This window comes from Leptomonas pyrrhocoris (genome assembly GCF_001293395.1).
Source record: "Leptomonas pyrrhocoris isolate H10 chromosome Unknown, whole genome shotgun sequence".
Lineage (NCBI taxonomy): Eukaryota > Euglenozoa > Kinetoplastea > Trypanosomatida > Trypanosomatidae > Leptomonas > Leptomonas pyrrhocoris.
In genome coordinates, this window is record NW_015438368.1 from 110003 (window position 1) to 239880 (window position 129878).

Here is a 129878-nt window from a genome sequence, read left to right on the forward strand (position 1 = left end):
CTCTTTTTTTTAAATATTTTTTCGTCGTACTGCTCTCTCTCTCTTTCCCTCTCTCTCTCAGGCTGTCTGCTCTTGGGCGTGCAGTTCGGTGTAGGTAGCACCGGTGCCGCGTGTCTTGAGGGCAACTCTTTCCTCCCTTCGATACGGTAAAAATGTGAGCGATAAACGGTTTAGAGCGAAACAAAAAACAACAACCAAAAAAAAAAGAAATAATAGAAGACACCAGTAACTACTGCCCTTCGTTCTTTCCTTCTGCGTCGATGCCTAATCGAACGTCTTCAACTTTGAACTGGTAGGTGCTTACACGGTGCCGATGGAATCCACCATGCGACGCCGTGTTCACGACCGTTGTACGTTGCTGATTCAGCTGTCAAAGCGAGCACTCGTTCACCCAATAAAATTGTGGCGCCGCACGTTTGCCGCTTCTCCACTTCATCCTTTTCGCCTCTTGTCTTTTTCTCCTCCCCTCACTTTGTTCACTGCTTCGAAACAAAAGAAAGCCGGAGAGGGTTTTGCAAACGCCTGAATTGTGCAAAACAAAACAGAAACCCTTTATATACTTATGTACAGCACGACGTAACACAACTCTGTATCATTTTTATTTGTGTGAAACGTCAACCCCCCCCCCCCGCGAAATCGTTGTGCCCTATTGTTTTTTAACTTTTCTTCTCCTTCTGCTTTTTTCGGTTTCGCCGTTTCTTCGGTCGTCGCCAAATTCTTGTGTAGAGATACCGACAGAAAGCTGTTTTTTTCTGTTTATAAGAGCTGCCTTGAAATCGCTCTCACGTTTTGTTGTTGCTGCGCGAGGTGCGTGAACATCAACAGAAGTTAAACCTCTTCATTTTTTCCTTCGTTTTTTAATTATTTTCTGATATGATACGTATTCGTTTGAACACCTGTAGAACCGTGTTCTGTGCTGTTGCTCTCCCCTTCCTCTTCCCCATAGCCTCCCTGTTGGGTGCTGTTTTCCATCGGTCCACACGTCACAACGAGAGTCCTTTTGATCCACCCTCAAACGGCGTACCGACTTGGAGCTCTCTCTCCCTCCACTTCTCTTTTCCCAATACCACAAGCATTTGCGTACGCAACGCACCCACACACACTCACACAACGTCGTTTTGGTTTCCTACTGATAGCTCGGCGTTAAGCTCATTTAATAGTCGGAGCAAATCCACTTCCCTCCCTCTTCTTTTCAAAACAAAGCCAAAGAGAATCCGCGTCAGCCATGTACGAGTACGGCCAGAGTGGGATGGACACCGCACTCTCACAGTTCCCGCCTCTGCAAACCCCGTCCACCAGCCCGGGCGACGAAAGAGGCGAGTTAAACTCCGGCACGATGCATCTGGGCCGCCGCCGGTCCAGCGTGCGCCTCATCCCAACCACCGACATCGACAAGGAGGTCGATGACCGGCAGTCGCAGAACTTAGCTCACTCGAAGAATGAGCTGCGACGCCGCAGCAGCGTTCACATGCGACAGCGCCTGCTGATGCGGCAGCAGATGATGATGCGGATGGGGCAGCCACCGCGACGGATATCGCTCCAGGGCGACCCGCGTCTCACGCAGGCAGTACCCCCACCTCTACAGCAACTGCAGCCACAGCAGCAAGTTCCCTACGTCCGTCAACCAGTGCGACGTACCTCCAACAGCTCCGCAGACGTGGCGCCGACGCCCCCGCCGCTGCCGCCTCCGCAGCCACAGCCACAGCAACCAATGACCGCAGCTGAAGGGTGGAATCCTCGCAAACCGGCGTCGAACCTCAACGGGTCTCCGCCAGCTTCGGCGGTGCAGCAGCGCGGCTCTCAATATCAGCCAGCGCAGAAAGGACCACCGCCGCCGCAGCAGCAGCAGCAAGAGTTGCGGGTCCGTCACGAGTCGGAGGCGGTGCCATCGCAGTCTGCGCGGCGTTCGACTATGCTGGCAGAAAAGGCGAAGCAGCAGAGTCGCTACCGCCGCCGCTCCGAAACACCAGCGAACGCCTCGCCGCCGGAGGAGGAAAAGGAGAAGAAAGCAACGCCGCCGCCGTCCTTCACGAAGCGCCTCAGCATGTTTTTTGCTCCGTCGTCGGCGCATCGGCGGGAGTCAAAGGACGACAAAAACGAGTCGAGCAAGCACTCAAGGAGAAATCACGGCTCACACGACCATCGGAGGAACGATCACACAAAGGACACCAAAAGCAAGAGCAACGACAGGAAGCACCGCCACAAGAGCACGCGCAGCAGCAGCCATCGCGTGACGAGACTGTCCGCCGTAGAGGAGGCCGCGCCGAAGAACCGGAGTGAAAAGGCGCTTGAGGAGCTCGACAGCGTGCTGGCAAACCGGGAGGAGGCGATGAAGCGCCCGAGTTTGGTCCAGCGCACGCAGTCTTTTTTTGGCAGCTTTGCGCATGAGTCCGACCACAGCGGCGACGACGACGATGTGAAGGTCGATGAGTGCGACCGGCAAGCCTCCAACTCCTCGCCTTCCTCGTCGGACTCGGGGACGGACTCGTCTTCACCGGACGACAATCCCCGTCCTATCAACGACAGTGCAAATCCAGAGGAGGCAGACACGAATGGGCTTCACAACGACTCCGCAGCAGCAGCAGCAGCACGCGAGACCACGGAACGAGGAGCGGGGGAGAGGGAGGACAACGGTGCAGGGGCGGAGAGCGACAACATCACGCCGTCGCCAGGAGTTGAAAGTGCAGACGTCGGTAACGGCAGCGAACAGGGAGAGCGCAACCGCACGGATACGGAGAACATCGACAACGACGGCGGCGGCAGCGGCGGCAGCAGTGATGACAGCAGCTCCTCCAGCGACGAAGCGAAGGAACATAACGAAGCGAGCGTATCGGAGAGACCGCTGCTGCCGTCGAATTCACCGAGCAATGAATGCGTCGCCTCCTCGTACTTCAAGATCGACACCTCGCAATCCACCAACGGCGAGTCGCCGTCGGACACGCCCAATGATCTGCCTGTGAATGTGAGGCAACAGCAGTTGGCGGCAGCAAACCAAGCGCGGGCCGCGTCAGTGCCGTTTATGTCACCGGTCCAGCATTGCAACGGCGGTGTACCACCAATTCAAAACGTCAACGACCACCGCCGCCAGACCGTGCCACAGCAAGCCAACTCGACGTTGTCCATGAACCCGCAGCCGCCACTGCCAGTACCACAACCGCAAATGCAGAAGGGTGTCAGCATGCTCTACCCACGAGACGACATGCGCCATCAGAACGCCGCTCCTCGCCAAGCCACTGTTCCGGAAGGGCGCAATCCGGTCCTGCTGCCACCTCCCGGACACAACTCCTTCAGCATGCCCAACGGCTTCATGACACCGCCGAACGGTGCGATGATGATGAACCAGCAGCGGAGTTTCATGGTACCCCCGGGCGTCCCACCACCGATGATGACGATGCGTTACCCAATGCCACGGCAGGGCTACCCCATGCCGATGGCTCAGCAGCAGCAGCAGCGGCAACTGTTTCTTCAGCAACAGCAGTTTGCGAAACAAAACCAGCAATTTGCTGCGCATCCGCAGCGGCAGTAGCGAGCGAAGTCTTTTTAACGGACTGGTACTGGCGCAAAAGTTCAAATGAAAGTAAAGTCATGTGCCTTACTAACGGTTTGTCGCCCTCACGCAGGCGTCGTTCGCGATGCGTGTGGGGGAAAAAAACAGCAGCAGTCGCTGTACTTGATTTAGTTGGACTGATTGTTGTCTTTTCATGCTGCGTGGCGGCGTTGGGGTTTCTCGCCGCCGTTTTCTTGTCTGTTCTTTTCAACTCGGAGAATCGATGCTTTGCCATATGTGTTAACGCGAAGAAGTGTGCAAAAGGGAAAACTCGTTGATCACAAGCAAGGCGTTGTGCGATTGTTTCTTCTCTATTTTCCATTCTCCATGTAGCGGATTCGTTTTTACCGCCGAATTCTAATTTATTCCAGATAACGTGGCTATTCCGATTTTGTTGTTACGCTTGTTCCACCTCTCATCTATCTCGTAGCGCTGCTTTGCCGCTTCCCACGAATTCAATTACCATATATATTTTCTCTTCTCCAATGTTTGGTACCTCCCCCATAAAATGTGTTTTATCCGACTTTTCTGATTTTCTTTTCTTTCTCCGGTTGATCCAGTTAAGTTAAATCAGCCACGAAATGTATATATATGTGTGTGTACTCATTCCACTCCTTCTCTTCTCTCTTTTTTTTTTTCGAGGGGTATATTTGGAGATGCTTCCTGGAAGGATGTCGACGAGGGCAAGGGTTGAAAGTTGGGTGGAGCCAGGAGTGTCTTTGTATCGAATGCAGGTGATCTGTCAGAACGGTCCAACCGTGTCAATCCGTGATGTTTTTATCTGTTTTTCTCTCTCCTTTTCACACTCTCTACTATACGAAACGATGTTTTGTTACTCGTTAGAGACACGATTTTTGCTCTCATTTTTATTAAAGCCGAGGAATGCTGACGACGGCGAAATGGAAAGAGGAACCGCAGCTGCCCGTTTGGACGGTGAGTTCCAGGAGAGAATGTTGTGGGGCATGTTTTGTGTGTCTGTTTTCTTTTCTTCTTTCTCGTGTTGATTGTTTTTTTTTTTGTGGCTATGTACTAAGTTTTAGTGGACGTCAACGTTGTTAGTGGTCGTCGCAGCTACACCCGCTTGCCTGGCTTTCCTGCTTTGTGGAAGCGACCCATATACAGTGCGAGCGATTTATGTATTCTTTCTTTTCGCGTTCTGTGGCCTTCACCGTCGCCTCAGTGTGTCGTACGGTGCATCATCGATCGGCTTTCTTTTGATGTCTCTTCTTTATTTAGTTTGCTTTTACATATTACTTCCTTTCGCTCTTCTTTTTATTATTATTATTTTATGGAACTCACAAATGAGCGTAATACGTTTGGGTTTGCTTCTCCACTTTGGCCTTTTCATTGCGCTGTGTGTCCATCTCTCTCTTAGGACTTCTATCTCTATATTTCTATCTCTCTACTTCTCTCTCTATATATATAATATAGGTAGTGTTACGACGCTGCTGCGTTGATGTGCCGGTGTAAACGCGTACTTCGCCACGTTAAAAGTGATGTGTCACCACTCCTTGTTATGTGAAGTATTATTGTTTCATTGGTGGTTTTTTTTCTTATTTCTTTCTTAGCGTGAATGCGTTCCCTCTTGCGACTCTCACTGGTTTCTTTTTGGTATAAAAACAAGAATGCGTCGCGACACTCTTCACTACACGCCCACAGCCCACACAAATAGCCACCGCTGTTCGTGTTTGATTTGTTTTGTATTGTCTCATTAAGTCTTGATTGTCTCCGCACGCAGAGGTGCCTATTGTGTTTACTTCCATTATAAACTTATTTATTGTGATGATGAACCGCTTTCCGTACTCTACTGTGAATGCTCCGCCAGCTCCCACTTCGTTTTGGAAGAGAGAGGGAAGGGGTGGAGTGAGTTGCGAGGTTTTCTGCGAAGAGCTGGAACGCAGGTGCATTGCCGCCTTCGCGCTGCAGCCCTCTTTTCCGACCGCAGCTTTTTGAGGGGCATTGGTTATTGACTTCGACGGAAGCATTCATGTGATGTGCTTTATAGTGCTCAAAGCGGAGAATATCTCCACAGATTGTTGTTTGTGAAGTGGCCTCTCGAATCCGATCTCAACGGGCGTAAGAGCCATTTCTGTAATATGTCTTGTTTCTTTGGGTGCTCTCCATCCTCCTACTTCATTTCTCCTTCTCCCCCCATCTTCGTTTCTCCTTCTACGTTGTTTCTGAGGTGTGTGGTGTTGGTGTTGTAATACTGCGAAGAAGGACTGCGAGTCAAGAGCAACTAGCGAAGTTCTCGTGCGTGTTTTTGTGGGTAGTATTATTTTTTGTACTAGCGCACTTCTATCGCCTTCACGCACACGACCTCGTGCACCCTCCGTACTGCGTAGCCGCCACCAAGGCACTGCAAACAGAAAGGTAGGTCGCTGAGCCGCGCATCTCCGCATAAAGGCTGCGTCAAACCCCGCCTGGATAGGAGCATGCATGAAGTCCCACGGCTGCACTGACGACAGCGAATCCTACGCCTCTCCTCTTATCGCGCTGGTAGTGAAGCACGCTTCTCCTTTCAACGAAGAGCTTAACTGCGCCGACGCCGAGCACCACACCACCCGTCGCACGCATCGAGTGGAGCACTCACACACGGGGCCAAAGAAAGGCAAGATCATACGTGTCCACCCTGTGAGAGGCGACGCCTCATCGTCGCTCTCATCGTCCCCCAACGACAACGGCAGCATCGCCGGCATCATTCGCAGCGGTACGGCGGCAGTGGCCGTGCCGATTCCGGCGTATCTTCGATCATCCAGTAACCGCGACGGTGGCTCGCCTGCACTGTCTCTCGTCACGGAGGATGCGCTGGGGGGTGTGCTAGACCGCCAGCAACCCTTCGCGTCCAACGCGATGACCTCGAATAGCGGCGGCGGTGATGGTCGTTTTGGCGGGGCGACGTGGAAGGCCGCTTCACCCGCGTCTCCACCACCCTCGGAGTCGTACCAAACGGTGTCTTTCTCCCCCGCGCCGCTGCAGCCCAGCACGATGGGGTACGCACGTGATGGCTACCCGCCCGTCATCTCCTCGCTGCCGCGTGCATCTTCGCAGGGCCGCCTGCCGGAGGTGCAGCCGACGCTGCGAGGCATCGCCACGGAGGCGCACCCCGCTGTGCCGTGCAACACACACCGAGTCCAGATGAAACCGACCGGGCCGCCAGTGAACGTCACAGTGATGGGGGCGGGTAGTAGCAGTAACGACAATAGCAGTAGCGGTGTGAACGGCAGAAGTGGCAGTGCTATGGCCTCCGCCGCGCACGGACTACCTCACCAAGTGAGCGGCCGAATAGGGGGAAACGTGGCTGGTGTACCAATGAACGGTGGGGTAGCAGGTCTGCAGAACGCGCGCTACCATCAGCCTTCTTATCCCTACATGATGTCCGGTGGGATGAATGGTGTTGCTGGTAGTGGTGGTGGTGGCGGCGTCTGTAGCAGCCATCCGCCCGCGATGCACATGATGGGCGGTCCCCCATCGTATTGTCTGCGTGCGGGGTGCGGCTACCCGAGCATGCTGCCCGCCACCTCGTCTTTCCGCCCAGGCGCTATGATGGGCAACCCTCCCACAGACGGCCCAGGAGCGATGAACTATAGCGACAGAAGCAACACCACCAACGCGAACACCAACAGCTGCAGCAATAGTAGGATCGATGGTGGTGGTTATTGCGGTGGGCTGCCTTTCATGCCTCCAGCCAATGTCTTCTACCCTGACACGACCTCGCAGGGGCAGAACGGATCGTACCGGCAGGGCGGGGGCGTCTACGGGAGTATGCGAGGTGCACTTACACTGAACCACCATTGCATGGCTCCGATGGTCGGGCAGCCATCCTTTCTGCAGACATACAACCTCTCTCCTCCTCCGATTGCACTGGGGGGACCAAACAGTGGGCTTACACCGCAGTCAAATGCCAACATCAGCAACAACCATCGCACGCAGCCGTCTTACGAGTCGCAGCATCAGTCGCAGAATCAGCGTGTCCCTTACGGCGGTGACGGCAACTCCTTCACACGGAACGACACCAACGATTCGCTGAGTCTCCCGGAGATCCGCCCGGCTTCACGGAAGTTGACGCAAGAATCTTCGCAGAAGAGAAGCGAGCAGCAGCAGCAGCAGCAGCAGCGGCGCACGTCGAGCAGGTTCGCCTCGCCGAGGTCTACGACGAGCCAGAAGCCCCTCTTCACTTCTGAGGAGCGCGTCCAGCACGACCGCAGACTGTCAAGTCAACGGGGGAGCGCCGTCAATTCGTCCCTCCCACGACTGCTCTCGCACCGCTCTGGCAGAACGTTCGACTCGCAAAGGAGAAGCTCCGCTGAGAGTGCGTCGTGCAGCTGCACGAGCTCGGCGGGTGCCGCTTCCTCTTTCCATCCAAGTATTTTTAAGCGCTTAGCGGTTCATTGCACCTGCATTGGGCGAGAAGCAGCAAATGGGCTCACGAAAGGTCATTACGGGGAGAAGCGTGCGAGCAGACCGCGTCTTGGACAGTATGCTTGCTTGCGCTATTCATCTGTGTCGTCTATCGCGTTGACTAACGACTCCTCCGCGCCTTCCTCCTCTTTCTTTGAGAGACGTGATAGTGCTAACGAAGGTGAGCGTCTGTTCACCAGATCGGATGACTCGAGCAACACAAGCAGCAGTGAGGGGATTAGCAGGCGTCCCTCTCCGTCTTCGATGTACAGCAGTTCGATGCGTAATTCGTACGGCGGCGATTCCAGCAGCAGGTCCATCGCGCAGCGTCGCCGCATCTACGTGAAGTCGCTGGATGCGAATGTCATCAAGCGCACTCTTCAAGCACGTCAAACGTGATGGCGGTGAGACGTTGTTGTTTCTTCTCGTTCGTTAAAAATGAAACGATGTATGTTAACGATTTTTTGCACGTACGTACTTTTCAATGCTATTTCCGTTGTTTTAGTTGTTTCCGCTTTTGTCTTCTCAGCATTTTCCATTTTCTTTAAGTGTGATGTTAACAACTATTGACGCCCCTATGTATCCGCCTGTGCGCGTGTGTGTGCTTTAATGCTGCCTTTCCTCTCTGCTTTCACCCAGTTGTAGTACAATACTATCCACTCGGATTGTTGTGAAAAGGAAGGCTAGTTTTTGTATGTGTGTGTGTGTTTTGGTATATCTCCTTCGGTGCTTTCGTCCTTCCTCCCTTTCCCTACTGGCGTGCTTCTGCACGAAGTAGCGCTTCCGCCAGTGGGTGTGTGTGTCGTTTTTCTCTCTACTAGTTTTTTTTTGGTTACTGCTGCTGTGGAGTAAGGCATGGCCGCAGCGTTTTCTCTCTTATTTCTGTTTTTCCGACAGTGGTTCGATGGACCCACATCAGCTCCCCGTTTTAAGGTGCTCCGTAGATTTATTGTGGGTGTTCGTAGAACCATGACGGCAAGACGGGCTTCTTCTGTGGCCCTGAAGCGTTCTCTTTTGATTATTATTATTGGTACGAAGTCTTGTGGGTTTCCCCCGACACCTCACCTTTTAATGTATGTAGTGTTTGAGGCGGTGGGTGTGTGAGGGAGTCACAGCAACACCGGCGGATGTCACACGGAGGCCCTCTGAACATCGCTTTTCCCCATGCCTCTTCTTTTTTTTCCTTTTATTGCTTTCTTGTATTTGCGCGTGGAAACCTTGGAAACCATCATGTAACTCCCACCCATTCGTTGGTGCGGCACTCGCCAGTTTACTTCCTTTTCCATTTTGTATTACTTCATCAAATCTTTTTAATAGGTTTTTTATTGAGAAATGTCCTTAAGTGTGTGTGTGTGTGTGAACAGCCCTCACGTGAGTGTTGAGGCCGCACTATGTTATTCTGTATAAAGCTTGGAACAGGGGCACGCCCTCTATGTTGGTTAAAATCGTTCGCTCTTCTTCTCTTTTTTTTCTTTCCTTTCTGTTGCTACCTGTTGCGCTTTCGGTTGACTCTCGTTGTATATATACCGATTGCCGCGATGCGTTCGTGGGTGCGTCGGAGACGTTGGAAAGAGAAAGAAAAGCAAGATATGCACCCGCATCACTCTGCGGATTGCTGACCCCGTTCGACGCGTAGGAATGACATAGTCTCTTCCCCACCGTGGCGCCTCCGAAGCCACTTCTTGGGTTGTAAAACATAAAACTGGCTCTCTTCGCTTTCATGGTGCATTGTTCTGTCGCTGCTGCTCGTGCCAAGTATACCAAGTAACCTCGCCTTTGCGTTCCTCCTCACAACCGTCCCGCCTTCTTTTTACCCCTCCTCTGAAGCCCGTATCTCTCGTGTTCCATTCGCAAAAGAAACACAAGCACACCAGAAATAATTCTTTTTGTTTGGAGCCTGCGCATGGAATGGCCTAGCCGAACAATTATTCATCCTCTCTCTCCCTCTTTCTCCCTTTCCTTTTGTTTTCCCCGTAAAGCCTGAGCGAGGAACGATTGGATGTATGAATGGTAAGGAGAGGTGAATAGTATCAATGATCCCCTGTTCTAGCCATTTTTCCTTTTCCTTCTTTCGCAGCGGTAGTCTGCAACTGTCGTAGTTCTTTCTTTCTCTTCCCGCCCGCCCAACCCCATTCCACCCCGCTTTGGAGGCGACTTTGTAGATGAAAGCTACCACTCCGTTAGTAATCTCAAAAGCAAACATAGTAGAACCGACTACGTGTATTCTCAGAAAACGCACCAGTGTTTAAGAGTTTTGTTTACCTCCTTTACTTTGGACAAAATAATCCTTCTGTTGCGCATTTGAGTCATCTTCTACCGAACCTTTACTTTCAACCTATTTCCCCTTCACCTTTCTTCACCTACATCAGCCACAATTATTCGAAGGTTTAAACCGTTCTTCTTTGTGACGGCACACACGTGAATGGAGGCACCGGGCAACGGACGCGGCGGTGGAGGCAGAGGTCGCTATCGTGGACGCGGCGGCCGCTATGGACGAGGCGGGCGGCACCATGATGCAGCCGCACCATCTCCACAGGGAACCAACAGTAACAGCCGTGTGAACGACGGAGAAGTCCCTCCCTCCTCCTTAGAGCTGGATGTAGAGTCGGTCACTATTCCACACGCCTTTGAATCCAGCTGCGCCCACGTGAAGCGGTGCCGTGAACGTGGCCGTCTCTTCCACCTCCCTCTTCCCAGCAGTGCCGTCGAGGACTTCGCCGTGGTGGAGCGCACCATCGGCGGCATAGACGATATGATTTACAATAAACATCGGGAGGTGTGGGAGCGGCTGCCGCGTGGCAACGCACGGGTTTACGTGAGAGAGACGACCGACGGCCCCTACGTACTGGTTGGGGCGGTCAACGGTTTGCGCAAGTTCGGCTACAACGACGCCACCTACGGCTACCCCGACGCGGTGACGACGGTGGTGGCCGTGGAGAAGGAAAACGGCGAGTGCGGCCACATTAGCGCCTTTGTACTGCCCCTCGCCGCGTCAGAGATGAACGCGCCAGCACGCAACGATGACGGCACCACCACGACGACCACCACCTCTGCGAAGAACCGCTTTTGGATTGTGGGCAGCAAGAACGTCCACGTCGTGCTGGACTACTACATCTCTGATGCCTGCCTCGAGTACTATCACGCCCTTGGCCGGCGCTACTCCTACGCCATCAAGATCGCTCGCTTGTGGAGGGCGATGCTGCATAGGGCCAGCGCAGAGACCACTACAGCGACGACGAACACGAACACGAGCGCCTCTCGCATGTTGACCGCTGCACAGGCACTGGCGTTCCACGACATGCTGCACACGCGCAAGTGGACGAGCTGCTTTGAGGCGATCTTCTCCGACAGTCAACACCTCGTGGACTACGATGGTGCGAATGAGCTCCGCTTTTACGCCCTCACGAGCAACGCGCGTGCCTTTGGCGCCCCACCTGCTGAGGCACCACAAAATGGAGCAACGGATGAAGAGGCCGCCAAAGGGGATAGTGCAGAGGTGCCGTCATCGACGCAGCAAAACGGTCCCTTCTACTCCCGCGAAGATGGCCTCTGCCTGCCGGTCAACGAGGCAGACGCGTTGTACACCGGCGTCGGTCTTGCTTTCTCGCACCACAGCAGCTCCGTCGTGTACAGGAGTGAAGACTACGCGAAGCTGGTCGACACGATTGGCCGGCGCAGGAACTCCGAAGGCTGCGTGATGTACGGCGCAGACGACGCCGGCAGAGTGGTGCGACTGTGGAAGGAGAAGTCCTACCCCTACGTGATGGAGCGCGCCACGCGAGAGGCGATCACGAACCACAAGCTGGCCGGCAAGGATCTTGCGGATGCCATGAGGAAGAAGCTAAAGCAGCAGCGGACGGAGCTGCGGGACTTCTTCAACGACTGGGAGGCCACGCGGATGCCGTGGCTGCTGCACTTTGCGGCCTGGCTGCAGATGACGCGTCGTCTTGCCCCGAGCATGCAGCGTGAGGACCTCTTTCGGCTACGCAATCAATGGCTCTCCCTTCAGAAGGAGTTTCAGGCCGACATGGACCGCGACCCGGAGCTGTACGACGTCTGTGGGCAGTACCAGCCGGACCCGGTGCAGTGGGGCTCCGACACGAAGGACCTCGACGTGATTAAGTTTGTCGGGCCGCAGGGCTGTGGCAAGTCGACCCTCAGCCGCGCGCTCTACGCCTTGCTGGGAAAGGCGCGGTACAACCCGCGGTGGGTGAATCAGGATGAGGCGGGCAACCGCAACAAGTTCCTCGCCTCGCTGCGGCAGGCCACCCACGCCGAGGCGGGCGTGACGCACCTCCTCATCGACAAGATGAACCTCGACGCGCGCATGAACCACGACTACGACAACCTCCCGCTCAGCGTCACCGTCGTGTGGTACCACCCAGACGGCGAAAACGCCCTTTACGACGTGTGCATCGAGCGTGTTCTCGGCCGAGGCAGCGGCCACCGCACGGTTCGCCTGGATCCCAGCCTGACACCGCCGGAGCGCGCCGCGGCGGAGCAGAACATCCGCAGCTTTGTGCGCAAGGCGGTGCGTGCCTGTGAGACTCCACAGGATCCGTCGGAGGCCATCCTGGAGCTGGACATCACCACCCCGCTGCAGGAACTCGTGCGAATGGTGTGGGCGAAGCTGCAGGAGAACGGCACGAACACCCTGCCGGCCATCACTGACGATGACATCCACGAGGCACTCACGGTCGCCCACCGCTACGAGGCGCTGCTGTGTGAACTGCCCACCGCACCCATCTACGCCTGCATTGGCCTGCCGCCGCAGGGCGACGAGGCCGCGAGGCTGCTCGCCATTGTGCCGCCTGCCTTCACAGACGGCCAGGTAGTGCAGGCGACCTTTCATGTCACGACAAGGTTTTTTGGTGGCGAGACGGACCCGGTGGCCTTTGTCGCCTTGGCGGAGCGGCTCGGGCAGTCGGTGACGCTGACGCTGGACTCTGTCGTGGGCGATGCCGACGGCGTGGCGGTGACCGTGCGGCGGGACGACGCGCGCTATCCCTGTGCCAACCCGGTCCCTCACTTTACGATATCGAACCGGAAGGGGGTGCCACCCAAGTACAGCAGCCAGCTCATCTCGGAGCAGAACTACCCCGGTGACTTGTCGCAGCGGCGTGTGGTGCGGCTGGCGGAAGGGATAACGGTGACGGGCGTGTTTGAGTTCCGCTAAGTGGCAGTGGAGGACTTCTCTCTTGAAGGGTGGTGTGAGGGTTTCTATCAGCTAAAATTGCTCCCTTCTCTCTCTCTCTCTCTGTTGGAAATTTTGGTTCTCTTGTTGTTTCTCTGTCATGCCCGTTGCTCACGATGCGGCTATGGCATCCGTCTTTGTAGATCACTTTGAAGGAAACTGCCATCCTTGAAAGTGTTTTCACCGATTATCCCTGGGTGCGTCGCCCTCCCTTTTTTTTTTTCAGGCGTGGCACTGCGATTGCGTTTATGAAAATGGACTCGGTGCACTTTCGGTGCGGGTCGCTTCGATGCTTGTGTCACCTTCGCACACGTTGTCTCTCTTACTCCTCGACTTCGCATCACCCCTTCGCAACGGCTCTTGTTTTCTCGCCTTACTCGTCTGCGTCTTTCTTCCGTCCGCTGTCTCCTCGCCGCATCATTTTGTGCGTAGTAAAAGAAGCTGTTCCACTGCACAGTCTCCACCCACCAGAACGCAGCAGCGCCGTCGCGTTGTGGTCATCGCGGAACGCTGTTTTGAACGTGTTTTGATTATCACAGCTGTGGCGGTTCTTATCTGAAGCAAAGCGACTTACCCGCACACGTGTGGTTGGCACGATTGTTGCTTTGGGGGGGGACTCCCGGTCTCTTTGTGGGCATCTCAACCACTACATATATGTGTGGCGAGTGCACCTTTGGGTTTGACTGCGGTATCTTTGCAAACGTCACTGCCTGCGCCGTCACTCACACACACAGACACGTGCAGATCTAATATCTTTATATTTTGTGACAACACGCAGTGTACCCTCTGGAGGTCGCTAAAAAGGGAGGAGTAACTGCCTTCTCCTTCTTTCTCAGTCTCCGTTGTGCGGGCACATGTCCACTCTTTCGCCGGATGGGGTCGCCTTTTCGATCTTCGTCAGTAACAAGCGCCGCTACGTAGTTCCCGTCAACGCACAGGGGGAGCAGCTCGGACCGCCTCTGCCTTTCCGCAACGCAAACCGGCGCAAGAGGAAGGGCTACGGTCCGGGCAGCAGCAACACCTCTCTCACGGAAGAGACGAGTTCGCCTTCGACGTCGCCCCTCGCTGATGCGGCGGCGTCACTCGAAGCCATCAGTGCCTCGCTCAGCTCCGACAGCAGCCACTCCTCTCCGAGTCGCAGCGGGCGCCTGCACCTCAGCCGCTCCGTCAGCTTCCTAGACAAAAGCACCGCCGGGCCGACGTACACGGAGCCGATCGACTCCCGCGCGAACAAGGAAGGGGCCCCGCCGTCCATCTTACAGAAGAAGAGCAGCTTCCGCATTACGCTGCGGCCTCTCTTCGACTTCGAGTACGAGCCGCCGCACCAGCCTCGTGACGACAAGAAGGCAGAAGCGGGGGCGAAAACAAAGGTGGAAGCGGCAACGGAGGAGGATGCGGTTGTGACGACGATACCCCTACACGTACCGGAGAGCGGGCCGCACCTGCCCTCGCTCTCGCCGCCCATTAGCGTTCCGGAAGACTGGGAAAGACCGCGCTCACCGCCATCACCGCTCGCACCGCACCGCAAGAGCGATCCTGGCATGCGCTTTGTGCGAGGCAGCAACGTTGCAGCAGCGGCGATGCCCGCCCGTGCGCCGCCTCCTGCCTCAGCATACGAGATCACAAAGCCGATTCCAGAGACATTTTCTTTTTTGACAACAACGTGGAGAGCAGAGGAGGCAGCGGGGGAGCTTACCAAACCTGCACCTCCCGTGCCAAAACCGCAGGAGTACGCGCCGTCTCCGTCGAAGGATGCCGTTGTCTTGGCTTGCACGACCATGTCATCGCCACCGCCAGATTACCTTTCCCGTTTGATGCCGCAGAGCTCCCTCCCTCGCGCCCTGAAGTCCGAAACGAAGGCGGCTGCGCCGGTCTCCCTCACACCCGAACCGCAGACGAGTGTGAAAAGAGTGGCACCGACGGCCACAGCAACACACGCACCGAGGCACCGGTACTACCGCCACTCCACGCGGCATCATACCGTCAAAGAAAAGGACGCACCGCCCAGCCAGAGCGCCACGGCTGCTGCGTCGGAGCCGAAGACGACGCAAAGGAAAGAAGACGTTAACATGCAGGGGGCGGACAGAGAGGAGGAGGAGAAGGTGGAGGGGCGGCAGCGGGAAGACAACGCGATCTCACCAGCGGAGCAGAAAAACACGCTCGTGAATGTGTTCCCCTCGCAGAAGCCGGAGGTGTACGAGTTCGATAGTCCGGCATCGCACTCCTCAAACTTCCACTTTCCATCAACTGCGAAAGTAGCGGCGGCGGCGAAATCAAACGAAGCGTATTCCACCATCTCACCGAGCAACTCAGCAGGTCGCCACTCCGCCTCTCCACGTCTCGGCGGCTCCCCTGACTTGGGCGAAACGCAGCTCAACAGCGCATTCGGCATCTACGAGGAGGTGAGCGTAAGTCCCACGAAAGCGATCGTCAGCCCTTCCGCGCAGTCGAACGAAGATCATTCCGTAGCGTACCGTTACCGCAGCCCGAAGCTCCTTACGCCAAAAATGGCCGTCTTTCCGGCCCGCAAAACGCTGCCGACTACGACAGCGGCGCCTGATGCGCACGGCGGGGAAGAATACCGGTGCGCATACCAGTCGCCTCCACTGGACGCTGTAACCCCCACGCTGCCGCCACCTCCACCACCGCCATCCGCTACCCCGACACCACGCCATCACGACTATGAGATCCGCGACCCATACACCGCGGAGGATGCGGTGTCTCGCAGCTCTTTGTTGGACACGACACTGCCACCCAAAGCTAAACGGCTACCCAGAAGAATCCCAGAACGAAAACCATCTTCAGACTCGTTTGTTCTTCCACTGCTCCTCTCCATACCTTCGCTGGTCTCACTGGTGCGACGAGGTACTCCACCGCGGTCCGTCTCTCTCGCCTCCTCCCGCAACAACAACTCTGCTTCTCCCGCGGGCAGCTCATTACTGAGGACCTCCTCGCCTGCCGACAGTAGCTGCTCCTACGAGTACGGCAGCATGCCCACGCTTTCCGACACGCTTTCCGGTTATGAGGGTGTGGAGTCTATCTCAGTAGAGAGCCACACCGGCAGCAACTCGAAAACCTCCACGATGTACTCCTCCGGCAGCAAACGTCGTCAAAGCAGTAGCCGGAGTCTTTGGTCGAAGATGGTGCGGCGCCTTCGCATGCCGCTGATCTCGAAATCATCGGATGAGGAGGTCACCCCGATGCAGCAGCTCAACCGCTATCGTAGTCGACGCGCCCTCGCCAACTCTCGCGGGTACGGCGAGTTGCGTGTCGAGGAGGTATGGAGCGGGGAAAGCAGTCTTTCTTCTGTGGAGACGGAAGGGCCAGCCGACCCGCTGCGGCGTCATCGTCGTGCGAAGAAGAGCAATATTTCGTAATCCAAAGGGGATGTGCAAAGAATGACGGTGATAACGGTCTTTGCCTTTGTCGTGAGTGGGTGCGTGAATCCGCACATATCTCTATTCCTTTTTTTAGCTTTGTGGGTTGTGTTATCATTTGTGCGTCTTCACCGGTATTTCACACCTTTTCCTTTCCTCCTTCTCCTCGCTACGTCTTTCTTGTTATTTCTCGCCTTCGCGTTTGAATGCGGTGAGAGTCTCTCTCTCTCTTTCTTCCTGTTATTTCTGAGGTATATTCCGTAGGTCGAGGGTCAGCGGGTGTGTGTTTTTGTTATTCTTGGATTATTTTTCCGTATTGTGCCGTCTCTTCTACTCGTTCTGCAGAGTCACTTTGGCAGCTCGGCCTTTCTTCTTTGTTTCCCTCGTATTCTGAACTTCGCGGCATTCCCAACCCTGCGCCTGTTGTGTTCATTACCGATATTATTCTTTATATTATTATTAATACTATTATTGCTATTGTTATGGTTATTTCGAAGCGACGGTATAAGCCCGTTCGCATGTCGATTGTCTCTTCCCCTCCTTCCCGTGCCACTTTCCCGTAATTGTAGAACCTTATGTATATGTTGCTGGTGAATGCAGATGCTGCGCTGAGCAGAGCTGACTTCCTTCCCATGTTTTTTTCTTTGTTTTTAACTATACGTCCCCCGTCTCATTGTATCTTCTTTTACTGTTATTATTTTCCCATTGTTGCGAGTGGTTCTGTTGCTCCGTCGGAGGGAACGGCCAGCACAGAGCGTGACACGCGCTTCTCTGAGCAGCCGCCACTATTTTCTGGATTTCTCATATTGTTTCTTTTCCATTTGCGTATCGCATCTCCCTTCACGTTTTCTTTTGTACTCTTCAATCAAATAATAAATATAGCCTTTCGTCTTTCTTTCTTAGAAACCCGAGAGAGAAAAGCTAGGCCTAACCGTCTGTGTCTTTGTGTTGCCGTCTGTATGGTGTTGTATGCGTCACCTTCTGCGGTGACTCATTTCTGTACGCGCCTGGATTGGGCGAGTTGTCGTGTGCGGGGAGTCATTTCGATCCCTATTCTTGTTGTTCTTTTAGCATCATTTCTCATTGTTCTCTCTTTGTTTTAGTCAAGTGTTCAATTTGTGTTTAGTGTAATCGTCTTTCCACGTTTCTCCGTCTTCCTGAACGCGTGTCTCTCACGTGTGAGCTGTATTGTGTTCGCTTATGGAAAAAAACAATGAACCCTGCCGTGTAACCCAATAGGCTGAGATGCACCGGAAGTCGGCAGCGTTTGCCTGGCAGTAAAAGTATAAAAATGGACGTGTACGCCGATCTGAATGTTCCTTCTATAGTATTGTCGAAGAATGGTGAGAGTTTCATCAACGTTAGATGCATCGAGAGTTTATCGGATATCATCCCTTGAAGCTGCTCCCTTCGACTCCGTAGTGCGTTATAGAATCGGTGTTTATTTCTTTCTATCCAGCTCCTTCTACTTACAAAACAAAAACGTTGTTTTTCTTCCCTCTGCGCTCCTCTTCCTTCTCTTCTTTCCTGATTTGCTGTTCACCTTCCCCTTTTCTTTGCTTCGGGGCTTTCCATTCCATGACCTTCAAAGTGTCAAACCTGTACGCAACGTAAGCTCATATCTGCCTCCTTGTTGTTTTCTAAGCTCTCTTTGGTCAGGTATCTCCACGCGAGCCATTCATTCGCCCCTCAAGTACGTTTAATATTTCCCAAGTAAAACCAAAGACCAATACACAGGAAAGCAGGTCTGCGCAGTGTCAACAACGCGTTGTATCATCTCTGTTAGCAGCCGGCATTTTGATATCTGAATTACAATACCAAAGAAGAAGGGATCAAACCCATATACACACGCATTAGACATTCGACACTATCAACACCTGAAATCACCCCTTCCTATGCCATTGGCCGCCGCCCTGTTTTGATGGGTGTTTTATCTAGAAGTGTGCGTTTTTTTTTTTCTAAGTAGCCGCTGAGCTTGCATGCACCGAATTTGTGTGTTCAACTCTTCTTTCTTTTCTTATCCTTTTGTTTAAACCTTGAAAGCTACTCACCTCTTTTCTTTTACATCTCAGTTCTCGTTGCTAATCGATCCGTTGCTGCGTGGCCTCTGTGTGGTGTTTCTCCATGACCCCGCTGTGGCACTAGAGAGCACCTTTTCTGTTTTCCCGTGCTATTTCTTTAAGCACTTACTTCTTGTACTTCTCTCCCCCTCCTCTTTCCACACGCACGCACCCACCCGGCCTAAACGAGACAAAACAAAGACTCCTTCGCGTGCTTCTTTTCTTTATTATTATTTATCTCTTACTAGTTTGCGGGGTCGTCGTTGCTGTTTATTTCAAGATCTTCCTCCTAACCAGACTTCACTGAACGGTGAAGCGAATCCTACACTCCTCCTTTCGACGTCCTTTGGGTGGGATTTCGGTTCATGTTCCCGGTCTAGCGCGGCTGCTGTTTTCTTCTACTGTCAGTTGTTGCCACTTCACTCATACTGTTGCTTGTCGCCCGATTCGGGACGAGAAACCCAAGAGGCGAAGCGTTCCCTACGAGCGGGGTTTTTTCTGGTCTCTTCTCCTTTCTTCGTGATGAACTCTTCTCGCGGCGATGACGACTTCAGCACCTCGCAGTTCCGCTCCATCAGTGAGGTCAGCGATCTGCATGCACACTACCTTCGCAGCAGCAGCTCCGACGTACAAGTTCTTATCGACACCAACACCTCCACGTTGTACGAAGGGGAACGACTTCCTTCGCTGATCGCCTCGCGGTGCTCTTCTCGCGGCTCCGTCGTGCCGTCGCTGAACGATAACTTCATCGCCGTCCGTGACACAAAAGTCGGTGCGCATCACCGCAGCACGTCCAGCGAGGCCAGCTCCGCCTACGTGGATCACTGCGGGTGGACAGACGCGAGCATCGATGCGAATACGGCGGACGCCCGTCACGCCATCCAGCCGGCTCGTGGCACGAAGAGGACAGCGCTTGGGAAGCAGCCTCTGCAACCTGAAGGGGTGGACCCTAGGCTGGGGACTGCGCACGGCAGCGTGCGGAACCCGTTTGCCAAGCCAGGCCCTGTCGGGACGCTGCCCTCACGACCCCAGAGGAATTTGGCAGACGTGGGGCGCAAGCATTCCGTACGCGTCTACGCCCCTCCCGATCCCTCGGCCCTACCACGCAATGCCGCTGCACAGCCGCCCCCACCGCACGAGCGTGATCGATCCAGTGGCGCAACTCCACAGCAGCTCGCAGAGATGCAAGCGCAGAACGGACGGCGAAAGATGCAGCTGCGCCAACCGCAGCCGCAGGAGCGGTTCATGCAAGTGCATTGCCTCCAGCAGCAACAGCAGTACCAGCAGCAGCAGCGACAGCAACGTTTTGATCTCCCAGCTCCTCTGAGCGAAACTCTTTCGAACGAAGCGCAGCACTCGCAGGTTCCGCCGTGCGCCAACCCACGGACGGCGACGACCAACTCGATGAACGACTCAGCCGGTCTGTCCTCGTCGTTGTCTCCCTCACGGACAAAAGTGCAGGGCAACGCGGTGTCTAAGAAAAGGCACTTTTGGTTCTGCGGGGGAGCGAAGGGAGATGTCGCCCCTCACAACCGTTGTGGCTCGTGGGTCTCCAACTGAATGAGAGGGAAACTTCACTGCATGCTTTGCTCAAATGGCAGAGGTGGTGCGTTTGGCTGTTGCGACAGGGAAACACGGTTGCGTCGTTCATGGGAAGAGAAAAACAAAACCGCCTGACAACTGTTGTGAGGAGCGAGCATTGCATGGTGAGTTGTACTGAAGTACCTCAATGTACGCATCCCATTGAATCACCCAACGGTACCATTGCTCCCTACTTGATTGCCTCTGGTGAGTATTATTACTGTTCGTTTCTTTACTATTATTATTATTTCTTGACACACGGAGCTGACGACGCGCTAGGTCGTGTTCGGCCTTCTCCCTTTTTCCCCATTTTGGTAACTCTTCTTTTTTTCCAGTGTATTTCTGGAAAACCATTCTCTTCTTGCGCTCACGCATGCGAGGGACGACATCTTCGACTTTCTTTTGACTTTCTTCTTCTCTGCCCCACCCACGTCGGCAACGTCAGCCGTTATTCATCGCGGTTTTCTTCATTCCCTTCTTCTACTCTGTTGCATGTGGTGGCGTGGTTCCACCACCTTCCAAGCTCGCTGCCTCCTCTTTTTACGCGTGCGCGTGTATATATATATATGTGAGTCTAATCTACTCCAGCAGCAGTTCTGTGTGCTTCCTGGTTTTGACTTCGCAATATTTTCTTTTGACTTGGCGTATATGTACTAGCTGCTTTTTTCTTCAATGCTGCGTTCTGTTTGAAAAGTAATAATAATAGTAACAGGAAGAAGCGTCTATTATCCCCACGGTCTGCTGTGTGAACGGTGATTTATTGGATAGCAGCTTGATGAAGCAGCCGCTGTCGAAGGAAGCAAGTTCAAGATACCACCGTGTTGTCTGGTGTCACTTGAGAGAATACGGTGGCATTCATTTCCTTTAAAATGGTATCTGTTTGTTACTTTATATTAAATAAATTCGTGTCTATTTTCATGACAACACGATCAAAAGTTAGGCACAGACAATTCTGTTGCCTCCCACCACCACAATTTGAACTGTTTGCTCCCCCCGCGCCGCCCGACATGGATTCGGGTTGGTTGGTTTGTTTGTTTTGTTTTCTGTAGTTCGTATAGTGTTATATATATATATCATCATCATCATCATCGTTGTCTAGCTGAACTTACTCCCATTTTAGTGCTCCCCCGCCGGTCTCTTTTTCTTTCTTTCTTCTCTTCTGCGACTTCATCTCCGCATCTCCTCTCATTGTTTCGTTAAATCAGAGTATTGTGTGTTTCTCTTTTCGTTTGTCTAGACTGGTTGACTCGAGGAGCCACTGCTGGTCTCTCTAGCAGTCCCACCTCACCGGGACCCGACATGGCGCGCAGCATTCAAAACACGCTGCCACGGGAAATCTCCGATGTATTTCTTTCTTCCTCTTCTTTCCCCCTTTGCGAAGTCAAACGAAAGAAAGCAGTCACTCTCTTGGCTCCATGTGCAATCAACGCCGTTGTCATCAGGCGTGCATTTCATTTCTGTACGTGTGTCGCGACCACAATAATAAACGGATGTATACGACTTTTCTTTTCTTCCGAGTGGTGCGTTCAAACAGTGCGGTCTTCTTTGGCTTTTCCTTTTGTGCGTGTGCGTGCGTGCGTGCGTGTGTGTGCAGTTGTGTGAAGGGGCATGTCCCACGGTGCTTTGTCGCACGTGAAGAACGGTGAGGTTTGCCGACGTTACGTGCACGTTTATTCTCCCACTGTTGGCTGTGCGTTTATTTGCCTTTCCGTTGTCTTCTATATCTCGCCTTCGCTTCCGCTCATTTCCTTTTTTCTGTCTTTTTTCAACGCGGAACAGTCGTTTTTTGTTTTGATTTTGATTTTGTTCTCTTCTTTGTTTTCTTTAACGCGGGCACACACATATAGTTATATATCGCAATGTGTATGTATACCTGTTGTCGTTGTTTTCCACCACAGTCTGCAAATTCAACCAGATAAACGCTAAAAGCAAAAAGCTGTAACCTGGCGCGTTCGAGCACATGTGTTTCGCTTTCCCTCGTGCTCGTAGAAGAGGCAACGGTCTCTTTCTTTTTTTTTTCTCTCTTGGGTTCAAAACCGTCTTGCGTCTCGCATCTCGCGCATGGTCAACGTGTGTATTACGGTGTCTACTGTTCTCTGCTGTTGTTGCTCTTTCTTTACGATGTGAACTACGCCATTCTCGATGCTCCGGAGAGCATTTCCATCGCATCGCCACTGCACACAAATTTTACCTCACCTGTCTCTCGCTCTCTCTCTTTCTCTCCCTCCCGCTGTCCGCGTGTACGGCATCGATCTTTAAGTTTAGAGCACGCACACTTGCAGCTTCTCTTTAACTTGCTTCTTTTCTTTCTCTTTCCCCCTCGTTTTCGTTGTCATTGAGCTGTTTTCTTGGCGCTGTTGGCCTCTTCGTTGTTCCGGACGTACGGAGACATTTTTTGGTTATTTTGTTTCTGGGGATCTTGTATATATACATATTTAGTCATCGCCATGTTCCGCCCAGCCGAAGACTCGATGCAGCGTGTGATGGGCTACGGCGCGCAGCGTGGCGCCGTCCACGACATGGGCATGATGCTCCGCATGGAGGAGGAGCAGCAGATGATGATGCAAATGCAGGAGATGGAGATGATGCAGATGCAAGCGCAGGGCGGTATGCCGTACGGGCAAGACGGCACGCGGATGAGCCAGCAGGCACCCATGATGTCGATGGACGCGCAGCAGCAGCAGCCACAGATGCAGCAGACGCAGCAGATGCCGTACATGGCGACGATGGAAGGTCAGAGCCCACAGCAGCCCCCACCACCGCCGCAACAGAGCAACCAACGGATGATGATGATGGACCAACCGATGCAGGACGTGAAGGGCTTCCCGACCGCACCGGAGTCGCAGCCGTCACAGGTCGGCGGCTCCTCGGCCTACGGTGGCAGCAGCCTCTACAATGCTAACCCTTCCGACAACAACATCGTAGGTGGGGTGGGCAACGGCCAGCCGGGCTCTGTTTACGACGGTAGCAGCATGTATGGCAGCGGTGGCGCCGCAGAGGGGCTGCCCAGTGCGGGGCCCGGCGCCTACTCCCTCTACGACGGATACCATGACAGTAACATGCGCGACCTGCCTCCCACCTCCAACACGATGGCCCCGATGGATAAGGCGGCCGTGCCTTCCGCACAAGGCAGGCGTCTCACGCCGAGTGCGAACCACAAACCCGTCACCCCTTCGGCGGGGAGGCCGGCGAGGGAGAGTCCGGCAGCAGGAGCGGCAGTAGGACCGGCGAAGGGGACGACGACGGCCTCGCCTGGGCAGCAGCGGCGCCTCTCCGGTACGGCCGGGGCTCCTCCTCCGCAGCCGCAAGCGGGCACCTCGGCGCTGCAGCGTAAATCCTCCAGTGCGAATCTCGGCGAGGTGGACCCGGCGAATGTCAGCTCCCACCGCAGTCGTGAAATTCGCCAGAAGAACAGCGAGCTGAAGCGGCGCAACTCCGCTTCTTTTTCCGGCAACGCGGCACGACCGGTGGAGCGCAAGTCGTCATCTTCGTCTCTGAACTCGAAAGACAGGAAAGAGAAGAAAGACAAGAAACGCTCCTCTTCCTCCTCCTCTTCGAGGGGTGATGACCGGGACAAGAAGCGTTCTTCCTCATCGTCTTCGAAGAGCAAAAACAAGGACCACGAGAAGAAGCGCTCTTCGTCGTCGTCGTCGTCATCATCGACGCATAAAGACAAGGAAGGCCACCACCACCACCACCACCATTCCTCCTCCTCGTCGTTGTCACCATCGGGTGGGCGACACTCCTCCACGCCTGGAGAGAAGAAGAAAAAATCCACATCCACCTCACCAGCTGAGATGTAGAGAGGAATCTCGCTTTCTTTCCAGTTGGTGCGTGCACGTTGGACAGCCGTACCAATATATATTTATATGAAAGGGAGAGGGAGAGAGAAACGAGTAGGTTTTCGCACACGCACGCGTGCGTAGTTGATTTTTGTTTTTGGTTTTGTTTTTTCACTGCTGCGTTTTCATTGGCTGCCCCATGTGCACAGAACTCTCGGAGTCCCGGCGACTGCAGCTTCTTTTTTCTTCTTTTCTTGTTTTGAAGGCAATCGCTCGACATATGTTTCGTCTTCTCCTCGGTGTCTCTTGGCTTGTGTTTCTTCCTTCTCTCTTTTTGCTGCCGTATCTTTCACCGTTTGGGTGATAGAGTTTTGTGTAGTGATGTGTTGAGGCAAAGGGTTGTTCAACTCTATTGTATTTAGTGCCTTTTCATTAGCTCATTTATTGCTATTAGTATTCTGAGCTCCGTTGCCTCTCTGGACCGAGCAAACGAGTGATAGCGATTGTTGATGTCGCATCTCTTTCGTGTGTTGGGTTGTTTTTGTTGTTTTTTCACACCCCGTTTTCTCGTTTGTCCGTCAAACTCTCTTCCTTTGGATGTATTCTTGTGTTTTTCAACAATATATATTATGTGTCTCCGTTGCAAGGTCGTTTGGTCACTGCGTAAAAGCACCCCGCGTAGTTCTCTTTCTCCTTCGGTCCTCAACGCCCACAGGTGTGATGATCTACGCTCTCTTTTTTTCTTTTACCACGACCATGCTTGTTCCTCCTGTTGCGTGTTTGCATTTCTAGTTTCACCATGTGACATAGTTTTTCTTCTTGCTGTCTCTAGTTGTTTTTTATCATCGTTATTTTTGTTGTTTGATTCGCAGTGCAGAGGCTCGCTGGGTTCCGCGAGCTTTTCTGAATTGTAGCCTCCGCGCTGCCCGACGTGCCTTTCTCATCGTTCGCGAGGTAGACGAGTGGTGCACAACTCCTACTGGGTGTTTGACACTTGTCCTGCGCAAGATTGGCCTTTCCCTCTCTTCGCTTTCTCTTATTGCCGTAGATGATGCGCACACTATATATATATTTATATATATATATGTGCGTGTGTGATGCGCGTGTGCGTTGAATTTGTGTTCTCGCTTCTTTTTTTTTTTCGTTTCTTGGTTTGTTACTTTCTGAATCGCATTGAACCGCAAAACCTTCGCAAAGCAGAAATACCTCTTTCCCTTCGCCTCGGGCTGAAAATGAAACACCATGGCAAGGACACGGCCGCCCACTGTCGGTGAGGGGCTCGTGGCAAAAGTCCTCTCCTTCTGCTTCACATGCAGCGTCATCTTCACTTGCGGCTTTGTCAGGTTGTTGTTGTTTTTTGAGGGGGGGGGGAGTTCGTTCGTGCGAGGGATGGGGCACGCTTTGCTACTGCGTGGTATCGGTTCCGGCTACAGTGTCGTACAGACATGAGAAGCGAGCATTGAAAGTAATCACGTATAAAGCGGCGCGTAGTGCACCCCCACGTGAAGCGCTGAGGAAGGCGCCGCCTGCCAAGACGAACAGAAACGACCGCCATATTTCTCCTTCTCTCATTCCTTTCCTCCTCTTTCTCAATTATCCACTCGAACTGCGCAGCTGCGTTGCCACCTCTCTCTTGCATTCTCCATTTCAAGCGGCATCGGCATCTTTTTTTTGTCTCCTGATTTGATTTCTTTCTATTAATTCCTCTCCATAGTCGAATGACGAGCCCCCTCTACTCCTATAACGGCAGCAGAGACTTCGGCTCCCCGTCTGCAACACTAGGCGGCCCCCACGCGGGCATTGGGTGGGCTGATGCATCGGTAAACAACGCCTTCGATTTGCAGGACGAGGTCGTGAACGGCGCCCTCAAGAATCACAGCAGTCATGACTCCTTCAGTTTTGCGCCGGAGGTTCAGCAACGGACACGGCCTCCGTCTCTCTCGACACCGGCAAGAGTAAACGCTGGAGAGGGTGCGTTGTACCGGAAGGCGATGCCGGTTAGCCAGATCGGCGGTGGAGATGGGCCGCAGAGATCACGTGATGACCTTCGCCTCAGCGTTGATGCCCTGCAGCCCACCGAGTCCGACTCTCCGCTTGCCTCACCAAAACTGGGCACCGGCCACCGTGAGCGAAGCGCAGACCGCTACGCGTACTACGGGCTGCTGAGCGTGGCGTCACCGACGAGTGAGGTCGGCTACCGTAGTGACGATGACAGACTGCCTTTTCTGTCCAGCGGATCTGTCCAGCGCGGAGCTGCACGGGGCGACTCCGCATCGTTTGGATACGGCAGCGGAAGCGCGCAGCACACGACCACGTCCCCCCTCCCGAGCGCGTATTCGACTTTCACCCGCATTGATGGAGCATTCACAGCAGGGAAGAACTTCAACGACTTTGCCGAGGTGAGTCGACACGGCAGTGCACCATCGGCGCCTCCGCCACTGCGTAGCACGAATAGGGACGGGCACATGGGCACACTCGACGGACAAGGTTCCCTCTACGGTGAAGTAGAGCCGCTGCCCCTTCTCAAAGGCTCCATTGAAAACAAGACCGCATCAAGGCGAACTTCGTACGGTAAGGATGCGGCGCGGCTCAACAGATCGGGAGCCGCCGCACCAGGCAGTCGCTCGACCACGCTTTCAGGTCTACCGGAGTCACCAGAGGCAGCACACACCGTCACACACAGGCACACGCACTTTCACGGCGCGACCGGTGGTGGGGTCGACAAGAACTCGCAGCGCAAGGATGCTGGCGCATCGCTTCGCGCATCGACTTCAATTCGAAGCGTGTCCTCCATCTCCAGGTGCACGCAGAGTGATGGTGACCTGCGCTGGCGCTCGCGCAGCCGCAATACGGATCGTGGCAGCCCGGATGCGCCGCTCGGGTCGTCGCCGGAGCGCCTCAGCCGCGCTTCCTCCGCGCCGTCGCCCGTCACGGACGAGGACAACGAGTACTTCCTCTTTGGACTGACGCAGATGCCGTCGGTGCGGCCGTGCGGGACGACGACGGCAAGTCGGAGTCCGGTGCGCATGAAGGGTGTGGTGGAGGCGAGCACGAGTGTCACCAGTCGGTTTAAGGCGTTTAGTAAAGCACCGTCGGCGCCACCACGGCAGAAGCCCGCCACTGCGAAGGAAAGCAATGCTCCGTCCTACGCCGTCGCGGACTCGCCTGCGGCGGCGCACCCCTCGTACGACTTAAGTTTCATTCATGGCTTTGGTGACGGCGAAGAGGGCGGCAACGGTGCGGGGCGGGAAGAGGAGTATCCGTTCGACTACAGCACCCTCGCGCAGCCTCCTCCAACACAGCAGAGCAATGAAATTGTTCCGCACGACTCCGGTGATGACGTTCTCAAAGACGGAGACTACGGCGATTTGATGGGTGCGGCTGCTGCGGTGCCCGTGGAGAGGACTAAGACGCCGTCAACAACGCAGCAGCCGTCCTCCTCCTTAAGAGCTCAACCGAAAACGAATGGCACGCACATGCCGGCACCGCAGCCCGCGACTCGCAAACCCGCCGCCGGTCTCAGCACCTTTCGGCCTCTTTCTGTGGCGACCGGGGGGACACCCACCTCCACCGCACCGGCGCCTCTCGAGAGGCGAACCTCCCCTTTTGAACCGGTCCCCATGACGACCTCCGCCATGAGCGCCAGTGGCCGGCGCTTCTCCTTCGACGGGCCGAAAAGCGAGAGTGCCGGCAGCAGCACCAATCAGCAAGGTCACCTGTCGCAGTTATCCCCCCCTCTCTCCAATGAGAAGTCCGGGTCCATACGCAGCCCCGTGGGGGCGGAGAAGAGCTTCGAGTCGCCGCCGTCGCTCTCGTGGTCGACCTCGACGCGGACGCCGCGGCCACCGTCGCAACACGCAGGAAACTCCACCGTCGCCGCGGCGATGGGGGATGTCGTAAAAGCAGAGGCGGACACCGCGCCTTCTGCGGCGCCCACCGCTTCCCTTGGCACCGCGACGACGACGCTGTCAGACATCAAGAGCGGTGGGGCGGATGGCGGGATGCTCCCTCCGATCGTACCCGCTAGTCGCAGATCAGCCCAGCGCCCCTCTACCACCCGCAGCACCACACCGCCTGCAAAGTTGCCTTCGCCGTCGCATCATCGCGTGCCCCACGCAACGGCCAGCGATGCAGCCACCAAACCCGCTGCGCTGACGGACGCCTCCCTCTCGCCCATCGCCAGCGACAACGACTCCGTCGACTCCATCGGCGCCAACGAGCAAAACGCGCTTCTCCACAACGCCCTCCGCCAGGCGCACGGCGGCGTGCTCATCCGCACCACAGTAGCCGAGGCGGACCTCCTGCCCTCGCAGAACGAACCGTGGCCCCTGCGACCGCCTCCTCCAGGGATTATGATCACACATCGCGTGTTTGATCCGCAGCACCCGCGTCCGCGCCGGCCCAAGATGCGCGAGCTGCCCGGCGGCAAGCGTCAAGCGAATTGGGCTCCGCCAGAAACGCACTACTCCACCACCTTGGCCGACCTCGCCGCGTACGAAGATGAGGAGGACTTGGCAGCAGCCGAAGATGAGGAGGCGGGGGCAGAACAGGCACGGCTGCGTGCGATTCAGGACTTCGAGGACGATATTTGGGCCGGGGAAGATGCGCGGATGCCCAATCTTTCCTTGCCTGCCGAGGCTTCGCCGGATACCACGGCCGCCGCAGCGAGTGCGAGTGCGAGCGCGAGCTCACCGCTGCGGCCACTGCTGCAAGCCGTCCCTCTCTCACACAGTCCCAGCAGGGCGCCCTCCCTCCATTCGAGTGAATTGAGCAGCTCTCACAAGTCGAAGTCACCCGTGATGCGTGCCTTCACACCACCGCCTACGGCGGCGGCTGCCTCGCCTTCTCTAAATGTGTTACAGCATGCAATGGACGGTTCTTTCAGCGCCTCCGTCAACCCAACCAAACTCCACGGCGGCATCGTGGTGGATGAGGTGGAGAAGGTGCGGCGCATGCGCGAGGATGCCGTCTTTACGCCCGCTCTGGACGACGTCGACTCCATAACGCTTCGCCAGACGCCGCTGTCGGTCAGCGCGAAGGCCGGCTCGTCACGTGCGTCGTGCAGCCTTCTTCAGGCGGATGTATCATCGAGCCCTGCTCAAAGCAAATCGCCGGTGCTCGTCCCGCGTGGCTTCAATCAACGCCCCATGAGTCCGGTAAAGGGTGAAGAGGCGCCTAACAATACCAACGACAATAAAACTCTCAGCACCTCCGGCTCGAACCGCGTTGCTGTGGGTCGGCCGAGCTCGTTGTCAGAGAACAATCGGCACTCGTCGCATTCAGTGCGCAGCGACTCCGTTTTGACGGACTCCAACGGCAACTCGGTCCTCCCGCGTAGCACCGCGATGCCAACCTTCGCACGCATCATTTCTCAGCGCTCCGATGGAGGTGGCGGTGGTGATGAGAGTAGCGCCAACCGTCGAGGTCCACCTGGTTCACCCGGCCCGAGCCCCCGAAGCACCAGCCGAGACAGCCTTTTTAGTGAGTCGACTGATCGAAAATCGGCAGTTACCTTTGCCGAGGATGAGCCGGAGAGCAACTCCATGCGCCGACGGTAGAGCAACGCTCACGGTGGCATTGTTTCTTTATTCATTTTCCTAATTCTGTGTCTTGTTTAGCGGACGGTAGAAGAAAAGATCGCGCAGCGCCTCCTTCTGTTTCCGTACCCATGCTACCGTTCTCACGGTTTTCTAGGTGCGTTTGGCGCGTGCTTGGTGGAGCGAGCCAATGGTAGCAGTTGGCAGTGGTTTTCCCCAATTTCCATTTTTTCCTCAAGTAGACTTTTTTTACAGCACTTTTCTGTTTGCGGTTCTCGCTGATTATTTCTCCGTACCATGTCTCCTGTATGTATGTGCGCTTGTGTGAGTGTAGGATTCGCTTGCTAAGCTCGGGTGGAAATCGGAGGTGGAAAAGCGATGAGAGTTTCAGTGCTCCAGCTACTCGCCCGCGTTGAGCGCGACGCTGTGGTAAGCGAAATGACAACTTGTGTTGACATCGAACATTCGCATCGTAACGACATATTAAGATCCTTTTTATTATTATTTGCTACTTCATTTTTCTCTTTTGACCGTCAAAATGACGGCACTTAAAACAGGTGTTCATTGCTTTCCTGAATGTGCAGTGTGTTAGCTGATGTATCTTCTACGAATCCGCGTTTGTACTACGACTCAAGTCTTTTTTTTTGGGGGGGTGGATGTGTGTTTCTTTTTTTTCTCTTTCACCTGCTGACGTTTTCTTTACTAATTCTTCTCGGACGGCGTACTTTGACTTCATCGCTGTTTTTCGTTTTCGCTCCCCACTGCGTGACCTCCTTGACACTTTTTTATCGTTTACATTCGTTGTGTATCTGTCTCACCGACCTCGTTCATGTGCTCTCTTCATCTCACTGTTTTTTCTCTTTCTTTCAGGTTATTCCCATTCTACTTCCGCGTTATTTATTTACTTATTTATTTGCGGTTTGTCCACAGACGTAGTCGATGTACTTTCGTGCTCGCTGAAGACTAAAAGGGAAAAAGAAGGGGGATTTGAGCTGTGCGGCGATGTATGTTGCTGCGTCTTCACTTTGTATTTGTGGAAGCGGTGGGAGCTACTCTGTCTCTCGCCGTCTGATCATTGTGCGGTCATCGCTCTACCGCACCGTCGCCGCTCGAACGCGTGTTTGCGTCGGTCTTCCGCGGTACTGCTGCTCAGCAGAAGTACCTGTACGCCACGATGTTGTCCACCGCTCGCCTTTGTCGCCCCTCCATGCTCCTCCTCTCGCCATCTCACACCACTTCACAGTGCCTACCTTCTGATTTGGCAGAGAAACTCGCCACCGTTGAAGCGACAGAAACTCCCAAGAAAAATTAAAGAACCGCACCGGAAGATAAGAAAGATTAACCATGCAGAAGCCGCATTTAGCAAACAACATTCCATGCTGTATCGTCATGGACACGTCCGCGCTGCTGGATACCCAGTTTGACATGGTGGAGCTGCTCTCATGCCTGCTGCCCAACTCCCCACACGTTGTCGTCATACCTGAGGACGTGTGGATTGAACTGAAAGGGGTCGCGAACTCAACCGACGGGGCCACAGCCTCTCGAGCAGAGAGCGTGACGAAGGCGCTGGCGAAGTATCCAGACTTCCGGTCGCACGCCACACAAACACCCGCCCGCAAAACGAACGCGGCAGGTGCGTCGTCGTCTTCGTCTTCCTTCGCCACCGCCAACGCAGCAGCCGGCTCTCGTGGTGTGGCCGTGCTGCAGAAGTCGAAAGAGACCTTCTACCCGCTAAAGAAGTTTGCCCGCAACCGGGACACCAAGATCGTTGCCTGCGCCTACTACTTCACGGTGCACGACAGCAACACGTTGGGCGTTGGGGACACGCGGAGCTGTCCGCTACGCCGGTTTCGCTATGAGAACGCGTTTTTTGTCACCAACGACGTGGTGCAGCAAATTAAGGCCTCTCCATACAAAATCCCCACGATTGACAGCTCCGATTTGAAGCGCCACTGGGGACACCTAGGGCACTGGGAATCGTAGCGAGAAGCTCTAAAGGAACGGACCAAAAGGCTTTTGCGGGTGAGAGGGTGAACAGGACATCCGATTTCAGAAAGCGCACGTTTGTGTATGTGGGTGCAAGTGCGGGAGCGGAGTGTGAGTTCTCGCGCCGACTGCGTATCGCTGTTGGTGTTGTCTTGAAAAATCAAATGTGAGAAATACCACCTGGCTTCAGAAGACGTTCCTTGATAACGGAGGAATATGTGAGAGCATCTTTGGTGCTTCCTGCACGGTTGGATCTACTAATATATCGCATGTGAGACCTTTTTTAAAAACAATTTAGTTATCAATGCTCGCTTCAGCCCACAGAGCACCACTTGCGGCACAAGTACGATTGTTAGCGTCGTTTGTGTGACGACACTGCCCAAGCGGTGCATCGAATTCTTGACGAATCGCTATTCGCATCAGAAAACCTCCGTTGGTGATACGTGACGATTTCTCCATCATCTTTATCCAAAGTTGTTTTTTTCCTATCCTCACTGCTATTCCTTTTCTGCTCTTCTTTTTACTCCAATTTAAGTTCATTATCTGGATCACAGTCTTTCAGCAGCACTGCACACACTTTATTTTTGTTTTCTTTAAAGAGCTCGCTAGAACAGCTTCTTATACACCTTCAGCAGCCCCCACACTTTCTTTTATATTTTCGCCTTCTCCTCTCTCTCTCCCTATTTACTTCTATATAAATATACACGCCTTGAAATGCGTGCGGCACATCGCGACTTTCATTACGCTGCGTAGGTCTTCTTCTTCCTCTCTCTCTCTCAAACTCCTTCTCTTGTTATTGTAACCGGTTCTCCGTTGTTGTCTTCACCATTTACAGGTTGTGAAACAACGAACGCTTTCTTATCTTTTCGTTGGCAACGGAGCCGCTACCATAATGAACTTCACTTATTCCAAAACGCTATTATTTCTACTATGATTTGCTTCCCTGCTGATATTCTGTTTTCTCACATCTGTTCGCTCTCTTGTCTCTCCAGGCCGCTCATTTGACGGAGAATTCGATCCACTACCTGAGTTCTCGTAGCGGTTCCTTTCTCTTGTGCTGCTGTTTGTTTATGTTTATTTCTTTGCTTTTTTTAAAGCTTGTCCTCCCCTTGTAGATATTCATCAGTACCCGCTCAACGTGGAGTGCAGACTTCAAAAGTCAGTAAACGTCAAAACCCTCTCTCTTTCTCTTTTTGGGAAGACCTTCACCACATACACCTGCTAACACGTAGAGGTAGCGGCACCTGTTCGCCCGTGTTCGCTGCTTCGCGACCTCCCCTTACCTCTTTGACAATTCAAGCCGCTGTTAGCACAACCGTCTTAGCTAACATTTCTTTTTACTTCTTTTTTTTTTTCTTCTTTCACTGACAGCGCCGAGGAGGATTCGAGAGCGTTTTCTCAACAAACCCACACGCACAAGCGGAATTCTCTCTCTACTTATTTGTATACTTTTATATTCTGCAACTCTGCTCTTTTATTTTTAAAAATACCCTGCTTCTCGCCGATCCAATGCGGGCCGCCCGCCCACACGATGCAGCTGCTTCGGCCGCCACGACGGCGACATCACCACCTCATCGCGGTCGTGCGGCAAGTGCGACGCTGCCGCGGACCGTCGTCCGCCTCGCTCCTGACTTTCGCCCAACAAAGACGCGCAGCAACCTCACCAAGCGCTCCGAAGGCCGCTACAACGAGCCGTACGCCGCCATTGTGGAGCAGGAGGATGACGTCTCCGTGCTGTGCGTGCAGCTCACGGCGCAGCGTCAGGTGCTGGTCCGCCACATGCCGGAGCGGGAGTGGCAGCGCATTGTCCGACACGGCGAGGAGGTGTACCCGGGCCAGGAGGGCGAGAGCAGTCAGCATCTGGTGGCTCCGCCGGAGATGAGTACGCTGCCTCGCAGCTTCCACGTGGAGATGCAGGCGGCCTCGGCAAGCAACATGAATCACCGTGACAGTCTCACGATTGCGGCCGCCACGGCGGAGCCGGCGGTCTTCGACTATTTCATTGCCCCAGAGAGTCGCGTAGGGATTATTGATGCAGGACACCGCCCATCCGCCTTCGCGTATTTGCGGCTGCACGCCCGCTACAAAACGTCAGAGCTGCAACGAATTGCGCGGGAGGACTGCCGGGCCACGCTCGCGGTGGAGCGGCGCAGCGTCTTTCTTCGGCAGTACCAACGTGACATGCAGTGCCGCCTGGCGGGCATAGCTCTCTACACGGTGGGCAAGGAGCTGCCGGAGCAGTTTGTGCAGACCTTCTTCATGCTGGTCGAGAACGCACAGGCGATGCGGCGCTATCAGGCCCGAATGGCGGCGAACAATTCTCGCACGCCGGTGCCGCACAGCAGCAACGGAAGCCGCCGTGGCGCGTCGAGCAATGGCCGAGACGGACGCTACCTCTTTACGCTCGACCAGGGATGTACCAATGGCGGTGAGCGGATGCCATTTGCCGGCCAGGCACCCGCCGACGGCTTCGTCGTCGTGACGTTCGGGCAGACCCGCGACGCCTTTCATGCGACATGGCGGCCGGGGAGCGACGCAGGCCGCTTTGCGTGGATGGAGGAGGACGACGATGACGCGAAGCCTTTTGTGCCCTACGACTACGGAAGTGCAGCGTACCTGCCACGGCCTGCGGAAAGCAACCTCACCATCGCAGAGGAAAGCGGGGACGTGGACGTTGGGCGGTGCCCTTCGCCGCCTCTCCCGCGCTTCCCGGACGGGAAGGCGTTGCTGAAAGGCAGTGGCGTGGCATCGAATGAACAGACGCCGTTGCGGAGGCCCTCGAGGTCGCCATCCTCGTCACCCCCACGCACCGCGCAGACCTGTGAAAAAAGAAATACGTGCAAACGTCTGCGTTCGCGTTTCGGCAGTGTGAATGCGCGGACAAACCAGTCTTGCACACCGTCGTCGCTGCGTCTGCCGCTGTCCCTGCACAAAGGCGGCGAAGGCACCGCTGGTGGACGTGTCCTGGTGCCAGCGCAGGCGTCGGTGCAGGTGGCGTAAATGCTTGGGCTCACCACCAAAAACCCCAGACAAAGAAAAACCTTTCTATCGTATTTAAGATGTGTGTAGGATGCGTTACTTCTGCAGCGTTAAAGACCCTCACGTACATGCTTGCAAGAGCAATATTTCTCCAACCATTTTTTTACTATTGTCTTCGTCAGCGCTTGAAGGGAATTTGAGATGGTTACCTTTTCGCAGTAGAGGTCGACGGAATACCTTCCTTTGAAAAACGATGCCGCAGCGCCTTTCCCTTCGCTACTAAAAAAAAATGTTTAACAGTTTTTTAGTGTACTGCGTTGGTGTGAGGAGCAATGCGCTTGAGCTATATCAACGCCGGCACTCGAGACCTTTTCTCCGGCCTCACGCTTACCTTTTTTGAATCATATTGATGTCCCGTCCTCGATCTATCTTTATTATTATTACTATTATTATTATTATTATTATTATTTCGAACATGCATTTTGGGTAGTTCAGTTTTCGTGTTGGGAGTTTGTTAAAAACAATTCTGACGACGTTTTTCCTTCCATTTACGAAGACAAGCACTCACCGCTGAGTTTTCTCTGGTACAAAGCGAACATATTGATCCGTTTCCCTTCCTTCCTTTCGCCTCTCTTATGTTTGTACGGCGTAGGAGACGCAGCTTGTTTTTCTCTCTTTTTGCGAGTCCTGTTTCTTCTCTTCAGCGCGTTTGAATTCACTTACGCTTCGTTTCTTTCTCATTCCTTTCTGTTTTGCCTCTACTGTCTGGTCTTATTTTTTGGCATGGATTTCTTCTTCTGTTTCTGTTTGTTTCAGTAAAGATAATGGTGGCTTCTGTCAGCGCTACTCGTAATCTGTAATGAGAGCTCACGTCTCTCCAGAACAAGGAACCGTTTTTTGTATGTGTGTGTGTGTGTGTGTTTATATACGCTGTTGTTTCTCTGTTTGCTGGTGTACACGCGTCGTCCCTCTCTCTCTCCCTCCCTCTCTTCCTCTCTCAACAGCAGCAGCAGCCGGGAGGCAAAAAAAAGAAAAATGACAAGCGAGCTATACCTGTACATACGCCGCAACGCTGTGCCGTAGAACGCAAACTCTTTTGTTCTGTGTTACTTTCCTTGTTTTCACAGTGCAGCAGATACGAAAGAGGAACGCAGATGACTGCGCAAAGCATCGCTGCCCCTCAAGATCAAACACCGCTGCGTTGACAATAGCAACCAACCAAAAAAAGGCAACCGATCGATTGATTCTCTTCGTTGCCCTGCAAGCACAGCTTTTGTCGACGTTGCCGTCGCAAGAGTATCGTTTGAAAAGACTATTCTTTCTGGGTGTTGTTTGCGAAACGGCTCGAAATCGAGTTCTTTTCTTGACAGCGAATCTCGATGGAACCAAATGGCGCAAAGATGTGGGTGGTATTGCTTCAAAACATATATACTAACGGTAGCGTTCAACGGTCTACTCGTACGTTCATGCATTGGCAGCAGTGACTTCTCTGATCCACTGACTATGGAGAGAAAGGTCATCGCGCTTCCATTTATCTTTTTAGAGAACAAAAAACAACGCTTCTTTTCCTGCGCAATGCGGATCTTCATAGCGTACAGCATGCATATTTATGTACAGCGACTACACGTCTGTAGACCGCCTGGCAACCGTTACACTCTTTTCCTCTTGTCTCCTTCTTTGCTTCATCTCACACATTTTATGGAATCCAAAAAATCTACGCATAAGGCCGTTGAGCGTTAACTCTCTTCAGAATACCAATTCTACTTTCCTTTTAAGTTCTTCTTCTTCTTTCTGTCTTGAAGTCACGCATTTGTACGCCTTCACTCCGATGCGCATACGTGAAACAGCGGATGCGCGCCTCCACGACCCCGCAACGCCACCACTTCGTCCTCTACTAAGACATTTTAAGTTTCTTTCCTGTACCGCTTTCTTTTTTTCTTTTACACCTCTGTGGAAGCTAAAACTGATTTCCAAATAATAATTCCAGCTTACTCACTGGATTACCGCCTACGAAGTCTGACCGCTTTGTTCTCTTTTGAGGAGACAGCTCGTATATGCGTCACCACGTGCGTCGAAGAACACTTTAGCTTTCCTTTCCGGCTCCTCTTGTTTCCTCCTTCCGACCATCTGTCACTCTGTGCACTCACTTGAGAGCTAGAGCTACAGCTACAGCGTTGGTCTCAGCAAGCGAATCGCCAGCAAACATCTCTGATTTCTGTACCCCGAGTGTTCCGCCTCACACCATGTCCGCCAACGTCGACGTGCCGTACACGCAGCGCAGCGTCTCCGCGCTCTCGCAGCGCAGAACCAACCCCGCCAACGCACGCGCACCGCAGCCCATCAGCGACTCCATGGTGCGTGAGCGCCTCTCCGTCAATCTGCCGGACCGCTTCCACTACCTCCACAACACAGTGCCGATGGGCCGCCACAGGGCACAGCACCACCGCCACCACCGCCGCAGCACCAGCTCCGGCAGCGACCAGAGCGGCGACAACGGCAAGGACGACGCGCACAGCGACCTCAACGACTGCACCAGCTACGCGCCGCCGTTGGGGCACGACGACAACGCGGACGACCGGACGCGGACCGAGCGGCGCAGCAACGTCAGCAGCGACGACAGCGGCAGCGACAGCGACAGCGGCAGCGACGACGACGCCCCGCCCGCCGAGGAGGAGTACGCCTTCTACGCGCGGCTCGTCAAGCTGGGCCGCGGCGACGGCCACGACGGCGCCCACCCAGCAGCCGGTGCGCCGCTCGTCGCGCAGTGCTGCGACACCGTCCGTGGCACCGTGGACCTGCTCGACGAGGTCCGCCTCTCCACCGGCGACGCGGCGGACGGGGACCGGTTCTTCTGGCTCGACCTGCACGGCGTGCCTCCCCCGCTCCCCGGGTCAGCGGAGTGGGGGCAGCGGCCGCGGCGGTGGCAGCGGAAGCAGCACGCCGCGTTGAGGGCTGCGGCGCAGGCGGCGGCGCAGAGCGGCGGTGGACGGCCGCCGGAGGTGGAGATGCGGGCGCTGTGGACGGCGCTGGGGCTGCAGGGCACCACCATCGAGGCCCTGGCGGAGGTGTGCCAGCAGCGCCAGCTCAACCCGCGCCCCGAGCGCACCTCGCTGGACGACGTGTACGAGGAGGAGACGGTCGGCTTCGCCTGTCCCGACGACCGCGTGCTGCACGTGGAGCCGCTGGCCGCCGTGACGGAGGTTTCGCTGACGGCCCAGTCGGAGCCGATCTCGCCCGAGAACCGTCGCGAGGCGCCACCGCGAGCCGGCCTCGCCTCCGCGCGCCTCGGTGCGACCCACTACGTGGTGATGGAGCTGGCCACGCTGCTGACCAGTGTGCCCGCGACGGCGACGAGCACCAGCGCCGGCGCGTGGTCCAGCACCTTCCTGTCGCGCGCGGGGCCCGGCGACTTCGCTAATGAGCCGCTGAACGACGCGGTGTGGTCGGAGGCGATGGGGCGCGGCATGCACGCCTTCTCCCCCGGCATCCGCGATGCGGCGGCGGCAGCGGTGGCCGGTGCTTCGCGGCGCGGGGGGCTGAGGGCCGGTCGCGGCGGACGCGGAAACCGCCAGCTGGCGCCGTCCACATTCCACCCCGCCGAGCTCGCCACGACGCCCCTCGTCACCTCCACCTACGTCATCTGCTTCCCCGGCGGCTGCGTGACGTGGTGCCCGGGCAGCACGTTGGGGCTGGTCAGCGCCGTGCGGCGGGAGAAGCGGCTCGCGGCAGCACAGCAGCGTCGCCACCGGTGGAACAGCCCCTCCGCAGCGGAGAACGGCACCCCCGCCCCGCTGTCGACGGACCCGCACCACCACAGCGGCGACGACTCCTCCGACGCCGACGCCGACGTGGACGACGGACTCGAGGTGCACTACGTGAAGTCGTGGGAGCGGCTGCAGGCCTCCGTCTTCCAGCGCCTTCGCCACATGGCTTCTCGCAAGGCGGTCAGCGCCTCCTGTGGCACGCCCGCCGCAGCTGCGGGTGCCGCCTCCCTGTGCACCTCCGGCTTCGTCGCCCTTCTCCTGTCCACCGTTTTCGACGCCTATCTGCCCAACACCTCCGTGGTGCTTGACGAAGTTAACGGTATTGACTCCATGCTGTCGGTGGAGGGCTCGGAGGAGGAGGGACGCGCCCAAGCCGATGCGCTGCGCCGCGTGCTGCTGCTGCGCCGCCGCCTCTCCGTGCATCGCCGTCTGCTGTTCCAGAAGGCACGCCTGCTGGAGGCGTTGGACAAGCCGGCGATGCACACCTTCGCGCGTTTCGTGCGGACGGCGAGGGGGCCGACGTGGCCTGCCAGGACGGCCGAGCAGACCTACGGAGGTGGGGGTGTGAGCAACGTGCACGACGGCGGTGATGCGAGCGCTACGTGCTTCCCCGCCGCTGGAGGAAAAGGACACGCCGGCGGCAGGAAGCGCAACGCAAACGCGAGTCGCTCCCGCGCACGGATGGGGGAGCCGCCCTCGCTGGATGCCATTCACAAGGGCATGCTGAGCGTGCTGCGCAACCTGGAAGCTGCGCGCACGGTGCTGGGCAACACAACTCTGATTTACAGCTCGAAAAAGGAGTACCACAGCGCTCGCACGAGCGTGACCTCGGACTATTTCGTGCTGGTATGTCAGTACGTGTTTCTGATTGTCCTCCCCCTGCATTTGGTGGCTGCGCACTGGGGCATGAACTGTATGGTGCCGTTCAAAGACCTGGGCAGTGTCACCCCGTTCTGGACCATTGTGGGCATTATTTTGTTTCTGTCCGTTGCGGGTGTTGCGGTGCCCATTTACGCCTATCGTATTCGGCGCATCGAGATGATTGCGTGAAACGGCGGCGGATGTAACAATCTATTTTTGTATGTATGTGTCTCCGAGCGCACCTGTATTGCCGCTTAACCCTTTCTGCTTTCCTTAACGAATATAACACCTTCCTTTCCTCCACTTTCTCGTGTTACTTTCCAGGTTATTCTAATGAACGGGCGGCCAAGGCTCTCTACTGTCGAGAACAACTGACACGGCGTATCGCACCTGTCAACGGAATGTCAAGGGCTTTTGTAGGCCTCGCGGTGCTTTCCTGGCGAACAGAGCGAAACAACAAAAATTAAGTTTAATTACGTTTGATAATAGGAATTAAGATTAGTGATGAAAAATAGTTTCTTCGTCTGTGACAGGCCACCTACATGATTGACCCTGGGCCACGTTCTATTTTCTTTTTTTTTCTATTTGACGAAAACGGTCTGTGGTGGGTGCTGAAGGAAAAAGAAAAACGCCTTCTCGTATCGGCGTTGGGGCGCTGTTTCATTTTCTGTGGTTTTTGCTTCGTTCCCTGCCTTTCTTCTTTTCTTTCCAGACGCAGTCGTTTTTGTGTTCGCTTTCGCTGGAGGATCAGCGTCATTACGCCGTCACACCTATTTATTTAGTATAATTATTATTATTACGACTACTACCCCTAGCGGGTAGTACATACGAAACATTTCCGTTTACTTCTCATCTGATTGATCTTCTGCAACGTGCGTTTTCGTTTTTCCTTCTTGATTCCTCTAACTCTGCGCGGCACGCATCTGGAGAGTTTTTTCTTCTCGATGAAAGGCCAGCCGATTGGACCCCTTCCAAGGTGCCCCGACACCTTCGCTCTCGGGTCCTTTCGTGCTGTCTCTTCTTTTTTTCTTTCCAGAGCAGTCCTGAAGCTCCCCTCTTCTGTTTATCCTCCATTGTCGGCCCAGGTCGGGCAGCGCGCTCTCACCCTGCTCGCGTGCTTGGGTGACTTCCCACTTCGTGCGCCAGCACCAGTGAAGACCAGTCGATGGTAGCGAACTCTGCGCAGTGGCTTGCGGAACCACTGCTGTGGTCCCTCCGCGCCGGCCGAGTACAGTGCTCCATCCTCCAACGATAGGGGCCTCCAGGTTTCCCTTCGCCCTTTTCTACTCTTCCTTCTTTCTCCTGATCTTCCCTTCCACACCTCTACGAAACTGATACACGCATGCACAGAAGAGTCCTCGTACCCATTGATACCAACGCCAACTTCATTTTTTAGTAGTAGTATTTCACACTTTTTTTAGTAACACAACAATTCTAGTATTTCTTCTTCTGTACGTTCTTAACTCACACTCGTAACATCACCCGCTGCTTCTAACTTGTTTTTGGTTTTGCAGTTCTTCTTTTTCTCCTTCCGACCATCTGTCACTCTGTGCACTCGCTTGAGAGCTAGAGCTACAGCTACAGCGTTGGTCTCAGCAAGCGAATCGCCAGCAAACACCTCTGATTTCTGTATCCCGAGTGTTCCGCCTTGCACCATGTCCGCCAACGTCGACGTGCCGTACACGCAGCGCAGCGTCTCCGCGCTCTCGCAGCGCAGAACCAACCCCGCCAACGCACGCGCACCGCAGCCCATCAGCGACTCCATGGTGCGTGAGCGCCTCTCCGTCAATCTGCCGGACCGCTTCCACTACCTCCACAACACAGTGCCGATGGGCCGCCACAGGGCACAGCACCACCGCCATAGCTCGAGCTCCAGCTCCAGCTCCAGCTCCAGAAGCGATGAGAACGGCGACAACGGCGAGGACGACGCGCACAGCGACCTCAACCGACGCGCACGTCATGCGCCGCCGTTGGGGCACGACGACAACGCGGACGACCGGACGCGGACCGAGCGGCGCAGCAACGTCAGCAGCGACGACAGCGGCAGCGACAGCGACAGCGGCAGCGACGACGACGCCCCGCCCGCCGAGGAGGAGTACGCCTTCTACGCGCGGCTCGTCAAGCTGGGCCGCGGCGACGGCCACGACGGCGCCCACCCAGCAGCCGGTGCGCCGCTCGTCGCGCAGTGCTGCGACACCGTCCGTGGCACCGTGGACCTGCTCGACGAGGTCCGCCTCTCCACCGGCGACGCGGCGGACGGGGACCGGTTCTTCTGGCTCGACCTGCACGGCGTGCCTCCCCCGCTCCCCGGGTCAGCGGAGTGGGGGCAGCGGCCGCGGCGGTGGCAGCGGAAGCAGCACGCCGCGTTGAGGGCTGCGGCGCAGGCGGCGGCGCAGAGCGGCGGTGGACGGCCGCCGGAGGTGGAGATGCGGGCGCTGTGGACGGCGCTGGGGCTGCAGGGCACCACCATCGAGGCCCTGGCGGAGGTGTGCCAGCAGCGCCAGCTCAACCCGCGCCCCGAGCGCACCTCGCTGGACGACGTGTACGAGGAGGAGACGGTCGGCTTCGCCTGTCCCGACGACCGCGTGCTGCACGTGGAGCCGCTGGCCGCCGTGACGGAGGTTTCGCTGACGGCCCAGTCGGAGCCGATCTCGCCCGAGAACCGTCGCGAGGCGCCACCGCGAGCCGGCCTCGCCTCCGCGCGCCTCGGTGCGACCCACTACGTGGTGATGGAGCTGGCCACGCTGCTGACCAGTGTGCCCGCGACGGCGACGAGCACCAGCGCCGGCGCGTGGTCCAGCACCTTCCTGTCGCGCGCGGGGCCCGGCGACTTCGCTAATGAGCCGCTGAACGACGCGGTGTGGTCGGAGGCGATGGGGCGCGGCATGCACGCCTTCTCCCCCGGCATCCGCGATGCGGCGGCGGCAGCGGTGGCCGGTGCTTCGCGGCGCGGGGGGCTGAGGGCCGGTCGCGGCGGACGCGGAAACCGCCAGCTGGCGCCGTCCACATTCCACCCCGCCGAGCTCGCCACGACGCCCCTCGTCACCTCCACCTACGTCATCTGCTTCCCCGGCGGCTGCGTGACGTGGTGCCCGGGCAGCACGTTGGGGCTGGTCAGCGCCGTGCGGCGGGAGAAGCGGCTCGCGGCAGCACAGCAGCGTCGCCACCGGTGGAACAGCCCCTCCGCAGCGGAGAACGGCACCCCCGCCCCGCTGTCGACGGACCCGCACCACCACAGCGGCGACGACTCCTCCGACGCCGACGCCGACGTGGACGACGGACTCGAGGTGCACTACGTGAAGTCGTGGGAGCGGCTGCAGGCCTCCGTCTTCCAGCGCCTTCGCCACATGGCTTCTCGCAAGGCGGTCAGCGCCTCCTGTGGCACGCCCGCCGCAGCTGCGGGTGCCGCCTCCCTGTGCACCTCCGGCTTCGTCGCCCTTCTCCTGTCCACCGTTTTCGACGCCTATCTGCCCAACACCTCCGTGGTGCTTGACGAAGTTAACGGTATTGACTCCATGCTGTCGGTGGAGGGCTCGGAGGAGGAGGGACGCGCCCAAGCCGATGCGCTGCGCCGCGTGCTGCTGCTGCGCCGCCGCCTCTCCGTGCATCGCCGTCTGCTGTTCCAGAAGGCACGCCTGCTGGAGGCGTTGGACAAGCCGGCGATGCACACCTTCGCGCGTTTCGTGCGGACGGCGAGGGGGCCGACGTGGCCTGCCAGGACGGCCGAGCAGACCTACGGAGGTGGGGGTGTGAGCAACGTGCACGACGGCGGTGATGCGAGCGCTACGTGCTTCCCCGCCGCTGGAGGAAAAGGACACGCCGGCGGCAGGAAGCGCAACGCAAACGCGAGTCGCTCCCGCGCACGGATGGGGGAGCCGCCCTCGCTGGATGCCATTCACAAGGGCATGCTGAGCGTGCTGCGCAACCTGGAAGCTGCGCGCACGGTGCTGGGCAACACAACACTTATTTTTACCTCGACGGTTAATTACAGCAACTCCCGCACGAGCGAGAGCTCCGATTATTTCGTGCTGATCTGTCAATATATGTTGATGGTGGTACTCCCCTTGAATATCGTTGCCTCGCACTGGGGCATGAACTGTGTGGTGCCGTTCATGTATTTGGACAGTCTGACTCCGTTCTGGACCATTGTGGCGATGATGATTTTCCTAGCCCTTGCGGGTTTGGCGCTGCCGGTGTACGCCTACCGTGCCGGGCGCATGGAGATGATTTCGTAAGCAAAAGATTTTTTTCTTCCATTTTAATCTCCCTAAGGTGTTGCTTTTATGACACACACGACTAACTTTTTCTTTCTTCTCATTTGTGCTCTCATTTGTTACTGCTGTGCCAGGATTTCACGAATACACACGAAGAGAGAGGACGAGAGAGCGGTGACGGCTTGTAGGAGCGCATTCTGTGTGGACTAAGACAAGGATGTCTTGGCATGTATTGGTACTTGGCGTACGGTGCGCGTGTCTGCATCGTGATCAGGTCCTTTTCGCGGGTGCCTTTCAAATTACGGGAAAACCGTGACATCTAATGTAGCTGTGTTCTTGCGTCTCGATTCTCGGGTATGACGGGTGCGGGAGAACGCGACGTTGTGATCTATGGCGGATGTGTGCACCGATCATATCTCGTTCAGCATCTTCTCTGACCGCTTCGTTTTTTTGCTTCCTCTTCCTTTTTTCCCCGGATCTGACGTGATGAATCGCTGCCCTTTCACGGTGAAGATAAACGTGCAACTTTATTGTTCTTTTTTGTTTTTGTCTTCCTCTTTATAGTGCCTTCTTCCCCACCAAGCGCTGTTCTCCCCAACACTCCATACATATATTCACCACAGTTTCTGGAAGTAGGTGCCATTTCGTGCGTCTTCACCAGTTCTGCGAAAGTACAGCACCAAGCCCCTCCTTTTGTTTGGCGGACCGTCTGCGTGGGCGTTCCATTTCGCGTTCATCGAGTATTCTTCTATTCACTCTGCTTTTTTTTTTTAACTGAATACGAAACAATGTCCTCCGTCACCCCGCCGCAGCACCGCCGCTACGTGGAGCTCACGCCAGACAAGGAGCAAAAGATTAGCCAGCTGGTTCAACGCATGCAGCAGACCTACAGCCCACTGCCCGAGCAGCTCCAGGTCCTCCTGCGTTACGCACCAAGACCCGCCGATGCCCCCACGCCGCACAACACCATTCGTCACTACTGCTACTGTGCCCTCATCTCCCGCAACTGGGATCTGCAACGAGCCTTCGCAATGCTGGAGGAGAACGTCGCCTACCGGCGTCAGTGGAGGCTGGACGAGCGGAGTGAGATGCCAACGTCGATTTCGCTGCGCGGGTGGGAGCAGATGGAGGTGGTGCGCGCCTTGGGCAAGGAACCGCGCCTTGCCAACCAACGGGCCGATAAAATTGTCGCCCTGCTGGGCCGTCACTTTCCTTGCGGTCTGCACCGGTGGGACAAGCATGGGCAGCCGGTGTTCTACGTCCTCTTCGGCCGCATTGAGGAGGAGGCGATCGTGCGAAAGCTGAAGCAGGTGGCGAACGTCGGACAGGCCCCGGAGGACGTCGTGTGGGAGATGCTGCAGCACCTCATCGGTGTCGGGGAGTGGCTCGCCTACTATCAACAAATGCAGTACGACGCGGGGCGACTGGACGTGGATGCCACAGAGGGCCTCATCCGGGCCACCACGATCGTGGTCGACATGAAGGGGTTTGGCTACTCGATGATCTGGAAGCCCGCCATCGACCTCGCCGTGAGTTGCTTGAAGAAATTATTTCGCTACTACGCGGAGTGCGTGCATCAGGTGCTGGTCGTGAACGCGCCGTCGATGGTGTCCTTTGGCTATCGCATCGTCCGACCTGCTGTGCCGGCCACCGTGCAGGCGAAGGTGCGCATCGCCGGCCCAGACGCCTCCCTCGCCTTACTGAAGGAGTACATCGATGAGGCATTCATCCCCGCGCACCTCGGGGGGCAGTGCAGCTGCGAAGGCGGGTGCTGCACGGATTACAACCCAAACCCGCAGGACGTGCTGACCGCGACCGAGGAGCACCAGTACGGTGGGGTGAGCACCGACGACATCACCCTTCGCGCCGGGGCGGCGCACAGGATTGTTTTTGCGCTGCGGCAGAAGGAGACGGTGGTGTGGGATTTTATCTCGGCGAGTGGACACGACATCGCCTTTGCCACCTTCTTTGTGCCATCGTCGCAGTGTGCTGGTGTGGATATGGAGAAGGCCGACGTGCGGTCATTGGAGGCCTATGTGGTGTCGAAGACGAACCCCTCAGAGGGCTCGGACGAGTACAAGGCCACGGAGGATGGCGTGCTGGTGCTGGTGTGGGACAACAAACAATCCTGGGTGACCACCAAGCACCTCCAGATGAAGGTGTTCAAGCAGCAGGATCTCGGGAAGGTGTTTTAACGGTGTAGAAGGTCCTTTCTGTGACTCTTCCGTTGCAGTCTATCGGAGTCCGTTAGTTTCTGTCTACGCTTACTTTATTTCTTGTTTTTTCTCATGCGGCAGCAGCTTTGTCGTAGCATGTAAAGCGTACGTGAGCTGTCTGCCTCCATTCTTCATTTCTCTCAGTCGTTAATGGGCCTTCTTTGCTCTCTTCCTAACGCGATGGGTCGCCTGCTCGGTGCGGTATCCGTTGCGTACGTCCATTTCGACTGCTCTTGGCCTTGATTCCGCCCGCATCGGTCTCCGTTATGCGTGCCGGGACTATTTTTTGCCGGCTTCCATCTCTAAAGGAAGACTGTGATGACATTTTTTGTTCTCTTCTTCACCGCAGCACGTGCGATGCAGACGTGTCCTTACTATTATTCTATTTTCCCCTTGATGTAGCGTTGGAATTTATGTGAACACGCTTCCCTCTTTTTCTTACTGTTTTGTACTTCATGTGTACTTCAATGTGAACTGCAACACCCTCTCCTTGTTAAAGAACAAAAATGTGTTGTTGTTGTTGTTGTCTTGTTGCTGTTGTACGTTAGACTCTGGAAACACGATTGCGCGGCCTCCGCGGAGTTTCTTTTAGCGGGTGCGCCTGACAGGACGAAGCATCGCTGTTACTACGGTGTTCTTTATGGGGAGCTGAGAAGGAATAAGTTGCACATCCGCAGCAGGATGCAGGCACCATCGATGCACAGGATGCATAATTTCTCATTACACATTGCCGTTTACATTTTTAATTACTCTCCTCAATTCTTCTTTTCCTTTATCCGCAAGACATCGCGATTCGAATTTCTTTTCCCCCTGACAGCCCAAACCCTCGACTACCTGCTCATCGCCTCTGTTTGATGTGATGAACGGGGTTTTTTTTTCCGTCCCCCGCTTACACGCCCACACGGAGCGGTACCCGCTGATATTTTGTTGGAGTTGTTGGCCTTCGGTGTTGTAGATACAAGTTACACCTTCGGTCGTTTTCATTGGATATTATTTAATCGTTTCAATTGTGTTCCTCCTCCGTTTCTGTAGAATCACCATACCTTTCTGAGCGCCGCGCTCCCGCATCTGGCATCAGAGTAGAAGGAGAAAAGAAGACGTGTACGCTGAATGAGCCGCTACCCGCCGTTGACACAGGAGCAAGACTCTAGGGTAACGAAGCTGGTCGATCTCCTGCAGGAGACGTATCTCCCTCTCCCACCTCAGCTGCAGGAGCTGCAGCGGCTGACTCCCCTCGCAGAGGAGCAAAAGGCGTCCACCTCGCACAACCCAGTCCGCCAGTACTGCTACTGCTTCCTCATTTCACGCGAGTGGGACCTGCAAAAGGCCTTTGAAATGATGCAACTGACGGTCCGCTACCGGGCGGAGCACCGCCTGGATGGGCAGCGCGTATTCCCCTGCGCGATCTCTTGTAAAGGCTGGGATCAGGAAGCCATTCGAAAAGCACTGGCGAAGGGAGAGGGAACGGAAGAAAGTCTGCAGCCTCGGCCGACGGATCAGCGGCTTGACCGACTCTGCGCCGGCATCGCGCCTTTCTTCTCCTACGGCTTTCACAAGTGGGACAAGTTCGGTCAGCCGGTGCTGTACATGATGATTGGCACGGTGGATGAGCCGGGCCTGCTCGAATCGCTGCGGCACATGGCGAACGTCGGCCAATCCGCCGAGGCCGTCCTGTGGGAAGTCGTACTTCACATTCTCGCTGTCGGAGAGTCGCTGCAGATGTACCAGCAGCTGCAGTACAGCGCGGGTGCGTTGAAGGTGGACGCGGCGGACGGACTCATCCGCTCTGCCACTATCGTGATCGATCTCAAAGGCTTGACCTACAAGATGCTGTGGAAGCCGGCGCTCGACCTCTTCATGAACACGCTGAGAGAAATCTTCAAGTACTACCCGCAGTGTATGTATCAAATCTTAATTGTGAACTCACCGGCGATGGTGATGTTTGCTTACAAGATCGTTCGTGGTGTGCTGCCGCCTGGGGTACAGCAGAAGGTGCACATCGCGAATGAGGCCGACACGCCGGAGGCACTGAAGAAATGGCTGGACGAGGACTGTTTGCCGGACTTCTACGGCGGGACGTGCCACTGCGACGGCGGCTGCATTCACGGCTTCGACCCGACAAAGAAGGAAAAGACAGTAACCGCGACGGAGACGACAGACTCCGCGTCTACCGCTGCCCACGATGAAGATGAGCGGAATGGTACCGTACGACCGGAGTTTGTCGAGACGGAGGATATCACCCTGAAGGCCGGCTATCACCACAAGCGTGTCTTTCCGCTGAAAAACAGGGAAAAGGCGGTGTGGGAATTCGTCTCATCCAACGCGCGCAACGTGACGTTCGCCAAGTACTTTGTGCCGGAAGCCAACGCAAAGGAGGTGAACTGGGCGAAGGCGCAGACAAGCAAGCTGGAGCCCTTCCTCGTCTCCAAGGCTAGCCTGTCAGAGGGCTCAGATGAGTACACGGCTGCCGCGGACGGCGTAATAGTGCTCGTGTGGGACAACCGGCAGTCGTGGTTCACGGCGAAGCATCTGCAGATGAAGGTCTTCAAGAACGATAACTGATAATCTTTTTTAATCTTTTTTTCGCCCGCGATGATCGGGAAGAGACGATGACTGGAGGGCGCTCTCCCAAATTCGAATTATCCACGCAGCGCGTGTGAGTGTGTGGCACTATAGAATTCGGCTGCGGTTTTTTTTTCTTTCCTCTTCGTAGTGCTTCTACGTCTCAGCAGTAGAGACGGAGATCGGAGTGGAGTACGTTGTATCATTATGTTTGCTTCTCATTATATGGATCGCTACCTTCGTTGCTCAGTGCTTTCCTTTCGCTCATATATCTTTCAACCGAGCACCGCTAAAAGATAAAGGGGGAAAGACACCAACGCATTCGGTTCTTATTGAAGGCGTTATCTTTGTTGTCTCGTTTCACAATGTATCATTGTTCTGATTGAAAGAGGTGGTCGAGCCAGATCTGCTGGACATGTTTCTGAACGACTCACACAACTGTTTGGCAGAAGTCGCATCGACGTGTACGCCCTCCACCGTGCGTACGTGTACGTGTACGTGTACGAGGTTCTGCTTCGTGCACGGCCTTCTTTGCCACACACCTGCTGTGGGACTGAGACGTCAAACGCTTTGTTTTCTTTTCCGTTCTCCTCGTCTTTCCATAAATGTTTTGATTTTTCTGTCTTCCGTTTTGGGTTTGATCCTTTATTTGAATTGAATGCGCCACCACGCAGAACACGCCGTACTCAATACGCTTCAACGGTGAGCGCATCATCCCTTTCCGCACTTGCCGAATCCCGCTGGAGGTGTGACTTCGTATTTGTACGGTTCGGTGTTGTTCTCACCATTTCACATCTGCATTCATCATATACCACAGCTTTTCTTTCTGCGTCTGTTTCCATCGGTGTTGGGCGCACCAGCAAGTTCTTACAACATCTTTGAAGAGAGAATAGGAAACTGGCTTCTCGACAGCCACCTCAAAAAAAAAACACTGTGAAGGGAGAAACAAAGCAAAAGGCAACTACATATTCTATTCTCTTCTGCGAGGATGCCCCGCTACCCCGCGCTCACACCTGCGCAGGAGAAGAAAGTGACGGAGTTGGTGAGCCTCCTGGAGAAAACGTACAACCCGCTTCCACCGCATCTGCAGTCGATCCAGCAGTTCATGACGGGCGACGGCGCTGATACCAGCACCCCCCTCAACCCAATCCGCGAGTACTGCTACTGCTTTCTCATTTCGCGCGAGTGGAATCTGCACGAGGCGTTTGAGATGCTGCAGCTGGCGGTCGACTACCGCGGACAGAACCAGCTGGACACGCGGGCGGAGTTCCCGTCGGCGCTCTCCTGCAAAGGCTGGGACCAAGATGAGGTGCGGCGTGCCCTGGGGAAAGAAGCACGGTCGACGGATCAGCGGCTTGACCGACTCTGCGCCGGCATCGCGCCTTTCTTCTCCTACGGCTTTCACAAGTGGGACAAGTTCGGTCAGCCGGTGCTGTACATGGCGGTGGGCAGCATTGATGAGGCGGGGCTGCTGAAGAAGCTGCGACAGATGGCGAACGTCGGCCAGTCCGGCGAGGCCGTCATGTGGGAAGTCGTCCAGCACTCCTTGGGCATTGATGAGCAGCTTCAGTACTACCAGCAGCTGCAGTACAACGCGGGTGCGTTGAAGGTGGACGCGGCGGACGGACTCATCCGCTCCACCACCCTCGTAATCGATCTCAAAGGCTTGACCTACAAGATGCTGTGGAAGCCGGCGCTCGACCTCTTCATGAACACGCTGAGAGAAATCTTCAAGTACTACTCCCAGTGCGTCTATCAAATTCTGATTGTGAACTCACCGGCGATGGTGATGTTTGCGTACAAGATCGTTCGTGGTGTGCTGCCGCCTGGGGTACAGCAGAAGGTGCACATCGTGAATGCGCAGGACACCAACGCCGCCATCCGAAAGTTTATCGACGAGGTCAACATTCCTGACGTCTTTGGCGGGACGTGTCACTGCCCCGGCGGCTGCATTGAAGGCTACGATCCGGCGCACAGAAGGAGAAAGGACAAGGAGTCGGTCTCTTCGACCAGTGAGGCGGCGAGCAACGACGCGACGGGGGTGGCGACCGAGGACATTTCGTTAAAGGCAGGTCAACAGCACAAACGCGTGTTCTCGCTCAACGCAGGGGAGTCCGTGGTGTGGGAGTTCGTCTCCTCCGATGGCACGGATGTCACGTTTGTGAAGTGCTTTGTGCCGGAGAAGGCGGCGAAGGAGATGAACTGGGAAAGGGTGAGCGTCAGCAAGCTGGAGATGTACGTGGTATCCAGGGAAAACCCATCGGAGGGCTCGGACGAGTACACCGCCACTGCGAACGGGGTGCTGGTGCTCGTGTGGGACAATAAGAAGTCATGGTTCACGGCGAAGCACCTGCAGATGAAGCTCTTCAAGCAAGCACCGGAGCAATCTTCTCCGTAGTCCTGCGGAGTTCCTAAAGGGGTGTTGCGTTGTTTACTCAAGAAGAAGAAAGGTTTTCTCTCATGTTTTGGTCTTTTCTTAACTGTTGTATTTTCATCGCTGCATCACCATCGCGGTAAAATGAGCTTCTCTGTTAAGTGCATGATCGTTTTCCCCTTTGCTTCTTTCTTATTAATGGAGAAGCGACGGCTTGGTGCACGGCGCCGTCCCGTTCCGACTTTTCCGCAATAATGAATTCATTCACGACATCTGATAGATGGAAAACAACGTTTTTCCAGAGTCCATCGCCTTCGCTGGTGCTTTGAACGCCACAGAAGGGAAAAGGAAAAAGAGTCTGCCACTTGTTTCGTACTCGTTAAGCGTGTGCGATTTATTGGGAAGAACTTCTCTGGCAACTACGCATTCCATCCAGTTTTCATCGGAGAATAAATACGAAAAATCTTTCTATTGTCGCTTCCCACACCTTCACTCTCTTTCTTGTCTTTCTTCTTTTCGCGTAACATATGCATGAACACCTCTGTCTGTCTGTGTGCGTGTGTGCTCTGGGTGTAATAATGATACTAACAATAGTAATAGCAAAGGAAGAGTAAATACTGCATTTATAGCGAATAGCGACGTATATGTAAAAGCAAAAGAACCGCTGTGGCTAATCTTTCTAATTGTGGTTTATTTCATTTCCCTTTGTTGGTCACCGATTCTGTTTCTTGTTTCTTTCCAGGGCTGCTTTCTCGCCGTATATTACTTTTCCTACATATATATATATATATAATTTGCGCGAGTGTCGCCTTTCTTTTCTCTTTCCTCTTCCCTCCCCCTTCCCTCTCCCTCCCCTCCCTCCTCTCCCTCCCCCTCCGCGCTCTCGCCGTGTTTTCGCGCACGCAATTCACCTCCGGTGCAGCGAAGCTTCAACACAGCCGCATTGCCGTCTTCCGTTGGGGGAAAGAACATAAATTAACGAACAGGCCGGGTTTCTTTTTCCATTTCTTATCTCATTTGTCTTCGTCTTAGTAGCTTCCACGGAAGCCACTGTCAGCGCCATGTCCGTCTACGGCAGCGGTCTCTTGTCAGAGCACACCATGCGGAATCCCCTACGCTTCGTGCAACACGCGCGTGCCACCGCAGAAGACGAGTACCAGCATCAGCAGCAGCAGCACATTGCGGAGCTGATGCGAGTGGAGGTGGACCGTCACCAGCTGAACTTCATCTCTGCGTCGCGTATCCAGGCCTTTGTGAAGTCGCGGAGCTCGTTGCGCACCGTACTCGGTGTGGCGGTGCTCAGTGCGGAGGACATCACCGCTGAGGAGCACGCCAACGTCGCGGTGTACTTCGAAGCCGTCGCCCCCGATGGCACGGCGTGGATGGAGGGTCTCGCCGCGCCCTCCCCTCTCTCGTCGCCTTTGTCTTCTCCTTCTTCGCAGCGTGGTGAAACCCGTCAAGGAACTGCAGCGAAGAGACCGGATGTCGGCCACGAACCCGATGCATCGAAGGCAGCAGATACGTGGTGGACGTTGCGGCCCTCATCTGCTGCTTCTTCACGCCGGACGCGCAACACTGAAGGAGGCAGCAAGACAGAAGCGAAGACCGCCAGCGCCGCTTTTCCTACGTTTGCGAGCTACGGTGCCGCGAACGTGACGCGCCGCCGCAAGCGAACAGCACGCGTCTCGTCTCATAAAACCCTCGCACGTCAGACCTCGGAGGACGCACTGAATAGGCGCGTGCGACGCAACGGACGCGCCCCGTCCGCGGTGCATCCGACAGAACAAGACGGCGACTCGCACCAGCTGCGTGCCGTCACAACACAAAAGGCTGCGCACATCATAAAGCAAAGCACGAAGCGCGAAGCGAGGGTGGATGAGGCCACCATCGTCTTCACCGATCCCTGCGTTGCTGCTCTGCCCGGCTCTGATCTGGCTGCGTTTACCAAAACCCTCCAGAACGTACAGAAAAATGTCGTGGTGCGCGCTATCTTCCCCGACTATGGGGATCCGCATACGGCGCTTTCACGCAACACTGATCCATTCAGAGCTCGTCGCACGCCCTCAACTGGGATGTCGGAGATTGCGGCGCACGTGTTGTCTGCGATCAGCGCAGCGCAGGGAGTCGCACGGCGCACGCTGGACCAGGCTGTTGTGCTCCGCACCGCTGCGGTGGACGAGCACGTCCAGCAATGCGTGCAGGAGGCAAAGGTCTCGCAGCGTCCACGCTTCCGTCGACGCACGTCGCTTGAGGTGTACGGTCGCGGCTCCTACACGACCGCACAGTAGTCGCTGCTGCTTCTTCTTAGTGGGTGCATTTTACTCTCACTCTTGCCAGAAGAAAAAAAAAGTCCTTCTCAATGATGGTGCTTACGCTCTGTCGTCTCTCCTGTGGTGCTTTCGCTATATTTGACGCCTGCGAATAAAACGTTTCATTCAGTGCGGCTTTTGCTTTTGTTTCTTTCTCCCGTACAAGAAGGATTTGAATTTCCTTGACGGCTGACTCGTGTGAAGAGGGGACGATTTCGCTGTGGATGCCGTCCACACTCACACGTGATCCAGTCATCTTTGCTTTTATTATTATTATTTTTCTCTCTTCTTCAACGCCTCCAACGCGTAGGTATACAACTCAAAAGCAAGAAAACGTCCTTCCTTTTCCTTCTGCACGTATATCTTGCTTTAAAGTGTCCTTTTTCTACGGATGGATTTGATTGCGCTTCTTAGAGCAAATGTCCAACTTCACGGAGGATAGTGGCTGCACTTTCTTTGCATGCGTTGGTGTGCTTACTACGGATTAGCTCGCAGGTTCTGACTTGATGCAAATCCTTGCTGTTCATATGCAAAAGAATGGGGGGTTTCTCCTTCGTGTCGTGGTCTATAAGGTGCGTACTCTTTGCTTTATAAAAGAATATATATATGTATATATATATGTATTAATCGTCAGGTTTTTCTTCGTTGCTAGTGTTGATGTTTTGTTGATGATACTGATAATTTCGTACGATTGCTCTCTTTTTCCCTCTCTATACACCTCCTCCTTTATTCTTATTTTTCGTTTGCCTGCTCTCTTTTCAAACGGCTTCGTGTGATGAAGCGTTAATTCGCAGTCTTGTCTCTTGAACGACTTCCGTTTTTTTAGTCTTCTTTTCAAGTAGAACACCGCCTTTCGAAAAAAGAGTTTGAAAATACAGGCAGATGTCAGTAACACAAGTACTTCTCCTTTTGCAGTTCATCTGCCTTTTGGCTTCTACACGTCCGTGTTCTTATCACGATGTCATTCAGCGGCCCGCTATTCCTCCGCTCACCAAGTGGTGGTTGTAATTCTGGTTGGTGTTGCTGATGAAATGAATTTGTTGAGCACACGTTCTCCCAACGTCTCCCCTCCGTATGCAGCGCCATGAACTTCTCTGTTCCCCCGAGACGTGGCACTCTCTCTGCACACAAGTGTCTATCCCGCACCTCGAGCCTGCTGATCTCGTTTCCCGTGTATTCGCAGCACCTTTATTTCTCTTCATTTTCTGCTTTTTAACTCACTCTCCCCCTCTCCTCCTCGCTGATGAGTTTCATTCGCACGATCACGCACGAAAGGGTTTTTTTGTTTTTTTCATCTGGAGGTGGTCTTGACGCTGGCGACAGCGAGAAAAGAGGCCCTCGTCAGCGTCATCACCGCATTAGAGAACGTACAAGGAAAACAGTGGGGCTGACGACCTCTCTCTCTCTCTCTCTGGACGCCAGCACACATCAGACTTCCTTCATCTTTTCCCTTTATCATCTCCTCAATCGCAAATTCGGTCTCTAAGTGACCACCTTCACAAACTCAGCAAAAAGAAACCGAAGCGCCATGGAGGGCAGCACCCAACGCGCAACGACCAGTCACAGCAGCACCGCCACCACCTCAGAGCCACGAAGAGGAAGTCTCACCAACGATCAACGCGACAAAGTTGTGGCACTGCAGCAGCTGATGCGCGGCCACTTCGATCCACTCCCCCCGCAGCTCCTCCACTCCATGCGCATTCTCCCTCGCCACGACAAGGGCCCCATCGAGCGTGATCCTGAGTGGCTCTATTGTACGTGTTTTCTTGTATCACGTGAGTGGGACGTGCAGAAGGCCTTCGCCATGATGCAAACAGTCGTGGCGTACCGCGCCGACAACGGGTTGGATGAGCGCAGTCAGCTTCCGCCTGCGGTGTCGGTGAGAGGGTGGGACAACGCGGCCGCCGTCTGCGCGTCCCTCGGCAAGGCACCCCGACACGCGCCAGATCGGGTGGACCGCCTTGCGACGGATGTCGCACAAACCCTTTCCTGCGGCCTTCACTACTGGGACAAGGGTGGCCGGCCGGTGGTGTATGTCATGGTCGACAGTCTGGACGAGGCAGGGCTGATCCGCACGCTGAAGAAGCACGCGGCGATTGGGCAGACGCCCGCGGATGTGATGTGGATGTACGGGCAGCACTTCATTGGCGTAGGCGAGGACTTGGTGCTCTACCAACTACAGCAGCAGCAGCAGCGACTTTCAGGTAAGGAAACGCGAGATGACGCGTCTCACCCCGTCACTTCACCATCGTCGTCGTCTCCTCACACCTCCGGCGGCGCGCAGGGCCTCATTACACTTGTGATGGATCTTAAGGGATTTCACGTGGGGCTGCTCTGGAAGCCCATGCTGGACCTTTTCCGTGACGTGGCACGAAAGCTCTTTCAGTACTACCCCGACATGGTCCACCGGATTCTCGCGGTGAACGCGCCGGGCCTCGTGCGGGTGGCATTCAACATGGTGAAGGGTGTGATGACCGCCGACTTCCAGAAGAAGATTTCCTTCGTCGGGCCACAGCACACGATGGAGGCACTGGAAGAAGAAATCGATCTGGCGTACATACCGGCTTTTCTTGGCGGACGCTGCCGCTGCCGCCGCCGTCGCTCGGAGAAAGCGCAGGATGGTAACGGCGAGGAAGACGGCGGCGGATGCTGCATTGATGGGTACGATCGAGCAGACCCACTGCGGCGGAACTCGAAAGCGAAACACGGAAAAGATGAGACATCTACTGCTGTTGCTGGGAACTCCGATAGCCTTCACAACGAAGGAAGCGGAGAGGCGTCCGCCGCTACCGACGACATCGCCCTATCTGGAGGGCAGCGGCACCGACGTGTGTTTCACCTGCGGCCGTCAGAAACGGTGGTGTGGGAGTTTGCTGTCCCGCACAACGGCGGTGCTGACGTGGTGTTTTCCTCGTACTTTGTCCCTCACGCTGACACGGCAGCCGACGCGGCGGCGGTGAACTGGTCGAAGCTGAGTACCGAAAAGCTGCAGCCACACCAGATCCAGGAAGGCGGTGACGGCGCAAAGCAGGCGGGCGCCTTCACCGCGAGCGAGCGGGGCACGTTGGTGCTGTCGTGGCACAACACCCGGCTGTGGTTTAAGACGCGTCACGTTCAGCTGCGGGTGTACAAAGACGCTTCACCGCAGTCCAACGTGCCAGAAGAAAAGGGCGACGAAGAGAAAGAGGTGGGAGAAACAAGAAAGGTGGCTGCATCTTGAAGCTCCATACTTGTGGCGTGTGTGTTTTGAGTAAAGGGACTGCGCACGTATACATCAGCGGCAGCATATTATTGTTATTGTTGTTATTGTCATTACTACTCTACGCGATACTGTGTCGCTCCTTTTCTTCTTTGGAGTGTGTGCGAATCTGCTCAGCTTTTATCGCCTCTGCTCTTCGTATGCATCACAGTTTTCTCCTTTGTTCTGTAGTTTGTATACGTTCTCTGCCTGCTCTGCTGCTTCTCACGAAGTGAGGTTTTTTTTTCTAGAGATTTGTTGTCCCCTGATGGCCCCGCTTCGCTGCAAAACTCTGTTCCGCACTACACCTTCTTAAGTAAAGCGACAAATTGCATAAGTGAAGAACACTCTTTTTTAATATCCGGCTCAGAGGAGAAAGCAAACGTTTGTGTGTGAGAGAGAGAGAGCGAGTCCTTTGTGTGCCTTAACCCTAAAAGCATAGTAGTTTCAATCAACATCAAGATGTGGACGGCTTGCTCCTCTCATCTTCCTCCTCTGTAAGATAAATGACCAAGTCTTGCTTTCTATCGCTCCCTCCCCTCCCTCTCTTTTCTCTACTTTACCGCTCTTTGTGGGTTAGCCCATCACGGTGTTCTCTTTGTATTTCACGGACAACACGTAAAGCTTCTCCGCCCCTATACACGCCGCATATATATCGCCCTCTTGTTCTGTTTTGTTTCTTCTTTCTTCTCCCCCGCTCCCCTCTCTTTTGTTTTCTTTCCACCAACATATACTCCCCTCCATCGGGCCGGAGAAGCTGCGTTGACGTTGTATACAGGCGGTCTCTGACGTCCTTGGCGCTACCCCACTCCTGCTCTTCTATTATTGTTATTGGTATTTGGTGGTGCTTTGGTTTCTCCTGTGTGCGTGAATTTCCGCCTTTTGGGAAGGGTTGTTCACTCTGCAGACCTCTTGGCGTCGTCCGGCAGCCGCCGTGGTCGGATTCATTCCGCTGCCAAGAAAGCAAACAAACTCAAAAACAAACAGAAGCCGGTGAGTGCATCCGGCGTTCGTCGCCGCCGCATTATCGAGCAGCGCAACATCCTCCGCAATGGCACCGTAGGGCAGCGCCGTCAGCTTCTCCGCGTACGGCAAGTCCGCGTGCCGGACAACGTGGAAGCGGCTGCGGTGCTCGGCACTGCCGTGCTCGACCTCCCGGCATCGGACATGGCAGGGGAGAGCACCGACCGCTGCAGCGGCGCGATCGTCGACGCACGGCCGTATCTCGCCAGCTGCTGTGGCGGGGGCGACAAAGACGGCACAGACGGCATCGACTGTGTAGACTACTCGTCGTTGGTGGAGGTGCTGTGCCCAGATGGTACGTCGTTGCTGGAGCGTCTCCCGCTTTCCCCGGTGCCTGCCCGGCGGGGTCGTGTGGTGTCGCCCTCACCGCGCCGCCACAGCGCAACACGCTCGCCTCTCTTTGCGGCCTCCACCCCGTTTACTTTTGCCACAGCAGGGGACTCTCTCGCCACGCCGCAAGAAGAGAGCGTGCCGCAGCCTGCACCACCACCGCCGCACAACCGTAACGAGCAAGGCGACGGAAGTACAAATCTCACCTACGCTGATGGACCCGTCCGCCTCCACGATTCATTTGACGTGTCCTATACTACTACCGCTGCCGCTGTGGCAGCCGCCGTGACTCCCACGCAGCGTGCGGAGCGAGACGACGCCGACGACGGCCTTCACATATTTGCCAGCGGCGGCTCCTGCACCCTCGTCGCTCCCCGCAACTCCGCGCGTCATCGCAGACGGAGGCGGGCGCCGGCTCAGTCCTCTCCAGCGTCGTGCCGCGACTCGCAGTACCTCTCCCTCGGCAGCGCGGACCGCCACAGCTCGAACGGGCGTAGCGGCTTCACGACTCCTGCGGAGCAGTCCATGCACGGACTCACCCCAACGAGTGTCGCGTGCACTCCTCTTTCTCCGCACGAGCGGTGTGACCTGAATGGACGAGTGCTGCTGACGGACCGCCTTGTACAGTCGCAGTCCAGCACGGCCTTGCCCAAGATGATTGCGGCCTACCAGCAGTACGTGCAGGCCACATCTGCCAGCACCTGTTGTCCGTCGGCACTCCCCTCGAAGAACTCAAGGTGCAAGTGGCGCGGCAACAAGACACACGAGAAGGAAGAACTCGCGGCGCTGCGTCAGGCACTCGCTCCGCGTCAGCGCGGCATTGTTCTGCAGGCGGACAACACGGATGAGGAGGTGTTGAAGTTCGTGACGCAGGCACAAGAAGGCGTGCGGCCCTCCTTTCGGTACATGGATCCGGCGGAGGTGTACGGCACGAGCTCGTACCGCTCCAACACCTTCATCCAGCAAAGCGAAAACTAATGTGAGGTGGTGTTTTCTTTAATATTTCTTCTGTTTTTTGTTGCTCCATAGCACTGTTTTCGTGCCTCTATCTTCGCAACTGTTCTCATACGCAAAGTGCTCCGGGTTCGTATGGTCCAGTGTCACAGTATTCTTTGCTGTTCTTTTGCCCCGGTAAATATATGCGTCTTTAGGATGGAGTGTCTCTCGCCTCTCCTCTTCTTTTCATGTTTTTTTCTTTTTTCTCTTCTGGTTTTGAGAGCCCAAATTGAATCGGCAAGAAAAATGTACAGCGAGACTGCTTCACATAAATGTATGAGATGCATCTGCTAGCTCACATCTGTGTCGCTGGGGAGAAACCTATTGCGGTTTTCAGCATATTCGTATATGCATCTAAGTCTTTTTTCTGTGTTCTTCTCTTTTTGATTAGTATTTCCGCTACGAGAAGCCACGTGAAGGTGCTCGCCAGAGTTCTCTTTGTTGCTGTGTACTTGCACACAACGGCACACGCGTTTTTTCACGTCAGCGTTATTATGTACTGTTTTTTTTGTCGATTTCGAGACAGTTCTCTCTTGCTCTCTTCTTGTAGTAAGCGTCGACACAGATACAGAAATGTATGTGGGTATTCTTTTTTGGTGAGTAATAGCCCCTTGTTTCTCCCTTTTCGGCGATTCAACGTAGATACGTGACCTCCTTGTATTCCGCCTCCGGCGTCCATTGGGTGTTGATGACCTGCTGTGAATACCCTTCCTAACATCTTCTTTCACCTGCGAACAGCCTCCTACTTTGGGAGTCTGACTCCAAAGACGCATGTATTTGTTGTTATCTGATTTATTTTCGCTAACCATTTTCATTTTATTGTGAACTTACAAAACCAGTAATTCACAACTTTTATTAGTAGTATTGAATAATGAATGCTTCTAACGGTAGCGTAGTGCGGTTTATCTCTCTTTCTTTCTTTTTTCGGTATCAGTTCTCGTAGGCACGGCGTTTGAGGGCTACAGCTCGGGAGAAAGGAAGATAAAGTAGAACAAAACAAAATGTCATCACAGTCTTTCGATTTCTTTCCCTTCTCTGGCTCAATCACCGCTACAGTGGATATGCTGTTGTCCGCTATGCCGGAATGTACAAAGCGAGGCATGGGGCTTTTGCATTCTGGTGCTTATCCCCTTTTACATATATATGGAATTTCTATGCGTGAGCGCCACTTCACTGGCGTTGTTGAGGGACTGCACATCGCTCCAACTGTGGTCGGTTTGCGTTGGACAACTTTGCTCGCTCTTTCGTGTCTTTTCGTTTTGTCTGTTCTCGTTTGCCCTCTCTGTTTGCACCGTGGCGCCGCGCGAAGAGACTGATGAACTGAAACGTAGAAGCACTGCTGCTTGTTTTTCTCCTTTTCCTCTCAGAATGGAAATATTTCTGAGTTTATATTGTGCTTTCTTTCTTTTTCTTTTTCGGTGTTTGCTCGAAGCCTGCGCCAGGAATGATGTCATGTTGGAATGGTAGGATGTTGAAATGTACCTTAGTACCCCATTTTCCTCTTTTCTAACCTTGCGACAGTCTTCGACTTTCGCCTCTCACTTCTTTTTCGAGTCCCGCCCACCCGAGCCCGCACCGCCCCGCTTTGGAGGCGGACTTTGAAAAGGAGTCTGCCACTTCGTATGTATATATCCCGCGTGAAAAAGATGTAAAATGAAAAATATGGTAAATTCGCTTTCTGGAAAGATATGCCCTCATCCGAGGAGGAAGACACGATGGTGTCGGGCAAACACCGTTAATGTATGCACACCCCAAAACGGGCCATCAACAATAGTTTTCCCTTTTCCTTTCCTCCCCTTCTCCATCTCTACACATGAAAACATGAAGCATTATTCAAACGCCTAATTCTCTTTCTCTTTTCGGTTCGATCATGTGCCAATGACCCGCCACAGCATTGAATAAAGCCGGCCGAAAGCTATGAACAGCGTGAACTCCCTCCTTCTGATTACTTATTGCTTTATGTTCTCGATGCTTGAAAGATGCGGCCTGTAGACTCTTTTCGGGCAATCCTGTTCACATGGGAGTAGGAATGAGACCCGCAGTGCCTTTAGGATTGTTTGTTTGTTTGTTTTTGTTTTCATGTTTTCTTACTTTCTCCTTTCTTGAGAATATGCGACTCTCTCTCTCTCTGTGTGTCTCGGTATAAACTGTTCTCCTATTATTATTATTGTTGTTTCGCGATGGCCGCACAAAAACAACGGTGGCTATTGAAGAAGGAAAATATGATGTCTTCTTTGGCAAAGAAGAAGGGGGAAAAAGCTCGTTGACGCGGTGAAGAATTTACCGTATCGTGTGAGACTTGTAAGCGGCTTGTGAAACTTCAGGTCAGTCAGCATATCGAGACTTGCCTGGAAAGCTGCGAAACTCCCTGTTGAACTGCCACCTACTTGGAGGTGTTACGTCCTTTCTCTTCTTCCTTATAGCGTTGACCTGCGCCGGATGCTCTCCAAGCGCGCTGTCGCCACTCCCACAGCCTTCTTGATTCTTCTCCTTTTGGGGTTCTAAATGCAATTTAGGTGCATTTGGTTTCTGCCTTTACGTCCTCACTTGTGTCGAGCCACAGCATCGCCTCGCTGCAGAGGAACGAAGAAACCCCAAAAACCACGAAATGGTCGTGCACGCACCTTTCCAGTTTCCACAACATACCCGATAAAAAATTGCATTTCCACTTCTACCTGCGGACAACAGCGTAACGTACGTTAGCTCTTTTTATTGTTGCTCCTGTGTCGTACATCGTCTGCGACCGCACACATCTCACAGCACATTGTTTTTTGATCGGTGGTAATTTTTTTTCTCTTTCTTCTTCTTCGCCACACAGCCTTTGATATCATCGCAAAGGCAAGCGCCTGCAAAGGGACTCGTTGTCGTGTGAATGCTCCTTTGGAGCTCTCAAAACGCTTCTCGTTTTTCTTCTTCTACTTCAATCGCTGGACTGCGCTATTTGTGTGTGTGTTTCCTCGCTGCCCCGCGATAGAATTAGCACTGGAGAAGCGAGTGCAGTTATGCTCGCCTATTGATTCGTAGCAACACACACACACACACACATGTTTTACGCTCTTTTGGGCTTTTGTTCTCTATGTCGCAGGACCCCGAACGGCCGTCGAGGTCTCCTCCCGTCTTCGCCGCGACACTCCCGTCCATCTCCCGCACGGACGCGCCTCCATGTAGAAAAGAGGCACTCGGCACCGGTGACGCTGCAGATGCGTCCGCAGAAACGAACACACCTGCAATGGGGCCTCGACAGCACAGCACTACGCAGGGCATCACCACCAGCAGTTGGGCGACCCGCCGTAGTGCACCTCCAACCCCCACGCAACGTCGCGGCGTATGGCTTTGTCGGATGTCACACGGCAAGCGCCAGTCCGCAGGTGAGGCGCAGTCCACCGTCTTTGTTCTGCAGGTCGCAAACACTGAGCGTCCCACGGAGCAAAACTCTGACGAATTGACGTGCTCTGACGACACCATCTCCAGCCATGAGGGCTCCTTCTATGCGTCTCTGCGGATGGAGCAGGAGGGTCACTCAGAGCAGCAACAGCATCAGCACCAGCCGCCACGCGGAAAGATGCAAGCCGTCCATGTTACCTCACCGGCATCTGTGCTGACTGGGGTATCAAGTGAAACCTCGGAGAGCTCCTTTCAGCCTGAGATCATCAATTTCGGGTTTACGCCGTCGTCCACGAGTCCCACGACGACCACCACCAACACCGCAGGAAACGCCTGGTCGACCTCCCTAGACCAGACCCCGTCTTCTCCCTTCACGCCAGCAGGGGCTCACCCACTGCCACATCAGCGACCCCCGCCCCCGCCGCCGTCGCGGCAGCCGCATTCGGTGCCGACCTATCATGCATTTCTACCTGTTTTTTTACCATCATCCAGTGAGTGGGACCGAGCGCTGCCTGCGGTGTTGGTGCAGCCCACCGCGTCGCCCAACAGCAGCAGCAGCAGCAGCCGAAGCGTCACGTCGATCCCGTCCAGCAGCCCGCGCACGCCTCAACAATTCCTGGCGTGGCGTAAGGAGTTGGTGGAGCTGCGCAACGCCAAGGCGGGTAGAGCGCAGATGAGCAAGAGCTACAGCGGCGAGCAGTGGAGTGTGAAGAAGTGCAGTGGTGCATGTTCCCCTTTGAGCGCGGATTTTCTGGATTTCGCCTCACGCAGCTGCACGAGCGGGGGTGATGTGCATTGCTATGCTTTTCCTCCGCTGGTTGCCAGCTCGTCCAGGAATGCTGACGGCGGTGTTGCAAGCCTGCCTGTTACGCCCCTCACGGCGGACGCACACCCGAGGCACCACCGCATCCCCTTCTCCCCTCACGATGGCTTCTCGCCCTCCGTCTCCACGTCCAACGACCGATCCTCCTCGGCGAAGTCGTCACAAGCGAACGCATCGACCACTGGTGCGGGGAATCCGCTGCCTGACTACGCCTCCCTCGCCTTTGATGTGCAAGCGGGAGTTGCAGCGGCGGAGCTGCCACGGGGAAACAGGGAAGGTTGGAGTGCGGGGGATCAGGTGGCGTTCGCACTCGTGCTTGCTGCTGCGTTCATTTACGCCCTGAATCGGTACTTCTTCATTGATGTAACAGATTTCTTCCCGTTGTAGCGCGTATCTCCTTCCGCAGACATGCGAGAGAGCGAGAGAAACCCCACAATCAAAAATGAAAAGCGATTTTTCTTTCCTCGTCTTTCGTATCTTCTTTTCTAATAGTATTATTTTTTTCTGCCAAAAAACGAACCTTCGTCTCGATCGCTTACTGCTCCTTCGTTCATTGACACTGTGTAAGTCGCATGTCTTACTTCTTAGCCTGTCTGCTTTTATTATTATTTTACATTTTCGCTGTTGTCCCAATAGTTTTTCTCTGGTGTGTCTTCCTGTGCCTTCTTTGCGAGACTCGCAGAAGCGGGTGAAAAGCTTATATATATATATATATCGCAGTGTACGCGTGAAGCCGGAAGGGAACCTCTCCCCCTCTCCCATCCGGTGCTCGTTGGAGAACGAAAGGGTGCTGCCCTTCAGTAAATTAAACGGCCGTTTCTCCTGTTCTGAATAACCGCGTTCGAGGAAGTGAACTTTCTTATGCTCGCTTCCGCTTTCCAATACCAAAAGAAAAGAAAAGGAATACAATGAAAACGAATAGAGGACGTGTTCTTGGCTCACGCGGTGAGTGCACTTCCCCACATCGCACACTGCAAGGGATTACCAAAGGGACTGCATGGAAAGCGCGGCGTAGGGACTTCCCTCTTGTACAATAGCATCTGTCGTCCGAACTGCACACATCCTGGCTATTCTTATGGAGAGGTAAAGTGAAAAGAAGAACAATAAGGGGCACCCATAAGCAATGCGGCCGCATCAAGAAAGCGGTGGAGTTATTCATTCTCTTTGATGAAACCACACACGTTGCTTCCTTCCTGCATATCTCGCATCGTATTTTCTCCCACTTCCTTCTTCTCTTTCTCTTCTTCTTTTCGTTCATCGTGACGGCTTCGACCTTTTCCCGCTCACTTTCTATTTTGTTTTTGTTTCTAGCGGAAGCCTTAACAGCGTCTCTGGACTCGGCTCAATCGAGTGCAACCCGTTGATTTTTTGCTGTGGTGGTCTCGGTCCAGAAAAAAACGAAACCGAAAAGCCACGCCCCCTCCGTTGTCGGCAGTCTTCGCCGCATTTCGAGGGACATTCGAACGGTAAAGCAGAAAAGAGAATGCGACCTCACTACACGTTGCGTTCTCTACCGTGCTCTCTCGCTGGCGTTGCCGCTTTAGTGTCCTATCGTGAACTTAACTTCGATTCTAACTCTAACAAATAAATCCTCTGGACTATTCGAAACTGGTAGATACTGCCTATTTGCGTACTGTACGTACGGGGCAACTTTTCTTTCTCGCTGCCTCTCTCTCTATCTTTCGTACGCAAGAACTTCGCTGCTTTTTGTGTAGGTAAATCCGCTTTCGCGTGAATCGGAAAGCGGCTTTAAAGTATTTTTCTCTCTTTAAATATATATAATTTTCACAAATCAAAAACTGCCGAAGGGGATCTCCTCCCAAAGCCAGTGTGTTTAAGCCGACTTTTTTTTTTATTCCTCCTCCCCAGCAACCATCTGTGGCAGTGCTGAACTCTCCCTTTCCGCTGGTGTTTTCTTTTGCTCCCTTCGATCTTACCTTTTGGTCTGAAGCGGCGGTACATTTGTTTTTCCTCATTGCTTGCCTTTCCCACACATAAATCACGAGACTGGAGTCTTGTTCTGCCGTTTTACACACCCTTTTCTTTTCTTTTCTTAGTACTACCATTTTGAAAGCGCAGAAAGACACGCACACCCTCTACTTCGCGAAGCACGGCAACACAACGTCTCTCTTAGTGTAAACGCAAACGTGCTTAGTTTGTTTGTTTTTTTTGCTTGAATTTCAATAACACGTTCCCCCTCTTAGTCATCTCTTTCCTCATTTTTTATTTTGGTCGAATCAACTTCCGTAGAGTTCTGTGTAATCTACACGAGAACTGGGCTGTTCCTGTGTCGTCGTTGTTGCTGACGCATCTTTTCTTTTTCTTTTCCTTTCTTTATTCCTGCTAGCTAAAAATTCTTTATTATTATTATTATTATTCCTGTTCTCTTCTCGCTGCTTTCTTTTATCCGTGTGTGTGTGTGTGTGTGTATCTGCCTCTCCCTCCACCCCTCGGAACCCGCCGCAGCGCCCCACAGCTGACCGCGAAGGAAGTCAACTCCAAAGCCAAAAAGAGAAAACTCCTCGACCTTGTTTGTTGTGTTTTTGTTTTCTCCAACGTTGTAGTGCGTGCGTTGCGGGCAGTCGTTTGCATCCGCCTCTTTTCCTTCTACGCCTTTTCTCTCCTTTCTTTTTGGTGAAATAGAATAGGCGTAGAAGATCTTTGATTCCCGCGGCGTGCCTTTCTCAGGTAAGTACGCCCAGCACAGCTTTCGAATTCGCTTCCGCGGAACAACAGCAGCACCAATACTATACATTAATTTGCGAAGCATGTCTGCGGTAACGGAGCACCTCCGGCGTAGCCCAAGCCCGCTCGACCGAAATACTGAGAGCGCTGCCTCGATGTCCTCCGCGGAGGAGCTCCCTGAGCCGAAGCTGAGCACCCAAACTTTCCGGGCGATTGCACACACACCACCATCGTGGCTCCACCTTCTCGGTCCAGAGAGCGCCGTGCAGGTTCTTCAATCCTCTTTCGATGAAAAGGCAGAGCAAAGCGGTAACGATGGAGGAGAGTTGGACCACGACGGGCCGCCTGGGCTGGTCGACGCAGGGACGCCTCCTTTGCTGGCGGACGTCGACGCAGTCTTTACGTCGTCGATCATTTCCTCCCATGAAGCGTCCTTCTGCAATAGCCTCATCGTGACTCGGGGGGAGAGACAGGAGCAGGAGCGAACACCCTCGGCAGTCCCACATCGTGCGTTAGCACATAGGCGCGGCGGAAGCTTCCTTGTGGATGCGCCGACACACACCAACGCAGAACAGGGTGGGGGTGATAGTGGGGTCGACGACTCAGGAGATGAAAAAGGAAACAGCGGCGGCGACAAAGATGCGACGCCGGCCTCCTCCAGTGCCGCACCTTCGAGTCACAACCAACAGTTGTCGACACACATGGCGGACAATCTAAACGTCTCCACACACTCCCTCACCTCTGCCAGGTCGCGCCTGCGCCACCGCCCTGTCACGCCAGCTGGAGATGTCCGCACGCTGCACGACCTCATGATGTGGCGCTCCCACCTGCCCGACTCGCAGCGCTCGAGCGATCTGCATCGCGACCACGACCCACCGGCGGAGGGAAGTCCACTGAACAAGTCCGTTCCCGCACCGCTGAGAGGCGGCAGCGGGAACGACCCCCTGCACTTCCCCGCGTCGTCGCTGGTGACACCCGATGTGTGGAACCCGGTGCTCCTCGTCCGCGCAAACCTCCCTGCCACGTTTTCGCCGCCCGTGTTGTTCGGCCCCACCGCGGCCTCTGCATCGAGTGCGACGACCGCACCGGCGAGCGAATACGAGAGCTGCTGCGACGTCAACGACGATGACAACATCGCCGGCCGCCGCCGCACCAGTCCGTTCTCCTCCTACCCGTCCGTCCATCCCCCACCTCGCCTCTCCAGCAACTACGGCAGCCGGTCAGACTTAGAGGACTCGTTCTCGTCGACGTCCACCTCGCACATTACGAGTCCGGCCACGGCGCTGCTGGCCCACCATCTCCTCTCGTCTCCTTACGACTCCCGCTCTCGAATAAGCGGCGATCACGGCGTGAACGGTGGAGGTGGTGGCGGTAGTGCCGGTGGTCACCTCCCCGGCCGCAGCGTCGCGAGTTCGATCTTCATCACCCCCGTGACGACACGAGGAGTAACGGTGCTCGACACCCGTCATGCCGCGCCGAGCTCCGGCAGAAGCAGCAGCAGCTATACCACACAGAACACAAACCCTGCACACAGCAGCAACATGGAAAGGCGCGACAGTCAGATTCTCTCGAAGATACGCGCTGGCGCAGCACCCGCCTCCCCTGCACCGTCCACCGGCAGCGGCTGGGCCATCGAGGATCACGCCCCGCCCCACGCACGCAGCGTCGGCTCAAGCCACCTTCCGGCGCTGTCGCCGCTACACCACAAGCTGCCAAGTCGCGGCAGTGATGCGTCCTCCTCGCCGCGCAGTGCGCTGCTTGGGTTTTACTCGCCGTCTGTGTCGCACGACTTCTTGTGTGGCTCGCACGCCTCCAAGGGCGGAGGCGGCGGCGGCGGGGACAGTTCGAGTCAGGGGAGTCACTCCGGCACGGTGGGACAGCCGACACGCCGTATGAGCTCCTCCATCTTCACGACGCCGGCTCTGGCCAGCGTGAAGGGAGGGCACGAGTCGACGATGAGGAGGCGGGGGCTGAAGGTGCCGGAGGAGTACCCGAGCTTTGCCACGCCGGTCGACGACGACACGAACAAGGCGGTCGTGGCCTTTGTGACGGCGCTGCTTCTCCTCTTCTGCTTGGGGCTCATCTTCACCATGTGAAACCACAAAGAAAAAGAGAAGAAATAGAAGAGAGCCGTAGAGAGAAAAGAATGCGGGGAGACGGCTGTGTGGGCAGCAGGAGGACTCCACAAGGCTCTTGACACCCTGCCGTCACGTTATGACTTGGGTGTACATATACACATATAGGTGTATCAAACCAGACGGTGAACTGTGTTTTTGGTGGCGTTGTACTTGTGTTGGTTGTTTGCTTGTGTTTCTGGGCGTTGTACTCAACGAGGAGCAAAAGAAGAGCCGTCCCCTTTCGTGTATCGAATAAAAGCACCTCGTTTTTCTCTTTTTTTCCTCTTTTGAGGCATAAACTGGTCTTAGAGTTTGAGTGCGTGTGTGCATGTGTGCGTGTTTAGATATATATATATATATACGTCCAAGGACTTTCTTTTCCTTCTTCTTTTCTGCGGACTACCGTTCTCCTGCTGCTCCTGCATTGCATACAGTACAGCTCCACAAACGCGGCATCTCCCATTCCCTTGTTCTTTTTATATTATTACTATATATATTTCGTTGGGTGCCGAAAGCTTCTCAGCTCCAAATCCTCCCCACGTGCCTTCTCTTTGACTATTACCTCCTTTATAAATATATGTATGCGTGTACTCTGCTCTGCGTTGGTGAATGGACGGTGCTGAGTCTTTTTTTTCTTCTGTTCTCCTCATTCGCCCCAGGCGAATCATGTTTTTTAGGTCTACGGGTGCATCCACCTCTTGCGGAACGTAAACGCAAACACAAACAAAGTACTCGAAGCGGTAAGGTGGAGAAGCCGCTGTTTATATTGTCGTTCGTACGCTGCTTCTTGTGCGCATCGAAAGAAAAATGACTTCATGTCTCGCCGGCGTCGGCAGAGGTACTTTCTTTGCATATTGTCTCTCTATTAAAGGTGGATTTTTAAGAGGCATTCAGAAGCATCTACCGCGTTACACCCTCGCTGACGGAAGGTGCCACCAATTTCTGCATCCATTGCTGATCATCCAAACGGGTTCGAAGTCGATACGAAGGCGAATTGTCTGGTGTTGTACTTCTTCAAATACTGCTCCTGATCTATTCTTCCTCCTCTCTCCTCCTCCCCTACTCTATAACGTGGTTTTGTTTTTTCCAATGTATGTGTACTTTTCCTTTCTTTTTTTTTCTTTCTTTGAAATGTTCAGACTTGTCGCACCCTCGCACAATCTATTCAGCTTACTCAGCATAATAATTGTCGAAGAAGCTGCAGCAGTTTAAAGTCCAACTCTGAAGTGTGGCGAATAGAACTACAACACATACGTTTCTTTCTCGTTATTTGCGTGTGTGTGTGTTGTTTCCATTCACAAGCTGCCTTCTTCTTCTTTTTTGTTTTTCATTTCCAACCCTATACACACGCTCTGAACTATATACCTTGTGGTGTACGGTGCAGCAACTCTTCTCCTGCGCGCCGTAGACGTTGCTACCTATGAAGGAAAGACTTCTCAGAAAAGATTCGGCTTTCGTACTCTTCTGAGCAAGTTTTGTTTCTCAAGCTCCATTACGGCCTCGTTTTTTTCTTTCCTGTTCTCTCTCTTCGCATCTACAACGCCACCTCGCAGGCAAATAAAAGGCAGCGATACCCACAACGGCGCCCCGCCAAACGTCGCCACGCGAAGCTCCTTAAACTCAGCCTTTTCTTTTATCTGTACAACGCCACTTCCCCACTTATTCTTTTTGCTCCCTCCCCCCCCTCCCCTCTCTCTCTCCAGCGCTTTAATTGTTTGCCATCTTTGTAGAAACACAATAACTGCGTTGTCGCTGGCAAGGAATCAACGCAGAGCGTGCAGAGTCGCATGCGTTTCTTCTGTCCGCGTTCTTCTTTTTTTGCTCTTTTGCTCTCGCTCGTTTCGTCTTCTATGAGCGTTGCTAAACTCTGCGGCTCTTATTTATTTTGCTTCATTGACTTTCTCTTCTTGAAACGCTGTTCTTTTCTTCTTCTACTCCTATTTATAGTTCTTTCGTGGGTAACTTCTGTTTACCCATCAACCGCAAAGCACCATCCCTTTTTTTTTCTCTCATTTTATTGTTACTCGTCTTGATTGGTTCTTTCTCTTTCTATTTCGCCACAACGGCACGTCTATCTGCCCTGCGCACACATCCTGCTCGCTTCTGTCGCTCCCCGAATACAGCCCGCCCCTTTTCTTTCCTCTTCTTCCTCCATGAAGGGCAGTGCAGCGACGCTTCTACAGCGCGCACCGACGGCAGCAGCGATGCCGCACCTCTCGTTCTCTCTTCGTTGGTGCGTGGTGCTGCTGGCTCTGGTTGTTCTCTGCCTCTGCTCCTTTTCCGCCGATGTCGCCGCGGCGATCAGCGCACGCTACCCCGCGGAGGACACACTGCTCAAGTGCGGTCATGACCACGTAGCAGCGGAGCAGGAAAAGGAGCCTCTCACCTACGTCTCCCTTCGCAAGGTCGATACGCACTCCGCGCAGGCGGCGGCGCCGGTGGCCTCCGCTGCTCTCCCACAGCCGCCTGTTAGAGACGCTGTACCTCTTACGCACCGCATCGTGGATGTGCAGGACGCCGCCGCTCCCGCCGCCTGGGCTCCCATTCGCATCGCCGTCTTCACTCCCGATCTCGAGGATGACAGCCGCTACTGCACCGCCGTGGGTCAGCTCCGGCCCGACTACTACGGCAACACCGTTGAGTGCACGAGCACCGCCGACATCTTAACGCAGGCAAAGAAGGATGTGTTGATCCACTCGTTACTTCCGCAGGCGGTGCAGGCGCACGCGTCGCGGTTGATGGTACACCCGGTGGCGAAAGGCACGGCGATTGTCGTCAACGCGATGGGGGGGCGCTACTGCGGCTCCTTCACCGTGCCGGCGGCCCACAAGACGGCAGGCGTGGCGGACGCAGACTTCGTCGTCTACGTCGCGGCGGGCCCGACTTCCACGGCGCAGAGCGTTATTGCGTGGGCGCTGACGTGTCAGTGGTTCGCAGGCGAGGTGCGGCACCCCGCCGTCGGCATCATCTACTTCAACCCGCGGCACCTACCCGAGACAATGGACGAGACGGCAGAGGAGTTGGCCCTCCACGGCGGCAATGCCTACGGCGCCTCCGACAGCCTCCGCCGCGCTGCCATTCATGAAATGCTGCATGCGCTCGGCTTCACCTTCACTGTGTTTCGAGAACGCGGCGTCTACGCCACCGTGCCGTCGCTGCGTGGGAAGACGAACGTGCCGGTGCTGAACGGGACGGCGGTGCGGGCGGCGGCCAAGGCGCACTACGGTCTCTCCGACGGCAACCTCTTCTACGGACTGGAGCTGGAGGACGAGGGCGCCTCCGGCACGGCTCTCTCCCACTGGAAGCGCCGCTCCTCGAAGGACGAACTCATGGCGGCGGTGCTAAACCTGGCCCGCTACTCCCGACTCAGCCTGGCGGCGATGGAGGACCTGGGGTTTTACAAAGCAGTGTACGAAAACGCCGAGGCCCTGCCGTACGGGTACGGGGCGGGCATCGACATGTTCAGCAAGGCGTGTCTCACTGCCGGCGCAACGAATGTGCCCTCCGTCTTCTGCGACGTCAAGAACTCCTTCGTCCAAGTCTGCGCGGCGGACCGTCTGCGGGTGGGCCGCTGCTCCGTGACCTACTACTCCTCGCCCCTCCCCAGCTATGCGCAGTACTTCACCGACAAGCCCACGTTTGGCGGCGCCCTGCGCTACATGGACTACTGCCCAGTGATCCAGGGTTTGTCCAACGCAATGTGCCACACGGGCAGCCTGTCTGTGATCCCCGGCAGCGTCATCAGCGCGAGCTCCCGCTGCTTCGACGCGACAAACCTCGTGCTCAAGGCAACCTACGTCTCCGCCAACGCCATCTGCGCGCGGGTACACTGCGACAACACGACAAGGACGTATGAGGTCCTAGTGAACGGTGCCGCGTCGTGGCTGGACTGTGGCACGGGAGGTGACGGCTACGTGGTGAGTCCGTCGGCGTCGAGTGCGGGCGTGTACGCCTCCGGCGGCGCGATCGCCTGCCCGCGCTACGAGGATGTGTGCTACGCCAACCCGGGTGCCTTCGGTCCTAAACCTGTTGTCACCACCACCACGACCACCACTACCACATCAAAACCGAATGGTGCGTCTCGTGTCGTTTTGTGTCTGTGGTCCATGGCGAGTGTACTGTTGACCGTACTCGCTTCCACCGCCGGTCTGTAGCCCAAAAGGAAGCCACGAGTAAGGGCCGCGTTGAAACCCTGCTTCCTGTCAATGGTGGATTTTTTGCTCCTACTCCTCGTCTCCGCACTTTTTGAGGGGGTACTTGAGCAACGGTTCGCTTCAGCACGTAGGAGAGAATGGGCCGTGGAGGTCGCCAAGAGAAGGGGTGCGGTTGAGGCTGCCGAAAACATCCCGGAGAAATGTGTGTGTGTGTGTGTGGCACCCCCGCCTACGAGCCGTCATCAACACGGATGTGGTGAGTGGTGGGTGAAGGCGCCCTATATATACTTATGTATATATATATATGAGCGTCGTGGTGCCGAGGTTGCCACCGTGCGTGGCACGCCTCTTTTATTCCTACACGCACTCAGGGGTCTCCTTGTTATGTGTTGCCTCCTCTTTGCATTTTGCACCCTTTTTTTTTCTTCTTCTTCTCACCACGTCTTTCGCTGGCAAACAACGCGATGTCAGCAGAGCCTGTGTTTGTTTGTTTTTCCCACCGTATTTCTAAGGCGTGCCATGCGCGCCGTTCTGGCGTGAAAAAGTCTGCTTTTTCTTCAAGGCCGTTTTTTCTTTCTATTTCGACAGCGCCGCCTCAAAACGAGAAGAACACCACGGCTCTCGCGAGTTCTTCTCAGTGTCACAGTCGAACCTCCGCCTTTCTCGTATATTGTTCTCTTTTTCTCCTATTCCGTCACCATAGTGGATGACCTACGGTGACGGCTGGTGATGGGTCGCACAAAAATAATAAACTGCGCCACGCATACACTGCAGCTCACGCACGCAAGCCCGCAGAGTGTGAGTAGAGTTGTCTGCTCGGGTGGGCTTGTTTTGGTTTGCTTTCTTCATGTTAACTTCTCATTTTCTTTTGCTGCTTTACGATAACAGCCTCAAACTGCTTTCTTCCATTTGAGAGAAGCACCACCATTCTACATTTGTGTATATGAAAGGGTGTTTTTTATTTGTATTGGTTTAGTTATCCTTGTTTATACGCAGCAAAGTCTCACTGCTGTATATATACTCAACGATGCGTCTCATTTTATGGCTGGTTTCGTGTTTTCTCTTTTGCGCTTTTTGCCGATCTCTGTTCAGGTGTTTCTTTTTCTTTATTATTATTATTATTATTATTCTCTTCGCGGTGACGGCGGAGTTGGTCGGATACGCTGTCTCAGGCTTTAAGCCATCGAAACAAAAGCCAGACTCTCAGTGCAGCAAAGAAACGAGAGAAGTGCTGTAAGCGGGTCCGACAGCAGTGCACTGAGCCACACTCTGCATGGCAACCAAAGGATAAGCAAACACTATGCGTCGTTTATTTTTATCTTTTCACGATGGGCGCCTGCTTGACCGTTGAAAGTATTCGCCTACTTCTTCTTTTTTGCTGAGGCGGCGGTTACGCTGCTGAGGCACTCAAGGCCGGTGTTTTCGATTGTTCTTGGTGGCGTTGCTCTTGATGTTGTTTCGTTTTACGAGTCACTTAAATATGCTGAACACAAAAGGGATGATTGTCTCAATTAATAGCTGTAGCGGAAATACAAATAAAAAACGGAAAGAAACGGCGAAGCTCTACTTCACTTTTGTTCCGCGTAGCATTCAGCTACGAGCACGCCTGTACTCCGGCTTCTCAGGCAATTAAAACAAAAAAAAAGCGTGGAACAAAATAATCGGCACTGCTCTTCTTGTATCTTCGTTCTCACGCTTGTACTCCTCTGGCAGGGGCAGAAGCGTAAGGCGGTGATACGTGATGGGGCGTTATCTGCTTCCGATCACGGCGCATCTTTCCCACAAGGACGAAAAGAGGCGGCTTCGATTTCTGCTTTCTTTCTCTATCCTGCTGCGTCTTGACTTTCTCGTTCTCTTCGTCCAATTCCGTGCTCCTCCCCTGCGGGTCTCGACATTTAATGTACGCCGTACCACATCCGCAGACGGATGCTTTCTGCTCTACGCGCCACGCATTTCCTCGGTCAGTGCCCAGCCCTGTCCGATGGTCTCACCGCTGCTCTGAGCACACTCTCCGTCTTTACACAGGACTGCTGACCTGCGATCTTCCTTTTTTATTGGCATTACCATTATTCATCTCCCTCTATGCAGCCACGGCGACCAAATTCCACTCCTCTCAGCTTCTCCTTCATTTCTACGACACAGCAGGCATTCTCCTTCCTCATCATTTCTCTTACTGTGCGTGTGTGTGTACATTCTTTCCCAATTTTCTTTCCGCGGAGTCCGCAGTGTCCATCACCAGCCACAACCAGACCTGAGCCTCGTCTGCGCGTGCCATTTCATGGCAGCGATCGGATACGGAACGTTTGCTTTTCATTCTCCTCCCTTCCTCACACCCCTTCACAACTTCCCCTCTTTCCCCCATATCACATTCCACCGAACAACGAGCACCGGTGCGGCTTCGACGAGTTGGAGGCGCGCACGGTCGGCACGCGTGTCAGCGGCATCAGCCGCGTGGTGCCGCCCGCGCTGTCGCTGCGCAACGTCGACGCAGTCGCCACAGCCGCAGCGGACACCCCCGCCTCCTGGCAGCCCATCCGCATCCGCGTCTTCACCGAGGACTTGGAGGACACAAACAAGTTCTGCACAAGGGCGGGTCAAGTGCGTCCCGACTTTGAAGGCGGGAGATCCACGTGCACCGGTGACGACGTCCTCACGGACCACAAGAAGAAAGTGCTGAAGGAGCTGCTGATCCCTTCCGCCATCAAGCTGCACGAGGAGCGCCTCAACGTGCAGCGCGTGGACGGCAGCATCGTCGTTGGTCCTTCCATCTCCACCGACGGCATCTGCGGTCAGTTCACCGTCCCCTCCTCGCACACCACCACCGGTGTCAGCGACGCGGACTTCGTGCTGTACATGTCGGCGGGCCCCACCAGCGGCACCTCCATTGCCTGGGCCACGACGTGTCAGAACTTCGCCGACACCGGCCGCCCCTCCGTCGGTGTGTCGAACGTGTCCCCCAAGTACATCTCCGCTGACCCGATGACGGTGCGTGTCATCACGCACGAGCTGCTGCACGCCCTCGGCTTCAGCATCAACTCTTTCTACTCACGTGGAATGGTGGGCACTGAAGCTCTCCGAGGCAAGGGACGATCTCCTGTCCTCGTCTCCTCCAACGTGGTCGCCAAGGCCCGTGAACAGTACGGGTGCCCCTCCCTGCGGTACATGGAGCTGGAGGACGAGGGTGGTGACGGCACTGCTAAGTCGCACTGGAAGCGGCGCAGCGCCAAGGACGAGCTCATGGCCGGCATCAGCGGCGTGGGCCACTACACTGCCCTGACCATCGCCGCCATGGAGGACATGGGCTTCTACAAAGGCAACTACACCAACGCGGAGCCGATGTCGTACGGGCGGAACGCCGGCTGCACGCTTTCCACGTCCAAGTGTGTGATTGACGGCGTGTCGCAGTTTCCCGAGATGTTCTGCGCTTCTTCGGATAACGCCATGACATGCACGTCCGATCACACGGCACTGGGTTCCTGCGGTGTGTATCAGTACAAATCTGATTTGCCGCCCTACTTTCAGTACTTCTCAAACCCCACGTACGGCGGTAAGAGCCCTCTGATGGACTACTGCCCCTACGTCAAAGATTACTCTAACTCGAACTGCAGCACAGATACCGGCATACTCCTCGGCAGCACCTACGGTGTGAACTCGCGGTGCTTGGACGTGCCTTCCGGCTTCGTGAGTGACAGGAAACGAGATTCTCGTCTGAGGGGTATTTGTGCGGAGGTGCAGTGCAACAGCCCGACGTACTCCGTGAAGGTCGCCGGTGCCTCGAGCTTCACCGCCTGCACCCCTGGTGCGACTCTGTCGCTGCCGCACCTCAGCCCCTCGTTTTCGTCGGGCTCCCTGACCTGTCCGAGCTACGACGACGTCTGCACCGGGCTGGTGAACGCGACGGAGTACAAGGAGTTCGCCGACGACACTGGCGACGGTGCCGCTGCGTCTCCGGTGCCCACACTCGCGCTTGTGGCTTCGCTTCTGCTGGTGAGTGCCCTGGTCGTGTGACCCGCACGGTACGCACGCGTGCCTTGCGGTGCAGGCCCACCAACACCTGCGACGCCTGTCTCTGCATGCAAGGACAGCTGGCGACAACGAGTTTATAGGCCCCTCTCACGCCTCGCAGTTCTGCACTTGCGCCTTGGATGCGCGGAGCGTCGCTTTCTTCCGTCCTTTCTTTTCCACTCACGCGGGCTCTGCGACACGCGATGTTTCCTCCGATGTGTCATGTCTGCACTCGTGTCTCGCTCGCAAGCGGTGCGCAGCGGCGCAACGGCGAAGCGATCTTCTTCTTTGCCAGCTCTGCCGGTGCTCCCACGCCGCATGTACTTCCGCCTGTTCTCTCCACGCTGGCGGGGGGCTCGGTACGCGCACGTGTGCTTGATGGTGCGCTCACGGCTTTTTGACACCGCCGCCACACCTTCACGGCCGCTCGTCTCCTCGGAGGAGAGGGAGTGTCTCCCTGTGACACCTTTTTTTATGCTTTCCGGTGGGAAAACAGGCGGCTCCATCCCGCGTTGTGGGGGAGGGGACCGCAGCGGTGTTGTCCCCGTCTTCTCTCTTTTTCGTTTTGAAGCTCGCAAATTCTTCACTAGCACGGTAGTTTCCAGTTGTTTTGTTTCGTAGTTAGTTTTCCTCTGTTTTGGTAAACCCCAAACACGTCCGCACAGTTCCTGTGTTGGTGGAACGCAGCGTGAAATTTTACTTTACTTCTTTTTTCATTCTCACCGCGGAGTCACAACCGTCTAGCACTCTTCTTTTGTTATTGCTTCGTTTTTTCGACCCCTAGTAGAAGCCCAAAAAGTGGTGTCTTCTTTTTCTCGTTCTCCTCAATCGTCACGAGCCGCGGTGTCCGCCGGGTTTTAACCATTGTGCAGCCTCGCCGGTTCAGCTCAGCCAGCGTGTTTCTACTGGAAGCGGGCCGCACATGGAAGGGAAGGAGCGCACACACTGGGTGTCAGGCGTTTGCCTAAGCGCTCTCTCCAGAAACGGCCGGAGCAACGGGCACATTGTGCACCTCACAACAATACGGCGTCCTGTGCGGATGCACGGTGCGGTGATGTCGCATTGCGCTACTCGCCCAGCACCGTCGATGTGCGTTTGCCGCTGTTTTCCCTCTTGCGGGGGCCATGAAGCACCCGTCCCTCATCGCTGGTCTTCAGCGCGAATCCGGCTCGACCCTCGGCGATCGCCACGCTCATCCATCTCTCTTGCTCTTTCCGACTCGTCCTACACCTCGTCTCCGCCCTTGTGCAGCACGCACCTGCACGTGCTCATTCATCAACAGACGCTGAAGCACTTGCCAATCTCTGCCGATCACGCTATTGCCTCTGCCCCGTCATAATTCTTTGTTTCCCTAACCCCTTCTTTGCCTCCTGCACCTCCGCAGGTCGTCTTAATTATTTTCGTCGCTTATTGCTCTCCCCGCACCACACCCGCCGCTTCCATGGCCGCTATCCCGGCACCACACCGTGCGGCAGACGGCGGACACCGGAAGGTGCTGCTCCTCGCCGTTGCACTCGCCCTCCTCGTTGTCCTCCACGCACGCGCCGCACCGGTCCCTCCACCCGCCGACACCGCACCGCACAACGAGCACCGGTGCGGCTTCGACGAGTTGGAGGCGCGCACGGTCGGCACGCGTGTCAGCGGCATCAGCCGCGTGGTGCCGCCCGCGCTGTCGCTGCGCAACGTCGACGCAGTCGCCACAGCCGCAGCGGACACCCCCGCCTCCTGGCAGCCCATCCGCATCCGCGTCTTCACCGAGGACTTGGAGGACACAAACAAGTTCTGCACAAGGGCGGGTCAAGTGCGTCCCGACTTTGAAGGCGGGAGATCCACGTGCACCGGTGACGACGTCCTCACGGACCACAAGAAGAAAGTGCTGAAGGAGCTGCTGATCCCTTCCGCCATCAAGCTGCACGAGGAGCGCCTCAACGTGCAGCGCGTGGACGGCAGCATCGTCGTTGGTCCTTCCATCTCCACCGACGGCATCTGCGGTCAGTTCACCGTCCCCTCCTCGCACACCACCACCGGTGTCAGCGACGCGGACTTCGTGCTGTACATGTCGGCGGGCCCCACCAGCGGCACCTCCATTGCCTGGGCCACGACGTGTCAGAACTTCGCCGACACCGGCCGCCCCTCCGTCGGTGTGTCGAACGTGTCCCCCAAGTACATCTCCGCTGACCCGATGACGGTGCGTGTCATCACGCACGAGCTGCTGCACGCCCTCGGCTTCAGCATCAACTCTTTCTACTCACGTGGAATGGTGGGCACTGAAGCTCTCCGAGGCAAGGGACGATCTCCTGTCCTCGTCTCCTCCAACGTGGTCGCCAAGGCCCGTGAACAGTACGGGTGCCCCTCCCTGCGGTACATGGAGCTGGAGGACGAGGGTGGTGACGGCACTGCTAAGTCGCACTGGAAGCGGCGCAGCGCCAAGGACGAGCTCATGGCCGGCATCAGCGGCGTGGGCCACTACACTGCCCTGACCATCGCCGCCATGGAGGACATGGGCTTCTACAAAGGCAACTACACCAACGCGGAGCCGATGTCGTACGGGCGGAACGCCGGCTGCACGCTTTCCACGTCCAAGTGTGTGATTGACGGCGTGTCGCAGTTTCCCGAGATGTTCTGCGCTTCTTCGGATAACGCCATGACATGCACGTCCGATCACACGGCACTGGGTTCCTGCGGTGTGTATCAGTACAAATCTGATTTGCCGCCCTACTTTCAGTACTTCTCAAACCCCACGTACGGCGGTAAGAGCCCTCTGATGGACTACTGCCCCTACGTCAAAGATTACTCTAACTCGAACTGCAGCACAGATACCGGCATACTCCTCGGCAGCACCTACGGTGTGAACTCGCGGTGCTTGGACGTGCCTTCCGGCTTCGTGAGTGACAGGAAACGAGATTCTCGTCTGAGGGGTATTTGTGCGGAGGTGCAGTGCAACAGCCCGACGTACTCCGTGAAGGTCGCCGGTGCCTCGAGCTTCACCGCCTGCACCCCTGGTGCGACTCTGTCGCTGCCGCACCTCAGCCCCTCGTTTTCGTCGGGCTCCCTGACCTGTCCGAGCTACGACGACGTCTGCACCGGGCTGGTGAACGCGACGGAGTACAAGGAGTTCGCCGACGACACTGGCGACGGTGCCGCTGCGTCTCCGGTGCCCACACTCGCGCTTGTGGCTTCGCTTCTGCTGGTGAGTGCCCTGGTCGTGTGACCCGCACGGTACGCACGCGTGCCTTGCGGTGCAGGCCCACCAACACCTGCGACGCCTGTCTCTGCATGCAAGGACAGCTGGCGACAACGAGTTTATAGGCCCCTCTCACGCCTCGCAGTTCTGCACTTGCGCCTTGGATGCGCGGAGCGTCGCTTTCTTCCGTCCTTTCTTTTCCACTCACGCGGGCTCTGCGACACGCGATGTTTCCTCCGATGTGTCATGTCTGCACTCGTGTCTCGCTCGCAAGCGGTGCGCAGCGGCGCAACGGCGAAGCGATCTTCTTCTTTGCCAGCTCTGCCGGTGCTCCCACGCCGCATGTACTTCCGCCTGTTCTCTCCACGCTGGCGGGGGGCTCGGTACGCGCACGTGTGCTTGATGGTGCGCTCACGGCTTTTTGACACCGCCGCCACACCTTCACGGCCGCTCGTCTCCTCGGAGGAGAGGGAGTGTCTCCCTGTGACACCTTTTTTTATGCTTTCCGGTGGGAAAACAGGCGGCTCCATCCCGCGTTGTGGGGGAGGGGACCGCAGCGGTGTTGTCCCCGTCTTCTCTCTTTTTCGTTTTGAAGCTCGCAAATTCTTCACTAGCACGGTAGTTTCCAGTTGTTTTGTTTCGTAGTTAGTTTTCCTCTGTTTTGGTAAACCCCAAACACGTCCGCACAGTTCCTGTGTTGGTGGAACGCAGCGTGAAATTTTACTTTACTTCTTTTTTCATTCTCACCGCGGAGTCACAACCGTCTAGCACTCTTCTTTTGTTATTGCTTCGTTTTTTCGACCCCTAGTAGAAGCCCAAAAAGTGGTGTCTTCTTTTTCTCGTTCTCCTCAATCGTCACGAGCCGCGGTGTCCGCCGGGTTTTAACCATTGTGCAGCCTCGCCGGTTCAGCTCAGCCAGCGTGTTTCTACTGGAAGCGGGCCGCACATGGAAGGGAAGGAGCGCACACACTGGGTGTCAGGCGTTTGCCTAAGCGCTCTCTCCAGAAACGGCCGGAGCAACGGGCACATTGTGCACCTCACAACAATACGGCGTCCTGTGCGGATGCACGGTGCGGTGATGTCGCATTGCGCTACTCGCCCAGCACCGTCGATGTGCGTTTGCCGCTGTTTTCCCTCTTGCGGGGGCCATGAAGCACCCGTCCCTCATCGCTGGTCTTCAGCGCGAATCCGGCTCGACCCTCGGCGATCGCCACGCTCATCCATCTCTCTTGCTCTTTCCGACTCGTCCTACACCTCGTCTCCGCCCTTGTGCAGCACGCACCTGCACGTGCTCATTCATCAACAGACGCTGAAGCACTTGCCAATCTCTGCCGATCACGCTATTGCCTCTGCCCCGTCATAATTCTTTGTTTCCCTAACCCCTTCTTTGCCTCCTGCACCTCCGCAGGTCGTCTTAATTATTTTCGTCGCTTATTGCTCTCCCCGCACCACACCCGCCGCTTCCATGGCCGCTATCCCGGCACCACACCGTGCGGCAGACGGCGGACACCGGAAGGTGCTGCTCCTCGCCGTTGCACTCGCCCTCCTCGTTGTCCTCCACGCACGCGCCGCACCGGTCCCTCCACCCGCCGACACCGCACCGCACAACGAGCACCGGTGCGGCTTCGACGAGTTGGAGGCGCGCACGGTCGGCACGCGTGTCAGCGGCATCAGCCGCGTGGTGCCGCCCGCGCTGTCGCTGCGCAACGTCGACGCAGTCGCCACAGCCGCAGCGGACACCCCCGCCTCCTGGCAGCCCATCCGCATCCGCGTCTTCACCGAGGACTTGGAGGACACAAACAAGTTCTGCACAAGGGCGGGTCAAGTGCGTCCCGACTTTGAAGGCGGGAGATCCACGTGCACCGGTGACGACGTCCTCACGGACCACAAGAAGAAAGTGCTGAAGGAGCTGCTGATCCCTTCCGCCATCAAGCTGCACGAGGAGCGCCTCAACGTGCAGCGCGTGGACGGCAGCATCGTCGTTGGTCCTTCCATCTCCACCGACGGCATCTGCGGTCAGTTCACCGTCCCCTCCTCGCACACCACCACCGGTGTCAGCGACGCGGACTTCGTGCTGTACATGTCGGCGGGCCCCACCAGCGGCACCTCCATTGCCTGGGCCACGACGTGTCAGAACTTCGCCGACACCGGCCGCCCCTCCGTCGGTGTGTCGAACGTGTCCCCCAAGTACATCTCCGCTGACCCGAAGACGGTGCGTGTCATCACGCACGAGCTGCTGCACGCCCTCGGCTTCAGCATCAACTCCTTTCTATCACGTGGAATGTACACCACTCGAGGTCTCCGAGGCAAGGGACGATCTCCTGTCCTCGTCTCCTCCAACGTGGTCGCCAAGGCCCGTGAACAGTACGGGTGCCCCTCCCTGCGGTACATGGAGCTGGAGGACGAAGGTGGTGACGGCACTGTCTACTCGCACTGGAAGCGGCGCAGCGCCAAGGACGAGCTCATGGCCGGCATCAGCGGCGTGGGCCACTACACTGCCCTGACCATCGCCGCCATGGAGGACATGGGCTTCTACAAAGGCAACTACACCAACGCGGAGCCGATGTCGTACGGGCGGAACGCCGGCTGCACGCTTTCCACGTCCAAGTGTGTGATTGACGGCGTGTCGCAGTTTCCCGAGATGTTCTGCGCTTCTTCGGATAACGCCATGACATGCACGTCCGATCACACGGCACTGGGTTCCTGCGGTGTGTATCAGTACAAATCTGATTTGCCGCCCTACTTTCAGTACTTCTCAAACCCCACGTACGGCGGTGCGGACCCTCTGATGGACTACTGCCCCTACATCGAAGAGTACTCTAACTCGAACTGCAGCACAGATACCGGCATACTCCTCGGCAGCACCTACGGTGTGAACTCGCGGTGCTTGGACGTGCCTTCCGGCTTCGCTTACGGTGGCAGAACATCTCCCGTACTGTTGGCCATCTGTGCGGAGGTGCAGTGCAACAGCCCGACGTACTCCGTGAAGGTCGCCGGTGCCTCGAGCTTCACCGCCTGCACCCCTGGTGCGACTCTGTCGCTGCCGCACCTCAGCCCCTCGTTTTCGTCGGGCTCCCTGACCTGTCCGCGCTACGACGACGTCTGCACCGGGCTGGTGAAAGCGACGGAGTACAAGGAGTCCGCCACGAGGGGAACAACTCCTACCGATGGAACGCAGAACATGAGCGTGACAACAACAGCGGCACCGCGGAACTCGAGTGGGCCTTCCTCCTCCGCTCACGGTGACGACAATGCGTCGACGAAACAACCGAAGGGAAGGAATGTGGCTACTGGGCTTTCGAGTTCAGTTGCATGCGGAGGGCTCCTCTTGGCTATGTTGTTCAGTGCAGTTCTCGCTGCGTAGGGCATCTGCTTCCCGCGGTGTTGTGCCCAACGCACGCAGCAGCAAGCTCACGATGTTGCGCCAAAGGAGGGAGTGTGACGTTCACTAGTATTCATCACGTTTACTGTGGCTCTGTTCTTTTTCTCTCTTGCATTTGACCGTGCATAGAGAATTTGTTCTTGATTTCTTTTCTGTCTTCTGGTCAGCATACTTTTTTAAGGGATTTCTGCCTGTAAGTACTTGAGAAGTGACGAACGTTTGTGGCCCAGGGAAGGGGAGATTGCAAGTGAAAGAGCGTTATGTATATCGTTATACATTACGCGAACTTTCAGTATTTCCCGGACCGCGCAGCATCTTAAACCATTGAGTGAGAGTAAGGTCTCTGCAACTCAGATGGAAGAGCTCAAGCGACTTCTTGCAAAGCAAAGGCAAATGAGGAGCTTCGTGAAGCAGGCCATCTTGTTTTATTCGTGGCTCTTCATCTCCATTGTGCAGTTGTGCTTGCAAATTACGTTAGGATACTGTGGAGGCCATCCTCATTCGTCTTCTCTCGTTTACACAGGCCATTTTTTTAAGCTCCACTTTCTTTTATCATCATTGTTTGTTTGGCATTCGTGTCGTGACAAGAAACCCAGAGCAGGCGTTTTATATCTCCCTCTCTTCGTTGAAATGAAAATTTTCATTGAACTTTTTAAATTTACACCTCTATCATTGTGACAGAAAATACAACACTTGTATTATACGTCAAACCTTTTTTTTTCTCTTCCCTTCTCCAGTGTGGGATGTTGAAATCCCACCACTTTTATTGTTTCTTATTATTACTGGTTTCTTGATCTGACCGAAAAAGCCTGATTGACTATCATTGATGCCGGGCAGGTGAACAATGGCACCCTGGCGGGCGCAATGCGCGTTCCGCGACAGGTGGGAGTTGACAGCAAGTTGAATTACAGGTGGACTCCCCTTTCCCTGCTGCCGGTGTTGTTTTTCAATTCTTCTTGTTTCCGGTTTTGCCACGCACAGATCGGCCAGATTGCAAATCGGCAATTCGCTTGTCCCTTCCTCTTCTTCCCCCTCCCCGTCTTCCCTTCACCGCCCACGCCCATGGCCAGGGCCGGGTGCGCCGCCGCCCACGCGGGCCGTGGGCCAACAGGGGGCGCCCCACAACCCCCCCCCCGCGTGGGCGGGAAAGGGCAGCCGCCGCCGGGCCCGCGCGCGACCCCCGCGAACCGCACGCCCAGGACGCCGCAACAACGATTTTTCCCAACGGGGCCCCAAGCCAAGGCCACGCCCAACCACCCGAAACAAAACGCAGCGACCCCCCCCCCTCCCGCAGACCCCCAAAGCCGGGACGCAACACGCGCCGTTTCAACGCTGGTGAGCGAGATGGATCCATTGCCTGCGAAGCGCTGTCTAATGCCTAGCGTTGCGCAGGAAGAGAGTCTCACGCTCTTCAGGAGTTCATGACGAGTGGAGCCCACGCGCTCTTTGCACAGCACTGCCCCGCCTTGATTGGCTACTCTCATTTTGAATACCATCCCTACCATCCACTGTTGGGAGGAGAAGCTGCCGCGCTGCGTGCGCCGTGACCGGAAAGCACCGCTCTTTCAAAGTTGGTCCTCTTTTCAGTTGTCTCCCTCTCACTCGATGAGTCACTTTTTGTTCCTGCTAGTTGACACTATAAGAACTTTTGTGCTCGTCAGGGAGCCCACGGACATCGTAGAGGACGTTTTCCTCACCTCTACTTTCAAGAATGACTACATCTAGGAGTGATCCGTAAAGCCCTTTCCTATGCTGTAGTGCGACTCTGCGTTTCCTCTGCCCTTGTTTTCCTCTTCCGAACTTTCTTTTGTGCCTCTGGGTGTGACGCAGCCTCCGGCACCTGTAATGTTGTGTATTGCGCAACAACGGATCTTTTTACACCAATTTCCTGCGTAACTCTTCATCTCTGCTCTCTGAGTGACCGTTCCTTTTCTTACTGCTGCTTTCACAACAGTGCACTTTGCACTTGCACCGGGTCTCTCCCGACAGCTCTGTTTTTCCTTTCCTCCGCGCAACGCACCCGCTGATCGCCTCTCATGGCTGGGTACCCTACAGACGCCAAAGGCGGGCTCGCCAAGCTCATCAGCTTCGACACTACCTGCTCCTCGAAGTCGAACCTCGATCTCATCCACTACGTACAGGGGTACCTGCAGTCGAAAGCCGTTGAATCTGTCCTTGTCTACAACGACAAGAAAGACAAAGCGCACTTGTGGGCGACGCTGCCCGGCGAGGACGGGGTCACGCAGGGCGGCATCGTGCTGTCGGGCCACACGGATGTGGTGTCTGTGATTGGCCAGAAGTGGGACACCGACCCCTTCACGATGGTGGAGAAGGACGGCAAGCTGTTCGGCCGCGGTGCGTGCGACATGAAGGGCTTTCTGGCGGTGGTGCTGGCGCTGGTGCCCACTTTTCTCTCTCTGAAGCGCGCGAAGCCGGTTCACATTGCCTTTTCGTACGACGAAGAGCTTGGCTGCGCTGGTATTCCGACCCTTATCAAGTACTTGAAGGAACAGAAGTTTCACGCCGATGTGTGTCTCGTTGGCGATGGAGGCATGACGATCGGCATCGGCAACAAAGGTCACTGTTTGTGGAAAGTGAAGGTGCACGGCAAAGCGATCCACTCATCTATGGCTCTGATGAACACGAGCTGCAACGCCATCGAGTACGCTGCGCAGATCATCACCAAGGTGCGACAGATCGCCATCGAGGTCCGCGATCATGAAACCCGCGACACGAGCTACACCTGTCCCTTCTCGCCGATCTCAACGAACTTGATCAGGGGCGGCAACGCAGTAAACACGGTGCCGGCAGATTGTGAGTTTGAGTTCAGCGTTCGCATCACAGACACAGCAATTGCACGATCCATTGACAAACGCATTCATCAATACGTCGACAAGGTCGTATTGCCCGCGATGCGTCAAGAATACACTGAAGCAAGCGTTGATATCAGCGCCTACAACCTCTGTCCTTCTTTCAACGGGAAAGAAAATGAGCCTTTCACGAAACTTGTGCGGAAAATGCTCAACGACCAGAAGATCCGCAAGGCGGGAGGTACAACTGAGGCTGGCTTTTTCCAGGAAGAACTACAAATTCCTACTGTTATTGTCGGACCAGGAGGCTGCGGGGCCCACGAGGCAAACGAATACACCCTCTGCGAGAACCTGATCAAATGTGAGAAGTTCACAAAGGACCTCGTTGCTACCTGCACTCTCACGAGGGAACCGCTGACGTCGCATTTGTAGCGAAGCAAGCGTGCACTAGCTACAGACTGGTCGCGAGGACCGCGCTCGCAACAGGTGAGACTCTCGCGTGCTAAAATGAGTTGGCGTGAGGTGCTTCCTCTCCCTTCCACCTGGTGTCTTTGTCCCTGAACGTAAGCAGCTTTGCCCTTTTTATATACCTAATCTCGTAAGTCCTTAGGTGTTTTCTTCTTTTCTTCTCTAACGTGCTGTCTTGATCATTCTGAGGGCGAAGTCACTGTGAATGCCTGCCGCTCCGACGACACGCAGCTACGGCTGCGCATGCAGTACATCAGTGTTCCCCTCCTCGTATCGTTCTACTTTTCGTTAACTTCTTCACTCTCCATTGGCCTTGTGGTCTTAGCTATTGTTGTTCCTCCTAACAAGAACTTCATTCCATGCATTGGTTGGTGCTTTCTACCACTTTTGAGTATCAGGAAGCAGAAAGAGCACCGGTATTTGAAGATTTTACTGGCAAATATGTATTCGTCAACGTTGCCATGCGCCTTTCACGGTCCGAGCAAAGCAACGAAATGTTAACTTGTGGATGACCAAAACACGTGTAGCGAGGTCGGTATCGCGATGGCGACCTTCACTAAGTAATGCCCTTAACTCGTATCACCTTCATCTGGAAGGCATGGTAGTCCTCACTTTTCTGCAGCATTCAGCGTAGCGCTGCATCTTCTGCCGTTGAATCCTATCCTGCTGCTTCTGTATCATCTTTCTGCCTATACCATTACTTGTGACGCTAGGTGCAGCTGTTTTTAAGGTTTTCTTAAATGATCGTTTCTCATCGGTGGCGACGCTGTAGAAAATGGCAGCCACTCTAAAGAAAACTGACGTAATCAACTAGGCCGTGACTCTCCAGCACAACAAGCAACGCTTTTTCTTCTTCTTATAAGCGCTACCACCTTGCTGTCCGCCATTTGAGCACGGTTCTGCGTCAGATGCATTACGTACGGAGCTATTTCTTCTACGAGAGTGCACGCCCCCTTGGGAGATCTGCTCTGTTCGTGCTGAATTGCAACTTCATGCGAGCGGCATCGGCTTCTTGTCTGTCTCTGCAATCATTGAAAGCAAGGAGGTCCTACATTAGCCGCCACCTAGCGAGAGTGTGTTGACCAAAAACATTGCTGTATTGCTACAGTTGGAGTCGCGTAATCTGAGATCGCTTCTCGAGCAAGAAGACGGTTACTCCTACGTGTTTCAGAGATTGTGACTGCGAGCGAGCCGGAAAGCAGCCGTCCTGCTTTCTTTCGACATGAATAGTGAAGGAGATGAAGATTTGCCTTCACCGTACTTATCATTTTTAGTCAGGACACATATGCTTCGCACAACGGATGGTACTCCGCACGACGCAAGGACTGGCTGCTAGACAGAAAGTGAGGCTTCGTGGGCGTCGTGTTTCACTGTTATGGAGCAAACTGGTACTCAGGTGAACGTGCACATCATTTGCTGTTGGAAGAACAAAATGGAGTTGCATGGCCGTGTCCCTTTATGACTGAGTTGACGCGTATCCTCAAGTATCAACTGACAGAGCCACCACAGCTTGTGCATAGACCTGCTAGGTCAGTACCGGCAAGTGCGCAGACAGATCGAACTGCCAGACAGTTCTTAGATTCACGCACAGAAAGCGACGGTAAGCTTCCGGTGCTTTCGCTACCTTTTGTTTGTAAGTTTTCTCTTTTCTTCTACAGCTGTGGCAGAGAACGGCCACGATAGCACAGCATACACTTATCGCATGACACATGAAGCTACGACCTCTGTTGAAGAGGTTTTAAGAATCATGACGCGGCAGATCACAAAGCCGTTTCTCAGAACCTGTTGCTTCAAGACGGTGCCCTGACGGTGGCGGAGATGTGGACACCTTGCAATGAGCTCAACTGCCAACCTGAAAGGTTGCTGCACGACGTAGTTGTTAGAGGTCTGATGATGGGGCTGCTGTGTGTGGCCTTCTCACCCTCTATGCCGCTCGAGGGGGTACTCCTTCATTAGTTTGTTCACCTCAATTCTCGACAACGTTTGTGGCGTACACATTGAGAGCTCAGCTGCAGACAAGCAAGCCCGCGCCTCTCGTGGCGAGATTGCGCATGTAACACACCCGCTCTGCCGGTCTGATGCCACAGATTGCGTACATCATCTAGCGGAAGCGCGCTTTCGACGAGAGAGGCGATTGCCGCCGAGCTCTCTTCTGCTTTTTTTTATCCCTTCTCTCTCGCTATCGAGGCAGAGTAGCTGGCCTCGGTGATTCCATGGACTATGCTGTTCAACTAGGCAGTCACGAAGGGAAGTAAAAGAGATGAGCACTTTTTTCTTCCCTTGGGTGCTCTTTTGTCCCAACTGACCTTTCATAAGGGGAGCTTCACTTTGGATCTTTCCGTGTGACTCTGCTTTTGTGCGAGTCAGCAGCTGTTTCATTCGTTTTCAAGCGCTGGCAAACTATCCGTGCAGCGTTTCCCTATACCTTTCAGCTGCAGTGACCTCCGCTGCGAACTACCCGAGTGACTACAGGCAGTGGCTCGCCAAGCTCATCAGCTTCGACACCGTCAGCCGCAACTCCAACCTCCCCCTCGTCGACTACGTCAAGGCGTACCTCAAGACCGTCGGCGTGGAGTCCACGCTGGTGTACAACCCGGCGAGGACGCACGCGAACCTGTGGGCGACGCTGCCCGGCGAGGGCGGGGTCACGCAGGGCGGCATCGTGCTGTCGGGCCACACGGACGTGGTGCCGGTGGACGGCCAGAAGTGGGACACCGACCCCTTCACGATGGTGGAGAAGGATGGCAAGCTGTTTGGCCGCGGTGCGTGCGACATGAAGGGCTTTCTGGCGGTGGTGCTGGCGCTGGTGCCGCAGCTCCTGTCGATGAAGCGCGCGAAGCCGGTTCACATTGCCTTCTCGTTTGACGAGGAGCTGGGATGTTGCGGTGTTCCCTACCTAATCGACTACCTGAAGGCGAAGGGCTTCAAGGCGGATGGCTGCCTCATTGGTGAGCCCACAGGAATGAAAGTGGAGACAGGTAACAAAGGCTTCTGTGAGTGGCACGTTGAGGTGCACGGCGAGGCGATCCACTCCTCCATGGCACTGATGAACACGAGCTGCAACGCCAACGATTGTGTTGCGCCAACTGTGGCGAGCATGCGCGGAGTGGGGTTCGTGCTGCAGAAGAAGACTGGCATGACCTACATCCAAGTCAGCAGAACGATAACTCAGCGCCATAGGACGGCACGCCTTTATCTCCAACGGCGACAGCTATGGTCAAGGGAGGAAATGCGGTGCGTATCAAACCCAGCGAAGACCGCTCCATTTTCAGCGTGCGTATTATAGACGTAGCTGCCATTTATGGAGTCGGAACGGCAGAGAAGGCGCATATAAGATACGCAGGCGTGCCAGCAATGTGAGCGGAGTACCTTGAGTTGGTTGCGGAGCTCATTGGCACTGCTAACTACGCCGGCATTTGACGCCAGCGAGGTAGCTGAGTTCACTGCAGGCGCGGATGAGCTATAAGGTGAGGATGAGATGCGCCGGAAACGTGGCGGCACCGAGGCGTGTCCTGTTTTCCTTTTTCAGTCTTCAGGAGCACCTGTACATCCCCATAGTGATTGCCGGTTCAGGAACAATGAAAGAGGCGCACATTGTTAGCAAGTATTTGCAGGTGTGCGTGATAGACCGTTAGCACCGTTTCAGGTCAGACTTGACGAAGCTCTCCACTGCCGCAGAAAAGATGAGAACTGGCTTGCTGTAGCAACCGCTGCCTCGACTCTTGAACGCGCCAGGGGAGGTGTGTAGGTGTGTGGATTCGTCTTGGAGTATTCATGAACTCTGCTGTGTCTTCTGCAACAACATACACCATCAACTGCCGTGCGGAAACGTCACATTGCATTCGGTTAAATCTCTTTCTCTCATCTGCCAAACTTAAGTTGAGAGTATGAATGCGATTGTCTGCCCTACATTTGCGAACAAAATAGTCGCTTTCTGCTGTCTCTGGAAGCGCTGAGCCTTTTTCGTCACGTTCCTATCTGTGTACATTGACCTCGCCGCTCTGTGAAGAGTTCACGGTAGCAGCCGCTACCTCTGCACTTGCGCGTTTTAGTGTGACTTGTCGCAGGGTCTTTTTCTTAATGTTCATTGTTATTTGTGGAACACCTTTCAACCTTTGGATTCGCACTTCGCGTCCTCGTCACTTTGTCCTTGACTCGGTCCCTTCACCTCCTTCCTTACTGCAATTTCTCTTGGCGACCACATGCATCTGAACACGTCGCAGCCAGCGGGCTTTTCAACTAACAGCCGCGTAAGGCACGATCGGCTCCTTTTTTATGTGGGTGTGTATTTATTGCACCCTCTCATCCCTCGTATTTGAAAGAAAAAAGAGAAACTGCGGAAGACTGAGCCGGCGTTGGCTGCCCTGTTTTCGTTTCTTCTTCTTGAAGGGCAAGGTAGTGAACAAAATTTGTCACTACTCTCCCCTCTCCCTTGCCTTTTGCTGTTATTGTTGTTCCTAAGTGCTTTTCATTTCTTCCAGCATTCTCCCACCCCACAAAACTGCGCATTCTTTTCTTTCTAAAAAGGCTCATTCGTGTAGCACTCTAGCTTTCTCCGCCGTTCCATCACCGTCACTCACCGTTGCCTAGCCCGAGGACCTGTGTGCCTCCGCACAGCAGTAACCCCTCACTCTTGTCAGACACCGTGTAGTGGCAGCTACCGGTCCTCGGTACAGCACCAACAGAAAAAGAATCCGTCATAGACAATCATCGCCTCTCCCTCTACCTTAGTGTATGGGAGCCGAGAATGCCCTTCATTCCTAGCTTCTCTTTTGATAGTCTCCTCGCGCGCGCGCACCCGAGTACCGCTACCAACGCCAGCTCACCCGGCAACGCACGCTCCTCGCCGCAGCCGTCTTTCGCAACGCCGGGTTCGAACTCCTCGCCACGACTCGTCGGCTCCGCCATTGCACGCGGGCAGTCCAGCAGTGCAGAGTTCCGCGAAGGCGCTGTTTTGCTTCGTGCCTCGTCATCAGATGCTTCGGCGGTGCAACTCGCTAGCAGCCGCAGCACCTCCCGCTCCCATTCCAGCGGCTCCGCCGCCGCCGCCTCACGCAACAACGGTGCAGATCAGCAGAACACCACCGCTGGCAGCACACACAGTTCTCATTCAGGTGGTGCAGACCGCGAGGCAGATAGGTCGCTGTCTCAATCTGCAGATATTCCGCTACTGAGTGGGCAGGAGGAGGAAACGGCGTCGCCTGGGCGCCGTTTCATGAACATACACCGCCGCGCACGACGTGAGCGGGCCCGCAGTGAGATCGTGTACAGCTTTCGAGACAACACCGACGGCCGCACGCCGGACGTCGGCAGTGACCTCGACGACTACGGCATTCCTCTATTTACGAACGACGGCGCGGGGCCTTTGCCGTCTCACGCGGCGGACGGTACGACGACTGGGGCGTCCCTGCGACGAGCACAGTACGCAACTTCAGGATTTATCGACCGCGTCGAAAGCGAACAGCCCGCACGCGAAGCGGGAGGAAGAGTGTCTCTCGATGTGCGTACGTCAGGCCGCAGTCTGGCAGAGGCACTCCGTAGAGCTTCCGATTCGGTCGTACAGAGCAGCGGAACGTCGTCTGGTCGAAGGTCGGAGAGAGCGGTAGCAGCGGGGTCATCGATGCCCCCTACCGTCACTCCACGCACGGACATCACCATTCTCGTCGCGTCACCGCCGGTACAACTCACCACTTCACACGACGCGCTGCGACGTCTGGCGCAGAACACAATTCCCTCGGCGCTTCAACCGCAGGACCTGTCCCGCTCTGCTCCAACGTCTGCAGCAGCGTCCCCACATTGGGGGACAGCGACCCCTTCAGCCTCACGGGTTCCTGTAGCTCGTGAAGCAGCGGCCGATATACACGTCAGCACCACATCGACAGGATGGCGAAGAGCACACGCCGCCTACTCGGAAGGAGACGACGCCCCTGGTCCCACTCTGCCAAAGTGCAATGGTTCAAGCCCGCTGACTAACTGGCAACTGCCAGTGCTGTCCGCCGTGAGCCGTAGCCGCGTGACACACCCCGCCCAGCAAGACAGGTTGCCATCGCCGCGGTCGTCGGCAAACCCGCCGCGTAGCGCAGAGGGCAGCGTGTCACGGTTGGGGTGCACCAGCGACGCGGGATCGCCGCTGCGGGGCAGATCACGGAACTCGGGCTCGCGCCCCGACGTACCACTCACTGCGTCCTCTCGATCGTCCAGGGAGGTTTCATGGGTGCGAGACGGCGTGGAAGATAACGTTCACGAACGAGGGAACGCAGAAAGAGAGGATCACTCTGCCGCGGTGCCGTCGTCGCTCGGTGGGCGCGGACATGGCGGTCTTCCACTGAGTGCTGCGAGAGGTATTCGCTACTCCACCGCCTCCCTTCGCGGTGCAAGCAACTGTGCCTCTTCTGGCGCGGACTCTGTGGTCGGGAACATCAGTGCCACCAGCGCGTCGTTGATGGTATCGCAGTCGCCCTCTGCAGCTAGCGCCGCTGGCCTCACCACACGAAGCTCGACGGCCGCTTCACCGCACCGTCAACCGGCTCACAGTCCAATAAAAGACGATAATGCTGACCATGGTCCTGGCACTGGTTCTGCCGGCTGCCGCAACGATGTAGAGAAGAGCGCCGCCGCGCGAGTCGCGGGGAGTCCACGCATCTCTGCAGGCGGTGCCACGGTGAGCAGTGCCGTCCCTCGTCGTGACCAGCCCCTTTCCCGGCCTGCCTCCCCCCTCCGAGCGCCCGCCCTCATTCCGGCTACGGCGGCAGGATCGCTCGCCACACCCACACAAGCCGCTGTCTCTTCAACGCAGCTCGCCAGCGCAGACCCGACATCCACCGCGCCGTCGCACGTGACGGAGGCGGCACGCAGCACCAACTCTCTGCAACTCCCGGCCGCCACGGACGGCGTGGTGCTGCTGAATCACGTGCGCGATGTGCCAGCGCAGGGGGAGTTGTACCGCCTGCTGCGAGTGGTTCACCGTGAGCCGCTTCAGCACTTTCCGCAAGCGCTGCGTGGGCCTCCATTGGCGGTGCGCCTTCCAGACTGGTTGAACAACAATGACGATAGCGGCTACGACGACGATGACAGCACAGAAGAGTGGGAGGACAACCTCCGGCGAGTTGCAGCGCACCGTCAACAACGAGGCGGGCCGCACGCAAGTCGGAGCGGCAGTTCCGCCTCTGACGCCTCCGCACGTACCTCGCGTTCCGCGTCGTTGCTCGAGGGCTCGCACGAGCACTTCAGCCGACATCACCGTCGCAACCGCAGCCCACATTCCTCGCGACGCGGCCCGTCTTCTCGGCAGCATTCGCGCTCCCGATCTTCATCGACGTCGACGGCCGCCTCGCAGGTGATGGTCGCGGTGAACGCGAGTGATCCGCGTGAGCTCTTCACCAGGCTCGTGTCTGACCCGGCAGACGGCACGGTCGAGGTGTGCGGGCTGCAATCCGTGTTGTCCTCTGCGCTGTCCACCTCACCACACGGCTCCCGCCACAGTCGTGCGACGGAGCGGAGTCCGACACACCGCGCGAGTCGGCACTCCACCCCGGCCTCCCACGCAAACCACAACTTCCACGTCGTTGTGGAAGAAGAGGACCACCAGGTTCACCACCATCGTCATCACCCGTGGCGGCGTGCGCGCTCTGCATTCAGCATCGCCACGCATGACGGACGACAAGCGATGACGCCCAGTTGCCCCTGTCCGTCTCTGGCGCCGTCCACCTCCACCACGTGGCAGGCGGAGGTGGTGGGGAACGGCTTCTTCAACGCCGACATTCGTCTCCAACACGCCCGCAGCCACGCAGAGGCGGTGACCGACGCGGTGGCGGCGTACGGCGAGGGCTGCTACTACTACACCCTCCCGCTCATTCCCCTCAGCCCTTCCTCGCCACGAGGAAAGGGAATGGCACAGGCGGAAAGATCGGCGCCGCCGGCGACGAGGGCCACGCCGGTGCATGAATCACAGGAGGTGATGGAGCAGCTTCCGCGCTTAAAAAGGACGTGCAAGACGCCGCATCGCACTCAGCAAAGCCTGCATCGCTTTACGGCACGCGGCGGTGGCAGCGCCGAGGCAGCCCCGCTCACGGCGCGGTCTTCGCCAGTGGCGAATTTAAACGACAGTGCGGCGAGTCGCGAAAACGTCCCGTCGTTGCAGCCGTCGCCGATGCCGCCGCAGCTGGACCGGGTGCAACCCCGCATGCCCAACCCTCGCCCCACCTCGCTGAAGAACCTCGCGTCTTTGTACCCAACCAACCCCGACCAGGTTGTGGCACGTGGGTTGGCGGGGACACCGTCGCAAATCACGGGCGCCTCGCCAGACGACCTGCGGGGCTCGCAGCTGAATAGGTCATGCGGAGAAGCTGGGGTACCGACGGCCGAGTACGCACCGACGGCACGCGCCAACGCTTCGAACTGCACGCCGATGAGGCGAAGGTACAACAGCAGAAGCGTTGACAAAAACTAAAAAAAGAGTAATCGATATGATGCTGATGTTGCTGCTTTTGGCAGAGATATGTAGGCAGCGCAGGCGTGCAAACGTGATGCACGGCTCCTTCCTTCTGTCCGCAAGAAGTCAAGCCGCTATCAGCGAAAACAAAGCGCCGTGCCTTGTTGGTTGATATTCTTATTAGGGAGTGCTATGCCTTCTCTACTCCTACGTTCGTTTCGTGATCACGATATTGTTGTGTTGTGGTGGGTAGTGAATATCGTGTGTTTCTTTGTTTTCCGATCGCTTTCCTATTCGATAGAATTGATATAGACATATATATTGCTAAAGCAGAAACTGTTCTTTTCAGACACTTTCGACAGGCTTCGTGGGTGTGTTCCCATCGAAGCCGCAGTGTACGTGCATACAAGCAGTACTTCTGTATTTTTGACTAGTCATCAACGTTCGTTTTCTTTTCTTTTCTTTTTCTCGCTTTCTCCACTGCTGAAGAGAAAGTACCCGAAAAAGTCATGTCCGTCTACTTTGATAAGAGAGAGAGCCGCCTCGCAGCATATCATATACGGCTGTACGGTTTAGTGTTGCTATTGTTTCTCTCAAATAAAGATTTCAGGCACGCGTTCAAGCTTCCTTATTCATGTTCATATCCAAGTGGCTTTTTATTTTCTCCTGCTTCCACAGTATGTGTTGAACTTCCACTTTTAAGGAGAGCAAGGCGCAGCGCCGTAGTGCTTTTCTGCTGTGGTTTTCGTTTTTTCAGATAAATGTGGAATTACTCAAAATGCATTCGCCATCTTTTTCACTTGGACGAGCGAACACCCTCATAAGGAGTGTTTTTTTTTTGTTTGTTTGTTTGTTTTGTGACCCGCTCTTTCCTTCTTTCCTTCCTTCTTTCTTTCGCATCATTGGTGTGTGTATATATTATTGTTCTTTGCTAAAGTCGTGCTCAATTTTGCTTTCTTTCTTTCTTTTCCCTCTTCGTTGTACCCGAGACTGCGCACCGTGTGCCTTTGAATCCGTACGCCTAATTTTTCTTTTTCTTCTTTCTCTCTACGGGACTCTCGCATTCAGTACTTTCGTCTTTCCGTATTCTGAAGCAAATAATATCACCTGCTTCGTGTCGTTTTTGTCCTCGCCCCCTTTTTTTATTTGCTTTAATGGTTTGCACAGCATTCATTCTGATATCGAAGGCGTTGTTTTCAACGATTTCTTCTTGTGTTGTTGCTTTTCTTTCTCTTGACCTGATTGTTTCTGCTGTCATCGCTTTGTTATTATTAATGTCTTTCTTCTTCCCCCCTCCCACTGATGCCTAGCGGTAGCTGAAGTCCCCTACGCTGCCTCCTTTTTCTGTTTCTTTCTCTGGGTTTCGTCGTTGCGTTTCTGTCGCAACGTACCAGCCAATGAGCGCTGTGAGGACCCCGTTTTTTCTGTTACTGACTTTTATGTTTTGCGTTTTACTTCTGTGGTTCTTTACTACGGAGTTGCCGAACGGCGTGTTCTGCCCTCTCTCTCTCTCTTTTGCTTTTGATTTTCTTTTATAAATCGGTTCGCGTGTGTGTGTTTGAGTGTGTGCCTTTCGTCTCTCTTAGAATCGCAAAGACTAGCGGACGCGGAAACAGCGTGTAAGCTGAGTGCATACAGCGCTGGCTGTGTATGGAGCAGAGGCCGTTGTGAAGAAGCACTTGTGTCGTTTATCTTCTGGAGAGGAACGTTTCGTAGGGTCTAGCAAAGATCGGCGTGCTCGTGCGCTTCATTACATATACCTTCCATGTCACCACTGTGTCGTAGATTTGTTCCCCTCCTTCCTCGACCTTCGCCGCCTTTCTTTAACGGTTTTTTCGTTCTTCCTTTGTACATGGCCTCATCTCGCCTTTCCTCTTTCTTTCTTTTCTTTGACTAACGGTGCGTAGGTACGAACGTGTTCTCTTTTTTCACTGCAGCTGCTGATGAAAGAAACGCGCCTCAAGCCGCCACAGAGAAGCACATCGAGCCATCAGAAACAGCAAAGCTACTTTACGAGAGAAAAGGTTTTACAAAGTGTAGCCATCAAAACAAGGGTTGGCGTTTGTTTGTTTGTTTTTTGAATACACACGCATATACACTCCAACAGTATACCTATATCCATGCACCGTACTTCTGAACCGGCGAGCAGCACCGCGCTGTCAGGACTCGCGCAAGGCTTCTGGCTTGGCGTTGCGGCCATCCTTCTCTGCACTGCCGTGTTGGTCCTTGCGCTCCGCATTACGCAACGGTGCTGCTGCATGGCGCATCGCACCTCCGCCGCAGACAGCTTTGCGTCGGATGGCGGAGGGAAGGCGGTGTCCGAAGGTGCTGGAGAAGTTAAATGGAATGTCGACTCAACGGCGTTAAAGCGGACAGCCCCTCCTGTCGGCTCGTCCGACGCGATCGGGCCCGCTCCACCCGCACCGGCGCAGCCCGCGCTCGCCACTACTTTATCCACTTTACCTGACGCATCTACGTCCTTGGAATCGGCACCTTTACGCGATGCTTTTTTCCCTTCGTACGGCGCCAGCGAGGCACCCAGACGACTCTCACACCCCTATAACGTGTCCAACTCAGAGGCTGCCGTGCCGCCGGCGCCTCCGCAAGACACCGGCAGCTCTCACGTGTCTCTGCTAACGCGTTACCACAAGAGCGTAGGCGCGCCGTCGCTGCCTCAGTTGGGGGCTGCACAAGACGCAGACGAGCTCGAGGAGAAGTACGCCGGTGACGTAGCAGCACAGCAAACGCTAGCTCCACGGCAGCACGCTTTGCCAGACACCTCTGATGATGCCCCCGACGCGGCTGGAGAAGGGAAAGTGCGTGCGACTCCGCTACCGCCGTCCGCACCTGATGTACTCCCTTCCCTGCCTCCTCTTTCCTCTCAAGCGAACGGAGTCTCAGGAGACAGCACCGCAGCTGTGATGAACGCCCACCACAGCAAGCCAAAAAATGGCAGCTGCCACACCTCTCCAAGAGCAGTGGTGATGGCGGAGCACAACGAAGAAGACGGCGGCGAGGCGGCTACCACACCGCAAGGCAGACTTCAAGCAGTACGGCACGCACACTGTGAAGAGCTGGAGCGTGCGCAAGACGAGCTGCGCGCTGCTCTCGTTGCCAAAGAGGAGGCAGAGGCGGCGCGGTTGCGCATTACGGAGGAGGTGCGGGACATGGAGCGGTACAAGGGTACACTGGACGGCATTATCGCCTTCACGCTGCGCGAGTTGGAGGACGCCGCGGGGGGCGTAGAGGAGGCGGAAGCACAGATGCGGCGCGAGTCGACGCTGGCGCTGCAGAACGTGTTGGCTGCGCAAGAGTCGTTGCGGCAGACACCCTTGGAGACTGGGCTGTGATATCGAGATGCACGACGCGCAGCAGCAGCCGCTGCTAACTCAAAATACTATTTTTCTTTTTTTTTTATTGGTTGCATTTATTGTTAGTGCTTTTGCACTCGACGAAGCACGCATTGCTCAACAGATCATCACCGCATTTTGAAGGAGCACTAGAGACAAATATCCTTCGAGGTGCTTTTTATTTCTGAATTTAGAATTTTCGGTGTTTTGCTCGTTTTATCGTCCTTCTCCTCAGCAGTGGATGTGAGGAATCGCATTCTTTTGTTATGTGTGTGTGTGTGTAAGCAGCTGAAGGGCGGTGTCTCTGTAGCTGCCTTTACACCAATCGCTCCCTACAGCACGTCACTTTTTGCGGCAGGACGTTGTCGGTTAAAATGTGGCTTATGAGGCAGTTCGTTATCAATATTATTCCTATTATTATTATTATTTCTATTCGGCGACCACGTATCTCCTTGGCGAAGTGTACCGCCGCTAGCTAACCGGGTCGTGTGCCGCGCTTTGCGACGTGGCAGCCTGCTGAGGGAATAACGCGTCGCACCTTCTCTCAGAGTCTACCTCTGCACTTCTTCACTGTCTTTTATTTCTGTGCTTTTGGTGTCGTTAAACCGGTTGGGTTTGTGAGCCGTGCGTACGGTTGCTGTGCTCATAGTATATATAGAGAGCTTCATCTACAACTGTTGCCGCCTCTTCCTCCACTGGAAACTGCACTCGGAGTCTGTGGCGAAGCTTATTGCGCGTAGACGTGCTTTCTTTAGCGCCTTTTTGTTCTTGCGTGTATAACACAGGAATGAAAAGCGAGCCCAAGCCGCATTCATGACTTCGCTCTTTGGCGCACGAGCCGTAGAGCTCCTGCGCAGAGACGGCACGGCCGCGGCGGCCGACGCGCTCACCGGCAAAAGGTATGTCCTTCTCTACTTCTCCGCACACTGGTGCCCACCCTGCCGCTCCTTCACGCCCATCTTGAAGGACTTCTACGAGCGGCACGGGCAGGACAAGAATTTTGAGATTGTCTTCGTCTCGCGCGACAACTCAGCGGCGGAGATGCAGTCCTACTTTCAGCACGCCCACGGCGACTGGCTCGCCATGTCCTACCGCGATGCGCACACCATTGGTGACGACTGGGCACAGCAGCACGGCCTCTATGCGATTCCGTCTCTTGTTGTCATGGAGAACACGGAGCAGCACAACCTGATCACCGTGTACGGGCGGGATATGGTGTTGCGCGATCCCGCAGCGCTGCAGTTTCCGTGGTTGAATGCGGATGCGATTATCATTGCTGCTCGACGCTCCTTCATGTGGAAGGCCGCCGCTGGTGTGGTGGCGGGCATTATCGTGTTGTGTCTGCTGATCTAGTGAAGCGTGGCTGCACCTCCACCATCAAAATACCTCGCTCTGCCCTCATCGAATACGTACACAGCGATGGATCAAAACCCTTTGGGAAGCTGATTGTTCTTTTCGTCGGTTTGCTGCTGTCTTTGTGTCTTCACTTACGTGAGCGTGATGGGGTTGGCCCTGTGAACAAGGCAGAACAGAAATGTAGTTAGGAAGTACATCTACTTCATCCTCCTCGGGTGCGAATCTCGCAGCGAAACGGAATCCTTTGCGACTTCAGATTGCTGCAGAAGCTCGTATATCTTCACCTGCACACACGCACACGAAAAGAAAAAGAAACATGCAGACGGTTTCTCTTTCGTCTTCGCCTATGCTTTTCTGTTGTTGCAGCAGTTCTACTCGCTCCTCTGTTCTGTCGGCCCACTTATTCGTCATCGTCTTTACTCTCTTCCGCTTTCTTTAGTGGCACAATTTTTTTTGCGCAAAATTCTGCAAAGGACTCTTGACGACGTTCTGCTTCTCAACCAAAACATCGCGTGGGTAACGCACCTTTTCTTTCTTCTCTCTCTCTTTTAATTCAAAATCGTACGTGAGGGCAACACGACTGCAGCATCAGCCGCTCTCAACCAATAGAAGGAAAAAAACATCACTACTGTTGGGTGTACGAATCACATTTTTAAAGTGTTCCACATATATTTATACACTCCTTTATCAGCATCTGCAATTTTACTTCTTTCTTGTCTCCAGCTCAAAGGCTTATACAATGCCTTTTGACCTGTTCCAGCGAGACTCACCCTACACCCTCATTCGACAGGATGGGTTTACCGTCAGCCTGGCCCAGGCGCTGCGGACGAAACGGTACGTTCTTCTCTTCATTGCCGGTCAGTGGTGGGCGCCGTGCCGCGGTGTGACCGCGCAGCTGAAGGCCTTTTACACCAAGTTTCACGACGCACACAACTTCGAGGTCGTCTTCCTCTCCACCGACAAGTCGGAAGGCGCGATGCTCGATTTTTTCCACGATGCTCACGGTGACTGGTTGTGCTTGACCTACAAGGACGCGCGTAAGCTGGAGGCGGAGCTGGCGGGGGATGCCGACCTTCACCCCAACCAGGTCCCCGCGTGTCTCGTGTTTGAGTTGGAGGAGGGAGCCCTCCGGCCAAGCAGCGGCAGCATCAGCGGTGAGGATGGGATGCGGAACACGGAGCCGGAGCTGAACGGCACGCCGGTGAGCAAGCTAACCGTTGCTCCCACTACCCCACCGCAGTCGGTTGCCCGATTGGTCACCAAGCAGGGCCGTGAGATGCTCCCGAGAGACAAGGAGGGCGCCCTCTTTCCGTGGTACGACGACGGCTGGAAGTCGCCCTCAACTCTGACGCCTGCAACATCACTAGCAGCCACGGCGGTGGTGGCGGTCGATTCGATCGCAAAGACGAAGCATGTTGATGTGGTGCCGCACAGCAACTCGCCCCCGCATGCATCCTCCTCTTCTTCTTTATTGGCGGCCACGCCGTCCACACAGCCGATCCTCGAGCACCAGCCCACCACTGTTTCGCAGGTGGCAAGCCATGCAGGTGCTCCAGCGAAGGAGGAGAGCGTTGACGAGACGGATGGCATGGCGGAGAAGGCGGTGACCACACCCACTGCTGCTCAGGAGCCCGACGCAGAACTCGTCGCGCATCACGAGAAGACGACACCGGTAAGTTGTCGGGAGCTCACCTATTCCAAGAGCCCGTCGTCCGCCGACAAGGTGCAGCCGAAGCCGTCGCCATCCCGTGTTCTTATTGTGGAGAAGAAGGTTGTCGTCGCCACGCAAGCAGCTAAAGTGAATCATGAAAAGGAAGGCGAGGAAGAAGCGCAGGAGACGAACCGGCAGGCAGACGTAGAGAAGCAGGAAATACTGGAGACTCATACATCAGCGATGATGGAGGAGGATGTGTCAAGTGAGACCTCAGCGGAGTCCGGCGAAGAGGAGGACAGGCAAAGTGCGGACGCCTCCGCTACTTCGCTTGCTGAAGATGTGGATGAGCTTTCTGTCGTTGAGAAGGTGGTGCCAGAGACAGCACCGCCAGCGCGGGCGGAGGGAAAAGATGATGGCCATGATGGCACTCACGATGTGAAGGAGGAAAACGACTCGAATCCTAGGAAGAGCACTGGATGGAGGTCTTTCATTGGCCTCTGATGCCTAATATGTACCCTGTTCCGTAAGTCTGTTTGTGTTGCGTGCTTTTACATTGGTTCTCGTTCTCGCTAACTGGACAGATCGTTTCCTCGGCTGTCCATGGAACTCTTTCAGATACACGAGAACATAATGCGTAATTTATTACTTCGAACGCTCTTCTACGCCAAAAAAGAATACCTGTCACGTTTGTTTCACGAGCATCGCCCCACCTCAATTTTCGAACCCCGACCTCCAACTTGTCTTGTTTCTCGTTCTTTTTTTTTTCTCTCTTTTGCCTCTGGGGAGGTGCGGTCTGGAGAAGGTCGTGATGGGGCTCCATTTCAAGCTCCAGAGGAATATCAAACGAAGAGTGCGAGAAAGCGACCGGTGCGGCAACTTGTTCTTTGTTGTTGCTGTTTTCATTTGCAGTACCTACGTTTTCTCCTTTCTCTTTTTTTTTTAGCGTAATAGCACCAGTAGTCTTTCTTATCTTTCTTTTGTTAAGCTTCGAAAATGTCAAAGCGTGTATACTCCCACACATTTTCTTTTCTTACATTCTCAATGGAAGCATTTTCCGTTGGCCTCCTTTTCCTCTCCGTAGCCGTTTCGCGTCTGTGTGTGTGTTTTACATGTCGGCTTGCACCGCAAAAGCGTCTTCTATGAACGCGTAGCTATCAATGTGTGTGTTGTTTGTTTGCGTGTTGGGAACCAGGAGGAAAGAAAAGAGCGCCTCTCCTTCCCCCTTTTCGCTTCTATAATACAGTGCCGGTGAACTGCTGTCTAGTGCATCGCGTCTTCAGTGCGATGCGTCGGAGACGAGGACGAGCGCACTGACCACGCGTGAGGCGTTCGTCGTGCTGCTCAGCATGCGTCGAAGAACAGCAATGAATGGATGCTGTAATCCCTTTTTCACGTGGCCGACGACATCAACCATTTTCAATTTCTCTACCTCTCTTCCATAACTTTGCATGAATGTACAACGTGTTTGTTGCGGGGGCACGTAGAACACGATTCCTGCCTTCACAAACCGCCTCTCCTTGCTGCATCATAATCATATATCAGAAATATATACTAAGTACTGCTTTTTGCTGTTCTGTGTTTCAACTTCTCTAAGTATATAACCCCCCCCCCCTACTTTTCAACTGTTCAACCACCCCTAACGCCACGGAAAAAACAACAAGAACCTCCAGATGCCATCGAACTTCTTTGCTCCCACGCAGCAGCTGCTGTGCAAGGACGGCAGCTCCGTGCTGGCGAGCCACGCGCTCAGCGACGCCGCCTACGTCCTCGTCTACTTCGCTGCCGGCTGGTGCGAACCGTGCTGCGAGTTTGCGCCGCTGCTCAAGTCCTTTTACGAAAAGCACCACAGCGAGAAGGCCTTCGAGGTGGTTCTCCTGTCCTTCGACAACTCTGAGCAGGCGATGATGGACTACTTCGTCAACGCCCACGGGAGCTATTACTGTCTGCCATACGCGGACGCCCACGCGATGCGGACGGAGTGGATGGAGCAGTACAACGTGCGGGGCCTGCCGAGTCTGGTGATCTTCGAGAACGCCGACCCGCGCGCGGTGGTGACGCGGTACGGCTGCAACATGGTGGTGTCGGACCCGGAGGGGGCATCCTTTCCGTGGCCGAACTCGGATCCAATGCCAGGCACGACGCCGCCGCTGCTACTGCCTGAGTGCACTCCCGAGGTCGCCGTCGCCGTTACCTTTCCAACGGTGCTCGACGCAAAGGACGCGCCGTCGTTCTTTGACAACCCTGCGCAGATGCTGCTGCGGCAGGACGGCAGCTCCGTCTCCGCGACGGAGGCGCTGCGTGCCGCTGACTACGTCCTCGTGTGCTGCTCGGCGCAGTGGTGTCCCCACTGCCGCGACTTCACGCCCCTGATGAAGCGCTTCTACGAGGCCCACCACGTGGAGAAGAAGTTCGAAGTGGTATTCTTGTCGTTCGACACCTCCGAGAAGGAAATGATGGACTACTTCAAGAAGGAACACGGCAACTACTACTGCCTGCCCTACAACGATGCCCAACAGATTGGGGCCGTGTGGACAAGCCTCTACGACTTCGACGGTATTCCCACCGTCCTCGTCTTTGAGAAGACGTACCCGCGTGTGTTCATCACAAATCGTGGGCGCGACTTGGTGGTGAACGATCCCGACGCGGAATACTTCCCTTGGGAAGAGGACAAGGCGGAGGTGGTGAGCGGCCCGACCACGACAGTCCTCTCCTGCAAAACCGTACTTGCGCCGATGCGCTCGCGGCTGCAGCTGGGCCTCTTGATCCTCTTTGTTTTCGTCGCAGTAAACATTTTCTGTGCGGGCGTGCAAGTGAGGAAAACCGTCGGGCGGTGAATCGAAGGCTAGACAGTGTGCACGCTCTCCTTCTCTTCTCTTCTCTCCCCTCCCGTCGACCTCCCTCTCCAGGAAAGACTTTATTATTATTATTTTCCCACCGTCCCGCTCCCTTATTCTAACTCCCTCCAGGTGGAAGCGCAGGCGATCTGAGTGGGCAAGAAACTCCCCTTCGTAGAGTCTCTTATGTATGAAAGCAGCGCATCAACGGTCTCAGCCCTTAATAGAGGGGGGGGGGGGAAGCGACGTACGGGATGTAATGACATCGGCTTACACATTACCTGCCTTTCTTCTTCCTTCTTTCCCTCCTTCGTGAATAGAGGGAGAGTGGTCGACTCGGTTTATTTGTTTTTGTTTTTGTGCTGAAAAATGACGTGTTTTCTACTGAAGTGGAATTTCGAAAAGAATCGTAAAGCGACGATGTGACTCAGCAAGACGCGTACAACGGTGTCATGCGTCTGCTTCTTCGGGGCTTCTACTTCTTCTACTTCTCCTTCCTTCGGGAAGGGTGGCCAAACGAAAGTGCTGTCTTTGGGTGCTCCCTCAGCGGCGGAAAGTCATTCTCGCACCTTTCTGGGAAGTGTACGAGCAAAAGAGACTGTTCTGATGCTCTACTCCGTTCCCTGTGGTGCTGCGCTCTTTCTTTCTTTCTTCGATGTGGTGTTTCTCTACCATCTCGCCCGATCTTTCTGGGGGTGTCTTCGCTCGTGTGTGGGGTCTGTTTTTTACTCCTCCTCGTGGACTCCTCTTTTCTTGTCTATTTTGTGTTTTGCAGGCTTTTCCCTTACTGATCGCTGCGTTGGCGCTGTTCATCGCCCTCGGCACCACTGCAGGTCCTCCCTCTTCGCCTTCTGACAGCTGCACCGGAAAATGACGGAGGGCTTCTAACTATGTGCAACAGAGAGAGAAAGAGAACGGGCGGGATGGGCTTTTAACGCTTGATAGAAGACTTCAACAGAAAAACGGTTGTTCGGTGTGAAGGATAGTTGCAGCTGCTTCGCCAGGACGGCAGCGCCGTTCCCGCTACGGAGGCCTTTAAAAGGCGGCGACTGCGTTCTCGTGTACGTCTCTGGCTCAGGGGTGCTCAGCGGTGCCCGCCATACCACGCGAGTTCTACCACACACACACACACACACACACACACGCATCACACTACCAAAAAGAAAAGGAAACGATTTACGGCGGTCTTTTGTGTCGCCCCGACAACGCCAGAGACGATGCGACGGAGTACCGCCCACGAAGTCGCCACGGCGGCTGCTGTCACCGCGCCGATTTTCTGCCCACGCAGGACCGCTGGCCGCGCGGTGTGGAGAGTGGTTACTGATCCGCTCTGTGAGCCTTCCTACCCTGCTCGTGTGTGTCTGTGTGTGTGTGTGTGTCAGCCGAGAGTCGCGTCGAGTTGATCACGAAGCACGGGGCACGTGATGCTGCGGAACGACCCGAACGAGGAGAGGCTTCTATGGCGGCACAGCGACCCCGTAATGCCCGTCTCGCATCCATCGTGCAGACGAGCACGCTGCAACTATTCAATCAAAGGAGCATCTCTCCTATACCCCCCCCCCCCCTCGACGACGCATGGCGTGAAATCTCTCCCATACGAACGTGTGTGCTTTCCACTTCTCTTTTCTTTTTCTTTCTTCGTGTAGCGTTGCTGCCGCTCGCTGCGTCATTGTCGCCGATCCTGCACGATGCTACTTGCCAAGTTATCCCTCCTACCCATCGAGCTGTTCTGCTAGCCCCTTACAACGCACTTAGCACGATAACACGGAAGGGTAATACCTCCACTGATTCATCAGCCGCGTGTGTGTATTAGAGTGTCGTCGGTACCGTCTCGAGAAGCGTGGCTGCTGGGGTGACACCGATAACAACCCGAGGTGAGTGAAGCAGGCGTTTGAGTGCTGTGTGACCGTTGGGCCGCCGCAAACCGCAGCCCATGAAAGCGTCCTGCCTTGCAGGTATTGCCCACCTGAGGCGTGCATGGGTACTTTGAAGAAGTGGTACCACTTCTGTAGTGTGTGCGTGTGGCGGGGCATGCAGACTGACGCGCCTTTTCTCCTGCCCGTTGCGTTGGCGCTTCTTCCTTCTCCTCTCCCATGCCATTTTGTCTCCATTCATTTTATTTCCCTCTTTTGCTCTTCAGCGAAAATTATTTAGTTTTTTGCGGTTTTTGCCTTCTTTTTTCATTAACTCCCTTCTTTCTTCCCATTGAGGATGGAGTCTAACTTCTTCAAAAATGCTGAGCTAAAGCTGCTGCGGAAGGACGGCAGCGCTGTCCTGGCCTCCGAGGCGTTGAAAGAGGCGGACTTTGTTCTCCTGTACTTCTCCGCCCACTGGTGCCCGCCGTGCCGCGAGTTTACACCGCTGCTGAAGAAGTTCTACGAGGCGCAGCACGAAAAGAAAAGGTTTGAGGTCGTCTTCATGTCGCTCGACAACTCGGAGAAGGAGATGCTGGACTACTTCGCCGAGGCACACGGCGACTACTACTGTATGACCTACGCAGACACCAAGGCCATGTCGTGGGGATGGGGTCAAAAATATGGATTCAAGACCATCCCGACGCTGCTCGTGTTCGAGAACGGAAGTCAGCGCAACTTGATGGCGAAGTGTGGGCGCAAAATGGTGTTAAAGGACCCAAGCGCGGAAACCTTTCCCTGGCGTGATGCGGACGCCATGCAGCCTGCCCAGCGCAACACCGCGGAGTACATTCGAAACGGTCTGCTGGTGCTGTGCATCCTGTGGTTGGTCTACTCGTTTCTCACCCGGTAAATACGGGTGCATTGACGCTCGTCTACGGGCTCGTTGAGTTGTGCGTCGAGTAAGTGCTACGCTGTGTTTGGGTTTGGTGTTGTTAGTGCTCTACTCCCGCGTATGTGGTTTTTTTCTCTTTCTTCCTGACGATCGCTGTGTGAGACCAATTTGCGAAGGTCGCGTAGTGCCACGGAGAAGGCGGCAGCAGCGAATCTGCGCACGTCTCTCCAGCGCACGCGGAGTATATTATGATTATGATTGCTATTACCACTACTATTATTGTTATTACTTTTTTTTTTCTTTTTGATCTCAAGACGCTTCTTCGTACGAATGCCCGCTCTTTCTTTACTGTTTCATTCATGCCGTTTGACGCTGTTGGCGCTCGACGGGGGAAACAAAGCACTTTGCGCGTCACGCATCTGACCGCGATGATGCGGACTTGAAGAATGATGGACTGCTTCTCTTCTTCCATCGTGTTTTCTGTTTTCCTTTCGGAACCGCTCGCTTCCTAAATGACGTATGTGCTCCCATCTGGCTTTCCCTTATTACTACGTCGTTTCATCATCGCTTCGCCCTCCTGTATTGTGTGGTGCGCCTCTCACAATATCCTGCCTCGCTCCTCTTCTTTTCTTTTCATTCTCTTTTGTTGTTTGTTTCCACGCTGCATTTCTGCGTGTGCAGTCTTCCCAATTTCGCCGCTGTGTTGTCAAGGTGGCCTTCTTCTTTTTTCTCGAATTACCTAGGCTTTTTTTTTGAACTCGTGGATCGCTTCGTGTGAACGAAACACGGAGAGATATATTGTTTCAAGTGAAGAAGGAAAGAGCTGGCGTGCGGCTCGTCGTTTTCTTCTGGACTGTCTTCTGCTTTTCTTTTCCGTTGTTGTTGCTGGTGTTTTTGCTGGTGAGCACTCACACATACTTTTATTTCCTCACCCTTTCATCTTCGCGATTATGTCCTACGTTCCGATCGACTCGTTCTTTGACCTAATGTGTGGCGCAGCCACCTCGACGCCGTCCTCCGCGGTGTCCGGACCTCTTTGCACAGCGTCGTCCGCGGCCACGTCCGCCGCATGGGAGTTGAGCCCTTTCTTCACGCTGCTCACGGAGCGGCACGTCGCGGTGGAGTGGTGTCAGGTGTGGGCGGCGAACCTGCTCCTCACCTTTTCCATCGCGGTGGTGGTGTTTTTTCGCATCTGGCGGACGTGTGGGAATCTCCCCCCGTCAGACACCTTCTACGAGCCGGCGCTGGGCCGCGTCCTTCAGGCATTCACCCAGCCCAATAACGGAGAGGAGGCGCGAGACACACGTCCCTCTCCCTCTCACACGTGGAATCCTTCACGCAGCTGCGTGCGCGGGAGCCGAGTCCCTCCGTTGCGGGGACGCGGGTCGACTCCAGCGGATGTCCTTCCCTGTGATCCATGCTATTCCTCGTACCTGTCGGCGGACCCCTCCTCTGCCGCCGCTGCGTCGCCAATGCCAACTTTTGAGTACGCAGCGGCTGGGGAGGACGACGTCGATGTCTTCGATGCGTGTGCCGCAGGCAACAACAAGAAAACACGCCTGGAACGACTTTGGCACGTTGTCTCCGCCTGTGGTGCATTACGTGCTCTGCTCGAACCACAGCGTATGGCCAACGAGCGCCTACATGCCTTTCTTTGCGGCTGCGCCGCGGCGTGGCAGCTGCTGTGGATGCCGTTTTCTGTCCTACCATCCTTTTCGTCTTTCCACAGCGGCGGCCAGCAATCTCTCACGAAGCGATTATGGCCACACTGCCATCCTCCTTCTCGTGAGTGTGATCATCGCCCACCACATCGCGTCGAAGAAGATGCGTGGACGCAGGAGCTGCTGGACCTGTCCGACGACGATCAAGAGGACCTCCTGGCGGAGCAGGAGGAGTTGTGGGGTATTATAGAAGGCATCGAGCGACGACGACGGGCCCTGACGGGGCGAAACTTATTTCGACAGCCGCTGCCGTCTCGCTCTCAACGGCGGCTGGCTAGAATGTCTGCCTCGTCCGCTGCTTTGAATCCACCTCAAGGAGCCGCGCCCGCCTCCTCTGCTGTCGCGGTCATTCCCATCTTGGCAGCCGGCGTGCCGCTTCGTTTCTCCGTGGATCGCAAAGCGCGGCCGGTGTTGGTGGACCGGCAAGGCCGGTGGATACCGGTGGCGGTCATTGACGAAGATGGGGAGTACTACAATTACAACACCGATCAGGTGCTTCCTCAAAGCTGAGAGGTGCGGGAGGGGTTTTGCGCAGTCAGAGAAAAGGAGCCTTTTTTATTATTGTTAGTGTGATTGTATTTGTTTTAGCTCCTTTCCTCTGCCTTTTTTTTTCTCTGCTGCCGTGCACCCACTTCTTCACACGCGTTCTAACCGCAGCATACGTTGGAACGTCTCCGCTGCTTTCCGTCTGCATTCAACGCATACCGGACCAATGCGTGTGTGTGTCATTCTTCTTCTTTTTCTTTACCTTTTCTCCCCCGTTCCTTTCTCTCTCTCTCTGCTTCACCCCCGCAGCCTCCCCCTCTCTTTCTCTCTTACTTCTTTTAATGTGATTCTGAAATGCTACTCCTACTCTTTCTCCGTTGAGGTTCATTGACGTCCAGCATTTTGAGGACGACGCTGTGCGACTTACTCGTTTTTAAACCGGTGCGACACTCGTTGGTGTTATTTGTGTCTTCCCTGTCTTTCTTTTCTTTAGTGCGTGTGTGTTGGTGCGCTTCTTCTTCTTCTGCTTGGTCTCCTCCTCGCTGAAGCTTCTTCTTCATCTTCGTTTAGGGGGGGGGGGAGGTACGTTATCTCTGCTGCGCCGGGGAGCCGCATTGCAACGTGTAGCATCACCGCCGCTTCTTTTTTTTTCTCTCTCCCTTTCCTTTCACTACTAGTTTTGTTTTCCGTCCTTTATGTGATTTCACTTATGCATTACGCGGAGCGAAGTGGTGAGGAGAGCGCAGCACTTACTATATTTACCAAACTTCTTTGCTTATTTACTATCTCTTATCTAGCAGTTCTGTAGTATTATTACTATCCACACTTCTGTTCTCCCTTTGCACTTTAGGTCTTCTATGAGCACTCGCAAAGCGAGAACGGCTTTTTAAAAAGTAAAGCTAAAGGAAGAGAAAAACAGAAGCTTTTTTTGTTCGTAGAGTAACAGGAAAAGGACATGGCTGTTGCTTGCCGATTATATTATCAAACTCTGTTTGGAAAACCCCATTCAGTCTTAACATTCACCCTTCTTCACCTATATATGTTTCTATATCCATTAGCGCGTGAATCTCTTGCATACTACTCTGCCCGCCTTGTTCAGACGATGGATGTAGCAAAAAAAGGTCAAAGAATGAGAGCGCCTTATTTTCCCCCTTCTTTATTTCTGTAGTTTCAGGTCGAAAAAAATCAAAAAGAAAAGAAGGGGCTGTGCGTAAGCGAAGAAGGTTTTTCCTCGCTCAGCACAAGCCGAAAAGAATGTGGAGCGTGCATCACGTTACCTGGGACTTGGTGACGGTTGGACGGCATCTTCGGCTCTTCGTCCTTCGATCGCCTGATATGAGGACAACGGTACACGCTTCAGCTCACAGAGTACTTTTTTTTTTTTTTACACCTTCACTTTTCTTTTGCCCGTTCTTCGTTCTCGTTGATGTCGCCGGCACGATTCTCTGCTCCCAATTCGGTGCCTGTGACGGGCAAGCTAGCGCACGCTTCTGTTGGACGGAGCTTCTTTTTCTTTTTCACTATCTCCTCTCTTTTCTCTTTTATATATTTGGGCTTTTTGTTTTTCTCTCCGGATGCACGCATCGAAATTGCCGAAAGAAACATCTCTCTGTTCTTTTTTTTTTCTGAGCAATTTCTCCATTGGCGCGTAATCGATCTTGCTAGCAGCCGTTTTCAACAGCAGGGTAAGTGCGCGCAACTCAAGCGCCGTGCCGGATGTCGGTGGCACGCCTTCGCTGACTTTACTTCCGTGCACCTATGACGATGCGCCCCTCCTGCTCCTGTCCACTCTCTACTTGATTGCCGCCTCCCCTTCTCCTCTCTGCTCTGCTGCCCTCACTGTGTGACCCAAACCTCGTCATGCACACCGGCAGTAGATATTACTTTGCAGCTACCAACAACCAAAAACACTTCTTTAGCAAGCAAGCAGTATATATATATATATATATTGCTTTGGCGCTCTCCAATGAGAGCACTGAGCAGCTGAGGCTGTTGCAAGCGATTCAAATACTTTCTTTTTCGTGTGTTTTTCCATTTTAGGTGGCACGCGTGTGGTTCCGTAGTACTAAACCCGATAAAGTAACTGGCAGTAATATCATTAAGTGTAGCCATTTCCGTGTTGTCTTGTTTTATTGTTGGTGGGTCTATCTCTCTGTGTGTGTGTGTCTGTTAGAGAGCTCTTTCCTCGCTTTGACTTCGAAGCTGTTCCTTCGCTTTCCGCGGAAGCATCGGTCTCTTTCTTTCGCCTCTCACGTAAGCGTTTTTGGTTGTTGGTTTTCCTTTTCTGGTTTGCTCTCCTCCTGCTGTGCCGTTTGCGGGCTTCGTCATCATCGCAACCTTTCTTTTGTAGCTAAATGTGAATCTGACAACGCCTGATTGCGGTGATCTCGTTTTTACACTTCGGTTTCCTCTCTTATTCTCTTCTTTCGGAAGTTTGCTTGATGATTAACTCGTACGTTCTTGTTCAACATACTACATATTAATCTTTCTCCAACTGCGCACACTCAAGTATGCAAGGACTAGTGTCCCCTCCTGGGCAGGTGCGCCTGGCTGGCCGGCTGCTTCTACAGAGACACCAAAAGCTAGCGGCTCCGCTCCCCCTGCTGGTGCTGCTGCTCGTCCTCCACCCGCTCTGCACAGCCGCCGCCACAGCCCAGCCAGAAACAACACGTCCGCCCGTCGAGCCCCTGGATGGCAACGGCGGCTCTTCTTCTTCTGTCGGCATCATCATCGGCTGCGTCGTGGCGATCGTCGGTGTCCTGCTGCTGGCCGGTCTTGTCACCTTGCTTTGCCTTGTGCTCCACCGTCGCCGTCTGCGCAACAGCAGCCGGCGTCACGCCTACGCCGACGCGGACAGCATCGCCTTTCAAGACGACCGTGACAGCGCACATCGTCTCCGCGGTGCGGCCGTCGTCAATGCCGGCCCGCGTGAAGGTAATGAGACGGCAGGGGGCCACTACGCCCATCACACGGACGAAAACTGCGAACCGGTGACACCCCCGCCGTTAGAGAACACGGGCACGGCGCAGCCGATGCGCGACTACCGCGACAACTACGCCGACCGCTTCGACGACCCAAACGGCGACAGCTACGACGCCGACGGCGGGGTGCGACCGGCCTCGCCCAACGCGGAGCGGGTGGAAGGCCTCCCGATTGAGAACCGCGTCCGGCCGCGGCGCCACCTCCCGCGGGGCCAGGTGACGATCCACCACGGCGAGCAGGATGTCTGCCTCGACTTCCGCGGCGTGGATCGGGTGCCGCAGGTCGGCCCGCCCCCGCTCACCGAGGAGGAGAAGCAGCGCATCCTCGACGCGCAGAACCGCGTCGCGTCGCCGGAGTTCTACGGGCGGGCCGAGTACGAACACCGCCGTGCCTCGAACAACAACACGCCGAACGTGCTGCTGAGCTCGTCGCTGCTGCGGGAGTTGCAGCAGCAGTACGCGGCGGCCTCCGCATCGGGTCATATTTTTCCGAGTTACGCGAGCGAGGCGGGGCGCAGCATCGGGAGCATGAGCTTCCGCCCGGGTTCGCCTGCAGGGTCGGTGCGACGAGGCCGGCGTGACGGCCGCCAGAGTACGAGTCCGACGAGTGTCACGATGGGCGGACAGAAGCTGCGGCACCGCAAGAACGGCTCACGCCACCACACGAACAGCCGAGACACGTCGAGCGGACATCAGCACGGGTCGGTGCCGCGTCACCACCGCGACGATCTCGAGAGCACCTCCGACGACTTCGAGGACCTCTCGCTGCACAACGAATCCTTCACAGGGTGGCGCGAGAAGCTGCGCGACGCCTCGGACCGTCCCCTGCAGCTCCCCGCCGGTTTCCCCGCCTTGGGGCCGAACCTCGGCTTCGACCAGATGAGTCTGCGCAGCAACTCGAACGGCGCCCTGGAGCGGTACATGAACGCCCCGGGCTCGGTGAACGGCTTGGCTGCCTCCGCCTCCGGGGCCCGCTCACCGCTGGACCACCCACAGGACCCACCACCAGCGCTGGCGCACACGCCACACGGCCTGCAGTCGGCGCCGTCCACTTCTCTCACCTCACCCGTGGTGTGGTCTGCCGCGGCACGCAGCCCTCCGTATTCGTCCTTCCTAACGGCCCCGGCAGCTGCAGGAAGTAACAACACGAATAGCACGCTTCAGACGACTACGACCGGCCCCCGCCGCACCCTCCACCCTGCTGCCGCCGCCGCTGCTTCACACGACTCACCGCAGGCGCCGAAATCGGCCACGTTGTCTCCCGGCGTAGCGCCAGCGCTGCCAACTCCCTCTCCTCTGCTTTCGCCGCCCAGCCCGTCCACCGCGATCATCCACTTTCTCGACGTGCCGGCTCTCTCCACGCAGAGCACAGGCAGAGGAGGTAGCGCGGAGGCAGACCAACACGCACCACCACGTCACGGCACCTTCGCGACGGCGGCGACGACGTCAGCCACGCCCGTCCTCTCGGTGAACTCCGGTGCCCCGCCTAGCCCAGAGCTGGATAGTCGAGCAGCAGTAAGCGGCACTGCGCTGCACTCGCGACATCTGGATGCGTCGTCGTTTGGCGGTCTGCCCAGCGGCGTCAGCACCCCTTCGAAGCCGGACTGGCCGCCGGCTCCAGCAGGTGTAGCCGCTGCACCGGCGGGATTTCTGACTGCGGTGCCGGCGAGGAATGGGGACTCGAGAGACGACGCCACTCCCCTGCCTCTCTCGCCCAAGAGGGAAGAGAAGCCCACCGGTGCCTGCGGCGGTCGGAGAGCTCACAGCAAGTCTGATTAAAGAAAAGGGTTGTTTACTGTTGTTATCTCAAGGGCGGTGAGTATTGAAATGATGCTTTAACTCGTTGTCGTACATGATTGCCTGTTTTCTTGTATTTCTCATTTTTGAACTTTATCTGAATAGAAGAAAGCATTGCGTGTAGCATAGTCTGGACATTTGTTTTTTCTTTGACTTTCTTCTTCGCTGATCGCATAATGTATCGGCTAGACTCTGCGCTTCGTCTTTGTTCGCTGTTTTTTCATTTCAGGCTGCGCGTATAGAAGTTTGTGTTTGTGTGCTTTGTACGGCAGTGTCAGCACGATACGTATTTAAATATATATTCTTAAACGTTGACAGTAAAGAGAAGTAACTCAGAAAAAGGTAAAGAGAGCAATACGATGGTCACTGCAACAGCGTTGAAAGAACGCTGTAGTTGCTGCGTAGTGATCACGACACCATCTGAGTTTGATTCACGATTAAAAAATGACCGAAACTTGTTTTTGTTATTTCGCCTCTTTTTTCTCCCCCTCTCTCTCTGGTCAGGTAAAACGGAGCCACCGCAAAGAGAGACAGCAGGCCAATAGGTAAATGGTTTATTTAGTGTTGAACGACACAATCATAAGTATTAATATAAACGCCTCTTTATTTACCTGGCGATTTGCGTTTTTTGAGCGTTCTTACTCATTTCCATTAAAAAAGGGGGGACTTACTAACGGCTTACGTGTGTGGATGTTGAACTATCCTTTTTCTGATTCCTCTCATGTCGCAAAACCTTCCTTTGCCTTTGTTCAGCTACGGTAATTTACAGTAAGATGTACGATTTGTTGACATAAACCTTCGAGAGATGAACCTTTTTGGGGGCATACGACATTCCACGAGGCGTGCGTGTCTCGCACGATGTGAGGCGCTATTAGCATGCGCTTTGCTGCTATCGTTGTTGCCTGCGACGCTGGTACTCTACAGTGTACTAGGCGCCTGTACTCGGGGTGTGAGCCAAGGCTCTTCCCGCGCAAGGTGCCCTTTGTTGAGGCTTCTTTCCTTCAGCGCGTTGGATCTGAGAAGCCCCGTCTTTCAGCTGACGTCTTCAGCTCTCTCACTTCTCCGATCACCGTCGTCACTCAAACGCCAATACGGTCTTTTCGCCCCTTCTCCTTCTCTCATAGATTTGTTGCCTGTTGCACGGAAGTCCTACGGCTTCAGTGAGCGATTCGTAGGCGACCTCGAGCCGCTTTAACACCTCTGCGAGCTATATATATATATTACTCTCTTTTAGGATTTCCTTCTTTTCTTCTTCTTTTAAGTTGGTTTAATAATAAGGGTGCTTTAAAAAGGTTTCCCGGTCGGGGGAAAGCTCCTGATCGATGTAACAGCAGGGAAGAGTATCACCGCTTATATATATATATATACGTAGCAGTTTATATATGAAAGTGCATTTGTATTTTATTGTTTTGTTTTTCATCAGCGCCGCATAATTCTACTAGAAGCAAATATCACCTCAGAAGTTAAAGAAAATAGATATATATCAAATCGGAAAGGATCCATTAGACCGATTTTTGTTTCACGAATACCGCTTGAAGAAGACGGATAGCTCCTATTGAGCGACCTTTTGGGTTCGAAAGACGTATAGGGCCTTTTCTCCCTCGCGCAGTATCTCCCATTAAGCAGCGTTCCTCCACCACTACAACTACTATTTGTTGCTATTATTATTATTTGCACCGAAGAGTGTCGCCTTCATGGCTATCTCTTTCGTTGCCATCGTCATCCTCTGCATCTCCTCGGCCTCCGCCCTTGGCTTTAGCATTGTGCTGAGCGCTTTTGTACTCATGTGGTGTGGGTGCTGCCGCGTCTCGGACGACGAGCTCGATGAGCGGGACCGCCGCCGCCTCCACCGCCGCCGTGGGGGCGCCGCAGAAAGGGAAGAGGTGGTAGTGCACAGCGGAGGGGACGACGTACCGGCGCCGGCGCCGGAGCGGAAGGGCATCCCGCTCAACTCCAAACCCCCGCGTCTCTCCCCGGCCCAGGAGCTGCTGCGCGACAAGGCGCTGGAGAAGTACAAGCGGCGCACCGCACGCGAGGAGCGTCGACGAGCGCGGCAGGCGGCCCGTGAGGCCCGTCTGGCGCATCTCCGCGAAGGCGACGGTGACGGCGATGGGTTGGACGATAGCGACGGCGAGGACGGGCGGTCGTCCGTGACGAGTCGCACCACCCTCACCTCGGCTGCGACGACGGTGCGGACCGCCTCGACGGCAGCCTACGGGCGTGGTGCGTACCTCTTCCCCCCACCCCACCTGTGCGGAGTGGAAATGGACGGGAAAGGTGAAGGTGGAGATGATGTAGAGGGCAGCGAGGTGCGCAGTTCCCACAGCCGCAGCTCCCGTCGCAGCTCCGGCTCGACACGGAGCAGAGCAAGCCAAGGCCCCGTCGCGACGATTAAGTCATACATGCGGCAGCGGCAGCGGCAGCGGCTGCGCCGTCGGGAGGAGCAGCAGCAAATCGACCTGTTCAACCAGTGGGCCGAGGCGCAGATGGCCTCCTCGTCGGAGCTGTCGCCATCGTCTGCTGCGTCCTCGGCGGTCGAGTCGGTTGCCGCCTTGGCCGATCACAACGCGGGAGAAGAGAAGGGGCGGGGACGTCGCACATCGAATGGGCACCGCGGGGGGCGTGGCGGACGTCAGCAAAGGTCGGCGGATGACCGGCTTCATGCAAATGGCGGTGGGTTCGATCGCTCGCAGCCGCTGCCGCAGCAGCCGTCGCGGTACCGCTCGAGCAGCGTGGCGAGCTCCGCCCCGCGGCCACCCGAGGAGGTTCTCGGCGATGACCTTGCCCACTACTCCTTCCTAGCAGACGCCAACGATGCACAGCACAACCTGCGCCGTGAGCAGGTGCACCTGCAGGCGGGCTACCCGGCCTCGCCGCAGATGTTTCAGCTGCCGACGGAGTTTGGTCCGCCGATTCCGAAGAAGAACGGGGTGGACGGTGTGGAGGAGGCGAACGAAGCAGCAGCGGTGGTGGCTCCGGCCCAGCACACGCCGGGGAGCACGAACGTGTACGGCGATCGACAGCAGCAACCGCAGCAGCCACCACAACCTCCACAGGCACCGCCGCGTCGACACAAGCGAACGTGGAAGGACGTCGAGCACAATGTGGCGCTCAGCGGTTTCTTTAATAGCCCGACGAACAACAGTTTTGGAGGAGTGCACGCGCCGTACGATGACGGCGAGGCATCGGCACCCTTCCGCACGAGCCCTGCTGAGCCGACGCACAGCCCACTGCAGTACCCTGGCAACCGAAGAGAGTAAACGGTGGATAGGTGTACAGTTTCTGCTGTAAAAACGCAAGCACGCGCACGTAGAGACCATCTGCGCGATAGCCAGCGATCGGGTGACGAAGCGCTGCTTTATTGCTGTGTTATTACATCTGCATTACTTCTTGGTTTCTTTTGGTGTTGGTGTTATCTTGCTCTTTGACCATTTGAGGCCAACCGATGGCACACAAAATGTCTCTTTCTTGTAGTTTTTCACTCGGTATACAGTGAACGTAGTGTAAGTGTTTGTGAGTACGTATGTGTGAGCGGGTGGGGTGTGCGTGTGCCAGCTCGATACAATACGTAGTCACCGTTGAACTTAACCTTTCCAGGCAAACATATTTATATTGAGCGTGAATTTGGAAACAAAAATAACGTCTCAAATACGTAAAGCTTTCTTGTTTGTTTTTCTACTTCAGTTACAGCTGCATCTCACCAGCAAAGAAGAAAAATCTTCCTTTCTCTTTTTCTTCTCCGTCGCAGTCTCTGCCGCCCACACGAACGCTTATTGTTGACCGAGCTTCAGTTGTGTTGGTGATTCTACCTCTTTTTATTAAAACGTTGGTGAAATAATAATTTAATGGCGTGCTATCTCTCTTCTTTTCTTTGTTCCTCTGATTTTTTTGTGTTGGTGTTGGGGTGTTTGTGCAAGCTGTGTGTATGTGTGTGTTGATCTTCATTTATATATACGCCTCTGCTTTAGAGTGTTCGTCGCTTTTCTTTCCATTTTTGCTCTTCTTCTGCTTTTCGCCACGGACGCTTTTTTTATTTTACCGGATGCTCCGACGCGTGTCAACGCGATGGGAGCTCCAGGTCGAAAGCAGACACATGAGAATAGGATTTCTTCTGCTTGTAATTGAAGAAAAGGAACAAATATAATATATGTAATACACGAAGCCAAAAGTGAAGATTCCACAGCTTAAGTCAGCCGTGTGCGTTCCGAATAATTTCTTTTCCCTTTCATTTTAATTGTGTTTTGATTGTTTTTTTTTGCTTTCAATAAAGACTTCTCCTGCTTTTCCTTCGTTGACTCAGGACTATGCCATTTCATGGAGCCTCTTCTGCATCGCCGCACGGGTGCAGCGGTGACGCGAGCAGCTACAGCACTCGCCAGAAACAAAAGAAAAAATAGTAATCCCGTCGTTGAACTCTTCCAAGGCCCGCCAGTTTGCCTCAACAGTAATCAGCACTTTTGGCGTGTGTATCTTTCCTACTTTTTTTTTAGAATAGAGTATCTTATGTCCGTTCGTTGTGTATAAGCACATCTTCGTGTATGCAGTTTAATGCGATGACGCGTGTGAATGCAGCCTCTTCTGCTGACCTCTTGAACGGCACCGACTGCGACTCCAATGCGCTAGCACATGGAGTCATTAGTATGTCTGGTAAAACCACGAAGATGCGCTTCCATTTTGTATCTTAAGTTTGTATTGCGGTCTTTCCCCTACTCAGAATCTTCTTGTTGTCAGGAGAGCGAATAGCGCCACTTCTTGACATGCGGCTGCTGCGTACCGACTTTCTCGTCTCTCTTCTCCCTTTCGTTCTTCTTCTCTTTCTTCATCCGCTGAAAGCCTCTAATGTGAGTTTCTTCTGCTGCCGATCTGCTCACATACGTCGCCCTCTCCTTTTTCTTGTCGTCTCTGACGAGCTTCGAAAGAAGCAACGACGACCCACTTTTTGAATTCACCTATTATCTTGTGAGGACCCTATGGCCTACAGCCAGAAACAGCTGGATGTGTACCGGCAGCTCATTGCCCAAGGCGAGCCCTTCAAAAGCACCACGTGCCCCTACTGCAACGGGCAACGCGATGCCACAGTGAAGCACCTCCACCCGAGCACGAAGCCGGCCGATGCGTGGAGCTTCTGGAGAGACGTCCTCATCAACAAGTACGCCTCCCTGCAGTCTGCCGCTGCGATCAAAAACATGGAGTCGACTGCAACCTTCGAGAAGGCCACACACAATGCGGAAGAACAGAGCGAAGGTCACGTGCATACGGCGAGTCTTCCTCGCATGTTTGTCGTGGGCCCTATGGTGGACCAGAGCGAGCTGCCCTTTCGCATGCTGTGCCGAGCGTACGGGTCCACGCTGGCCTACACACCGATGCTGCACGCCAAGAGCTTCGCGGAGGGCGCCGCCTACCGCAAGCACTTTTTCGCCACCACCCCTCCTGAGGAAGTGAAGGCGGCGATGGAGAAGGCGAGCGCTGAAGCGGAGACGGCGGAGAATTCGCAGGGCAGCAATACCGCCGAGTTCTCGTCGGCAACGACAGCGGAGACGCAGCTGGCGGACCGCCCCTGCATTGTGCAGTTTTGTGGCCACGACGCGGACACCGTCCTGGCAGCCGCGCGCTACGCCGTGCTGGGTGAAGGCGCAGACGCACATCCCACGTACCCGGTGCGCGTCCGCAGGAGGAAGACGACTGGAGTCACAACAGCTATAGAAGTAGAAGAGGGAGGAGAAGCGGAGACGGACGATCAGTTGCTGTTCGGCTGCGACGCGGTGGACTTGAATCTCGGCTGCCCACAAGGCATTGCTCGCCGTGGCCACTACGGCTCATTCCTCATGGAGGACTGGGAGCTCATCCACACCATCATTCACACTCTGCACGTGGAGCTGGAAGTGCCGGTGACGGCGAAGATACGCGTGTTCGACCACCCCGGACACAGCGAAGCCGGCTCCGCCGAGACGCAGCTGAAGCATGACTTCGATGAGGCGCTGACCATCCTGTACGCCCGCATGATACGGGACGCCGGGGCGCAGGTGCTCTGCGTGCATGGCCGCACGCGGGACATGAAAGGGCAGCAAACGAGCGTCGCGAACATGGAGCTGATCTGCCGGGTGCGCCGTGCCCTGCAGGGCAGCATCCCCGTCATCTCGAACGGCAACGTCTACACGTACGACGATGTGCTGCGGCACCTGCGGGATACACAGTGTGAGGGCCACATGTGCGCGGAGCCACTGCTGTGGGACCCGACTCTGTTTAGCCACCCGAGTCATCCGGTGATGCCCGGACGCACCCACGGCGCGGACAAGGCTACTCGGCTGTCTGCCTTACACACCGCACTGGTGTACATGCAGTGGGTGCGCCGCTACCCGGTGGACCTTGGCTTTGTGAAGGCGCATCTGTTCAAGATGTGTTTCCACAGCTATGAGCTGCACACGGAATTCCGCGAGGTGCTCGGCCAGCTGAAGACCAGCGCGTCAAGCATAAAAGGCGCTGAGAACGGCGAAGCGCAGCCGGCCGGTACAGCGGCATCTCAAAACGTAGACGCGACCAGAGCGCCCGTCAAGCGTAGTAACGCGGAAGTTTCTTCTCCGGACACCAGCCTCGACGATGGAGCGGAAAGGGAAACGGAGGACGCACTCTTCAAGGATTCAGATTCCGCTTCATCGACAGCCTTTGAGCAGCACGTGGGCGCAATTGAGGCGCACCTGCGCGCACTACTGGAGGTGGAACAGCGGTCATGTGTGGACGGGGAGCAGCCCAAGGTGGCGCAGGTAAAGAAAGCCAAGGCGAAGGAGGAAGTCGTGGATGTCTGGGAGGCGGAGGGAGGCCTGGGCATCAACTTCTAAAAGAGCAGTGCTCTCCGTCGCTCTTTTCTCATTATCAGTGTTGTGTACTCGAGGTCGACTCCTCTTTGTTCTTTAATACTGCTGCCTTCTGTCTTAATAATAATAATACTATTGGCGTATCTTCGTGCCTTCGCGTGATAACACGCTTAAACGGCGCAAAGGAATAAAATAGATGATATCACGCTCCGACGTGTACAAACAGGAATCGTTTTGACTAGCGTTCTTCATCCTTCACACCCTTGGGGCCACTTTGCATGGAAATCGCAGATGTTCGCTTTCCACGCTGTGCATTTCGCAGTGCCTGAGAAGACATGGCACGCTATTCTGTTCTCCTGCTTCTCTTTCAAACCGGAGAAGATGTTCTCGCCGCACATTCCCTCTAACTCTCTCTCTCCGATTTCCTCCTCCCCTCTTCCTCATGTCATCGCGTCTTTTGCGTACACACACGTCTCGCTTTAGGTTTTTCCTTCTCCGATGCATTCGCGCATCATACGAAACGATACATCGCAAAGAAGTCCCAAAGCCACACAGCAGCTTTACACCTGCAGGTGCCGTTTCATTAGACGGTGAGAACCAATCATTTTTGCCAGTGACCGCTTATTGCTCTTTTCGTTTTCTTCCTTTGACGCTGCGCTTTGTGCAGCCCTGCGCATGTGTGTGCGTGTGTGCCGCCTCGCCAACTCTTTTATTATTATTATTATTGTAAAGCCTAAACTCCTCTCTGATACGGTGCATTGTGGGGATATTTTGGGGGTCGATTGTAGCTGCGAGAGAGCTATATATATATAACGGCTGATTTATAAATCTCTTCTCTTTTGTTGTTGCTGCAGCGATTGTATGATCTTGCTGACACCACAGGGCGATAATTTCCTTCGTCTGCTTTTCTTTTCTTTCTCTTCCTTCTCTCCTCAGCGGAACAGACTGCCATCAAAACTTTGGCTTTTCTTCCATCGTCTGCTGTGAAGCGTATACACAAGGAGCGCTTTTTCTCCTCTTTTCTTTTAGTGGGACTGATCATCTCACAAGGGCGACTGGAAGAGCAACCTGTATGCGTTTTCTCCCTCTTTGCCCTTCTCCCAGCATATCACCATTACTATTTTGAAAGTGCAGCGTACTGCAGCTTACTTAAATAACCTGGTTTGACGTGCACGACTCCACTTCACACATTTTTCTTTTCTTCTTTTCAGATTTCTGTTTCTGTCCCCTTTTCTTTCGTCGGTGCTGTAGAGGGACTCGCTTGCCGCGATCCGGCGAGTGCTTGTTTTGTGCTCTGTCTTTGTTGTCAGTGTTGCGGGGACAATTAACGCAGTCCTTGTCGGTTGTGCATGAACTCCACCGGAGCTGAGTTCATTTTTTTTCTCTCTTTTTCCTGTGCGGTATTTGAACGCCCTCCATTTCTTTTATTTTTTTTATTTTGCAATACACTGCTATCTTTTGTGTTTGCTTGTTTGCTTGTTGTTCCTCCGCTCTTATCAACACCGCGAAGACGTCTTCAAAGAGAAGAAACGACAGGGGGCGTACCTCATTCCTCAATCAATCGGAGTGTTTGAACACCTCCGACATAACGTATTGAAGTTGAAGAAAACAGATCTTTAATACCTATTCAGGATGACGCTGCGAAGCCGCGCGCGTATCACCTGCGCGGTGCGCGCCGTCATTGTCCTGTTAGTCCTCGTACTTGCCGGTGCCGGCGTCACGAGGAGTGTTGTCGCGCAGGGAGACGGAGGCACCGTAAAGTCAGCGACTTCGATGGTACAGGAAACGCCATCGCCGCTGCATCAAACAACGGTGCTGAACCGTCTGTGGTGGCGCAACCTGGAAGAGCAGGATGCCTTCATCCACGCGCTTTTCCGCGCCCCACTCGCCACGGCAAACATTGGCATGATCTCCGGCGCGGTGGGCGGCGATGGGGCCGGGGTGCCTCAGAGCGACAACAGCATCAACAACGGACAGGGCACCATGCATCAGCAGCAGCAGCACGGACGCAGCAGAGCTACGACAAGTCGTGGCACCGCCCATCACGCGCCAGCCAACAGCACTGGCCCGGAAAAGGGTCTTTTTATTCCAAAACTGCATCTTGTGTACACCATCACACGGGAGCAGAAACGGACGCTGGAGGCGCAGGCAGCAACGGCGTCGGCACATCTCTCTGCGACGGCCGCTGCCGCCAACCCGACGTTTGCGGAGTCCACCGGCACGTCGTATACGCAGCTGCTGCGCTCCGTGTTGCCTCTGGGCTTCGATGGGTCGCCGGAGGAGGAGACGGCGAAGCCGCTCACTCCACTGCAGACTGCCGCCCTGCATTCCCCCATTGCCCCTCTGCGGGCGTATGTCGTAGAGAACGGCGGAGACTATGCCGAGCCGGGCACACCACCATCGCCGCAAGAGCAACAACAGCGACTTCACAACGAAGGTGCGAGATCTTTTCTAGCCGATGAAGTCGAAGCGACGACGGCAGCGAAGAAGACCGACGTGCTACAATTCGTGAGGACGGTCGACGAGGCGGCGGCGGAGTCGCCTCCCGCCTCCGCCACTACCACTACAGAAACCTCGGCTCCCCTCCCGCAGACGGCCAACGTCGTCGGCTCGCCGAGCTCCTTCTACCAGTCGCAGAACTCCGCCGATGAGACGCTGGTGGTGGTGGGCAGCGCAACGCGCGCCGTCGTGCCGCTTCGGGTGACGGGCACGAGCTACACCGTCGTTCAGTTCGACGGCAAGGCGGGAAACACGATCAACGCCGTGGTGCAGCTGCGCGATCACCGCTACAACGAATCGGTCAAGCTGGACAACTGCTATCACATGTACCTCAAGGTGGAGCTGCGCAACCATGTGAAGACAGACCACAGCGGCAGCAATGGCGACCGCTCCGGCGCGTATGCCACGACGCAGCCGCACCCGTACGTGAACAAAAACCGGTGGAGCAGCGCGACAGAAAGAAGTGCCGCTCCGCTCCATGACGGGAGCACCGGCGGTGGCAACAGCGGAGGCGACAACGATCCTGACACGAGCACCGCCAGCCGCGGCAGCTGGGCCAGCTTTTGGGATTCCTTTGCGCTGATGTTCGACACAAGCGCGCTGTGCAAGGTGCTGCCGAGCATCTCCATGCGGGTGAGCAAGGCACAGCAGACGGAGCCGTTCTACGTGGTCGTGCGCTCCACCAGCGGCTACGCGTACGAGGCGGCGTACTACTACAACACCACCTCCGGCGCCTTTTACGCCAACACGAAGGACGACGACTACACCTGCGAGTTGGACCTCTTCATCGAGCAGTGGCCCGCTGCGGCACAGGAGCGACGGCAGTTCATCTTCGCCGTCATTGTCCCGCTGCTCGTGCTGCTGCTGCCGCTGCCGTTTACGATGCGTAGGGCAGACTTAGTGCAGCAGTACATGATGGAGACGGACTACGCGGAGTGGGTCTGGCGTCCGCCGTATTACCTCCGCAATCGCATGATTGAGGGCCTGAAGGCGGTGGTGGACTGGGGGGTGCGCCTGCACAGTGCGTATCAGCAGCAGGCGTTGGTGGCGCAGCTGCAGCGGCAGCAGCAGGAGCAGCAGCGGGTGCAGGCGCCATCTTCCTCCTCCTTGGCACGTAGCGGTGCTCACCAGGACATCAACAGCAATGATCCTGGCAAGGACATTAAAAGGAAACAGACGGCGACAGCGGAAACCCTCTCGGTGCCTCAACTCCCTCCTTCCACGGCGGCTTCACGTGCCGTCCCGCAGGCCTTCACAGCAGGAGCCCAGGCCCACGAAGGCAGCGACAGCGTGCCGCTCTTTCCAAATCGCCGCCACAGCCACCACTCACTCGTGTCAGAGAGACCTCTTGAAAGGGAAGAAGAGCTTGGACTTCGCGTGTGCACCCCACGTGCGCAGTTCAAGGAAACAGAAAGTGCGGCGAGCAGCACCGCCAGCGATGTCTCCCGCCTGGAGCGCTCATCTGCCAGCTGCGCCAGCGGCTCGGACGTGGACGAGGGTCTCGACGGGCGGCGTCTGCATCGCCGGAGCAGCGAGGAAGGCGATGGGCGTCTTTGCCGAAGTGCATCGCACCCCGGTGCGGTCTCCCCACCGCAGAAGCTATGCGCGTCCGATGCGCTGCTGTACCCCAGCGAACCGGAGACGTCAGCGGCTTCTGCTGTGGCTGCTGCTGCAGCTTCTTCTTCCTCCTTAGCCAGGCAGAGCGGAAGAGCTGCATCCGTGACATCGTTCGCGCCCTCCAGTGAGCTGGACATCCACCTCCGCCGCCATCATCGTCAACATAAAGGCTCCGCGCGGCACGGCGGCGCCTCGCGCGCGGTGTCGGTCCACGTCCCGTTCAGTATGGAGAGCCCCGTCCTGCGCAACAGCACATTGCGAGACAGCAAAGGGAATGAGCACGCCAGTGCACACGACCTTCTGTTTACGTCACCGGAGATGACGGATGCGCAGCGACGCACCGCTGGCCCGGCGACGCAGCACGCTCAACTGCAGCAGCAGCAGCCACCTCGTGAGGAAGCAGAGGCGGGGTCTTCGGCAGGTCCGCCGGTGGAGGGCACGGTGGTAAGTGGCAACGCCGTGACGACGAGCAGTAATATGAATGAGAATACGACTATGAATTCAGCAGTTTCGCCCGAAGAAAAGGGTCGAGAAGGTGGAAGGGATGGCGAGAATACTAATAATGTTAATAGTAAAGACGGAGAGGACGCAGAAGAACCGTTCTGCCGCATCTGTCGAGAGGGCAACGACGTAGCTCCGCTTATCACGCCGTGCGGGTGTACCGGTTCGGTGCGCTTTGTGCATGCGCGCTGTCTCGATCACTGGCGGCTGGAGAGCGCGAAGCGCAACCTCGCCAACGTGAACCACTGCGAAATATGCAAGATGCCCTTCACGGTGAACATCCAGCGCTCGACGCTGTTCTGGGAGAGCTCGCAGCACATCCTGCGCGGTGTCTGCCTCTTCTTCACCTGTTTCGTGGTGGTGGTGCTGACCACGATGCTCACGCACGGCATCTTCGGTGAGCTTTCCTGCCTCGCGTACTATCACGAAGTCGCGTACAGCACGATGTTTCGCTTCGAGGGCCTGTCTCTCTCCCTGTTCGTCTACGGTCTTGCCGTGCTGCTCGTCTTGCTGGGCAATTTGATCGTTTACAGCTGGTTCCGCAGCCGCCCTGAGGTAGAGGAGTACGTGGCGGAGATGCACACCATCCCGCCCTTCTACTCCCGCCACAACATGATTCTGATTGTGCTCGTGTGTCTGCTGCTGCTTGCACAGGTGCACGCGATCGGCTTCCTGTTGAAGTACTTTCTGTACCACACGAGCCAGATTGTGTGGAGCTGGGAGACGTCGCCGCTCGTGGGCGGCATCCTCTTCGCCCTTTTCACCATCTGCAGCATTACGGTGTGCAGCTGGGGACGGCAGATGTACTTCCTGCACGTGGCGAGCCGCGGCAACGGACTGCATCCGGCGGAGGACGTGGTGGTTGAAGCGATGAGGAATGACAACAACGGCGATGATGCCGCAGCGCCGACTGCGCCGGCAAACGCACCTCCTGTGGGGCTGAACTATCACCCTTCTCACGCGCCGTCATTGCCGCAGCAGGCGACCGACAATAATAATGCGACGCCAACTTCCTTCTGGGCGGCGGTAGAGCAGAATCTCGTGCTAGGAAGTGCCTCGCCACCTCAGGAAGAGCGGAGTCTGCTACCCAGCTCTCCCTTACCCTTTCTTCGGGCGGAAGAAACGCCGCAGCCACCCGATCAGGATGATACATACACGCGTTACTTCGAAGTGCCGCCGGAGCAGCGTGTCATTCGGGCCTTCGAGTACTGCCCGCCGACTCGCCGAATGCCGAAGTGACTGAGCTCTCGTCCTCTTATCTCATCTTTTTTTTTTCCTCCGGACACGCTGTTAGCGCGTTGTAAAGCGAGAAGAAAATCGCTATGACTTCTTTTGATTTTAAAAATAGATGCATTCATTCTCCGTTTCATGCTATCGCTCCTTCTCATTGTAAAGGTTTTGTTAATCGCTTTGGTATTCATATATTGTGCTTTGGGGGAGCTCTGCTGGTCAGTGGAAGTCTTTTTGTGAGAGTTTTCCGCACTCTGTCCCATGCGAGGTGTAGAACGCATTTCGGCCACATTGCGATGAATCGCAGATGACGCTGCTTCTCCGCTCATTGAAAGTTCCTTGAGTACAGTGAGTTGAAAGGTCCTTTCCTTTTTCATTGTGTTTTTGTTCGTATTATTATTTCGGCTGAGAGTGCCTTCGTGTAGCTCTAAGAATAAAGGTGCCTTCGGTTTATTCATTTTCTTTTGCTGTTGTGCGGTAGCAGTGTTTTATCGCTTTGGCGTTGTCTTTCTTCGTAGTCTCGATTCATGTATCTTGGCTGTTTGTGACAGGAGTTTTTGTTGTTAGTTGTGGGTCGTACGTTTGCTGCTCGTCGTGTTAGGGCGGCATACATCACGTATCTTTTGTTTTACTGCTTTCACTGCCTTGATATGTTGTTGATTTGTTTGGTGATTTCCCCTTTACTTTTGTCTGCGAGTTTTTGTTCGTCTGTCGCTACTTCCATTTTTATCTCTTTTACTGCCTCTGTTGCGAGCTGTCAAATACTGTGTTGTTGCTATCACATGTCTTTCTTTCTTTAGTGGAGTGGAGTGCCGTTCATCTGCTCGGCAAGTACTCACTATCAGTGCGCATACCCGCGATTTACAATACGTAGATGTGATAGTGTTTGAAAAAATGGGAAATATATATATTTGGATGGCATAGCGCTTACAGTTTCTTTTCTTCTATATTCTTTTTTATTTAAAGGAGATTACGACTGGTTTATATTTTATCTTTCGTTCTCAGCTTTAGTTCTTCCTATTTAACTATTTACTTATTTAGACTAAAAGATGCGGTCTGCGCCGCGTGTTGGCGAACCGTGCCTCCCTAGTTATTATACCTCGTGTTTGTCTTGCTTTGTTTCAGCTTTCTGCTTCCTGACGTTTGACTCTTTCTATATATACGACTTCGCTTCTTATCAGTACTATTGCTATTATTATCACTATTATTATCGGTGTTATGAATCGGCTACCAGACAAATTGTTGGCCTGTGCACGTTCGCGGAGACACGTACTTATATTCCAGCCGCACACCGAAGACCCCAGCCGTCAATGATCATCCACCAACGTCGATCTCGGTGCTGTTGATGTGCTGTTGTTGTTGTGCTGCCTCTTTGTGTGACCGCTCGGCGCAATACCCTTTTCATTTTCCCTTCTCCTTTTTTTCTGGTTGTGATTCATGTTTTTGATATATTTTGGCGAGTGCTTTGCTTTTCAATGTGCTATTCATTTTTCCGGGCCGTGTGGCTTACACTCCCGCCTTCCGTGCACATGGCATGCGAAGAAACCTATTCAAAACACACACACATATATATCAATGAGGTGCGCGCCATGTGGGTGCATCGATGAAGACTGCCGTTAAATATGATGAGGTGAAGGGTTTTACGTAGCGGCTCTTCTTGATGGATCACTTCGCCCTGTGCGTCCGCGTGTCGCTTCCACGGCATCTTCCTTTCTTGTGAAGGCGGTTCGTGAGACACCAAGATGGGCGCTTAGCACGCCTCAAAAAGTGCTCTGCTGTTGTTGTATCAGAAATGCATCGTTTGCCGTTAGAGTGGTTTTATATGAAGGACTACTGACGGCAAGGTAACGTTCTCCGACCTTCCTCTCTGACAGCGCGGTGTTGCACAGCTGCGTTTTCTGGTTCTTTTACCTCCTCCTCTTTGGTAGCGTGCCGCTCCCTCCTGGAGAGGGGGCGGGTGTATCTCCCTCAACCTTGCATCTCCTCTCCATTGCTCTTGTCTCTTCTCCTGCTCATCTCTGTTTTGGTCTCCGTGCTCCCCCAACGACTCATCATTGTCGCTCACGATTCATGCTCTCCTCTTTCATCAACACTTGGCCTCAGAAAGGAGTTGGTGTTGATCAGGCGTATCCGAATTGTGCGTCTCTTTCGTTGCTTTCTTTGCTGCTTCTTTAGTGTTGAAGAGGCACGAGTTGAGGGTTTTTTTTTCTCGAGGACAAAACGAGGAGAAGCCGTGCCTGAAAATCTAAATTCTGTGAAGCGCTGCGACCGACTCGTTTACGAAGCCGCAGCCATCGCATTTTTTTTTTCTAACGTGGATTAAAACTCCAAATGTATTTGCTTACGTTGCTGTCTTTGTAAGCTGCTCTGCTTTCCTCTTTCCTCCTTGTTTTTCCCTTTCTCTTTTTATTTTCCTTTGCTTGTGCATTTCGAGTTAGCAGCAAGTGAGGAGCTGGCCAACGGTGTTAGCTCAGCGCATAATTCTTGTTTACTCCCCTGTATATACGTACATATATATATTAACACATCTGCCTAACACTTTATATTTTCCTCGTTCAACCTTTGTATCTTTTGTACTCCGTAGCTGCTGCTGTAGTTTTCCTTTCTGATTCTTTTTTTTACTGTCTTCACTTCACTTTCTTGCCCTTTCTCTGTGTAAGTCTCTCAGATATATTTATTACGGTCTTACGCAGTTGCTTTTGACTTGAATAGTCTGTGGCGTTCATTTTATTATTATTATTATTATCCTCTACTTTAACTAATTTTCTATTTATTATCATGGAGGACGACGCAGAAAGCGTGGTGGCCGTGTCCAGTGCGTATCCGTGGCACGCTGGTGGATTACCCTCCTTCGCAGCCATCAACTCGTCAGCCACGACGGCGGAGTCCACACAGTCCCATCGCGGCCTGACGGACTCCGATCGATACCCCCAGCAGCAGCAACAGGCTCCGCTCACTCTCCAATACCCACCGGAGATCAAACGCAGGCTCCAACCCGACCGCTGCAAAGAGGTCTTGGATGGCGCCCTCAACGCGCACCGGCAGCGACGACTGCAGATAGTGGACGATGCTGGCGGGGCCAACCTTGGACGCATGTCGCGACGGCGCAAAACTTCGCAGTACGCCGGGATCGTCCCCTCCTCTCGCGTCTCCAAGCGTCCGCTGGCCCTGGCGGATTCGCAGCTGTACCGAAAGCGGTCCTTAAAGAAGGCGGAAGCCGCCGTGGCGGCAACGGAGGTGAACTCGGCGTCGAACGTCTCTCCCCCGGCTGCACAGCTAAATGGGTCGCCGAGAGCACTGCGTGGACACGCACCCACGCCGCCAAATTCGAAGGCGCAGAGACGTCAATCGTCACTGCGGATCTCGTCCTCCCTTACCCCTTCCGCACACTCCCCACGGCATGCGTCGCCGTCTCTTTCGTCGCCTCGCATTTCAGAGTCGGGTGAACGGACGCTTCGTGACGTGGAGGGACACCCACACAAAGACGGGCAGAAAGCGCCGTCAGCAGCTTCAAGGGGGTCCTCCGCGGTTGACCTGCACACGCGCGATGTCCTGCCTCCCATCCCACAGCAGAAAACACCACAGGAACAAAACCTCCTCCCGCAGAAGCAGCAGCAGCAACAGGAACAGAAGGATATTCTTTGTGGTTTGCTGGCACATTCAGAGCCTCTTTGCAGCACAAGCTTATCAGATGTCGTCTCACCGCTGCATATCACGCCGTCCGCAGCGTCCGTGCAGCCGGCACTCGCGTCCCAGAACGCAAAAGGAGGCGGCCATCCGCTGATGACATCGCCGTGTCATCCGCAGCGCCAGCAGTGGCTGCCGTCGTTCAGACGCATCAACTCCGCTGAAAGTCTGAACATAACGGATGAGGACGGACGCCCCGCCTCACTCGGAAAGAAGAAACGGTCGGAGTCACGCGTGTCCATCTGTGCCGCGGCGGCAAGGGAGGAGCCAGACGCCGCAGGACATCGCCCGATGCGTCCGGCGAGCTCCTCGAAGACGCTCTCCATTGTGTGGGTGAAGCGTCCGCGCGATGCGTCCTCGGCGTCGCACCGGGTGCTGCAGCGGATGGGGCAGCATCAGCGGAAACTGGAAAACGATCGACGCGACAAGCGGACGCAGTGGAAGCTGCGGCCGCCGTCGTCGTTGCTGCGGCAGGCGCGCAAGAAGCGTGCGTCTGGGCAGCAGCAACATCAGCAGTACCAACCGCAGTACCAGCAACGTCGGAGGCGGTCGAGACAAAGGCGTGACTCGGAGACACTGCGAGAGTATGACTCTTCCAACGCAACAGAGGTGTTCGAAGAAAGCGACGGCAGCGCCTACGAGGACGTCCCTTATCTTCAACACGAGCAACTGCTGGCGGCGATGCGGGCGGAAGCCAACCGTCCCCGTCGCACAGTGGAGGCCGTCCTGGCGCGTCACGACGTGGCCGTCGGAAAGTCAACCCAGCACACGCCGCAGCTGCCCCACGCCACAGCAGGAGCCTCCAAAAACCCCTCCCGGCCACCACCGCCG

General features: G+C 55.1%; 38 protein-coding genes across 63 annotated transcripts in view; all 38 read left to right on the forward strand.

Moving 5' to 3' along the window:
- Positions 1 to 494: 494 nt before the first annotated feature.
- ABB37_05855 (hypothetical protein) lies at positions 495 to 3526 on the forward strand (the record flags this gene model as incomplete). Its single annotated transcript, XM_015804036.1, has 1 exon — positions 495 to 3526. The coding sequence occupies exon 1, from the start codon at positions 1226 to 1228 to the stop codon at positions 3524 to 3526; it is 2301 nt and encodes a 766-aa protein (XP_015657170.1). The 5' UTR covers positions 495 to 1225.
- A 2236-nt stretch (positions 3527 to 5762) lies between these two features.
- On the forward strand, positions 5763 to 8347 carry ABB37_05856 (hypothetical protein; the record flags this gene model as incomplete). Its single annotated transcript, XM_015804037.1, has 1 exon — positions 5763 to 8347. Exon 1 carries the CDS (start codon positions 5987 to 5989, stop codon positions 8345 to 8347), a length of 2361 nt encoding a protein of 786 aa, XP_015657171.1. The 5' UTR covers positions 5763 to 5986.
- Positions 8348 to 9773: 1426 nt separating this feature from the next.
- On the forward strand, positions 9774 to 13124 carry ABB37_05857 (hypothetical protein; the record flags this gene model as incomplete). Of its 3 annotated transcripts, none has more annotated exons than XM_015804038.1 (1): positions 9774 to 13124. In XM_015804038.1, the coding sequence occupies exon 1, from the start codon at positions 10371 to 10373 to the stop codon at positions 13122 to 13124; it is 2754 nt and encodes a 917-aa protein (XP_015657172.1). In that variant the 5' UTR covers positions 9774 to 10370. The 3 variants fall into 3 exon arrangements, with proteins under 3 accessions (XP_015657172.1, XP_015657173.1, XP_015657174.1); XM_015804039.1 differs by having other exon boundaries at positions 9804 to 13124; XM_015804040.1 differs by having other exon boundaries at positions 10316 to 13124.
- A 448-nt stretch (positions 13125 to 13572) lies between these two features.
- ABB37_05858 (hypothetical protein) lies at positions 13573 to 16519 on the forward strand (the record flags this gene model as incomplete). Its single annotated transcript, XM_015804041.1, has 1 exon — positions 13573 to 16519. Exon 1 carries the CDS (start codon positions 13997 to 13999, stop codon positions 16517 to 16519), a length of 2523 nt encoding a protein of 840 aa, XP_015657175.1. The 5' UTR covers positions 13573 to 13996.
- A 1589-nt stretch (positions 16520 to 18108) lies between these two features.
- Positions 18109 to 20139, forward strand: ABB37_05859 (hypothetical protein; the record flags this gene model as incomplete). The annotated part of the gene is made up of 1 exon (XM_015804042.1): positions 18109 to 20139. Exon 1 carries the CDS (start codon positions 19102 to 19104, stop codon positions 20137 to 20139), a length of 1038 nt encoding a protein of 345 aa, XP_015657176.1. The 5' UTR covers positions 18109 to 19101.
- A 2279-nt stretch (positions 20140 to 22418) lies between these two features.
- On the forward strand, positions 22419 to 23963 carry ABB37_05860 (hypothetical protein; the record flags this gene model as incomplete). Of its 2 annotated transcripts, none has more annotated exons than XM_015804043.1 (1): positions 22419 to 23963. In XM_015804043.1, the coding sequence occupies exon 1, from the start codon at positions 22608 to 22610 to the stop codon at positions 23961 to 23963; it is 1356 nt and encodes a 451-aa protein (XP_015657177.1). In that variant the 5' UTR covers positions 22419 to 22607. The 2 variants fall into 2 exon arrangements, with proteins under 2 accessions (XP_015657177.1, XP_015657178.1); XM_015804044.1 differs by having other exon boundaries at positions 22424 to 23963.
- Positions 23964 to 25554: 1591 nt separating this feature from the next.
- ABB37_05861 (hypothetical protein) lies at positions 25555 to 29500 on the forward strand (the record flags this gene model as incomplete). Its single annotated transcript, XM_015804045.1, has 1 exon — positions 25555 to 29500. Exon 1 carries the CDS (start codon positions 25661 to 25663, stop codon positions 29498 to 29500), a length of 3840 nt encoding a protein of 1279 aa, XP_015657179.1. The 5' UTR covers positions 25555 to 25660.
- Positions 29501 to 30720: 1220 nt separating this feature from the next.
- On the forward strand, positions 30721 to 31462 carry ABB37_05862 (hypothetical protein; the record flags this gene model as incomplete). 2 transcript variants are annotated; one of them, XM_015804046.1, is made up of 1 exon in its annotated part: positions 30721 to 31462. In XM_015804046.1, exon 1 carries the CDS (start codon positions 30824 to 30826, stop codon positions 31460 to 31462), a length of 639 nt encoding a protein of 212 aa, XP_015657180.1. In that variant the 5' UTR covers positions 30721 to 30823. The 2 variants fall into 2 exon arrangements, with proteins under 2 accessions (XP_015657180.1, XP_015657181.1); XM_015804047.1 differs by having other exon boundaries at positions 30764 to 31462.
- Positions 31463 to 31998: 536 nt separating this feature from the next.
- On the forward strand, positions 31999 to 34465 carry ABB37_05863 (hypothetical protein; the record flags this gene model as incomplete). Its single annotated transcript, XM_015804048.1, has 1 exon — positions 31999 to 34465. The coding sequence occupies exon 1, from the start codon at positions 32975 to 32977 to the stop codon at positions 34463 to 34465; it is 1491 nt and encodes a 496-aa protein (XP_015657182.1). The 5' UTR covers positions 31999 to 32974.
- A 1702-nt stretch (positions 34466 to 36167) lies between these two features.
- Positions 36168 to 39258, forward strand: ABB37_05864 (hypothetical protein; the record flags this gene model as incomplete). 2 transcript variants are annotated; one of them, XM_015804049.1, is made up of 1 exon in its annotated part: positions 36168 to 39258. In XM_015804049.1, exon 1 carries the CDS (start codon positions 36688 to 36690, stop codon positions 39256 to 39258), a length of 2571 nt encoding a protein of 856 aa, XP_015657183.1. In that variant the 5' UTR covers positions 36168 to 36687. The 2 variants fall into 2 exon arrangements, with proteins under 2 accessions (XP_015657183.1, XP_015657184.1); XM_015804050.1 differs by having other exon boundaries at positions 36193 to 39258.
- A 1159-nt stretch (positions 39259 to 40417) lies between these two features.
- ABB37_05865 (hypothetical protein) lies at positions 40418 to 43304 on the forward strand (the record flags this gene model as incomplete). 2 transcript variants are annotated; one of them, XM_015804051.1, is made up of 1 exon in its annotated part: positions 40418 to 43304. In XM_015804051.1, the coding sequence occupies exon 1, from the start codon at positions 40725 to 40727 to the stop codon at positions 43302 to 43304; it is 2580 nt and encodes an 859-aa protein (XP_015657185.1). In that variant the 5' UTR covers positions 40418 to 40724. The 2 variants fall into 2 exon arrangements, with proteins under 2 accessions (XP_015657185.1, XP_015657186.1); XM_015804052.1 differs by having other exon boundaries at positions 40421 to 43304.
- Positions 43305 to 43794: 490 nt separating this feature from the next.
- Positions 43795 to 45478, forward strand: ABB37_05866 (hypothetical protein; the record flags this gene model as incomplete). The annotated part of the gene is made up of 1 exon (XM_015804053.1): positions 43795 to 45478. Exon 1 carries the CDS (start codon positions 44072 to 44074, stop codon positions 45476 to 45478), a length of 1407 nt encoding a protein of 468 aa, XP_015657187.1. The 5' UTR covers positions 43795 to 44071.
- Positions 45479 to 46609: 1131 nt separating this feature from the next.
- On the forward strand, positions 46610 to 48061 carry ABB37_05867 (hypothetical protein; the record flags this gene model as incomplete). The annotated part of the gene is made up of 1 exon (XM_015804054.1): positions 46610 to 48061. The coding sequence occupies one exon, from the start codon at positions 46610 to 46612 to the stop codon at positions 48059 to 48061; it is 1452 nt and encodes a 483-aa protein (XP_015657188.1).
- Positions 48062 to 48733: 672 nt separating this feature from the next.
- Positions 48734 to 50459, forward strand: ABB37_05868 (hypothetical protein; the record flags this gene model as incomplete). Its single annotated transcript, XM_015804055.1, has 1 exon — positions 48734 to 50459. The coding sequence occupies exon 1, from the start codon at positions 49050 to 49052 to the stop codon at positions 50457 to 50459; it is 1410 nt and encodes a 469-aa protein (XP_015657189.1). The 5' UTR covers positions 48734 to 49049.
- Positions 50460 to 51027: 568 nt separating this feature from the next.
- On the forward strand, positions 51028 to 52723 carry ABB37_05869 (hypothetical protein; the record flags this gene model as incomplete). Of its 2 annotated transcripts, none has more annotated exons than XM_015804056.1 (1): positions 51028 to 52723. In XM_015804056.1, exon 1 carries the CDS (start codon positions 51536 to 51538, stop codon positions 52721 to 52723), a length of 1188 nt encoding a protein of 395 aa, XP_015657190.1. In that variant the 5' UTR covers positions 51028 to 51535. The 2 variants fall into 2 exon arrangements, with proteins under 2 accessions (XP_015657190.1, XP_015657191.1); XM_015804057.1 differs by having other exon boundaries at positions 51034 to 52723.
- A 1294-nt stretch (positions 52724 to 54017) lies between these two features.
- On the forward strand, positions 54018 to 55964 carry ABB37_05870 (hypothetical protein; the record flags this gene model as incomplete). The annotated part of the gene is made up of 1 exon (XM_015804058.1): positions 54018 to 55964. Exon 1 carries the CDS (start codon positions 54273 to 54275, stop codon positions 55962 to 55964), a length of 1692 nt encoding a protein of 563 aa, XP_015657192.1. The 5' UTR covers positions 54018 to 54272.
- Positions 55965 to 56560: 596 nt separating this feature from the next.
- On the forward strand, positions 56561 to 58313 carry ABB37_05871 (hypothetical protein; the record flags this gene model as incomplete). The annotated part of the gene is made up of 1 exon (XM_015804059.1): positions 56561 to 58313. The coding sequence occupies exon 1, from the start codon at positions 57150 to 57152 to the stop codon at positions 58311 to 58313; it is 1164 nt and encodes a 387-aa protein (XP_015657193.1). The 5' UTR covers positions 56561 to 57149.
- A 1843-nt stretch (positions 58314 to 60156) lies between these two features.
- On the forward strand, positions 60157 to 62925 carry ABB37_05872 (hypothetical protein; the record flags this gene model as incomplete). Of its 3 annotated transcripts, none has more annotated exons than XM_015804060.1 (1): positions 60157 to 62925. In XM_015804060.1, the coding sequence occupies exon 1, from the start codon at positions 61561 to 61563 to the stop codon at positions 62923 to 62925; it is 1365 nt and encodes a 454-aa protein (XP_015657194.1). In that variant the 5' UTR covers positions 60157 to 61560. The 3 variants fall into 3 exon arrangements, with proteins under 3 accessions (XP_015657194.1, XP_015657195.1, XP_015657196.1); XM_015804061.1 differs by having other exon boundaries at positions 60846 to 62925; XM_015804062.1 differs by having other exon boundaries at positions 60893 to 62925.
- A 922-nt stretch (positions 62926 to 63847) lies between these two features.
- Positions 63848 to 67319, forward strand: ABB37_05873 (hypothetical protein; the record flags this gene model as incomplete). Its single annotated transcript, XM_015804063.1, has 1 exon — positions 63848 to 67319. Exon 1 carries the CDS (start codon positions 65307 to 65309, stop codon positions 67317 to 67319), a length of 2013 nt encoding a protein of 670 aa, XP_015657197.1. The 5' UTR covers positions 63848 to 65306.
- Positions 67320 to 68477: 1158 nt separating this feature from the next.
- On the forward strand, positions 68478 to 71494 carry ABB37_05874 (putative mitochondrial leishmanolysin-like protein; the record flags this gene model as incomplete). Its single annotated transcript, XM_015804064.1, has 1 exon — positions 68478 to 71494. The coding sequence occupies exon 1, from the start codon at positions 69545 to 69547 to the stop codon at positions 71492 to 71494; it is 1950 nt and encodes a 649-aa protein (XP_015657198.1). The 5' UTR covers positions 68478 to 69544.
- Positions 71495 to 73377: 1883 nt separating this feature from the next.
- On the forward strand, positions 73378 to 75502 carry ABB37_05875 (putative mitochondrial major surface protease gp63, putative,leishmanolysin; the record flags this gene model as incomplete). 3 transcript variants are annotated; one of them, XM_015804065.1, is made up of 1 exon in its annotated part: positions 73378 to 75502. In XM_015804065.1, exon 1 carries the CDS (start codon positions 73577 to 73579, stop codon positions 75500 to 75502), a length of 1926 nt encoding a protein of 641 aa, XP_015657199.1. In that variant the 5' UTR covers positions 73378 to 73576. The 3 variants fall into 3 exon arrangements, with proteins under 3 accessions (XP_015657199.1, XP_015657200.1, XP_015657201.1); XM_015804066.1 differs by having other exon boundaries at positions 73415 to 75502; XM_015804067.1 differs by having other exon boundaries at positions 73458 to 75502.
- Positions 75503 to 76748: 1246 nt separating this feature from the next.
- On the forward strand, positions 76749 to 78710 carry ABB37_05876 (putative mitochondrial major surface protease gp63, putative,leishmanolysin; the record flags this gene model as incomplete). Of its 4 annotated transcripts, none has more annotated exons than XM_015804068.1 (1): positions 76749 to 78710. In XM_015804068.1, the coding sequence occupies exon 1, from the start codon at positions 76941 to 76943 to the stop codon at positions 78708 to 78710; it is 1770 nt and encodes a 589-aa protein (XP_015657202.1). In that variant the 5' UTR covers positions 76749 to 76940. The 4 variants fall into 4 exon arrangements, with proteins under 4 accessions (XP_015657202.1, XP_015657203.1, XP_015657204.1 ...); XM_015804069.1 differs by having other exon boundaries at positions 76780 to 78710; XM_015804070.1 differs by having other exon boundaries at positions 76789 to 78710.
- Positions 78711 to 79956: 1246 nt separating this feature from the next.
- ABB37_05877 (putative mitochondrial major surface protease gp63, putative,leishmanolysin) lies at positions 79957 to 82047 on the forward strand (the record flags this gene model as incomplete). 2 transcript variants are annotated; one of them, XM_015804072.1, is made up of 1 exon in its annotated part: positions 79957 to 82047. In XM_015804072.1, exon 1 carries the CDS (start codon positions 80149 to 80151, stop codon positions 82045 to 82047), a length of 1899 nt encoding a protein of 632 aa, XP_015657206.1. In that variant the 5' UTR covers positions 79957 to 80148. The 2 variants fall into 2 exon arrangements, with proteins under 2 accessions (XP_015657206.1, XP_015657207.1); XM_015804073.1 differs by having other exon boundaries at positions 79988 to 82047.
- A 1970-nt stretch (positions 82048 to 84017) lies between these two features.
- Positions 84018 to 85307, forward strand: ABB37_05878 (glutamamyl carboxypeptidase putativemetallo-peptidase Clan MH Family M18; the record flags this gene model as incomplete). Its single annotated transcript, XM_015804074.1, has 1 exon — positions 84018 to 85307. Exon 1 carries the CDS (start codon positions 84102 to 84104, stop codon positions 85305 to 85307), a length of 1206 nt encoding a protein of 401 aa, XP_015657208.1. The 5' UTR covers positions 84018 to 84101.
- A 747-nt stretch (positions 85308 to 86054) lies between these two features.
- ABB37_05879 (glutamamyl carboxypeptidase putativemetallo-peptidase Clan MH Family M18) lies at positions 86055 to 88629 on the forward strand (the record flags this gene model as incomplete). Of its 7 annotated transcripts, none has more annotated exons than XM_015804075.1 (1): positions 86055 to 88629. In XM_015804075.1, exon 1 carries the CDS (start codon positions 88072 to 88074, stop codon positions 88627 to 88629), a length of 558 nt encoding a protein of 185 aa, XP_015657209.1. In that variant the 5' UTR covers positions 86055 to 88071. The 7 variants fall into 7 exon arrangements, with proteins under 7 accessions (XP_015657209.1, XP_015657210.1, XP_015657211.1 ...); XM_015804076.1 differs by having other exon boundaries at positions 86061 to 88629; XM_015804077.1 differs by having other exon boundaries at positions 87344 to 88629.
- A 935-nt stretch (positions 88630 to 89564) lies between these two features.
- ABB37_05880 (hypothetical protein) lies at positions 89565 to 93792 on the forward strand (the record flags this gene model as incomplete). The annotated part of the gene is made up of 1 exon (XM_015804082.1): positions 89565 to 93792. The coding sequence occupies exon 1, from the start codon at positions 90091 to 90093 to the stop codon at positions 93790 to 93792; it is 3702 nt and encodes a 1233-aa protein (XP_015657216.1). The 5' UTR covers positions 89565 to 90090.
- Positions 93793 to 94552: 760 nt separating this feature from the next.
- On the forward strand, positions 94553 to 95011 carry ABB37_05881 (hypothetical protein; the record flags this gene model as incomplete). Its single annotated transcript, XM_015804083.1, has 1 exon — positions 94553 to 95011. The coding sequence occupies one exon, from the start codon at positions 94553 to 94555 to the stop codon at positions 95009 to 95011; it is 459 nt and encodes a 152-aa protein (XP_015657217.1).
- Positions 95012 to 95679: 668 nt separating this feature from the next.
- On the forward strand, positions 95680 to 97124 carry ABB37_05882 (hypothetical protein; the record flags this gene model as incomplete). Its single annotated transcript, XM_015804084.1, has 1 exon — positions 95680 to 97124. The coding sequence occupies exon 1, from the start codon at positions 96759 to 96761 to the stop codon at positions 97122 to 97124; it is 366 nt and encodes a 121-aa protein (XP_015657218.1). The 5' UTR covers positions 95680 to 96758.
- A 647-nt stretch (positions 97125 to 97771) lies between these two features.
- ABB37_05883 (tryparedoxin-like protein) lies at positions 97772 to 98477 on the forward strand (the record flags this gene model as incomplete). Of its 2 annotated transcripts, none has more annotated exons than XM_015804085.1 (1): positions 97772 to 98477. In XM_015804085.1, the coding sequence occupies exon 1, from the start codon at positions 97938 to 97940 to the stop codon at positions 98475 to 98477; it is 540 nt and encodes a 179-aa protein (XP_015657219.1). In that variant the 5' UTR covers positions 97772 to 97937. The 2 variants fall into 2 exon arrangements, with proteins under 2 accessions (XP_015657219.1, XP_015657220.1); XM_015804086.1 differs by having other exon boundaries at positions 97781 to 98477.
- A 440-nt stretch (positions 98478 to 98917) lies between these two features.
- ABB37_05884 (tryparedoxin-like protein) lies at positions 98918 to 100635 on the forward strand (the record flags this gene model as incomplete). 2 transcript variants are annotated; one of them, XM_015804087.1, is made up of 1 exon in its annotated part: positions 98918 to 100635. In XM_015804087.1, exon 1 carries the CDS (start codon positions 99220 to 99222, stop codon positions 100633 to 100635), a length of 1416 nt encoding a protein of 471 aa, XP_015657221.1. In that variant the 5' UTR covers positions 98918 to 99219. The 2 variants fall into 2 exon arrangements, with proteins under 2 accessions (XP_015657221.1, XP_015657222.1); XM_015804088.1 differs by having other exon boundaries at positions 98952 to 100635.
- Positions 100636 to 101616: 981 nt separating this feature from the next.
- On the forward strand, positions 101617 to 102968 carry ABB37_05885 (tryparedoxin-like protein; the record flags this gene model as incomplete). The annotated part of the gene is made up of 1 exon (XM_015804089.1): positions 101617 to 102968. Exon 1 carries the CDS (start codon positions 101805 to 101807, stop codon positions 102966 to 102968), a length of 1164 nt encoding a protein of 387 aa, XP_015657223.1. The 5' UTR covers positions 101617 to 101804.
- Positions 102969 to 105106: 2138 nt separating this feature from the next.
- Positions 105107 to 105734, forward strand: ABB37_05886 (tryparedoxin-like protein; the record flags this gene model as incomplete). The annotated part of the gene is made up of 1 exon (XM_015804090.1): positions 105107 to 105734. Exon 1 carries the CDS (start codon positions 105180 to 105182, stop codon positions 105732 to 105734), a length of 555 nt encoding a protein of 184 aa, XP_015657224.1. The 5' UTR covers positions 105107 to 105179.
- Positions 105735 to 106395: 661 nt separating this feature from the next.
- Positions 106396 to 107947, forward strand: ABB37_05887 (hypothetical protein; the record flags this gene model as incomplete). Its single annotated transcript, XM_015804091.1, has 1 exon — positions 106396 to 107947. Exon 1 carries the CDS (start codon positions 106667 to 106669, stop codon positions 107945 to 107947), a length of 1281 nt encoding a protein of 426 aa, XP_015657225.1. The 5' UTR covers positions 106396 to 106666.
- A 2486-nt stretch (positions 107948 to 110433) lies between these two features.
- On the forward strand, positions 110434 to 112683 carry ABB37_05888 (hypothetical protein; the record flags this gene model as incomplete). Its single annotated transcript, XM_015804092.1, has 1 exon — positions 110434 to 112683. The coding sequence occupies one exon, from the start codon at positions 110434 to 110436 to the stop codon at positions 112681 to 112683; it is 2250 nt and encodes a 749-aa protein (XP_015657226.1).
- Positions 112684 to 113203: 520 nt separating this feature from the next.
- ABB37_05889 (putative transcription like protein nupm1) lies at positions 113204 to 115961 on the forward strand (the record flags this gene model as incomplete). Of its 3 annotated transcripts, none has more annotated exons than XM_015804093.1 (1): positions 113204 to 115961. In XM_015804093.1, the coding sequence occupies exon 1, from the start codon at positions 114396 to 114398 to the stop codon at positions 115959 to 115961; it is 1566 nt and encodes a 521-aa protein (XP_015657227.1). In that variant the 5' UTR covers positions 113204 to 114395. The 3 variants fall into 3 exon arrangements, with proteins under 3 accessions (XP_015657227.1, XP_015657228.1, XP_015657229.1); XM_015804094.1 differs by having other exon boundaries at positions 113215 to 115961; XM_015804095.1 differs by having other exon boundaries at positions 113824 to 115961.
- Positions 115962 to 117532: 1571 nt separating this feature from the next.
- On the forward strand, positions 117533 to 119537 carry ABB37_05890 (putative dihydrouridine synthase (Dus); the record flags this gene model as incomplete). Its single annotated transcript, XM_015804096.1, has 1 exon — positions 117533 to 119537. The coding sequence occupies exon 1, from the start codon at positions 117672 to 117674 to the stop codon at positions 119535 to 119537; it is 1866 nt and encodes a 621-aa protein (XP_015657230.1). The 5' UTR covers positions 117533 to 117671.
- A 457-nt stretch (positions 119538 to 119994) lies between these two features.
- Positions 119995 to 125369, forward strand: ABB37_05891 (hypothetical protein; the record flags this gene model as incomplete). Its single annotated transcript, XM_015804097.1, has 1 exon — positions 119995 to 125369. Exon 1 carries the CDS (start codon positions 121146 to 121148, stop codon positions 125367 to 125369), a length of 4224 nt encoding a protein of 1407 aa, XP_015657231.1. The 5' UTR covers positions 119995 to 121145.
- Positions 125370 to 128138: 2769 nt separating this feature from the next.
- Positions 128139 to 129878, forward strand: part of ABB37_05892 (hypothetical protein) — a gene marked incomplete at both ends in the record, with an annotated part of 2799 nt that continues 1059 nt past the window's right edge. Inside the window, one exon of the mRNA XM_015804098.1 lies at positions 128139 to 129878. This exon is cut by the window's right edge and continues 1059 nt beyond it. Within this exon, the coding sequence (XP_015657232.1) occupies positions 128139 to 129878 (1740 nt within the window).